The 118330-nt window shown below is 54.6% G+C and overlaps 3 protein-coding genes across 9 annotated transcripts; all 3 read right to left on the bottom strand.

Moving 5' to 3' along the window:
- Window positions 1-4594: 4594 nt before the first annotated feature.
- On the bottom strand, window positions 4595-7082 carry PPIA (peptidylprolyl isomerase A). Its single transcript, XM_042977371.1, has 5 exons — window positions 6950-7082; window positions 5888-5918; window positions 5720-5808; window positions 5332-5504; window positions 4595-4753 (listed from the first exon to the last, which is right to left on the bottom strand). Exons 1-5 carry the CDS (start codon window positions 7016-7018, stop codon window positions 4621-4623), a joined length of 495 nt encoding a protein of 164 aa, XP_042833305.1. The 5' UTR covers window positions 7019-7082; the 3' UTR covers window positions 4595-4620.
- A 16027-nt stretch (window positions 7083-23109) lies between these two features.
- On the bottom strand, window positions 23110-37898 carry ZMIZ2 (zinc finger MIZ-type containing 2). Of its 5 annotated transcripts, none has more exons than XM_042962899.1 (19): window positions 37813-37898; window positions 32047-32180; window positions 31773-31887; window positions 31271-31473; window positions 30855-31047; window positions 30400-30663; window positions 30062-30238; window positions 29455-29532; window positions 29101-29269; window positions 28372-28516; window positions 27708-27918; window positions 27253-27358; window positions 26889-27118; window positions 26343-26410; window positions 25963-26031; window positions 25480-25730; window positions 24945-25114; window positions 24626-24865; window positions 23110-23956 (listed from the first exon to the last, which is right to left on the bottom strand). In XM_042962899.1, the coding sequence occupies exons 2-19, from the start codon at window positions 32094-32096 to the stop codon at window positions 23849-23851; spliced, it is 2847 nt and encodes a 948-aa protein (XP_042818833.1). In that variant the 5' UTR covers window positions 32097-32180; window positions 37813-37898; the 3' UTR covers window positions 23110-23848. The 5 variants fall into 5 exon arrangements, with proteins under 5 accessions (XP_042818833.1, XP_042818832.1, XP_042818837.1 ...); XM_042962898.1 differs by lacking the exon at window positions 37813-37898 and adding an exon at window positions 37453-37523; XM_042962903.1 differs by lacking the exon at window positions 37813-37898 and adding an exon at window positions 37453-37523 and having other exon boundaries at window positions 26961-27118.
- A 13554-nt stretch (window positions 37899-51452) lies between these two features.
- Window positions 51453-117351, bottom strand: OGDH (oxoglutarate dehydrogenase). 3 transcript variants are annotated; one of them, XM_042962877.1, is made up of 23 exons: window positions 117279-117351; window positions 101456-101704; window positions 90643-90834; window positions 88995-89097; window positions 75916-76031; window positions 71244-71398; window positions 70985-71131; window positions 70708-70798; window positions 70158-70337; window positions 67273-67401; window positions 58333-58512; window positions 57876-58028; window positions 57276-57378; window positions 57032-57160; window positions 56760-56910; window positions 56392-56519; window positions 56109-56287; window positions 55645-55716; window positions 55205-55333; window positions 54786-54858; window positions 52784-52947; window positions 52542-52696; window positions 51453-52406 (listed from the first exon to the last, which is right to left on the bottom strand). In XM_042962877.1, the coding sequence occupies exons 2-23, from the start codon at window positions 101675-101677 to the stop codon at window positions 52286-52288; spliced, it is 3072 nt and encodes a 1023-aa protein (XP_042818811.1). In that variant the 5' UTR covers window positions 101678-101704; window positions 117279-117351; the 3' UTR covers window positions 51453-52285. The 3 variants fall into 3 exon arrangements, with proteins under 3 accessions (XP_042818811.1, XP_042818821.1, XP_042818829.1); XM_042962887.1 differs by lacking the exons at window positions 88995-89097; window positions 117279-117351 and adding exons at window positions 89215-89305; window positions 102626-102725; XM_042962895.1 differs by lacking the exons at window positions 88995-89097; window positions 90643-90834; window positions 101456-101704; window positions 117279-117351 and adding an exon at window positions 86940-87030.
- Window positions 117352-118330: the final 979 nt, after the last annotated feature.

The following is a 118330-nucleotide window of genomic DNA, read 5'->3' as shown; positions in this document are numbered from 1 at the left end:
GAGGGGTTGGCTTTTGTTGCGTTTTGCTTTTTCACAAAAATAATTCCCAGGTGACACTGTACTCCCTGCGGTACCTCGTCGGGGGGGCACCTGGCGCCTGCCATGTGAAAACTGCCGGTTGGGCTGTGCCAGCCGCTCTCCCGGAAGGGGCCTGTCCCAGCATTCCACCGGGGGGCGCCGGTGGGGGACACGCTTGCCATCCTTATGCATCCAGAATTCCTGCCAAACTTCTCTTTGATTTACAAGGCAGGAATAAGAAAGAACATTTCAATTTTGGATTCAGTTAGCACGTATTTTGAGGTTTCTGTGTTGAGTGGGCCCGCGATTATCCTGTGAAATTTTAGTAGTTTCCGGAAGCCAAAGTAACAATAGCAAAGAAGGCAAAATAGAGAAGAGTGACTTTTACTAGAGTTTTCTAGGTAATTGCTTCAGATACCGGCCTCCCTTTGGCAGTTGCTTGTGGTGTTCCTAGAATTGTTTTCAGTTTTTTAAAGAGGAATTTTTTTAAGATTATTTTGAGAGAGAGTGAGTAGGGAAGGGACAGAGAGAGGGAGAATTCTAAGCAGGCTCCACGCTGTCAGCACAGAGCCCAACGTGGGCTCAAACTCACAAGCCCGAAGATCATGACCTGAGCTGGCCACCCAGGTGCCCCTTGTTTTGTTTTCTAATGGAGAGGAAGTCAAACAGCTGGGCCCTGCCCTCCACCCCCACGGGTGGTCCTTGTTGCCCTGCATGTACCTGTCCCCCACCCCGCTCACGGGCCTGGGCCTGTGTTGAAGTCCGTCCCCTCCCAGACTTCGTGTTCCCTCTGTGGTGCCTTAACAGGTGCCTCCAACAGAAAACTTTTTTTTTTTTTTTTTGAGAGAGAGAGAGAGAGAGAGAGTGTGTGTGTGTGTGTGTGTGTGTGTGCGCACGCGCCCTTGGGAGCAGGGGAGGGGCAGAGGAGACAGAATCTGAAGCAGGCTCCAGGTGCTGAGCTGACATGACAGAGCCTGCTTAGGAGTCTCTCTCTCTTTCTCTTGCCTCTCTCCTGCTCACACTTTTTGTCTCTCCAAATAAATAAATTAAAAAAAATATTTTACCATATTTATCACATAATTATTTTATCACACCATATTTTATCACATAAGTATTCATCAATGGCCCTTATTTGCCTGATGTTTTATGCTCTTTATTTATTGAGAGAGAGAGAACGTGAGTGGGGGAGATGTGGGGGGGCATGAAGCAGGGTCTGAGCTGTCGATGTAGAGCCTGACACAGGGCTCGATCTCATAAACCCTGGGATCATGACCTGAGCCAAAATCAAGAGTTGGATGCTCAACCGACTGTACTACCCAGGCGCCCAGGAATCATTATTTTAGATGCAAATAGTGGTATTTTGGTTATGTTAAAAATGCAAATTCGTATCTTTTAGAGACAAACTATTTACTAGAATATTTGTGCCTATGATATGTCCGGAATTTGCTTCGAAACAATCCAGTCGGAGAACAGGGAGGAGGAGGGGAGGACACGAAACAAGGTTGAGTCTGAGGTAGCAAAAATATACATGCAGACACAGGTGTCCTCAAGTGCCTGCATGTGACATGCGCCAAGTCAAATAGTTAATAGTTAAACGAGTACAAGCTGGGAGCTCACAGGTGAACTGTACGGTTGTGAAAACGAAGACTGTTCCCCCCGAGTTAGGTGGCCAATTGCATGGACGCATCGACCTCTGCTGTCCCCAGACCCTCTTATAACTGCAGCTCACAAGGAAGGGCTCACAGACCCCTGGCACTAGGTCCAAGCAACACAGGGCAGCTCAGAGGGGCTCCTGCTGGTCAGATGGGGGGTGGTTTGAGTGTCAAAAATTGTATTGTTTGTAACAGGTTCAGTAAAAATTCGTGAGCCCTTAGTAACTGGAAGAGGGAGAGATTTGAAATTGTTTTTACAACTACAGAATAATCATTGATCGAGGCAAAGATCGTTCACGGGTGCGAAGGCAGAGCCATCAGGTGAAAGGTCTGGGAACGGGGTTCAGACCGAGGCAAAGTATGGCCCACAGATTGCCTCCTCGCTGGGAAGAGGACACAGTGCCTCCCAGGGGGCTGTCTGATGAGTCGGCCTGATGTCGCGTGCACCCCCCAGGTGGCAGGATCGCGTACACAGTCACCCACAAAGTCTTCCTGCTACAAATGTGGAGCTTGCGTCTAAATTGAGATTCTCGGCCTAGCTTCCAGTTTACAGAGAATCCAGGAGCTAAATAAGCAGGGGACAGGAACTGGTGGCAGTGGGCAGCTCCAGAATCAAGCACGTTCCTTGAGGTTAACGTCCTGGACCACTTGAGGAGCCAATGACATAGAAAAAAGTGGAGGCCAAAGATCTTACATATTTTTAGTATTTATTTTTGAGAGAGCACAAGCAGGGGAGGGGCAGAGAGAGGGGGACAGAGGATCCAAAGCAGGCTCTGTGCTGACAGCAGTGAGCCCAATGCCGGGCTTGAACCCATGAACCACAAGATCATGACCTGAGGCGAAGTCAAACGTTCAACCTACTGACCCGCCCAGGTGTCCCTAAAGAGTTTAAAAAAAAAAAAGGGGGGGGCCTGGGTGGCTCAGTCGGTTGGGCAGCCGACTTCGGCTCAGGTCATGATCTCGCGGTCCGTGAGTTCGAGCCCTGCATCGGGCTCTGTGCTGACAGCTCAGAGCCTGGAGCCTGTTTCAGATTTTGTGTCTCCCTCTCTCTGACCCTCCCCCGTTCATGCTCTGTCTCAAAAATAAATAAACGTTAAAAAAATTTAAAAAAGTACATTTATGGTGTATAATTATAATCTCCATACAATTATTTTTTTAATGTTTACTTATTGAAAAAGAGTGGGTGCATGCATGCTCCTGAGAGCAGGGGAGGGGCAGAGAGAGACAGAGACAGAGACAGAATGCCAAGCAGGCTCCATGCTGCCAGCACAGAGCTCCACATGGGGCTCGACCTCAGGAACAGTGAGATCACGACCTGAGCCAAGATCAAGAGTTGGATGCTTATCTGAGCCACCCAGGTGCCCCTCCGTAGTTATGTTAATAATAGAAGTGACAGTGCCAAGGTCGCCTGATGGCTCTCTCCGGCTCTCTCCCGCCTGGCAACAGCCTGAAACAGGCGGAAACCGATGCACAGAGCAGGGGAAGCGCGGCCTTTGCACTTGCAAGTTCTTGGCTTGGGCCTTTCTTTCCCTCACTTGGTAAATTCTCCAGGAAAGCCACTCGGGACCGATGAGGTCTCATTACACACGCTAACACCATGTTACCAACTTGGCAGCTGGCCTGCCTGCCCCTTGGAAAGCTAAGTCGGGCACCGCTCTACTTTGGTTACCTTTTTTTCCAGTACCCAGTGCGGCTCATCGGTGTCAGACACTCGGCGGCAGAATACACACAATCAGTGACTAGGCAGGTGTGATCACGTGCTCGAGGACAACTCTAAGTGAGGTTGGGTTGATGAAAGCCTATCACCACCTGGACACAAGCCATCCATGGACATTAAAGGTCACTGCAGTCACCCAGGGGGCAGGGGAAACGGGACAAACCCAGAGGCACAAGCATTTGGTGAAGGAAGCAGCCAGCAGCCCGACAAATTACATTCTCACACCATCAGGACAGAAATGGCTCTGGGTCAAGAGCCCCGGTGGGGAGGGGCCCTGCAGGGAGAGGAGGGTGTCCGGGCTCTAGACAAACAGGTGCCCCTCAGCCTGTGCAACTAGCTCTGGTCACCAGTTTGCAGCCCAGTTAAGGGGAAGGGCCTCTCCTTTGCCAAATCTTACAGCTTGTGACCATTAGATCTTCGTGACTGTGGGACCTTGAGGGGGCCAGGAGGGGATCACTGGTCCGGGAGAGCAAGGACCGTGGGTCACAGCACCAGGCACCCCATAGGCCAGGGTCTACCAGACTTTGTCAATTCCAGAATTGGACTTTACTGCACACCTTTTGCCCCGATTCTATACCCCCAGACTAAACCGGATCCGAAGACCCTTCCCCAGAGCCTGAGGCCCAACACTCAGTTTTCCCTGCTGATAAACAGCACAACTAGCATCTCCTAACACCCTTTTCAAACTTCATCAAAACCAAGAAATAATGGGGTCTTAGAAGAGCAAGAGGCACACTCATTCTCCAGTGTTAGAGGGATTCTCCACTTACTGTGGTGCCAGTCCACGTGCCAAGTGCAAATTTGTCCCTGCTCCCCTTAAAGGAGCACCTGCCCCACCTGCCCGTGGTCACCACCTCCCTCCCAAAATCCTGGCTCTTTCCTTCCTTGCCCCCACCCACATCTTCAACACCCCCCACCCCAGGACCTTTGGGCCAGGGAAGCAGAAATGGCAGCTGTGGAATCCAGCAAACTGCAGTGTTGCCAAAAATGCAAGCTGCAGGACCCCCGCGCCACACAAGGACAGACAAGTGTTGTTTAGCTTTTATTTCATGATCATAAACTTCACTCTGCAATCCAGCTAAACTTGGAGGGGAGTAAGGAGGACACAGGACCCGTGGAACTGCGGCAGGAACACAGGGACTCTAGATTTCGAGCAGATGGGGGCGGAAGGGCGCTCTCCCGAGCTACAGAAGGAATGGTCTGGTAGTTAAGATAAAACATGAGTCAAATTTATTAGATTTGTCCACAGTCAGCAATGGTGATTTTCTTGCTGGTCTTGCCATTCCGGGACCCAAAGCGCTCCATGGCTTGCACAATGTTCATGCCCTCCTTCACCTTGCCAAACACCACGTGCTTGCCATCCAACCTAGAAACGAGATGGAGCGTCAGCACTGGTGCCCAGGGGCCACTGAGCCTGCGCTGCACCCCGAGAACAGAGACCCACAGAGCAGTACTGCACCCCCAGAAGAACAGCTGGAGGCCGGGTTGCACCGTCGTCAGTACCAGTTAACGTGGATCAACACTGAACACCTCATCCTTCTAACAGAAATGGCAACACCATAGGTCACCAGGAGTCAGAAGATTCTCCAACTCCTGTCAAAACTCCCGAATTTAGAATGGACCCCTAAAAAAGGGCCAACACCCACAGGCCAAGGAGATCTAAGTACTACTCTTTTGTAGTTTGCTGACTTGCTCTTTAAGTCTATTGTTGTTAATTACCTCCACCCCCAACCTGGACACAAAGGGGTGCATGCTCTGCAGACAGAGCCGGTGGGCACCCCACAAGTACTGGTCTTAACTACTCAGCTCAGCGCCCCGTTGCGCTATGCTCGGTATCTTGCTTTCTCCACGGACCCCCATTTCGGCTTTCTCACATACTCCTACGCTAGAAACAAGGCCAGGCTGAAGCGGGCAGCGCTCCTTGCTGCAGGGATCTGCCCTTACCACTCGGTCTTGGCGGTGCAGATGAAAAACTGGGAACCGTTCGTGTTGGGTCCGGCGTTCGCCATGGACAGGATGCCAGGACCTGTGTGCTTCAGGATGAAATTCTCGTCATCAAACTTCTCCCCGTAGATGGACTTGCCTCCAGTGCCATTATGGCGTGTGAAGTCACCACCCTGTGGAGTGAGCAAAACCTGTCACTTCTGGCAACAGCGTCAGAAAACAAGCCAAGTCTGCAGAGACCTAGCTTCAAACTCAAGTTTAAATGGACTAGAAGGTGAAGCCGGACCAGACTGGCAGAAAACAGCTCCCATGCACTCATGCTGCGTTCTCCTAGCTGTAGCTCAAGCTCAAGGACCACCACCCAAACCAGAGTCCATGAATTTCATACCTGGCACATAAATCCTGGGATAATCCTGTGAAAGCAGGAACCTTTGTAACCAAATCCTTTCTCCCCAGTGCTGAGAGCACGAAAATTCTCTATTAAGAGACAAAAACATTGGTCACACACACAACTAAAATCCAAACAGGTAACAGTGAATTAGACAAGAGAACTAACCTGCTGTCTTGGGAACTTTGTCTGCAAACAGCTGTAAGACAAGAGGAGCGTTACTTCACCACGTCTGCCCCCCACTGCGGCTCACGGAGTCTGGGGGGGGGGGGGGGGAGGTCCCGGGCACGAGCCCACTTTCTCACCCTAAAAGAATGCTTCTGCAAGAACCACCGGCCCCAAACCAGAGCCGCTACCTGAAGCCTCGGGGCCCTGTGGGGTCGCGCAGAGTAACAGAGACCGCCCCCCCCAATCCAGCACCAGCCAGGACTCCACCCACGGCCGTGCAGCCCGTGGGGCGTCTCCCACGTGCCCCCGTCCCCCACCCGAGCACGACCGCGGGAAACCGGCGAGGCTCCCGCAGAACCCCTCACGCGCGTGAGGGGCGCGTCCCGGCCACACACGAGGGGACGAAGCCCGTCCGAGAGGACAGCTGCTTAGGCCTCCACGAACCGTTCCGAACACGTGCGACCGAACCCTCCCTCCGGCTGCGGAGCAGGCGCCGCCATCTCAGGGCCGGGTGATCGGGCCCCGCGCGGGCGTACAGCCCACTCAACACAGTAATCCGCGGGCGTCCGTCTCAGCCCGCACCCTTTCCGCGCGTGAACGCCACCCCCTCCCGGCCGCCCCGCCCCCGCCCTTCTCGCGGGGCCGCCCGAGCCCCCGGAGGCGAGCGGGGACGCGCACCCCGAGGGCCGCGGGCTCCCGGGAGGCGGCCGAAGGAAGGGGACCGTTAGGCGCGGGCGGGGCCGGCGTCGTCTGCGCGGGGCGGGGGCGCCGCTGGCTTCCGCCGGGCGGGGCCGGGCCCGCTTCCGCAGTGCGCCCGCCGCCGCCCCCCGCCGCCCGCACACCCCCGCGGCCGCGCCTGCGGGCATCGCCCTCACCCAGCCCCCACCGCGACCCCGCGCGGCCTAAACACGTGCGCGCCGCCCCGCCTTTGTCCGCCGCCGCCCCCGGCCTCCCAAAATGGCCCCTCGTCAGGAAATGGCGCCACCCGCCGCCCGCGCCCCCCGCCCGCCGCCGCCCCGGAGCCGCCCGCGCCCGCCCGGCACACCCCGCCCGCCCACCGACCTCGAAGGAGACGCGGCCCAAGGGCTCGCCGTCCACGGCGATGTCAAAGAACACGGTGGGGTTGACCATGGCTAAGAGGCGCGGGCGATTCCGGGGCGGCGGCGTCTGCAAGGCGGCACGAGCTCCGCCGCGGCCTCTTTTATAGCCGCCCGGGCCCCGCCCACGGCCGGTCGCGCGCCCGGACCCTGGCCAATCGCTACCGCTGGCCGGTCGGAGTGATGGTGTGGCTGGCCTATGAGCTGAGACGGCGCCGGCGGGGCGGGCCGGCGGCGCGCGTGCGCGTTGGCGGCGCAGGCAGGTTCCCGCCCGCGGGCTCCGTCGCGGTACTGCGGCGTGGGTACTGGGACGGGGGCCGGGCGCGGGGACGGAGGCCCGGGGTACCGGCGGAGCCCGAGGGCGCGCGGGGAGAGGGGTCTGCGGCGCGGGCGGACCCACGCAGCCCGGCGATCAGGGCGTGTCCCCATTGCGCAGAGGGGGCAACTGAGGCGAACGCAGGCCTCAAGGTCGCGCCGCCCCGCCAAGGTCGCCCGGTCCCGGGTGACCCCGCTACCCCGCGTATGTCTGGGGGCTCGCGGGGGGGGGCTGGGACATCGCCTCTTCCGCGCACGGGAGGTGCCGTCGTCCCCGTCTGAGAAGTTACGAAATGCTTCCAAAATGCCCTACTTTCCATAAATATCTTGCTCAGTCCGTCTGAATTTTCTCCAGCAGGAAAACGTTGACTCGAGAGCCTGGCAGACTCGTACCTGCAAAGGCGCTGTGTGCTCTTCCGCCCTCCTTCTCCGTCCTTCTGCGCCTCTGCGCTCCCGCACGTGGGGGCAGGACTGGGCCGCGACCCCGGGCGCCCGGGAGCGCGCCCTGGTCAGCCCCCACGCTCGCACGCCAGCGGTGACCCGGTTCTCTGTGCGTGCGGAGCCCGGAGGAGGGACTTGACAGGTTCTCGTCCGCCCCTGAGTTGCAGTATCCAGAGCATCATCTGGTTTCCAACTCGCTTTCTTCTCCGCACTACCGGGGAAGCCTTGGGATGCGCCGGGTGTCGGGCATCCTGCATCCCAAGGGTCGCTAGCTGCCACCAGAGCGCACCTGGGCTGGGACTTCGTGCCCCCACTGACACACGTGCCTGAGGAGGCTCCGCCGTGGGAGGAGCCCGCCCCGGGTGTCCCCAAAGCCAGAAACTGCTCCCCCCGTCTTCCCCCGCCCCCCCCCCCCCGCGCCCTTCTCACCTGGTGCTCCGTGACCTTGAAGCTGCTCGTTCGTTCCCCTGTGACTGAAAACCAAACGCCCAAGGCCCTGAGATACAAGCGCCCTGCACTCCAGTCCTTCCTCCACGCTGACCCTTGCAGCAGCTAGGGACCTCTCCTAAGAAAGGAACGAGTGTGTGGATGAGAAAAGAAATCAGCCCGTGTGACTTACCTGGAGCCATTGAGAGTCCTGTCCTCTTGTAACCGGCAGCATCATCAAGGCCACTGCCTAATTCAAGAAAACTAACCGCTGGTGATTTGTTTCTGGGGGAGCCGGTGTTGTAGGGAATCCTTCATTATTACCCTTACTTGTTGAACTGGACTTTCTAACCAGCAAAGGAGGGGCAGGCCCAGAACCTCAGGAATGTAGGGCTGTCCCTACGGTGCTGGGATGAACCAGACTGAACTCAGCAGGGCCCAAAGGGACGGGCAGCCTGGGTTCTGTACCCACAAGCGCAGTGCTGTGGCTTCGCTCCTACAGCGGGTTGTAAACAAAACTTCTGTCCAGAGCGTCTCTGAGCAAGAGAAGGTAATAGGGGGGAAATCAGGGCATTGAAACATCCAGAAAACAGACAGCTTTGGAAGAGGGTGACTCACCTCCCTTGTGCCTCTTGCCCAGGGGCGGGCGTGGTCACCTTGCATCTTCCGGGACCACTGGTGACTTCACATGCTGCCATCTCAGGGCTTCATCCAGGGTGAACTTTCCGTGAGGACACCCTCCATCAGGCAGGTGTCCGCACCCCTACTGCTCCCTCAAGGCATTCTCCAGCCCTGCCTTTCCCTGTGAACTCCTCCACAGATTACTCCCATGTCAAAGTTCCGTGTTTGATCCTGTGGGGTTCCTTGCACACGTGCCATGACCAACCTCCTCCGTTCCCAAGGCTCAGATCATCGGGAGGCTTCTAAACCTGCCCCTAGACCCACAGCTCACTCCACAGTTCCTACGGATCCTCCCTGCTCACCAGGTCCTCCCCATGGATGAGTCCCTCACAGAGCTCTTCCAGTTCCCTCTCCAGGCCACAGCCTAGGCTGCTATGCTACCCTCCTCCTCCTCTCCCTCCTCCTCCCTCCTCCTTTCCCTCCTCTCCCTCCTCCTCCCCCTCCCTCCTCCTTCCCCTCTTGCACCTCCTGCTCCTCCCCATCCCCCCCTTCTCTCCTTCCACCTTCCCTTCTTCCTCCCCCTCCCCTTTCTCCTCCCCCTCCCCCTCTCCCTCCCCCCCTCCTCCTCTACCTCTCCCTCCTCCTCCTCCTCCCTCTCCTCTTCCTCCTCCACAGGCTTGGTCTCTGTGCCCACAGCTACAGCTCCTGCTTGGCCTTGTTTGCAGCAGCCTCCTGACTGATTACTGGGCCCCAGTTTTTCCAGGGACTTCCAGGATGCTTATTCTCAAAACCTTCTGCAATTGTAACTCCTGTGCTGGACGGCCTTTCCCGGGTTCCTGGTTGCCCACACTACCGAGCGTGCCCCACAGCAGCCCTGTCTCAGCTGGCTCGCCTTCCACTCTTCTCTGGCCGCGCTGAATTTCCCCACACTGCTCCCTGTGTGTGCAAGGCTCACCCCTGGCCTGTGCAGGGCCTCCCTGCTCCCCGCCAGCAAAGCTCCCCACTGTGCTTGGTCCTTTCTGGGAAGCTTTCCTGAGCTCTCCCAGAACTGGTTGCTTGAGAACACCGTGCAGAATCAAAACTCAGCAAAGATGCACTGAGCTAACACATACACGAGGTCAGCCCTGGTGCGTGTGGTGAGAGCCTGGCACTGAGGTGTCCCCCCAGGGGGCTAGTCAGTGAGTTTGCATACCCCGTGGTCACTAGCACCCCAAGCTGTCCCTGCTCAGGCTCCAGGATCTCGGATTCACAAGCTGCAAGGACTCGTGCTCTGTGGTGGCTGGCATTGACCCCATGGAGGAGGCAGGGAGCCCAGCTCGGGGCTGCAGTGCCCAGCCCACCGCTCGGGTCAGGGCGCAGCAGCAGCAGCAGCAGGTGGGGAAACCCCACCACAGTGGGTCCTGTGGGAATTTATCTCTGTGCTGAAGGTCACAGGCAGAGCACAGCTCCCGGTGCCCTCAGTCAGGAGAGCTGTGCGGGGGACACCTCTCAGCAGGCACGCCTGCCCCCCAGAGCAGCTGGGCCCGGGGAAGGCCGCGAAGACACCATGGGGCAAGGTTGACCCAATACGGAGAAGATGTTTATGGATCTGACTGAGGCATCATGCATAAGGGTGCTTTGGGAAGGAGGAAACAAACACGTGGTCCGTGCGTCCCCTTCCAGTGAGGACAGGGGGCCCTGAGTGGGCTGCTGGCAGGAGCCGGGCCCGGGACAGTCATGCTGGGGTGGCCACAGGCCATTGTCGCTGGCACCGACCTTGGTTAGGTGTTAGAGTATGCACTTGTTTTTCTCTTTGATGTATGTACCTACATGGAATTCACTTGTGTTAACACAGTTCAGTGAATTGTAGAAACCAGAGCTGTGGGGCGCCTGGGGGTGCTCAGTCGGTTGAGTGTCCAACTCTTGGCGTAAGCTCAGGTCATGATCTCTCTGTTCCTGAGTTCCAGCCCCATGCTGTCAGGGCAGAGCCTGCTTGGGATTTTCTTCCTCCCTCTCTGTCCTTCCCCTGCTCCGCCTGCTTGCGTGCTCTCTCTCTTTCTCTCTCTCAAAATAAATAAATAAAATTTAAAAAAGAGAGAGAAATCAGAGCTGTGCAGATCCCGCCACAATCTAAGATTAGAACATTCTCTTGGCTCCAAAAAGGACCTTGTGCCCATTTTTAGTAACTCCCTGTTCCCATCCCAAAACTGCATCTTCAAATGTGAAGTTAAAAGTTGACTGAGGGGCACCTGGGTGTCTCAGTTGGTTAAGAGTCAGACTTTGGCTCGGGTCATGATCTCATGGTTCATGGGTTCAAGCCCCACATCAGGCTCTGTGCTGACAGTGTGGAGCCCACTTTGGATCCTCTGTCCCCTTTTCTCTTCCCCTCCCCTGCATGCTCTCTCTGTCTTTGTGTCCAAAAAAAAAAAAAAAAAAAAAAAAAAAAAAAAAAAAAATTAAAAAAAGGAAATATTTGAAAATTATTAAAAACAAGTTCAAATCTGCTATACTCACAAAGATACTAACATGGTTTCTAAGCTAAAGAGTTATGTTCTAAAATGACAACTTTAATAAATGAGATATCAGCTGTTAAGGTAAAACAAAATAACCCCGAGTCCTTTTCCTACATAAAGAAGCCCCAGGTCCCAAATCGCCAGACAGGGGCCCCGGGGACTCTGCTCTTCCTGTCCCTCAGGCTCAGGCCAGTCACCTCAGGCCGCAGCCCCCAAGTTCACGTTCTTCATCCGACTGCCTGCTGGAAGACTAGGAAGGGGAGAGAAGGAAGAGGCCAGAAGGCTGGGAGTGACGCCACCAGTCAGGCCTGTTCTCGGCTTCCCCGGGAGCCCGCCCAGCTGCTTGCACCCTGGTGCAGGAATCCGGGAAGATGAATGTGTGGGTCCGGGCACGCTGCCACCCCCCCCCGACCCCCACCCCCACCCCCCGCCTCCTGCTGGTGAGGAGGGAGCAGGAGCAACGCTTTGGGTAGCTGGCTGGCCGGCGGCAGAGGGGGGCACAGGCCGGGAAGTAGCAGGCGATCAGAGCCAGGAAAGCAGCACCCGCTGCCGCTGCCGGGGAGACGCCCCAGCCCATGACGGCCCGGCGGGAGGTGGGGCGGGGGGGGGGGGGGGGTTGGGGGGGGGTGGGAATGCAGCTGCTGCCTCCAGAATCGTCAACGCGATGGCGGGGCGGGGGCGGTCCATCTGCCAGTGGAGCCCGGATCACGCAGATCTCTGGAGGCTGCTGCTGTCTGGAGTGTGCACACAGCCTCCCCTGGGCCAGGTGGGAAATGTCCCCGGCACAGAAAGGGGCGCAGTACCCAAAGCAGGGCAACGAGGCCCAGTTCCTTCAGAATTCTGGGGACTGCCAGGGCCCCCCAGCCCCGTGACGCTGCTGTTTTCCCCAAGGGCAGAGAAAGCTCAGGGAGGATGAGAAATTTCCTGAAGGCAGCACAGCCAGCCAGAGGTAGAGACAGGGTGGACGCCCATTCTCCCTGACTCTCTGCTCGGTGCTCATCAGCAGGGCTTGGCTTGAAATTAAAACAAACAAAAAAACCGTGGTGGGGCGTCTGGGTGGCTCAGTAGGTTAAGAGACTTCAGCTCAGGTCATAATCTCCCAGTTCAGGAGTTCGAGCCCCGTGTCAGGTTCTGTGCTGACAGCTCGGAGCCTGGAGCTGCTTCAGATTCTGTGTCTCCCTCTCTGTCTCTGTCCTTCCATCGCTCACACTGTCTCTCTCAAAAGTAAATAAACATTACAAAAAAATTTTTTTTAATAAATACAATTAAAAAATTTTATCAAGGATTTCGAGACAGGGACAGCAGAGTGTTAAAGCAAATGCAAGTCCTCTCTGAGAACCCCCGGGCCACATGCACTGCCTTTGGCGACAACCTGTCAGTCCCTGGGGGGCTCCAGACACACATAGCTCAGCTCTCTTCCAAGAGCCATCACTAAGTGCTCATAAGGAAGACGGTGGAGGGTCCAGGGGACCAAGGAGCTCCCTGAGGCACAGGTGCTCAGGGCCTGCCAGAGTCTGAGGGAAGACCCGGGCCCTGAGAGACCCTCCAGGACAGGGGCTTCCCAGTAAGATCCCAGGAGTGACCGTGCATCTGCTGCGGGGAGCCGTGAGTGGGGCCCCGGCCTGAGGCCCAAGCATGTTGGCTACCAGAGCCTGAGACTGGAGCAGGAGGCCTGGCAGAAACCAGCCAGGTGAGCCTCACACCAGGTAGCACCTGGGATTCGACCGAGAGCCAAGTCCACGCAGAGGCTCAGGTCCCAGAGACTCATGGTGCTCTGGGGGCAGGGGGGCACCAAGGGAAACATGGGGTGTGTCGATTGCCAGCTGGTGGCCCTCTACCGTTCGGGGAGATGAAAGAGAACAGAGGGCCACTGGCCAGCACAGGGCCACCTGGCCTGCTGCAGCAGACCCCGACCCACTCAGATGCCACCCCCGCCCCACTCCACCAAGAGGAAGGTATGATCCTTCTGCCCGCAGGCCACACAGCCGAGCCCAGAACCAACAGCCAGCACCGGAAGGGGCAGGCCGTCCTGGGCACATGGCCGCTGACCTGTCACAAAATGCCTGGCATTCAGTCACGAATCTGTCCCACCTTCCTCCTGCCTCCTGCCTGGAACTTACCCCATCACTTGTCCCGGGGCCCTGGCTGCCAGTTCACCTTGCAGACCTTGGGATGTGTCAGCCTCTGTATTCATGCGAGTTAATTCCTTGTGATAAATATCTTTATATTAATTCTATTAATTCCTTTATGTGTGTGTGTCTTTTATTGGCTCTATTTCTTTGGAGAACTTTAATACAGACACCCCAAAAAAGCAAGCTGATGTGGCCCATCGTCCAGGGAGACGACAGTCGATAGAAGCAGACCCAGGCATGGCCTGCAGCAGTGTGGGAAGACAGTCTTTAATCCTGGGGAGTGTGTGATAGGGTGTAGTGCTAAGGGTGGACATCATGCGCGAAGACATGGGGGTTTCAGCGGAAAGAGAGAACAATAAAGAAGACCCGAGCAGAGCTGCCGCAAAGGGAAATTATGAAATTAGAAGGAAATAGGACATTGGAGATGAAGGCCTCTTGTAAGGATGGAGAGTGGACTGGACTCACAGAGGGAGGTCCCGGCGGGTTTGAGGGCAGCTGTGGACTGGACGTCTGTCCCTCTCAACAAGTCATGCGTTGAAGCCCTTAGCCCCAGCGTGACTCTGTTGGAGATGGGGTCTCCACGGAAGTAACTCAGGTTGAATGAGGTCACGAGGGCAGGCCCCGATCACATAGGACTATGCCCTCCTCACGTCTGGCTCTCCCTCGCTCAGTGCACACATGAAGGAAAGACTGCGGGACCGAGAAGGAAGCTTCCTGAGGGTCAAGAAGAGAGGCCTCACCAGAAAGCAGATCAGCCGGAAGCTCGACCTTGGACGTCCAGCCTCCAGAACCATGAGAAAATACACATTTGCTGTTGAACCACCCAAATTGTGATGTTTTGTTGTGGATGCCCAAGTCGACTAAGACAACAAGGCAAAAGAAATGATCCAATCAGATATATGAAGATAAAGAAAAATCAGGAGAAATAAAGCAGCAGCCAGCACTGCAGATGTGTGAGACGGTGTCTGACTGTCCGACCTGCCTGCAACTAGCATTTCCTGAAGGTAATGAAACATGTCAACTGATCCCAGAAATCCCAAAATGGATTTAAAAACAAACAAAGAGGGGCACCTGGGTGGCTCAGTCAGCTGGGCGTCTGACTTCTGCTCAGGTCATGATTTCACGGTTTGTGAGTTCAAGCCCCACGTCAGGCTCTGCGCTGACAGCTCAGAGCCCAGAGCCTGCTTTGCATTCTGTGGCTCCCTCTCTCTGCAGCTCCCCTGCACTCTCTCTGTCTCTCTCTTTCTCAGAAATAAATGTTAAAAGACATGCATTAAAAAATTTTTTTTGAAATGGTCAGTAAAACCCTTGAATGGCCTTAAAATTCTGAATACTATTAAAAAAAATAAGACATTTAAAAGAACCAGATATAAAGTATGAGGTGTTATTTTTTATAATCTCGGAGAAGAGAGGCAGCCAGGAGACGCGGACTAGATTCATAGATCAGTAATAATAAAATTAAAAACTACTCCAGCCAAAGGCTATAAACAAGGTTAAGATAAGCAAGATTCAGGCACAGACAGGTCAATATCTGTAATATTTGAAGTGTTCTTTTAACTAGAAAAAGACACTAGAGAAGAAAACCAAAAAAGGAACATTCGGTATGAAAAACAGGATGCGGCCCACCGATCATCAAAGAAACATAAAGCATGACATAAGACCATCCATGGTGTCTGCTCTGGCAGAGATGGAAAAGGAAATTATGCCAGGCTTCTCCCTAGGCTTGAGTTGGACACACGGAATACACAGCTGTTTGTATGTCATACCTCAGTAGAGTGCCTTAATAAAAGAGAGAGAGAAAGAACGAGAGGGAGGAAGAAGGACAGGAAGACAGCCTGGGTCTGGCAGGGAAGTGGTGGGGGAGAGCGTGGGGAGGCAGGAAGGTCATCCCATCACTAGACCTGATGCCCGGCCTGTGTCCAAGCCCCAGGCGAGGCGGGTGGGCCTGGACAGCTCTCCCGGGGTGGGGCCACAGCTGCTGGGACGTGGTGAGGGTGGGGGGAGGGGCACAGGCATGGGAGGCGTCCTCCGGCTGTGAGGTCGCCAGGGAGCCACGTTCCATCAGAGTCGAGCTGCTGGCTTGTGTGGAGAGTGGATGGCTGTGCCGGGTGAGCACCCGCTCCCGTCAGTGCCCCGACGCCCTCGGGGGCCCCCTCACCGCACTGCCCATGCCAGGAAATGTGATGGCATTTGGTTTAGACCAAATTTGGTTTAGGCCCGGCCAGCATGGGCCTCCCCAGAGCTTTCCCACGGACATGGGGTTGGAGGCTCCCTTTCTGGCGGCCATGCTGGGAGGTGGCCCTCACTCCTCCCTTCGCGGGGGCGTCCCTGGGCCGTGTCCCTGCCCCAGGACCACTTCTCAAGTCTTGGCTCAGCCCCCCCACCCCCAGAAGCTGTCCCCCTGGCCCCTCGTCTCGCTCTGGCTCTGCCGGGACTTCATACACAAACTCTGGAGCCCAGGACAAAATAAATACTTGGGGCCGCTTCTTGTGAAGTTATGAAGAGTTTCAAGACAGGGACGGTGCTTCTGAGCACAGGTCCTGTGTGACTCTGCAGTGGCCTAACCTGAAGCCACTGCTCGCCGTGCAAGTGCGGCTAGAGGTGCAGCTAAGACCCAGCGGGGCCATCTGAGTCCCCGAGCTGCCTCTCTGCAGGGTCCTCTCTGGACCTGACCCCAGGCCCTGCTGCTGGGGCAGGGTTTCCTCAGTCCCGGGGCCCTGCTCTCTGTGGGTCTGCTTTCCTGGCCTGGTCTGGCTGGTGCCACGGGGAATGTGGGACGTGCCCCAGGCCCCTTGCTTCTCCCAGAGACCACGGCTCGACTGTCTGGCAGCTGAGAGCTGTTGTCTCTTGTGTCCAGTGCTGATGGGATGGGGTGAGGGGAGTGAGTTCTTCTGCGGTGACTAAACCAGAAGTCCAAGGTTGTTTTTTAAAGATGTGTGTATCTGGGCGCCTGGGTGGCTCAGCGGGTTAAGCATCCAACTCTTGATGTCAGCTCAGGTCACGATCTCACGGTTCATGGGTTTGAGCCCTGTGTTGGGCTCCTTGCTGACAGTGTGGAGCCTGCTTGGGATTCTTTATCTATCTCTGCCCTCCCCCCCCTCCCCAATAAATGAATAGACTTAAAAAAAAATAAATGAATAAACTTAAAAAATGTGTATCAACCAGCCAAAAATCGTGTGCCTATCAGCAGAAACCAGTCCCGGCTGAGTTAGGCCGATCTGGCCACACTCATGCACAGTGGAGGGCTGGGGCTGCAGGCTCAGAAAATGCGCAGGAACTAGGAGCCTACATGGCCCCAGCATCCGGAAGGATGCCGCCCAGTGCCTTGGTGCTCCAACTGGCCCTGCGCCTGTGGCAGCCCAGGCCTCACCCGCTGGGGGACCTGTGTGGGCAGGGCATACATGTGCTTACAGGGGTCCTGCCTGCTTCCCACCTGTTTAGGTGAGAGGCCTGAGAAAATTAAAACTTAAAAGCTTAAGTTACGGGAAACTGAAACCTAACCAAGCTTAACCAGCTTGTTCCGCTTCTGTACAATTGCTTGGCGCGCCCATGTATTCCTGATCAATCATTGTTGCCTGGCACATCCGTATATTCCTGATCAACCATTGTTACTTGGCACATCCGTGTGCTCCTGATCAATCATTGTTGCCTGGCACATCCGTGTATTCCTGATCAATCATTGTGATACCCGTACCCCCGGTTGTGGGCTGACCTAAAGGCAGGAACCAATCGAATACTGTTAAGTGTCCAACTTTAAACACCAACCAATCGCAGCTCTGTAACTGTGGAAAATTCCTGATTTCCCCATGACTTGTTTGTACCTGTCTATAAAAGGGGTGTAAAAACCTCTCGCAGGACCTCTCGGCGTCACCGGCAACGAGGGCGCAGAGGTCCAGGTTCGAACCTGCAATAAATGACCCTTGCTGCTTAGCTTTGACTCTGGACTCTGGTGGTTCGTTTTTGGGGGTCTCTTAGACTCTGGGCATTTCATAGGCCATTTTGTTTGTTTTAAAGTCAATGACGGGGCGCCTGGGTGGCTCAGTCAGTTAAGCGTCTGACTTCAGCTCAGGTCATGGTCTCGCAGTTTGTGGGTTCAAGCCCCGTGTGGGGCTCTATGCTGACAGCTCAGAGCCTGGAGGCTGCTTCAGATTCTGTGTCTTCCTCTCTCTCTGCTCCTCCCTTGCTCATGCTCTGTCAAAAATGAATAAATGTTAAAAAAAATTAAAAATAAAGTCAATGACAACGATTAAGAATTTGTATCTGGTATTTAAAAATAATACGTAAAATGCCAAATTTTTAACAGACTTTGTGAATAGACATTTTTAGAACAGTTGTAGGTTTACAGCAAAACTGAGTGGAAGCTTCGTACAGAGATTTCCCCCCACACCCCCCACATCCCCCCACCATCACCACCCCCACGATTCGGTGTGCTGGTTACAACCGACAAGCCCACACTGATGCGTCATCACCCGAAGTCCACGTTTGACGTGAGGACTCCCTCCTGCTGTTGGGCATTCTCCAGGTTTGGACAAGTGTCCCGCATGTACCCACTGTTGTCGTGTCACACAGGGCTAAACCCTGCACTCTGCCTGTTCATTGCTCCCCGCAAAACCCTGGCAACCAGCAACCTCCGTACTGTCTCCGTACTTGTGTCTTTTCCGGAAGGTCAGAGAATTGGGACCAGTGTGTAGCCCTGGCTTCCTTCACTGGGCAATAAGGTTTACGTTTCCTCTGCGTCTCTCCATGGCTCAAAGGCTCATTTCTTTCTAGCGCTGAGTAATACTCCACTGTGTGACTGGACCGCCGTGTAGTATCCGTTCACCTGCTGAGGGACACTCCTCAGCAATCCTGGTTGCTCCCAGGCCGTGGCAGCTATGACTGAGACTGCTGTGACACCGGTGTGTGGGCTTCTGTTTGGACACAAGTTTTGAGCTCCTTTGGGGAAAATACCAAGGAGCTCGCCAGCCGGACTGTATGGTGAGAATATGTTCAGTTTTACAACAGCCCCCCCCAACTGTCCTGCAAAGCGGCTGCACCATTTTGTATTCCCACCACCACCGGGTGAGCCCTCCGGCTGCTCTATTATTTCTTTCACCACGCGTGTGTTTTTGCAGTACAGAAGCAGCCTTTCCTGCCCATGCAGGGAGCTCTGGGGACCGTGGCCCCCGTGGCTGACCGCTGGCTCTTCTTACTTTGGGCTCCCATGGGGAGGGTCAAAGGACACAGAGGCGGACAGCCAGTTGCTGGTGAGACGGCTGGAAACCAGGGGCCTCTGGCTCTGTGGTCTTGGGCAGCCTCGGTCAGGATAAGGTTTGGCTTTGAGACAGAAGCCACCACAAGCCAGGCTTAGACTGCACGGCTGCCAACCTGCGCACACGAGTGAAGGCCCCGGGGTCTGGGTGCCGCGTCCTGCCCGCTCAGGAGAGAGGAGCAGTGTCCTGCAGGCTGGGTGTGGGAAGCCGGTTCAGTCCAGCCGGAGAGCAGAGCAGCTGCTCCTGAGGCAGGGGGGAGGAGGGGAGGTACCCCCATCACGTTGTTGGAGGGGCTCCTAGCATAGGCCTATGCTGGGACCCCGACCATCAGGGCTCACCTTGCCCTCAATCCTCATCGGAGCACATGCTCGCCGGACACCTGCCGGCCATCCCACGGTGCACCTGCAGGGCACAGGGCCTCAGCCGGGACAGCGGTAGGCTGGTTGGAGAGACGCAAGCGGGCGACAGTAGGGGTGCTGGGTGCTTAGCCGGCCATGGGGTGGGGGGGCTCGTTCCGGGCACCGGGGCCTCGTCCCTACTTAATCTCTCGGACAAACATTGCTGGCTTGGGGATAAATCGCGACACAGAAGTTGGTCCTCGCCCCCATGGAGCTCACGGTCTGGAGGGTGGACACTTAAAAACCAAGGCTTGTCTGGGGCGCCTGGGTGGCTCAGTCGGTTAAGCGGCCGACTTCAGCTCAGGTCATGATCTTGCGGTCCGTGAGTTCGAGCCCCGCATCGGGCTCTGTGCTGACAGATCGGAGCCTGGAGCCTGTTTCAGATTCTGTGTCTCCCTCTCTCTGACCCTCCCCTGTTCATGCTCTGTCTCTCTCTGTCTCAAAAATAAATAAAAACATTAAAAAAAAATAAAGTATTCAAAAAAAACCAAGGCTTGTCTGACCAGGAGCATTCAGGCAAGCTCTAGACGTCCCTTCTAGGGGACAGGACACACAGGGCAAAGCACTGAGCGTTGCCAGGACCATATATACAGGTGAACATGGGCCTTTCTGTGAGGCAACTGGCCCAAATTGTTCAGAAAATCAGCGTGAGGGAAAAAAGCCAAGGGCTCTTCTCTCTTAGAGGGAGCAGAGACACAGCCACCAGTCGCAAAATGTGAGCCTTGACAGAGTCTCGGTTGGTAAAAGTTATAAAAGGCATTGGGACACTGAAATGTGATGGAGGACGCGGTGGGACTGGATGTGCTCACGTAAAGGAACATTTTTGTTTCTCCAAGACGCAAGCTGAGGTGTTTAGAGACCAAAGGTCCATCTGCAACTGACTTTCCAAAGTTGGCAACAACTGTGTGCACATAAAAAACACAGCTACACGAAAGGATGGTGGGAGGAAAGAGGTGGCATAATGCTCAGTCCACAAACCCGAGGGTTGTGCAGACGCTCCCTGTGCTGTTTAACTTTGCAAAGATGGAAGTGTTTTTGAATAAAACATCGGGGGGCGTCTAGGGTGCTCAGTCGGTTAAAGCGTCTGACTTCGGCTCAGGTCATGATCTTGTGGTTCATGGGTTCGAGCCCCACGTCGGGCTCTGTGCTGACAGCTCAGAGTCTGGGGTCTGCGTCTGGTTCTGCGTCTCCCTCTCTCTGCCCCTCCCCTGCTCACTCTCTCACTCTCAAAAAAAAAAAAAAAAATAAATAAATAAAATAAATTAAAAAAAATTGTGAATAAAACATGTGGGAATGATCACTACCAAGTTGTCTGTGATCAGCTGCACGGGGGCCACGGAGGCAGTCATGGAGAGAGCAGTGGCCACAGCAGGCGCCCCGACTTGTTCTGGAGGAGGGCCCCCTGGGGCAGGGGCAGGTCAGGCGAAGCCTGGATTTGGGAGGAGAAGCCTGTGTGTCTCTGGCGGGTGGCCTGTGACAGGTCAGCAGGGGCCGTGGTACTTCTGGTACCTGTTCCCTGTGGCAGGGAGCACTCCTGACCCTACCCTGGTCTCGACCCCCTAGCCAGCTGGCCAGAGCCCCCCCACTGCAAAGCAGGTGGCTGAGGCCTTGGTGGGGTGTCGGCGAGAGCAGGCAGGGCTTGGAAAGGCAGGTCTCTTGCTCTCTGGCAGCCGCTGCTCTGGAGAATGAGGCCCTCAACGGGGGCAGGCCGTTCCGGGGCTGTGCCTGCCAGAGTCTGGCTGTACCCAAGGCACTGGGTGGCCCTTTCAGGATGGCTAGCTTCCATCCTTCCCTTCCAAGCTGGTCCTGGTCACTCGCAGCCTGAGCCGTGGCGAACGCACACAGAAAGGGAACAAGTGGAGGGGGCCTGGCCGGAGGTGTGGAGGCGGGAGTGGTGTCAGCTCGTCCCCCACACCCGTCACAGACAAGGAGGTGCCAGCCTGGGTGGCCAGCAGCTAACGAGGAGGCACAGCCCCGTGACCCCACTGACAGGCTCAAGACCATGCTAAGTCATTGTCTGCTGACAGAAGCAAAGTAGTGGTGGGTGGCCGCACAACAGGGACAGTGACGGTGCGTCACTTCACATGAGCCCACTGCACTTAGCATCTGGGCAATTCATAGATGCCAACTTTAAAAACTGGATTGGGAAAAAAAAAAAAAAAAAACTGGATTGGGCAAGTGGCCAGTGATTCCTAACCTCAGATGTAAACTAAAACAAGTGATCCTGTCCAGGGACCCTCCCTCCAAAAGGGGCCTGGTGTCCCGACTTGTGTCATGATGCCCATCCTGGTCCCTGTGGCTGGCCCAGCTTGGGAGGGGGTGAGGCAGGGGCCGCGCTGCAGGGAAGGGGCTCCTGAGGCTAAAGATGGGGGATTCCTCGATGTCAGGTAAACGAACCCGAGCTGCATGGGGTCCCAGCTTGTGTGTGTGTGCTTGGGGGGCAGGTTGACCAGGGGCTCCGCGACCATGCTAGAGTGTGCACTCTGTGGTCCCCTCGCCTCCTGGGACCTGCACACTGGGTTGTCTGTCTTCTCCTCTCTGTGACGGTGGCCACAGTTTCCGGCCCTATTGCTGACCTTAGTCACTCGGTCAGACTCCAGGTCGGATCATTCTGTCGCTTCTTAGAGATGCGCGTTTACCTGGCCTCCTCTGCATGGGCCTTGATTTCCTCCTCTCTGCGGCTTTGGACTGTTTCCCTAGTTCCTTCAGGTGCAGAGTTGGGGTGTTGAGAGCTGTTGGCAGCTAGAAAATTCCCTCCTGTCGCTGCTTTCACTGTTGCCTCTTAATGCCTGCTTGGCTGCAAAGTATCTTGTAATTCGGCTCCGTACTCCTCTGCGCCTTGGACCGTAGCGGTTGTTTGACCTCCACGCTCGTTACTGTTCCATGGAAGGTTACGGTGTCCCACCGGAATGCTGTTGGTAACACGCAGCCTTGTCCCGCTGGGCTCAGAGAAGGTACCTTATAGGATTTATGTCTCTTTAATTTATGGAGACTTGTCCCATGGCCTCAGGCAAGGGGTGTCACCCTGGGCACTTGAGAAGAGCTGGTGGGTGGTGGTCAGTGCTCTGAGTCCCGCCGGCTTGTTTTCATATTACACACATGGCAGACATGAGGACACGATGAAGCATGAGGACAGCTGCCACTCACCTGGAGGAGGTCATCACCGGTACCCCCCATGGTGAAGCACTGGTCGGTGTGCCCTCGCTGTCCCCCGGAACTATAGCGCATACATAGGAGTCCCGTGAAAGGTAGATTTGGTGTTGTGCTTTACTAAAATGGCACGTCCTATGTGAACGATCGCACCTTGCTGTCACCCCACGTTGTTTGAGGGGAGTCCCCATGTGGCCCTGCCCATCCCTTGGGAGGACTGCCTCAGCTCAGGTCTAGAGTTCTCCGTTCCACCAGAAGCACCCAGGAGACGCTGACGGTGCACGGATGTCCAGTGAGACCACACCCCGCATGGCACCCTGGTCTGCCCCCCCCCCCCCCCCCAGTGGGACAGCACTCTGGACAGGCCCCTTCATCCCCTGCCGTGCTGGGTGGCACTTCCCATTCCCTCAGCAAGGAACAGGCTGCAGGCAGACACTAAGGCTCACACCTGGGGTCCCGAGATGTCAACGGCTAAAGCCACCTGGGGCTGGGACACCTGAGCTTTCAGTACCCCACCACAGGGTTCAGACCTGCTGTACAGGAAGACCCTCGGGGCCGGGAGGAAAGGGCCACCCAAGCAGCTGGCAAACGGAGGGGCCTGCAGGACCCGGGAGCCCAGGACCACCCTCCATGAGCCGCCTGGGGCTGGTGTCTAAGGCCCCTCCGGAGACCCCTGGCTCCCTACCCCAGGCACGACCACGCACAGTGACATGGTGGCAGATGTGTCTCCTGGCCCTGGTGACACCTCACAAAATAGTTCTCCAGCTGAGGCCAACTTGGAAAATTCCAGAGACCAGGAAATTTACCGTGAGGCAGGAACAGCCGGGTCTTGGCTTGGAATGGAGCCCTGCCCACGTGAGGAACATGGGCAGGGCACAAAGGAGGGACTGGCCAGGCCCACCTTGAGGGAGTCCTTTAATAGAGACTGGCAGACAGGGGACACGACTGGCCCCCCCTCCCCCACCCGGCCTGGCCCCGGGGTGGACACGGGAGAGGCAGTTTTAAAAAACACAGCGGGACCAATTCTTCACGTTCACGGAAAAGGGGTACTCGGGCAGCCCGCTGGAGTCTGTACACATAGCTGGGTCTGGGCACCCACCCCCGGGAGACCGAAGCTCACGGCCATCTGCCCCACTGTCTGCACCCAGGAGGGGCAGGAGCCCGAGGGGTCCCCGGCTGCTTGCCCAGAGCTCTTAGTGTTTCTACACTATGTACACTGTTGTGCTTTGGACCTCCTACCCCATGGCCCTGGCCTGAGGCTTGGGTGGGAAGACGGACCGCTCCCACTGCGAGCTCAGGCTCAGGACAGGGCCGCCCTGCTCCTTGCCAGGGAGCCACAGGGTCACTGCAACAGAAGGGTCAACGCTGGACAAGATGCAGGCTGGTGGGAGCAGGCGGAGCTGGGTCCGGGGGTGAGGTTGGGGACACAGGTGTGTATGGACGGGGCCCAGCTGGGGTCGGGGGCAGCAGGTGGTGGATGGGGTGGGGCTGAGCTGGGCGGGGGCGGGGTGTCTGAGGTCCCCTCCCACCCAGCGCAGCTGCCTCCACGGTCCGAGGGGGGTGGTGGGCAGGTGGCTGGGGCAGGGTGTGGTGGCATCTGCGGGTGTGTCCCCGCCAGCTGGGTGGGGGCGACAGGATCAGTTGTTCTCGAAGAGAGAGAGAAGGTCGTCATTGTTGTTTGTGGGGAGGTCAGGTGGGCCAAGGTAGGACAGCAGTTCCTCGGGGTTGGTCAGTTCTGGGAGCAGCTGGGGACAAAGCAAAGCCATCAGCAGCTTTGGCCTCAGGCCCACCACACCCCTGCAGGGGACCCTGTGCCTGAGCCCCTCAGCCTGCACGGGCCTCTCCCTGCCGAAGGCTGCTCTTTGACCAGGAATCACTCCATACAAGTTGTCCAAGGACAACCTGGGACACAGAGCGCCTGCCCCAGGGGGCACGCATGGGGCCATGTGGGGACCCCTATGTGAACAGAGCAAATGCAAGAAGTGGGGTTTCCAGTGTCTGGGATATTCTGTTTTGAGCTGCTCTAATTTTCTCCCGCTGAACTTCAGGGTGTTCGGTTTATTAGAGAGAAAGACCGTTACCTGCAGTGCACACACTGATTTTGGCTCACGTGACACCTGTGGGTCAGCTCAAACCACACCGAGGCCAGTGTGGTCCTCTGCAAGCCCAATCTTCTTGGGGACTCTACACAGGTTCCTGTAGCCAACTGCCTGGACAGAATCATCCCACGGCTACTCAGGTACCTGACACTCATCACCAAAAGAGCTGACGCTACCTGACCAGCTGTCCTGGCTTCGAGGTCACTAGGGCGTCAGTGTCCTCCCTTCTATGAAGCATGTGGACCCTGGGGACGACGGACACACCGTCCCCAGCCCCAGCTCCCATGCGCTCCCTGGCATGGGGCCTGTACTCACGTCCAGGGCTGGTTCCGGGGCCTCCCCCGCCCCAGACATGGGGGGCCCCATCACGCCTGTGGCAGTGCTGAAGGCCAGCTCGCCGATGGGGCCTGAGCTCACTGGGCCCAGGGGCTGCCGGGATGCTGGGGGAGGGTTTGGATGGTGCAGCTGGGGCCCTGGGGCCCCTCCAAGGCTGGGGGCGAGCAGCCCTGGAGCCCCTGGGTTGTGGGCAGGGTCCAGGTGACCCGCTGGCGGCATCTGGAGAAGGAGAGAAGAACCAGGTAGAACAGCTCCTGGCCCCCTGGAGTTGGCCCTCCGCCCCACAGCTTGCACTGACCTGGCCTGGGAGGCAGGGAACAGATTTCTCAGGTGTCAGGAGGCTGCTAGGAATGTCGGACTGGTAGGAGCTGGGGGGTGGCCCCGGGGTGAACTCAGGAAGGGCCGGGGTGCTGGGCGTGGCAGGCGGGAAGGACTCAGGGAAGGTCCCGGGTCCCAGGAAGCTGGAACCTGAGAGCAGAGCCCATGTTGGGTGAGGCCTGGGAGCTGGCACTGGGGAGCAGCCAGGGGGTGAGGGGGGCTGGCGGCCCAGGCTCCCAGCGCTCTCCGCAGGTAGCTCTGGGTTTTACAGAAAAGAGCATTTCCTCTCATCACAGGGGAGCGGGCCTCACCCAGGCACACCCACACATGGGGTCAGGTGGGGCCGGGCCCCCAGCGGGCCAACAGAGAGCCTCCATTCCCAAATGCCGGGCCCCCCTGCCCGTCCCCACGGCGTGGCCACACCTACCCCACCAGGTCCCCAGGAGGCCCCCCCAGGCACAGGGCCCGCAGCAGACTGGTCTGGAGAGAGCAAATCACTGGCCCGTGGCACTCACCCTGGCCGGGGTAGTCACCAGGGGCTGGGGCCGGGGCCGAGGGGGGCTGCAGGGGGGCGAAGGGGGCGGCGGCGGGGCCCAGGGCTGCTATCATCTCCATCACGCTGGGCATGAGCATGTGTGCAGGGCTCACGGTGCGACAGCGCTTCAGCACTGGCCCGTCCGGCTCTTCCTTGACGTGAACGTCGGGCTTTACGGGCACCGGCTTCCAGCTGCACGTGGGGTCGATGGTGATCTCCTCGTAGTCAGAACTGGGCAGGGACACATGGCTGGTCACCAGCTGTCCTTGCCGTCTCTCTCGGCCCCCGGCCCGCTTCTAAGCAGACCTCCACTCCAACGCCTGTAGCCGCACGGCCCATCACACAGGCCCCGTGGGTGGCCGGGCCCGGTTGGATGTGGGTTCCATCTGCGGCCGGAATCAGCCCGCCCCGTGGCCGAGCTGTCACAGGGCAGCCGGCGGCGGGACGGCACGAAGACACTTACTTCTGAATGTGAACGAGGACACCCAGCACATACTGGTCCACCTGTAGGCCCTCCAGCAGCGCCGTCTTGCTGTAGGAAACCAAAGGCATGTGGCTCAGGGGCCTAGCCCGACCTCGCCCCGGCACACTTCTCAGCTCTTTCACCCTGCTTGAGGCCACATGGCATGAAGTGACCCCGCATGCGATGACCCCGTGTACACGGACCCCACGTAAAGCTATTCTATGAGATGATCTCAGAGATGACCTCGCACAAAGCGACTGTGTGTGTGAGACTTTTGCCCTGAGCCGCACCGTCCTCGTCTGCTCTGTGACCCCCTAAACCTGGGGTTTTGTTGGTCCCCGTGCCTGGGATCCCGGGAGGACTGTCTGGGAGACACTCACTTGCACACAGGGCACCGCCAGGTCCCCCGCTCACAGTTGAGCTGCAGGTAGGACTCCAGGTCGAAACACTGCGGGGAGCAGGAGAGATGGCTTCTCACACGGGTGCCGGGGGCAACCGGGCCATACTTTGCGATTGAGCCTTGTGGTTTCGGGCTGAGTTACGTGAATGTTGAGAAGCCACGTGGGCCAGGCTTGCCCGGGGCACCATGCTAAGTGCTTGGCCCTGGGGGCAGCCGGGAGAGCACAGCCCTCCTGGGACTAGAGTGCCTTGTGGCCAAAGAATAGGGTATCTGTGCTGGCAAAGACCCGCCTCCGGGACACGGTGCTGAAGGGAAACTAGGGCCAGGGTCTGTGCGTGCTGCTCCTGGCCAGGGCAGGAAGACCCCACCCGCCACACTGACACCTCTTGAGATGTGACACGAGAACGCAGGAAACCATGGGGTGCGCTCCAAGAAACCAATGCCTGGTCTGGGGAGCACGTAGGGGACGGTCTGGTGAGTGCATGGGGGCTGGTCTGGGAAGCACGTGGGGGAGCCGGCTACCCACCCGCTGGCTGGTCACCTGCTGGTGGAGGGTCCGCGGGAAACCGCTGCACATCACAAGTTCTGGACCACCCACCTGTATGTGGCGACAGTCATGGCCTCGGGCGGGGAGCTGGATCCTGCGGAATGTGATGGGGCACCTGAGGGACACCTTGATGGCTGTCTGCTCCACCCCGTCCTCACCGTTGGGCCCAGGGGTGCCAGGGACGGTGCCGCTGCTGAAGTTGCGTTTTACTGGCGTGCACGGGGAGAGGACTCGAGTGAGGGGCCGCCAGCTGGGCCAGCCGCTGCCCCTACCCCCCGAGTCCCCAGCCCCGGCAGATGTGGGGGTGTGCCATGTGGTGGCTGGTCACCGGGTGGCCACTCACTCTTGGTGATACAGTGCTCCGCGGGCAGGAGGCGCTTCCTGAGGAGGCCCTGCAGCACCGAGCGGACGGACGGCCGGTGCACCAGCTGCAGCACGAACAGGTGGGACTGCGGGAGGTGAGGAGGGTCAGGGGCGCGGCCCACACCCCCACATCCCGCACTAGCTGTCTGTCTGCGGCCTGTCAGAGCACCGACCCCCAAGAGCCCCCCTGCACGCCCTGCAAACTGCACTTCGGTGTCTGTGCAGGGCCTGGGCCTGCCTGGAGTCCCCAGCCGGGGAGGGTTCAGGACAGCCTCCCCCTGGGGAAGGACAGGCTGCCGTCTTGTAGGGAGTAAGCGAGAGCGCCAGGCCCGGGTGAGCAGGCCTCACCAGGGAGGAGGGAGGTCCCCTCTCTCGGCAGGGGCTGGGGTCGGGGGCAAGCACAGCCAGGCCCCTGCAGGCCCAGGAGGCACTCACGCAGCAGCAGGCTGTGACCGTGATCTGGATGGTGTTGCGGCCCGGCTGGCACACGTGCTTCAGGTACAGCGGCTTGTGGGAAGTCTTGTTGTCGCCGCGCTCGATGGTGAGCGGGGTGGCGTTGACGCTGACCTGCACCGACGCCGGCCAGTTGGTGTTGGTCTGCCGGTCCTCATGGTGATAGCACTTGAACTGCAGCTCCAGGTCTGGCCTGCGAGGGGTGGGCCGCTGAGCAGGGGTTGCAGGGCGGGGCTCGGTACAGAGCCACAGTGGGGATGGGGCAAGAGGGCGGGGCCCTAGAAAGGGGCCGTTGGGTGGGACCACTGAGAAGCCTCAGGCAGCCGGAGGGGGCTGCGCGCAGCTAGGCAGGGCCACAGGGCGGGGCGGGACCTCTGGGAAGGGGGCTGCAGGGCGGGGTCACACTGTGTGGCGGAGCCAGGCACCAGGACGCTGAGATGTGGCTGAGGGGCAAGGCTTCATGGAGTGGGGCGTGGGTGGGAGGGAATATCTTGGGGTGGGACCTCACCGTGGGGCGGAGGCACTCAGCAGGGGTCTCTAGGCGGGGCCACACTGGGGGCGGGGCCTCCGGAGGGGCGGGGCCTCTGAGAAGGGTCAGGCGCTGGAGGGGGCTGCGCAGCTAGGCGGGGCCGCAGGGCCCGCTCACCTCAGCATCAAGGTCTTGTAGACAGAGTCCCGGAGCTGGAACGCGTGGTTGCTCACAGCCAGGTTGTGCTGCAGGCGGAAGGGCTCCAGCACTACCCCATCCCGCACCGGGAAGGTCAGCCGCAGCTCATCACCCTGGCCGCTGCCTGCGACACGCTGCTATGAGCAGGCCACCCCTGTGGCAGGTCCCCTCATCCTCCCGCTCGGGCTGGTGTGGGCGGCATCTCCCCTGGGGTCCTGGGCCCGGCCATCACCCCCAACGGGAATAGGATCTTGGTTCTGTCCTGGTTCTCCCGCTGTTCTGTCCTGCCTCAGTCACCTGGCCCCATGTCCCCTAAGTTATGACTGGAGAACGTGCCCCAAACCCAGAAAGGAGGGTGCTCCTGTGCTTTCAGAAGGGGTGCGAGGCTAAGGTGTGAACAGACCACCTGCCATCATCCTAGCGCTTGAGCTAGGGTTCTAGGACCCCAGCTTCTGTGTGGTGGTCTCCCCCAGAGCATGGGTCTCTTAACCAGGAGTGGACCTCAGGAGGCCCATAAATCCCCTGAAATTATACACAGAACTCTGCGTGTGTGGGTATTTTTCTAGGGAGAAGATCAACACCTTGAACGGATGTGCAGAGTTCTAGGAGCACAAAATGAAACTGAGGGCCCCCCACCCCCACATTCCCTGCAGAACTCCGGGGTCCTGGGACCCCCGCCCAACCGTCTTAAGAGCAGGTGACACTCACTGGGGGGTGATGGGTGCAAGGAGCTCACGCTGGGCTTGAGGTCCGGCAGGAAGGGCGATTTGACCTCCTGGCTGGTGGACATGTAGGGGACGCTGCTGCCGGGGGTCATGGGTGGCGTAGGGCTCCCAGGCAGTGGGGAGCTGGGGTAGCCAGGGATGGAACGGGTGGGCTGTGGGGTTGAGCAAACAGTCAAGGTGGGATGGTGGGGGGTGGAGTTTGTTCTCGAAGCACCCGCTGGGACTGGTCACAACAGAAACGGGCAGGGGTATCCGGCTGGCCACCCGCACTTCCTCCTGCTTGGGTGCCCTCTGTCCACGTGCCCACCCTGAGAGCCGCCCACCCGTGTGCCCGTACCCCACTCAGGCCGGGCTGGCTGTAGCTGACGCTTCCCCCGTTGAAGTTGGCACCCTGCCCGTTGAACTGCTCTGTGGGCTGTAGGGAAAACACGGTGTGCGCCCGGGGCCCCAGCCTGCCCACCACCGGGCCCCTGAACCTGACTCAAGGAGTGGGCTGGGGGCAGGGAGCCCACCACACACATGGCACTAGCCTGTTTTCTTTGTACACTTTTGAAGTTTACCATGTGATCTGCGGGGAGCACGTATCGTTGTGTAATTAAAAAAAATTGCTACTATAGAGAACAAGATGACCCCATGTGTCAGAGGGGTTTTGGGAGAGCCACAGAGAGGCTGAACCCCCCCCCCCCAACCCAGGCCTTGCTGGGCTTCTCCATGGTGAGTGGAGGGAGTGGAGACACTTTTCCACAATGAAATTCAAGTGACTTGGGGGCCTGCCTACTGCTCCCTACACCCAATTTCCAACAAGATATATGAATTTCAGAGGGTCCTTTCAGAGCTGGATCCCTGCCCTGGTCAGGAACCCTATGAAGCTCCTGGCTTCTTGGTCACCCTGAGTGCACAGGGCCCAGCAGGAGCTGTGTCGGGCCCGGAGGAGCCATGCCTACCTTGTAGTGCAGTCCTGCTGGGCCAGAGGCGGACAGGGACTGGCCCACACCCTGCTGCAGGGGCAGCCGGTGCCCAGGGTAGGAGGATGGGGCAGGGGGTGGCCCGGCACCGGATGTGTACTGGGTGGCACTGGGTCCATACTGGCTTCCTGGCAGGTACTGCTGTCCTGGATAAACCTGAAAGAGGCACCATGCCAGGGGAACAGGTGTCGGGGAGGCCAGGTCCCAGGGAGGATGTGGTGCCCGCTCCATGAGGCGTGGCCGCTTTTCTCACACAGATGCCCAACCTCACCATGGGTCTGGGTGGAGCTCAGGATGAGGGAGGAATGGACACTCACCTCGCTGGAGTAGGCTCTCTTGACCCCCTGTCGGGGCAGTGGCTGGGCCTGGGGAGGCCCAGGGTACCCGTGCTGGGGCAGGCGCTGCCCTGCATAGAGGGGTGCCATGCCTGCTGCCCGGGTGGGGTTCATGCCCATGGGGTTCATGCCAGAGGGGCCCAGCAGCCCTCCCACGCTGGTGGGGTTCATGCTGCCAGGGACGCTGGGCCCCCGGGGACCTCCGTGCTGCAGGAACTGGCTGTTAAAAGCCTGCCCGGCCCCCATCTGGGGAGAAAAGAGAGGAGCCATTCAGCACCCCCACCACTGTGGGTGCTGCCCAGTTGCCCCCTGCGCCCCCTCAACCCCCTCGTCTCTCTGTGTGCACATCCCCAGTCCCCAACCCAGCTGCCCGACTGGTCCCTGCCTTCCAGACCAGCACATGTGTGGGCTGCATAGGAGGAGCAGCTGGGCCTCACCGCTCCGTACTGGCTCAGCTCCTGGCTCTGCTTCTCCTGGAGGGCAGCCACGGTGGCCGTGGCGGTGGCCGTGGCGGTGGCCGCAGCAGCAGCCACTGCAGCTGCTGCTGCAGCCTGAGTAAAATCGGTGGAGGGTCGTGTGGCATGTGAGGGCAGACCCAGGCCCCCTGGCCCCCCCGGGCCGCCCGCATACCTGTGAGAGACACAGATGGCTTGGCTCAGAAGTGCTTCCCTGCCTGTCGCCCAGGGGCCCCCTTCTTGTCTAGATGCTCCAGCATCAGCCGTGGGAGCCCACAAGAGCATCACACTCACAACAGTCAACAGACTGGTTCACATGGTCCCAGGCACCTGCCAAACCAGAAGCTTTGCACCTAGAGGACTCCCAGCACACCTCACAGGTCAGGGGTCCTGCTTACCCAGCCGTGAAGCCAGGGCCCCCTGGGTAACCCCCGCGGCCATACACTCCTTGCTGCACGAAGCCCTTGCTGGCAGCGCCCTCGCCAAACGCCTGCTGTCCGAGGCACTGTGGGGAGTTCAGGGCAGGGCCACCACCTGCCACGCCAGGCATTACAGAGCTGCCGGGGGGGCTCCCTGCAGGGCCCATGGGGTTCCCCAAAACCTGCGAGGAAGCAAGAATTGCCAATGGGAATCATCCAAACAACTCACTTCCTGCAGTTGCTCTAAAGGGCTACAAAGGAGAGGCCTGGCAGTGAGGGGCTGGGGGCAGAGGTGAGGGAGGAAGGAGAGGAAGAGAGCAGGGGTGCAGAGGCCCAAAGACGGGGGAAGAAGTCCCACACAACATGTGGGGGGGGGACTCGTCTACAAGGATGGGGCAGACTCGGGGAGCCCAACCCCATTTCTGTCTAAGGTCTAGGGGGGCCCTAGCAGCTCTCGGGGGTGGCCCCACTGCAGGCTCACCTGACTCTGTGCCGCGTTGCCGACGCCCCACACGGTCGTGACGACAGACAGCGACCCTGCTGGCTGAGTGGCGCTCTGCTGCCAAGGCACCGGTTCATAAGCAAATGGACCATCACTGCAAGTAGACAGGTGGGTGGGGAGGCCCAGGTCAGGAGGCCACGGGTGTTGAGACCCCTGGCTGGGGAGGCTGGCAACTGGGGGAGGAGAGGTCCTGCCCTGCCACCCCGCCCGTACCCGAGGCCTGAGAAGGGAGGGCGGCAGGAGACCCACTCACCCGTGCGGTGTGGGGGGCAGGGCAGGTTTTACGGGGTGCATGGGGTTCATTAGCCTCGGGCAGCCTAAAGGCCGGGTCTGCGGGTGGCAGGAAGTAGTCCTCACAGCTGTTTACGTGGGACTCGGCTGCTCTGGCTGTGGGGACAGAGGAGGACGTCAGTGGAGATGCAGTGGCCGGGGGCTGTCGGTGGGGTGCCGGGAACCCCCAGCACCAGGCCCCCTTGCTCTGCTCTGATGGAGGGCCGGGCGACAGCGGGGTCTGAGGGCCACTGTGGGGGTGGGGGCAGCCTCAGCCTGAATTGCCCACCCTGACAAACCTCTGTCCTCTGCACCCCTAAAGCCAGCCTGGAAGCCAGCATTAACCCTTTCAGGCCAGGCCCTGCTACTCACAGCCCCTGAAATAGAGCAGGCTTTCTGACCCAGATCCTTTTCACACGCCCCTCCCTCAAGAAAGCCTGGATATCCATTAAAGTCAGGGAACTCCCAGGACCCAAGTGCCAGAATCCCCCAGGTAGGCCCCAGGGTGGAGGCCAAGGCCAGAGCCAGCAGAGAAGAACAGAGGAGGACCAGCTGGCAGCCACCTTCTGCTCAGGCTCTGAGACTTGCCCACTCTGGGGAGGGGGCTCTGCTAAACAGGGCTGAGCAAGGTCAGCCAGCTGCTGGCTTCACCCTGGGCTGGGGAAGGGAGTACAGGTCACCTGCGTGCTCCTGGCTGACAGCCCCTTGAGGGCTGACGTGGACACAGGGCCAGGCAGACCTGACCCCCACGGGCCACGGTGACACCCACTGAGAGGTCCCCAAAGGGGAGGGATGCACACACGGAGCAATGGGCAGGGGGTTGGTGCGAGCCCAAGGGCATGTCAAGGGGCCAAGGGGAACACGGCGGCTGTGGCTGGCAAACTTTCTTGGGACCCATGTGCCCGTGCAGGGGGCGTCCTCCTACTGTGTGAGGCTCACCGCCCCCTCCAACTGCTGTCTCAGAAAAATGAGGGAGGGAGGGCCAGGCACTCACATCCTTCAACACCCCCAAAAGCAAGCCCAAGCCCTTGTTGGCACCCCCAGGGGTATGCTGCACACCTACATCTGCCTGACCCAACCACAGAGGCGCACTGGCTGTGGTTCTCAGGGGTCCCCGGGAATCCCAGGTGGGGGGACTCTGCCCTCCTGGTGTCCAGGTTCTGTCCTGGAGCACCAGTGCCTTTTAGGGGCTGCAAGCCCCCCCCCCCAGCATGCACACGTGCCACCCTGGACAAGCTAATGTGTGGTGGCTCAACCCAGACACCCCAGCACTCACAGGACCTCCCTCTGGCCTAGGAGTGAGAAAGTCGCCCCAGAACCCACCCAAGCCCGTGACTCACATTCCTGAGTGCTGACCAGGGACCTCAACGTTACCATGTCGTCTGTAAATAGTCCTGGAGGTGTGTGTGGGGGGACCCTCATCAGGGACCCAGAGCAGGGAAGGGGTACAGTGGGAACTGTGACACGGGTGGTTCTGCCTTCGGCCCTTCGTGCCACTGAGCACTGAGGTAAGTGGGTCCCAGAGCCGCAGCAGAGCCGGGGCTGGGGCAGGAACAGTTGGCAGGTCTGCCTCCTACCTGGCTCTGCTCCCCCTCTGAACGCTGTTCTCCCCTGCCACCCAGACCAGGTCCCACTCTGGAAACAGAGGCCAGAAAATGCAGGAGTCAGTGGGTCCAGAAGGCTGTGGCCCCAGGAATCTGGGTAGACACAGGCCTGCGAGCCAGGATCACCCAGCCAGGCTGGCATCCTTGGTCCCTACCGTCCAACTCCAGGACGGTGATGCGGCCACCGTGGATATGGATGGGTGGACCTGCCAACCAATGGACCAGACCACAGAGGGCACAGACCAGGCACCGGAGGAAACCGGCATTGTAACGCGGGGCTCCCACAAGCGAAACCAAAAGTTCTAAACTTCACATCTTGTGCAAAAATTAACTTGAAATGGGCCACGGATGTAAATGAACAACAGAAAATGATAAAACCTTTGGAGAAACTCTTCGGGACCTGGAACCAAGGAAAGAGCCCTTAGATGTGACACCAGTGCAGTCCTCACAAGGGAGAGGGGGAGTCATCTCAGAAAGGCCCTGCTGATGCAGAGCGACAGGTATGCCCGCAAGTCGCATCTCTGACGAAGGACTAGTATCTAGGATATATAAAGAATTCTCAAAACTCAAAAGAAAAATAAACACCCTAGAAAATGGGCAGAGGACACAAAGAGACATTTTAGCGAGGAGGTCGTCCGGACGGCATGCCGGCCCAGGAAGAGACAGACATCCGACGTCATGGCCACTGGGGACGTGCAAACTAACACCACATGGAGGCATCGCTATGCACCTATCAGAGTGGCTACAACAGTGACACCACCAAGTGCCGGGGCTGGGGGGACTGGGGGGACTGGATCTCCTACCCACGGCGGGTAGGACTGGAAAATGGCGCGGCCACTCTGGAAAAGTCTGGCAGCGTCTTGTGAAAGTCGGCACACAGCTACTGGGCAACCGGGCGACCGCACTCCTCTTCGAGACATGCATGCTGAGGTTCACAGAAAACTATGCGCGTGTCTACACCAGCTTCCTCCTAGCAGCTCAAGAACGGCCACCCAGACGCCCTTCGGGTGAGGTTAGCCAGCCGTGGGGCGTCCACAGCCCGCGGGCATGAAAAGGAAGAGCGAGCAGGAATCCCCAGAGGATCGAGCCGTGGAAAAAGCCAGTCCCCGAAGGTTACACGCGGTATGATTCCCTTTATGTAACGTTCCTGAAATGATGAAATCACAGAAGCGAGGAGCAGAGCCCAGCTGCCAGGTGGGGAGGAGGGAAGCAGGTGCGAACAGAAGAAGGTGTGGAAGGAGAGATGTGCATCTGGCCCGTATTCCCGGAGCATCCCGGTGTGACATGCCCGTCGTCTGGTGAGACGTCACCGCCAGGGGAGCCGGGAAAAGGATACAAGGGTGATTTCTCACAGCTGCACGTGAATCCGGAATTCTCTCAGAATACAAGTTGACTTGAAAAACCACCACCACCACCCGTGGTCTCCACAGAGAAGCCCCCGGCAATGCTCCCTTAGCCCAGGCTGGTTGGGCTGGCTGGGCCCACTCAGCTGTCCCAGAAGCAGGGGGGAGACCAGCCCCCTGCCCGGTGCAGAGCCCCAAGACTGCAGGTGCTCCACTCTGCTCCGGGCCTCCTGTCTGGCACATCACACTCACCTGGAGGGCGGGGGCCGGAAGACTCCTGTTTCTAAAGAGCTTGTGGGTCAGGGTCAGGGTCAGGCTGCTGCTGACGCAGGGACCCCAGTCTGAGAGCCCCGGAGATCCGGGGAGGAGGGGGCAGGGCAGGGGCCCCAGGAGGCCTCCTACATCACCCCCGAGACTTCTCTGCCACGGACGAGACCACAGACGGTTCCAGTTCCCCCTGAGCCTCCTGCACGCCTGGGTGCTTGGGTGTATGTGTGACTTCCTGCCAAACTGAGTCTGCTCTCCTCCCTGAGAAGACCCAGACTCTCCGAGTGGGGCACCCCACAACCTGCTGCTCCCCACAAATGGACAGGTGCCCTCTGAGTGGAGACCCTCCTCCCACTTCCTGGCCTTGAAGACAGAGCCAGGAAAACCGGTGCGGGCCCACGGGGCTTGTGCCCCAGTGCCAGCCGGAAGCCGGGACCCCTCGGCAGAACTGCCCTGGTTCTGGTTCTGCGCCCCATCTTTCTCCAGAAAACTCACCACTCAGGCCCCCTGCCCCAGGGCCTCAGAGCAGCTGTGCCCAGGCTCCTGCGTGCCAACCAAAGGCAGACGTTAATGTGGGTCAGCCTCTTCCACTCCACCCTGTCCAGGCCGCTTGGTCACCCAGGGGCAGCACGCCCCATGACAAGCCACCTGACCCCAGGAGGGCAGGCCTACTCCACGGTCACAGAGCAGGGAGCCCATGGTTCCAGGGCGAGTCCCCAACCGGAGGGATACCAGGGTCAAATGGGCTCAGAGGAGGTAGAAATGACGGCTCCAGTGAGCGCGACGGCACAAGGTGGAGACTCAGGTGTTCTGGTGTCTGCAGGTCCTACCGCTCTACATGCGAGGTCCCAACACTGACCAGCTAACTAGAGTCGTCCGAACACCCAGGAAGGAGCATTTGTGAATGGCCCAGACACCAGACACATCAGAGACCAGCTACAGGGTTTCACTACTCTGAGCCTCGGTTTACAATGTGTAAAATGGGTACGTGGTAGCCACCCCAGGACTGAGGAAAGAGGAAGACACATGACTGCATTTATGCCAGCAGCCCTGACTGCTGTAGTGGAGGCAGCCACCAGTGGACACGCCATGGGGAAGCCTGGCTGCCCTTGGAGTCCTCCCCAGGCACACCCTGCCTGTCCTTCATCATCTCCTCCCCCCGCCCCCCCTCCCCGACTTCTCTTCCCAGCTAGTAACCAGCCCCTGGGCATGGCAGGTCCTCAAGGCCAGTATCCCACCAGGTGAGGCTAAGACCCTGCACGGATCCTGGCACCTCCCTTGAGCCTGGAGAGGCCCCCGCTGCTAGCAAGCCAGGGTCTGGTTGGTGAGTCTGTGCTCACTCTCTCTACATCCACCACCGGCTTACAGATCAAGTCACGTGTTCTGTGTAGGTCCCTGCGAAATCTTGAGATAAAACAAACGACTTACAGACGTGGCCATAGATGTTCTGCAACTATCAGGAAGAGAGCAGGGCAGGGAGGAAGCAAGTGGGGGGGGGGGGTAGGAGGGAGTAAAGGGGAGCAGGGCTGTGGGGAAAGGGGACCAGGACAGGGAGGAAGCAGGTCATGAGGGGGAGAAGGGAGGATGGCTGGGAGCAGCTCAGAGGGGGAAAGCGGAGGAGGAAGGGAGCAGGTCGGGGGAGCAATACACCCTCCCGCCTCAGCTTCGTGCGTCCCGTTTGGAAAGGGGTGTCCCCACGGAAGCCGCGGCCGGAGGCTGAAAGGTCGGCCAGTGTCGCCGGCCCGAAGCAGACCTGCGTGGGTCCCACGTCGCTGGACGGTGGGCGCGCACGGCCCAAGACAAGCCCGGAAGGCGAGCCCGCCGGCCAGAGCGCGGGGCGGAGGCGGCGGAGCCAGGTGGGGCGAGGGCCGGGGGTCACCCTCCGCGCGCAGGAGGTCGCCGGGGCCGCGCACACCCGTCGGGCGATCGGCCGGCTACCAGCCCCAACAAAGGCTCAGGTGAGGGTCTCCCGGCGCGCACGGGGTCGCTGGGCCCAAAACCGCGACGCGCACGCGGCAGGTGCGGCAGGTGGGCGCCGGGGCCACCCCCAGCGCGGCCAGAGCCCCGGGGCAGAGGCGCCGCAGCGCCGGGCCCGGGGCGCCGCACCTGCCCACCGCGCGCACCTGCCGCACCTGCCGCCCCCGCCGCCCGCACCTGCCCGCCCGGCCCGCTCACCTCCGCCCGGCCCGGCCCGGCCCCTCGCCGCCGCGGCCCCCGGCCCGCGCCGCTCCATGCGCTCAGCCCGCCCTCCGCGCCGCCCGCCGCCCCGGGGCCGCGGCCGCCACCACCCGCGCCATCGCGCCGCCGCCCGCTCCGAGGGCACAATGGAGCCGCCGCGCCGTTCATGCATATGCATGACGCCGCGCGCCGGCCCCGCCCCCAGGCCAGAGCAGTGGAGCCCCGAGCCGGCACTCGGGCGGGGCTGCCGCGGGCCTGCGCGGGCCGGGGTGGCTGACCGAGTGGGGCCGAGCCGGGAGCGGGCGGGCAGCGCGGGCGGCGGGGGACCGTGACCGGCGACCCGCGCCCCCTCCACACCTTTCCGAACGCCGCGCCTGCGGAGCCTCCAAAGCTTCCTGCTCGCTGTCCGCCGGGGCGTGGCCAGATGGAGGGGCGGGGCCTGATGGAGTGGATGGGTCCGGGTGGCGGCGGGGACGGCTGATGGGCGGGGCCTGTCAGGGGGGTGTCAGAGCCTGGCTGGGGGGCGGGGCCTGGTGGAGGTGGCCCGGCGGAGGGGCGGGGTCCAGCCGGAGGGGCGGGGCCTTGTAGAGTGGGGTGTGAGAACCAGACTGGAGGGCGGGGCCTGGCGGAGAGGGCACAACAGAATGGAGAGCGCTGCCGATAGGCGGGGCCTGTCAGAGGGGAGGGGTCCGGTAGGAGAGGCGGGGCCTGGTAGAGGGAGTTCAGAACCCGGCTGGGGTCGGGGCCTTGCTGAGAGCGGGGCCAGTCAGATGGGGAGGCAGGGCTGAGGGCGGGGCCTGGGCCTGTCAGACGCGGGGTATCATAGCCTGGCTAGGGGGCGGGGCCTGGCGGAGGGGGCCGGTGGAGGGGCGGGGCCTGGCTGGGGGCAGGGCCTGTCATGAAGGGCGGAGGCGGGAGGTGAACGGGGTCTCTTCAGGGGCGGGGCCTGGAGGAAAAGAGGGCCCGCCCACGCTGGACAGGTCGCTGTAGCGCCTTAGCGGATGAAGCGCCTTCTCTGATCTGCTGGTACCTTCCAAGTACTGTTCTCACTCTTTCAGTTGTCCGCTTTTTCCTATCCTTGCTTTAGTGACACCTCGTTCTCCTGAGTACTCATAATTAATCTTTTTTTATCGGGGGAGGGCCAGAGAGAGAGGGAGACACGGAATCCGAAGCAGGCTCCACGCTCCGAGCTGTCAGCACAGAGCCCGATGCAGGGCTCGAACTGCCGCACCGGGAGATCATGACCTGAGCCAAAGCCGAACACTCAACCGACTGAGCCACCCAGGTGCCCCTCATCTTAGCTACTTTAAAAAGTATTTTTGAACAATTACTATGCACTGGGCAGTTCTTTATTTTAAAGTTTTAATTTATTTTGAGAGAGAGAGGAGCACAAGCAGAGAGGGGCAGAGAAGGAGGGAGAGAGAGTCTCAAGCAGGCTCTGTACTCCCAGCCAGAGCCTGTCATGGGTGGGGCTCTAACTCACAAACCGTGAGATCATGACCTGAGCCAAAACCAACAGTCAGATGCTTAACTAACTTATCCAGTCGGGTGCCCCAGAATTTCCTTCCTCTTTAAGACTGATAATATTTCATTGTATGGATGTTTGGCAATTTGTTTATTCATCCTTTGGTGGATGTGCCATGGCTTTTAACATTCTTCCCTCTAAGACTGTCTGAACCCTGTGCTGTTTTTCTTCTTCTATTTATTTAAAAACAATTTTTTTTTGTTAACGTTTATTCATTTTTGAGAGAGACACAGAGTGCGAGTGGGAGAGGGGCAGAGAGAGAGGGAGACACAGAATCCAAAGCAGGCTCCCCCCTGGCGTGGGGTTCGAACCTATGAGCCATGAGATCATGATCTGAGCCGAAGCCAGACGCTCAACTGACTGAGCCATCCAGGAGCCCCTTTCTTCTTCTTTTAAATGTTTATTTGTTTTGAGAGAGAGAGAGAGTGTGTGGGCCAGCAGGTGAGGGGCAAAGAGAGAGGGACAGAGAAAGAACCCCACGTGGACTCCGTGCTGTCAGCACAGAGCTGGGTGTGGGGCTCGATCTCAAGAACATGAAGTCATGACCTGAGCCCAAATCAAGAGTAAGATGCCCGACCACCTGAGCTGCCCAGGCACCCTGGTGCTCTGTTCCTTCAGAGAACCATTTGTCAAATGGTGGACCTGTTTTGTGCCAGGCATTCATCTGGGCTCTGAACACTGGTCTGTCGACAGTGACCATGGCAGCAAGGACTCTCCAGCCCCAGTAGAGGGGACAAAAAGAAGCAGGTGACTCACCAAGTAACAATGTGTCCTTCAGGGAGAGGGTTAGGAAGAAAAATAAAGCCAGAGCAGGGGATGGGGAGTGCGATAGAATGGGGGAAGATTCTATGGAGAGTTGGCCCACATGAAGGGGGAGGCAGGTGCCAAGGGACCCTGACCCTCTTCTGCCTCCAGGAGGCCATGGGTTTGGGGGAGCTGCAGGCAGGTGTCTGGAGGAGGCTAGAAGGGCTGTACCAGGCCTCTGGGCCTGAGACTGGCATCTCTGTCATCTCCCCGGGGCAACAGCCGTCCCCCTCATCCTGGGAGATGCCATTTGGTGGCCACTCCCTTCTACATCATGTTTTCATCTCTGACCATATGAACTGTTAAAAGAGTCTTCCTTATTTGCTGGGAAAAATATGCCCTCCCCAAACTTTTCTTCTGTGACTGCATAAAATGACAGTCCTCACTTTGGTATGTGACAGCTATTCAGGGATTAGAAGAAACTTCTCATTGCCCCTGAATCTTGGGCTGGAGGACACAAGTGACTGATCCCTTAAGTGTTTCAGAGCCAATACAACAGGCCACTCCCTCCAGGCCACTCCCTCCCTCCACTCCCTCTGCTGGGCAATGCCCTTTTTAAATGTGACACCAAGTGGGGGACACAATACTCTAAGTGTGGCCTAAAGCTACATTTGCTTTTTAACTTGGGCCCTCGGTCTTTATGAATGGCTGCTAAACACACATAGCTTCACCTGTTCTTGACTTGCAAAACTGACTTTGAAAAGAAAAAACCTACCACTTCTTTGTATACGAGTATTTTATTCTGACTGTAGAAAATACAGAGGAACTTTTTTTTTTAATGTTTATTTATTTTTGAGAGAGAGACGGAGTGCAAACGGGGGAGGGGCAGAGAGAGAGGGAGACAGAATCCGAAGCAGGCTCCAGGCTCTGAGCTGTCAGCACAGAGCCTGACGCGGGGCTCGAACTCACAGAGCGTGAGATCATGACCTGAGCCCAAGTCAGACACTTAACCAATTGAGCCACTCAGGTGCTCCTAGAGGAACTTTCATAATAAATCGAAACCTTCATCATCCAAATGTTCAGCGTTAATCCCTGTTGATTTTTTGGTCTATTTTCTCTCAGATGGTTCTCCACATATCTGAGCACACGTGTGACTTTGCAGCCTTATTTTTCACTCCATCAACAGAAATGTTTCCCTTCTCGTAAATGTTTGAGCCTCCTAAAATCAATGCGAAGGTTTGTGCACCAGGATGTTGCACACAGGCAATTCCTGTAATATTGGACAACTGGATTCAAGCTGTGTTCGACCTTTTAAAACTTTTTACTGAGCTCCTCCTACTTGCCAGACATTGTTCTCAGCTGAAAATACGTCAGCAAGTGAGCCCAGGAAAACGTGCGGTGGCCAAGCGTCCATCTGTAAGCCCGGAGTCATGCTCATTAAGTACAGTACCCCCGCAGGCTGCAATTTAGGGAGCGCCCAAATAATGCTGTTGGAGCTGTTTAATTGTATGAGAAGACATTCACAATTCAATCTGCTAAGTAAAAAACCAGGATACAAAGTTGTGTATGATGACAGCATAGTTTCTTAAAACCGTTCATGGAGCAGAAGATCTTCCCCAGGTGTAGAAAAGTACTTTGCAGTAAAGATGTGGCTCAAACACCCCCTTAACCAAATGAGTGACCAAGTCCGCAAGGCTGGGCACGGGGCCGCTGACATCCGTGTGACTCGCGACCAGAAATGTTTAACCTGAACCTAATCATGACAAGGCCACGCGGGAGTCAGCCCCCAGCGCTGGTCTGACTCGGAAAACTCCAGAAAATCGGCCTGGGGAAATGGCCAGCAGAGGCCCCCGGGGCCGGGACCCTCGCCGCGACCTTGGGTGGGTGGGGAAGGCATGTGGCGACGCTGGGGCTCCCTGGGCGCGGGCTACAGGCGGGAAGGAAGGGGCTTGGCTGAGGACGGCCCTGGGGGACCCCTGCGGGGCCTGGGGACCGGAGGCCGGCCTAGAGGCCCCGGTGAGACCCGCCGAGAGGTGTGCAGCCGGAAGTGGAGGCACGTGGCAGAACCGTGGCGGGGCACGGGGGCAGGAGAGACACAGGCAGGAAGTGGATGGAGGGCGTGTTTGTAAGTGGTGCGCGAACTCCTCAAACCCCCCGATGCTGTAGCTGGCTGCCTCCGCCCAGGCCAGGGAACCCAGAGCCTCGGGGCACGATGGGCCGCGCACAGCGGCTTCCGGGAGTCCCCGCAGACCCGCGGGGTGACGGCAGGGGCTGTCGAGGTGGGCGGTGGCGCAGGACGGTGGTGTCTCCCAGGGACTTGGAGACGGGGACAGGGGACCGAGCTTTTTCTCAAGGGTGTCCTTGGCCGCTGGCGAGGAGCTGCAGGCCGCGCTGGGTGACCGGTCCTGGCGCAGGCATGGCAGGGTCACTGAGACGCGGCAGGTCGGCGCTCAGGGACTGCTCCCGGGGCACCGTCCTGTTTTCTTCTTGCAAGGGGTGCTTGGCGAGGAAACCCGCCCAGGCCCCACCCAGGCCTCCCGGCTCCCATCCCCAGACCCTGCCCACCCCACACCCCGTTCCACCCTATCCAGACCCCGCCTGACCTCGGACCCGGCCCAGGCCCCACCCCAGGCATCCCCAGACCCCACCCCACCCAGACCCCACCCAATCCCCAGGCCCTACCCCATCCCAGAGCTCACCTCACTCCAGACCCCATCCAAGCCTCACCCCAGGCCTCAGGGTCCCCGCCCCAGACCCCGCCCCACCCCGCCCCTGCTCCACCCCGCCCCACCCAGGCCTCACCCCAGGCCTCGGGGGTGGGCCCCCATCCCGACTCCACCCCACCCCAGACTCCACCCCAGCCTCAGGCCCCGCCCCACCCGAGGCACCCTGGCCTCACCCCAGACCCCACCCCCAGGCTTAGCAAATTGTATTAGTTTTTAAAATAAATTTTTTTGTCATAAAAGTAATACATATTCATGTAAAAAATTAAAAATAAGCAAATAGAATAAATTTTACTGCAACTTCGTCTCCCCGAACAAAAATTATTTTTGGTGTACCTCCTTCCTGTATTCCATGTGTAAACTCTCTCGGGCAGCAGCAGAGACCACACGCACTTGTTCCCTACCCAGAGCTGGGCCTGACTCCGCCTTCTCCTGGGTCCCTGGGGGTCACCCGCCTCCACCTCCACCTACCTGCCCCAGCGTTCCTGTGTCTCAGTGGGGGCTGCCCCGTTGGCACAAGCAGGGTCTCCTGGGGGCTCCTGTGACCCATGACCAGCAAGACTCTCACTGTTACTGTTTGCTTCCCAAGCCCCCGACCCTTGGGGTCCGGCAAGGGGTGGACATCTGAAAGGTGAGGACAAAAGTCAGCTGCGTCCCTGTCTCTGCCGGCCACGGAGGCTCCCACGCCCACAGGGCAACACTCCAGCCCTGAGCCTCAGTGGGGTGGGTGGGCAGCGGAGAGAAGGGCAGTGTCCACACTGTGTCCCCCAAGAGCCTGTGACACAGGACACACCCCCACCAAGATAGCACCTCTGGTGGCATCCACATCCTCCCGAAGCGTCTGCTCCTGGGCTCTTCAAACCTGTCTCCATTCGCACATGCAGCCTGGCACCCGCCCCCTCTGCCTCTGTTTTCTTTCCCTACCATTGTCTACAGTGTACCTGTTCTTGGTCAATTCACCCAGCTCTGCCAGACATAGACCACTGTCCCCAGCTTCCTGCACGCTCTCCAGAGGGCCTGCTCGGGATTTCAGGAGCTAATTGAACTAACAGGGGACACAACCCGCGTCCCTGTCCAGCTGCACCTGCTACTGACCCAGTCCTCTCTTCCCTGGAGGTTGCTGCTTGCAGTGGGCAGATTAGTGGTCCCCAAAGACATGTCCATGTCCTCGTCCCCAGAGTTTGTGGACATCACTTCCTAGGATAAGAGGTGTGACCAAGGACTGGGAAAGGATTAGCCAGGTGGTCCTGAGAGGGTCAGGGAGAGACAAGGCGACTTTAGAGATAGACCCACAAACGGCGATGCAGCCATGGGCAGAGACAGGAGGTATGCGGCCAGCAGCCGAGGAAGTTGGAGGTGCCCGGAAGTGTCCTACCCCAGAGCCCCAGAGGGAGTGTGGCCCCACACACTCTGATTTCAGACTTTGGCCTCCAGACTGGGGAGAATGAACTGCTGTGATTTGGGACCCCTGGTTTGTGGTCCCCTGTTAGGGTGTCTGTGGGGCCCGCTTCCTCTGTCTCCTCCCCTGCATCAGGTCCCTCAGCGCCTCCCACCAAAAACCGGGGACTCCCAGCCCTTGGGGACCTGTCTCCCTGCAGCCACCCCACTTTCTCCAGACTTGCTGTCCCCACCGTCCCTGGGCAGTGGCCAGCCTGGGCTCAGTCCTCAGGGCTGCCCTCTGCGGTGACACGTGTGGCCCTGGAGCTTTGTCTTTCACGAATCTCCTGCCACCCTCGTCTGTCTCTTTTTGATTCTGGCCTCGGCATGTGCACAGGTGGTACTCCGGATCCTGCCCCAGGCCTGCTGATCCCACTCCTTCGGCAGGTCCTCCCGCACAGCCACCACCGTCCAAACCCCAGTTCTCAACATCATTTTAGTGGAGATACTGTTCAGCCGCTTGAAGTATACAATTCGGTGGCACTATGTGTATTCGGAATAGTGCCGCCATCGGCACAAGATGAGGACATCTGCATCCTCCGGGGAGAAATCCCGTTCCCGGGCGCTCACTCCCCAAGCCTCCCCCAGCCCCTGGCAACCAGCCGTCTACTTTCTGTCCCCTTGAATTTGACTGCTCTGGACATTTCCTACCTACGGTATCACATGGCATGCGGTCTTTCCTATCTGGCCGCCTCACTTACTGTTCCCAGGTTCTGCCGTGCTGTTGCAAGACCGCACTCCTGTTTGAGGCCGAGGACTGCTTGTCACGTGGATGGACAGGCCTTTGTACCCATCGGTTAAGGGGCATTTGGATTGTTTCTGCCTTTTGGCTATTATGAGTAATGCACGTACACGTTTCTGTGTGGGCATGTTGTGGGTCATACGAGAACTCTAGGTTTAGCACGTGAGGCGCCACTGGATTGTCTTCCACAGTATCTTACGTTCCCACTAGTGCACGAGGGGTCCAGTTTTTCCACATCCTGTGTCTTACTCACTATAGTCATACTAGTAAATGTGAAGTGGCATCTCATTGTGTTTTTTTTCTTTGTAATTTTTTAAAATGTTTTATTTATTTTTGAGAGAGAGAGAGAGAGAGAGAGAGAGAGAGAGAGAGACAGAGCACGAGCAGGGGAGGAACAGAGAGAGAGGGAGACACAGAATCTGAAACAGGCTCCAGGCTCTGAGCTGTCAGCACAGAGCCCGACGCAGGGCTCAAACTCAGACCATGAGCTCATGAACTAAGCTGAAGCCGGACGCTCAACTGACTGAGCCACCCAGGCGCCCCTCATTGTGTGTGTGTGTGTGTGTGTGTGTGTGTGTGTTTTTAAAGTAACCTCTATGCCCAATATGGGGCTCAAACTCATGACCCCTGAGACCAAGAGTCACAAGCTCTTCCAACGGTGCCAGCCAGGCGCCCCCTATTGTGGTTTTGACTTGCGTTTCCCTGATGACTAATGATGTTGAACATCTTTAATGTGCCCATTACCTATTTCTATACTTTAATTAGTTGTTTTATCGAGTTGTAGGAATACTTTATATATTCTAGACACAAGTCCTTTATCAGATAGATGATGTGTAAATATTTTCTTTCACTCTGAGTTGCCTTTTTACTTTCTTGATGGTGTCTATTGACTTACAATTTTTAAAATGATGTCTAATATATATTTGTTATTTATGCTTTTTGTATCATATATAAAAAACTCATTGCCTAATTCAGGGTCACAAAGGTTTATACTAATGTTTTCTTCTAACAGTTGATAACTTTAGCTCTTACATTTATGTCTCTTTTTTAAAAAAATATTTACTTACTGGGGCGCCTGGGTGGCTCAGTCAGTTAAGCGTCCGACTTCGGCTCAGGTCATGATCTCACGGTCTGTGAGTTCAAGCCCCATGTCGGGCTCTGTGCTGACAGCTTGGAGCCTGGAGCCTGCTTCGGATTCTGTGTCTCCCTCTCTCTGCCCCTCCCCTGCTCATGCTCTCTCTCTGTCTCAAAAATAAATAAAAAAAAAATAAAAAAAATTAAAAATATTTACTTATTTAGAGAATGAGCAGGGCGGGGGCGGGGGGCAGAGAGAGAGGGAGACAGAGAGAATCTCAAGCAGGATCCACACTGTCAGCTCGATGCAGAGCTGGAACTCACAAACCATGAGATCATGACATGACCTGAGCTGAAGTCGGATGCTTAACCAACTGAGCCACCCAGGCACCCCAGTGTTTATTTACTTTTGAGAGAGAGAGAGGGAGACCGTGAGCAGGGGAGGGGCAGAGAGAGAGGGAAGCAGAGGATCTAAAGTGGGCTCTGCACTGATAGCCTGATGTGGGGCTCGGTCTCATGAACTTCATATTTAAGAAGACAATAGATGCTAACGCCAAAGTGAAAGAAATGTTAGAATTATCTGACAGAGATTTTAAAGCCACCATCGTGAACATGCTTCAACACACAATTATGAACACTCTTGGAACAAATTTAAGAAACAGCCTCAATAAATAGAAGGTATGAAGAAGAGCCAAGTGGAAAATTTACAAGTACAAACACCATAACTGAAATTTAAAAACTCAATGGGTGGGCTTGCCGGCAGAATGGAGAGGGCAGAGGATGGCACAGCTGGAAGGAAGAACAACAGAAATGAACCCAGTCTGAACAACAGAGAGAAACTGACTGGAAAAACGAAACAAAACCGAGTTCAGGGACTTGTGGGACAAGAACAAAGGATCTAACGTTTGTTTTTATCAGCGTCCTGGAAGGAGAGGAGAAAGAGGGCAGCTGGAAGAGCACCTAAAGAAATAGTGTCTGAAAACACTCCAAATATGACGAAAGGCAAACACATACAGCTTCAAGAAGGTGAGCAAGTCCTAGAGTGGATAAACCCAAAGAGACCTATGCCGAGACATATCATAAGCAAACTTCTAAAAACTAAAGACTGAGAAACACTGTTCCATGCAGCAGGACAATTAATGTGACAGGATTTCTCATTAGAAACCAGGGAAGCCAGAAGGAAGTGACACATTTCCAAACACTAAAAGAAAAGAACTGCAAAAGCAGCAAAAATATTCTCAAGGAATGAAGAGGCAGCCAATACATTCTCAGATGTAGGGAAAGTAAGAGATTTGTCAGCGGCAGACCTACCCTAAAAGAATAGCTGAAACACGTTCTCTAAACAGAAGGGAAATGATAAAAGAAAGCACGTCTGACCATCAGAAAGGAAAAAACAACACAGACAGCAAACCATGTTTTTAAGTAAAATAGAACTGGGTCTTCTAAATTGTGTTTGGTGGTTGAAGCAGAACTTATAACACTGTCTGATGTGGTTCTAAATGTACACAAAGGAAATATTTAGGGCGATTGTATTTTAAGTGGAAAGGGTAAAGGGATGTACAGGGAACTACATTTTCTAAAAAAATTTTTTTTACCATTTTAGTTTATTTTTGAGAGAGAGAGAGCACAAGTGGGGGAGGGACAGAGAGAGAGAGAGGAAGACACAGAATCCAAAGCAGGCTCCAGGCTCTGAGCTGTCAGCACAGAGCTCGACGTGGGGCTCGAACCCACAAACTGTGAGATCATGACCTGAGCTGAAGTCGGATGCTCAACCGACTAGCCACCCAGGCACCCCGGGAAATACATTTTCTGCACTTTACTTGAACTGTTAAAATGATGACTCCAATAGACTGTGACAAGTAACGTACACATTATGTCATACCTACAGCAACCACTAAGAAGCTATACCATAGACAAATACCAGTGGTCAAAAACACCACAGATAAATAAAAATGGAATTATAAAAAACATGGTAGTTCACAGAAAGGCAAGAAAAAAAGGATAGAAATTAAAAACAGGAAGAACAAACAGAAATTAAAAATAACATGTCATACTTAAGCTCTGACATAGTAACAATTACACTAAATGTAAATGGTCTGAATATACCAATTAAAAGATAAAGATTGGAAGAATGGATAAATATTACATGCTGTCTACCAGACTCTACTTAAAAAATAACTTATAGGCAGGTTGAAAGTAAAAGAATGGAAAAAGATAAAGATATGCATATACCTGGAGATATTAAGCAAAGAAAAGCAGAGGTGGCTCTATTATCATCAGATAAAGTAGACTTCAGAGTAGAGAGAATTAATGGAGTCATAAATGAAAAAAGGGCCAATCTACCGAGAAGACACAGCAATCCTAAATGTCCATGTACCAAACAACAAAGCTACAAAATAAGTGAACAAAAAACTAAGAACGAAAGAAGAAAATGAGAAACCACAGCTGTACTTGGAGATTTCACCATCTCTCTCTCAACAACTATGGAAAACTAGAGAGAAAATCCATCATGATGTAGAAGGAGTCAACAACCATCAACCAACAGGATCTAATAGATATTGACGAGACACTTCGCCCAATGCACATTCCTTCCAAGTGCCAATGGAACACACACCAAGATGGACCATATCATGGGCCATAAAACAAATCTCAGTGAATTTGACACAACTGAAGTCATATAGAGTGCCTTTCTCTAGGGACAATGGAATCAACGCAATCAATAACAGAAAGAGAACAGGAAGCAACACATGTTTTAGCGAGGGAGTCTCAAGGGAAAACTTTTTCAATGTACCAAATTCAATGAAAATGAAAAAATACAACATATCAAAATTTGTGAGCCACAGCTAACAGCAGTGCTGACAGGGAAATCTATGGAAGTAAATGCATTAATTAGAGATGAAGAAAAGTCTCAATTTAATAACCTACACTCTCACCCAAGAACCTAGAAAAAGAAGAGCAAGATAAACCCAAAGCAAGTAGAGGAATAAATAATAAAGACTATAAATCAGTGAACCAGAAACAGAAAAGCTAAGTAGAGAAAATTAATGAAACAAAAATCTGGTTTCTTGAAAAGATCAATAATGTTGGCCAATCCCTAGCAAGACTGGTAAAGAACGCAGAACGGACTCAAAGAAGCTATAGATTGATAGCTGCATAGAGAATAGAATCTTCATGGAAGAGCGTCCGTAACAAAATATTATCAATGTATAAAAGACATCACACATCGTGACCAAGCAGAGGTTCATCCAGGGATCCAAGGACAGTTCAATGTTCAAAAACCAACCAACATGACAGACTAATGAAGGAAAATCACATGATTGTGTCCATCACTGTCGGTAAAGCATTTGACAGAATTCAACACCATTTAGGATAAAAACTCCCAGAAAAATAAAAACAGAGGGGAACTTCCTAACCAGATAAAGAAGTCTACAAAGCACCTGCGGCTAACATCATACTTAATGCTGAAAGACTGAGCTCTTTCTCCCTGACTGAAAGCAAAGCAAGCCATCTGCTGTCACGGCCCTTGTCCAGTGTGGTGACGTGACTCCGGCCTGTGTGACAAGGCAAGAAAAGGGAATAAAAACCATGTCTATTGGAAAGGAAGAAATAAATGTCCCTATTTGGGGCTGCCAAACACCGTTCTTAAGGCTAATCATGATCTGGAGCCAAGGAGGCAGCAGGAAATCTGAACCCCCTCGTTCCCAAGGTGAAGAAGGTCCCAGCGCGGAGGGGAGAGCACAGCCCGAGACTCCCTCGGGTGGCCACAGCCGACCAGGGAGACGGCAGGAACACCCTGGGGCCGTGTGTCCAAGCCAAGGGCCACCAAAGGCAGGGGGACCCTGGGCTGGGGAGACGGGGCCTCTGCGTGCCCATCTGACCCCAGCAGACGGGGGGACGGGGAGAGGGAGGGGTTGAGGCCGGTGGTTATCCCAGGCACACAGGGGCTAACAGGCTGGGGCAGTGAAAGGGGGGCCCTGGGTGCAGGGGGTCACAAGGGACACATTTCCTTACACCGTGAGCGAGCTCTGGGGTACAGCGCACAGCACAGTGGTTGTAGTTAATGCGTATTTGAAAGTTTCTAAGGGAGTAAGTTTGAAAAGTTCTCGTCGTAAGAAAAACTAATTGTAAGTATGTATGGTACAGATGCTAGTAACATGGAACCACGTCATACACCTGGACTATAACGGCATGTATCAATTACCTCTCAATTAAGAAAAGGGCCCTGATGGGGCGCCTGGGGGGCTCAGTCAGTTGAGCGTCCAACTTCAGCTCAGGTCATGATCTCGTGATTTGTGGGTTTGAGCCCCGCATGAGGCTCTGTGCTGACAGCTCGTAGCCTAGAGCCTGCTTCCGTTTCTGTGTCTCCCTCTCGCTCTCCTTTCCCGCTCACACTGTCTCTTGCTTTCTCAAAAGTAAATAAACATTAAAAGAAAGAAAAGAAAAAGAAAAGGACTCTGAGGTGATGAGGTCATCAGGGCTGGGAGATGGGGGGTTATGTGACATGGGCTCTGAAGGGACAGTGGGAACTTGAGGTGGGGGTGTGGGCAGTGTGGCCCCAGACCGTTTTCTATTGTTCTGCTGGGTCTGGGCCCAACTGAATACTAGCTGACGGTGGGGGGTGGGGGGGCGGAGCTCACTGTCCCACCTAATTTAGGGCAGAAATAGGTTCCACATTGATTCCAATTCCCTCTATTTCCACTGGAGAAGTTGGGTGGGCACCTCACCCCATACCTGCCTAAGATGGGTCAGGCGTCAGCCGCACCTGGGCCACCCCCCCCCCCACAAACCTCCTCCTTGCCCAGGTCACCTGTCCTGGGGCTGCAGCCCCCTCGGGTCCAGGCCCCCCAGCACAGCAAGGTTTCAAGCTGGTGCAGGTGTCCGAAGCGCCTCTCTGTCCAGAAACACCCCTCAGCAGGTTACTCACACTCGCCCTCCCCAAAGCCCTGTCGGAGCAGGCAGGATGCTCTTCTTTCGCGCAGAGGTAGGGGCGACCAAAGGGTGAGCAGACAGCTGCCCAGCGAGGTCTAAGCAGTGCCTCGTCAAAGCGCCCCCCAGCAGCTCTCACTCTACGTGCCAACCACAAGGTGGTGGCATCCAGAGGCGACATTCCTTCACTGCAGGCCTCCCAGGCTGCAGCAAGTGGAGAGGGGACCCCAGGGAAGGGAAGGGGCTCCTGCCTCTCATTTTTTGCCTCCTTTAACCCTGATCCACCCTGCCGACTCCATCAGATGCAGTGCCCTGCTGGTCCTGTTGTCCTGACCCCACACCCAGCTCCGCCTGTGTGGCCAGTCACAACAGGGCTGGAGGACCCACGGCCAAGCCACAGGGAGCACACAGGACAACACGAAGAGATTCCAAGAGGCTTCAAGAACAAGGGACCCAAGTGTGTCCTAGAAGATGGGGTGGCCATCAGCCCGTGTCCACACTCAGGCCTTTCCCTGAGCTCGCTCAGTGCTGGAACCTGCTGACCCCCCAGGAGGCAGAGGATGGTGTGCTGTGAGCCCAAGATGGTGGGGCTCTTGTCAAGAGGGGACACCGGGCCCCGGGGGTTCTGCACACATGGCTGGTTCCCCTGCAGAGGTTGTCCAGGGGCACAAACTCGTCGGGGAGCAGGCCGACCAGCCTGGGGTCTAAGGAGGGGCCACTGGGCACAATCTGTACCTGTGACACAGGGCCATGCAGTGAGAGGCTGCTTCCACGGCAGGATGGGGGTGGGGGGGTGGGGGGGTAACAGAACCACACACAGACGGCCTGAGGGTAACTTCGTTTATGGGTCAAGCCAAATGCAATGCCAAGTTGTTTTTGTTTTTGTTTTTTTAACCAAAATAAATAAATCAGATTTGTCCCTGTGACGGGTGAGGGGAGCCGCCCCTGGCCCCGGACCTCCTGTACCCCCTGACCGGTTACGGCACGGCCCAGACAAGACCGCTTCCGTCTCCACAGCGTTGGCATTGGGAGAAGCGGGACACGAGGGTGGGCTGAGGGGGTGGGTGTGTGTGCGGGGGGCAGGCAGTGGCCACGTCCTGGCCTGGCCCAGAGCCCCGCATCCTGTGGCCTGGGTGTGGCCTGGCCCCAGGTGGGTGCAGTGTGCACGGGCCCCACAAGCGGCCCAGGCCCCTCTCGAGGGCCAGAAGTGGATGCTGCAGAGAGCGGACCCGCCTTTTCTGTGCCAGGCCAGATGCAGGCCACCTCCCGCCCGCAGCCCCACCCAGCGCCTCGGTTCACCACGCAGTGGGGGCCCCAGTGGAGCCCTGCCCTCTCCCGCCGCTCTGGGGGTTGGGGTGGGTGGCGTGAGGCTGGGCCTGCAGTGCGAGAGGGCCGGGGCACGGCAGACCCTCCTGGGACACCCGCAAGGGCCCCTCTCCACGCGGGATGCTCAGCCGGACAGAAGTCGCGGCACCTGGGGGGATCTGGCCTGGGGGGTGGCCAAGCACTGGGGGTATAGCAGCCTAACGTTAAGCGGGACAGGGTGTGCGGTGCGGTGGACAGCAGAGATGCGGACAGCGCTGAGGCACTATTCTTTAGTGGAGAAGCGAGGGGCGGCTGTGGCGTGGAGGGTGGCGGCTCAGGCGGCCTGGGCAGCGTCTACGAGAAGTTCTTGAAGGCGTCCAGGTCGAAGGCCGTGTCCAGGAGGCGCTGCAGCTCTGTCAGATGGGTCTTCTTGTTGCCAGTGGCCGGAGCCGCGGCTGGATCCCGGCCAGCGTACCTGTGGGGGGGAGGGGGGGTACCATGGGGGCACAGTGAGCCCAGAGCCCCAGCCCCCGCTGAGCCAGCTCCCAGGCCCCGCCCCCATTGCCCCCAAGGCAGCCAGTTCCCAGGGCCGCCCCCAACCCCTGCTCACCACACTGGCTTGGCACGGCTGATGGTGGTGCGCAGCCGCGGCTTCACATAGTCGTAGTAGCCCTGGTTCTTGTGCTCCTCCTGGCACCAGGCCAGCTCAGCGTTGGGGTACTTGCGCACCTCCTGCAGCAGCAGGTCGAAGGGGAACGGGGACAACTGCGGAATGAAGGGTTCCCGTCAGAGGGGATGGGGCCTCGGGCAAGGAGGGATGCTGGCCCCCACTGCAGTGCCATCTTCCCCCACCTGTTCGATCCTGGTGATGGCCACCTGCTCGGCCATGCCCCGGGCCTTCCGCTCGCGGGTGAGGTCATAGTACACCTTGCCGGTGCAGAAGAGAAGTCTCTGGACGTTTGCTGGGTTCTGAGCCGCCAGGCCGTCTTCTGGGATCACCCGCTGGAAGTTGGTTCCTACAAGAGAATCCCCACGGCCGGGGGTCCTCTCAGGACCTGGCCGAGGGCACCCAGGGCCCGCTGCTGCTGCTCGTGCAGGAGCCGGGCCCCCGGGGCAGCCAAGCGAGAACACCAGCTCCGAATGAGCACCAGCCTGGGGGAGGGGGCCCTGGAATCGCTCCGGACCCAGAGCGCCTTGAGAAGCACATCGTGTGCAGTGCATAGTAGGCAAGGCCAGCCCCAGACAGCAAGCAACACCGGTTCCTTCCTCCCAACAGGAGGGCAATGAACTCTGCTCACTCGGCTCAGATTCCCCACGAGGTACAAACACCGAACCTTCCGCGTAGCTGGAACACATACTCAGCTTTCCAGCGCTGGCCCGGCCAGGAGAACCAGACTGCCCTCTGGAAGGGGCATCCAGAAAAGGGTCTCACTTAGTGATACACACATGACACATGCACAATCGTGCTACAGGAACTTTGCCTGTGGAATATAGGCCAGATACAAAAAGCCCACCACGAGCACCAGACTTGGGGGTGACAGAGCTCTTCCTCTAAGACCAGGAAGAAGACAAGGACGCCCACGGCCACCACTCCTGCCCAACCTCATGCTGGAAGTCTCAGCCAGACCAGTGAGGGGAGAAAGGAACATGAGAGGCCTCTGAACTGGAAAAGGAAAAGGTAAAACAATCGGTGTGTAGATGGCCAAAACCCTAGAGATTAGAATAAACCAACCCGGCAAAGTTGCAGGATAAAAACGTCCATACTCAGTGCTCAGTTGCATTTCTGCAGACTAACAACGACTAATCCAAACACAAACAAGAAAGCCCATGTGCACCAGCATCAACGGGATAACTGGAGACGGTGAGGACTTGGGATAAAAACTGTAAGGTGCTGCTGAAAAGCACTGAAGACACAAGTGAACGAAGACGCGTGTTCTGGGGTCAGGCTTATTGCTATTCCGTAGTAACCTCCACACACCAAGAACCACAATTCAACAAGGCAAACAGCCTAACTCAAACTCAGGCGAAACCACGCACAGATGCTTATCCAAAGTGGACGCCCAGATAGCCAGCAGATGTGCGTGAGGGGGCTCAGCATCACTGTCACACAAGTGTAGAGACGAGCTCTGGCGGGCTGAATGTGAGATGGCGCGGCTGCTGTGGACAACAGTTCCTCAAAATCCCACGAACAGAATTACGTGGGTCCCTGCCTCGGGGATGCGCCCGAGTGAGTGGAAAGCAGACTCCAGAAGAGGCGTCTGTACACCCACGTCCACAGAAGCGTCACTCTCAACTGCTCGAACGTGGGAGCAACACCACGTGCACCAAAGGATGAACAGTCCACTCGAGCGGACCGCCCAGACAGGGTAGGTCAACAGCCACAGGGCAGAAACGGTCCCGGCACCTGCTCTGTGACGCCTGCGGGGCAAGGACGGGAGCACAAATGGCCAGACACAGGAGGACATGAGCTGCGCGGCTGCACCCGCGTGCAGGGCCCCTACAGGGTGACCCAGGCACAGCAGCAGGGTGGTAGCCACCGGGTCTGGGGGGGTTCAAACAGACTGGGGAGGCTTCACCTCGACTCAAGATGAAGGCAGCTGCCTGGCCCAGGGGCCTGGGGTCTCTGGGGGTCTCTGTGGGTCTCATGGCAGGTCCCCCTCCTCAGAGTGGGGGAGGTCTTAGCTGACTTGCTCTGCCACCTCTGAAGGAGGCCTGGGGCGCCCAGGCGAAGGCTGCAGACGGGGGCGGGGGCACAACACCCAAGCGCAAACTCTGGCTTCTGGGCCGTCGCGTTCGCTGGTGTGTGTGCAACGACCGCAGGAGACCGTCGCCACCCCACCCCCGGCACACCCACCTGAGAGCATCTCGTCGAAGCTGGTTCTGGCCTCGGGATGCCGCAGCAGGGACTTGGGGGTGAAGATGATGAGCTGGAATGGAGGAGCACAGGCCCGTGATGGGTCAGGCCCCATGGGGTCCAGAGGGAGGCCCACTGTGTGGCCAGGAGCCCCGCATCCACTCTCCCAGCTGCGCTGAGTGCCGGCACCCTGGCCCTGGGCGCCCAGCCTCTCCTCGGGGTCCCCACCCACAGCCAGGCTCTGTGGACTGTGGGTCCTTCACACCCACTTCCCCTTTAACACCCCGCCCAGGAGCCCGCTCGCTGGGACCCTGCCTGGTGTAGCACCCACTATCCCCTACCCACAGGTCCATCCCCCTGCTGGGCAGGGGCCCTGGACTCCTGAGGCCCGGCCTCTGGGCAGGGAGGCCCTGACTGACCGGCTTCCGGAAGGGCAGGAGGATCTGCCGCCGCAGCACATGGAAGAAGTTGCCGGGCGTGGAGCAGTTGACGACGATCCAATTGCAGTCGTATAGCTGGTTTATGTCGAAGTTGGCTTCCTCCAGGTTCTGCAGCATGAGGGAGAGGCCCCAGCCCTGCCTCAGGCACCATGGCTGCCCTGGCAGGGTGCGCGCACGAGGGGACCCCGCCAGGAGCTCTGGCAGCAGCCACACGCTCTCGTTGGGGTTCTGTGTCCTGTTCCCTCCCTCCCTCCCTCCCTCCCTCCGTCAGTCCTGAAATCACCAGAACTTTCCTCTACAGCATCTGCCTGAACCCATCTGCGCACAGCTGCTCCTTGCAGCCCCCGAGGCAGCACCCACAGCAGCAGGACAGAGCCTCTCACTCCGGGGTGGGGGTGGGGGGAGGGTGCTCTACTCACCGGTAGGACGTCCGGGTCGTCATTGCACATCTGCAGGAACCGCTCTGGCCGGGCAGAGGAATGTTCTGGACCCTGGAACCAGACACACAAGTTACAGGCAGAAGGTGTATTTGCAATGTCTCTTCCTTAACGGACTTGGGTCATTTCTGGTCTGAAAAACACCAACTTCCATCAACCTGCTGGCATTTCGACCCCTTTCCTGCCCCCAGAGCATGGAGGGGTGCTTCTGTGTCAGGACAGGGCCCACAGCCTGGCTCCACACGGCTCCTCCTGTGGGGCCTCGGCAGTGAGGACAGTCCTTCTAGGCCCAGGGCGGGGACAGGGAGGTGGCAGGGCGTTTGAGCTGGTGTGACCCGCACCGGCACCCCTGCTTCCCTCCAGAGGTGGAATGGGACCTACCACCTGCCCTGGGGGGTAGGGGGAAGCAGACTGCACCCTGGGCAGGAGGGAGGGCGGGAACTCACCATGCCCTCCATGCCGTGGGGCAGCAGCAGCACGATGCCGTTCTGCCGCACCCACTTAGCCTGTCCTGGGCAGATGAACTGGTCGATGATGCACTGGGCCGTGTTGTGGAAGTCACCAAACTGTGCCTCCCAGAGGACCAGGGCGTTGGGACTGGCCATGGCAAAACCCAGCTCGAAGCCTGCAGAGCGCGGAGGAGGAGGGAGGAGGGAGGAGAGCGGACCTGAGCCTACAGGCGGGCGGGCAGGGGCAGCAAGGGCTGGGCCTGAGGGCCGTGGCACTCACCCAGGACCCCGTACTCAGACAGCGAGCTGTTGCACACGGTGTAGGGAGCCTGGTTGGGCCAGAGGTGGTTCATGGGGATGCAGGTCTTCTTGTCCACGTTCTGGTCATGGAGCACGTGGTGGCGGTGGCTGGGGTGGAACAGCACAGGGTAGACGCGGGAGTTGCAGGGCGTTGGACCGATGAGGAGACCCAGGCAGTAACCCGTTCTCAGCCGAAGTGCCCCCATCGGAGCAGGGAAGGGGTGTGTCTGGGCCAACAACGGGACTGCATGGCTGCTTCCCAGTAGTGATTTTCTTCTCAGGATAAATGCCAGGGCCCTCCCCTTCCGTCCCCTGCACTTCACTGGGGCCACGAGATCACGCAGTTACCTAAAAGTGCCTCGCTCCACGTCCTGGCCGCTCAGCCGGATGTGGATACCCTCCTTCAGGAGGGAGCCGAAAGCCATGTACTCCGCCAGGGCCCAGTCCACGGTCCTGTTCTTCACCAGCTCCCCACGTGTCTTCAGGATGCGGCTCAGCCCTGTAGAGACGACGCTCACCAGCTGCCCGTTATACCCCCTCGTGATGAGAGCTTGTGGTGTCTCCTCTGGCCCAGCCCCTGGGGTCCTGACTTGCCTCCCAGGGGGCAGAGGCTTCCTCACCTCCATGAATGGTGAAGTTCTCCACGGGCACGGAGCTGGCCACGTTCCCGATGTGCGTCAGAATGTCCTCTGTCAGGCCCGTGGGCGGGCAGGTCATGCTCCTCGGCTGCCCGTCCAGGGTGAAGAAGCCTATGATGGGAGGCCCAGCTGACGCACAGCCACCACCGTCCCGGAACCAAACTGTGGGCCCTGGGGGCGCTGTGGGGGTGGGTGAGGGGCGCATGGTGACGTCCCCGCTGCTTACCGGGCCAGGGGGAGTCTAGCCAGTGCTTGATGTGCAGGATCTTCTCGTCCTTGGACCTGGTGAAGGCCTCCTCGCAGATCTTGTCGTACTTGGAGATCTCCTCCTGGAGGGCGGGGCACAGCACAGCTGTTGGGGGAGCTGCACAACAGGCCCCAGGGTCCCCGTGTGCACAACCACTCAGAGGCCAGCGAGGAGCTGCCGTCCTTTTCTACGCCCAGCACCTTCTTCTCCAAGTCTGGGGAGCCCCCACCCCCACCCCGCTGGCTTCCTTGCAAACTGGCCCAGTTCATATGACTTCTAGCACCACTGGGAGAGGGGAGGCCCGCCGCGCCACCCCATCGCCAGCCCTGACCTCCACACGGCCACCAAAGCCAGCCCTTCCTGCCTCTGTGCCCTGAGCATGGGCACGGGCCTCTCTTAACCTGTCAGGAGTGACCAGATCCACAACAGGCCCTTTACCTGCCCCTGCCCGCCCCCGGGCTCTCAGGACCCACCTCTTTTGTGAGCTCCCTGCAGCCGCAGGACAGTCAAGAAGTGACAGTTGTAAATATTGCGCATGCTCTTACTTGGGGCCTCTGGCCGGCCGCACCTCATACTCACCTCGTACTCAGGCTGGTTGACCACGCCCTGGGACACCAGCAACTCCGCGTACTTCTGCAGCACTGGCTTCTGCTTGCGGATCTGCTTGTACATGAGCGGCTGCGTGAACATGGGCTCGTCCATCTCGTTGTGGCCATTGCGCCGGTAGCACACCTGGACACAGCCCAAGATGCCAGTGTCAGAAACACACAAGCGCCTGCCCCCAACTCCTGTGTGATGCCTCAGTGCACCTCCTCTAGAATTAGGGTCTATGTCTCCTTCACACCAGAGTTGCTCTGTCACAGAAGATGGAACAAGAGTGACCTGGGGACACCCTGGGATGAGACCCCAGCTACTTTCTTTCCCGGGCATGGCTCACCCAGGCTGGAGCCTCGGGAGCTCTGGGGAGGAGCGGCAAGGCGAACCTGCACCAGGGAGCCTGGCCCTTCTCTCCCTGGCGCAGACAGGGGTGGCTCACCAGGTCCACCACCACGTCCTTGTGGAATGTGCTCCTCCACTCGGCTGCCACCTTGCACACGTACATGACGGCCTCTGGGTCGTCCGCGTTCACGTGGAAAATGGGGGCATTCACGACGCGGGCCACGTCAGTGGGGTAGGGTGAGGAGCGGGCCATGCGCGGGTCTGTGGTGAAGCCGATCTGCAAGGGACACCCAGGCAGGGTGGGCAGAGCGCCACCAGCTGGCGGCCACCCGGCTGCACCAGCCCCACCAGGTCCCCAAGTACCTGTTTAGGGTTACTTATTTATTTATTTGTAAATTTACATCCTTATTTTTTTAATGTTTACTCATTTCTGAGAGAGAGAGAGAGCATGCGCGCGAGAGCGAGCGGGGGAGGGGCAGAGAAAGAGGGAGATACAGAATCCGAAGCAGGATCCAGGCTCCGAGTTGCCAGCACAGAGCCCGACCTGGAGCTTGAACTCACAAGCTGTGAGATCATGACCTAAGCCGAAGTCAGACACTCAACTGACTGAGCCCCACAGGAACCCCTAGGTCTTTAAAAAATTTTTTTGTTGTTTCTTATTCTATGAACAAAATTCATACATGTTCAATATACAGAGTTTGGAAAACAGTATAAAAAAATGAAAAGTTAAACAAAGTTGTGTATCTTTCCACCAGCCAGTGGAAATATCTTGATGTTTTTCTTTGCACATGTACACATGTAACCTATGTTTAAAATTCTGAATGCTATTCTCTAACAGCCTATAATAACTAACCCTAACTTTACCGTAATCCCCACTTTTCCTCCTGAAGCATTCAGGGTTGAGTTGTAGAATTCCCATTTCCTAAAACAGGGACATGCCCTCACTAGCCTGAGCAGTTCCATGTCCTAAATACGTAACCTGACCCACGGTGTCCACACACACTGTGCCTGATGACCCACCTTTCTGCCCCCGGTCCAGCGTCCAATCCAGCACATCACCCCGTGCCAGTCTTGTCTCATCTGGAAGGCTCCCCACCTCCTCGGTTTTCCGAGGCACTGGCATTTGTCTATGTTGGTGGCCTGTGGTCAATCCGCTGTTGCTGGACACATTCTTACACAGGGTTGGTCCAGCAACATGGACTTCATGTGCGAACTCTCCCAGCAAAGAGAACTGAGGCACAGGGCGAGCACTGTGGACATTTCCGAACAGCAGTAAACTGCTCTTCAAAAGTGTGAGCATGCGTGTCTGTGCCCCACGCTCTTGCCAGCACAAATGAGTGCCCTGTGCTTCCTCTCACTGCACGGGGACTCTTTCTCTAAGACATCAGATATTCTAATGCTTATACGGCACTGCCTCCTATGGCTCTGCCAAAAGTTATGCAAAGGCTTCTATCGTCAGGCATATAGCTTATTTCCCACTCTTGTACCAACATGGTTTTGACACACACAGAAAAATATTTAGCTCCCGAAGCCTTCCTCAGGAGAGAATTTTAGAAGGTTGAACCTGAGGCACGTTCTTAGCAAGACAAGGGCCAGGACGGCAGCCACTTCTCCTGCTACAGATCTTACCGACCCCACGCACGCCATCAACTGTGGCATCAGAATCAGTGAAGAGATTAAAGAAAACCCTTGCTAAACTGAAGCTCTTACAGAACACTGGGCATCATTTATCACATGTTGCTTTCACATACTCTCCTTTATCACACTAGCTAAAGAGATGAGAAATAGAAACCGATGAGGATGTTAACTGATGACAGTTCTCATGGACACGTCTTCAACAGTCTCCTCGCCTGGGAAATGAGCACAGGGACTGGTGAGTTAGTGATCACAGCATACGTGCCGTCTCTAGTGCCTCACAGGAAGGAAACTGCTCTGGAAGGTTAAGACCTCAGGCCCTCGGCTGCCCCCCACCCCAATGTCCGCCAGTTACTAGCTTCTGTGTCTTTAAGCACATACGGATGTGGGCACACACACGTGTGTGTGGAGACGGTGTGCTCTGTGGGTGTGCACGCACACAGACGTAGGGAGATAGGTGTTTACACACAATACCTTTCTGCACGTAACAGATCTTGTAGGTCATTTCAACAGTGTATGAAACAGTTGAAACAGTTTCACTGCGTGGTATTAATCACTTCGATAACTTAGGTCAGTGCTTATTCGTGGGCCAGGCACTATTCTGAGCATTTTATGTATATTAATTTTCATGCGTTAATTCATGTAAGCCGTATGACACACATGTGGGTACACCATAAATTATGTAACCAGCTCCCCATTGATCTAGGGATGGAAATTTTCATGTCTGGTCTTGTTGCATTAGCGATGTCTTTAAAGACATCGTGAGGGCACCAGTGGGAAGATCCCACTGACTGGAACTGCTGGTGTGAGAGCCAGAGACCCTGAGGTCAGCCCTGGCTGGAGCCCTGTCTCCCTCAGCCCTGCGGCTGGTCCCCAGCTGGAACAGAGCTGGTTGCTGAAGTTCTTCCTGTCACTCCACTGAGACCGGATTTCTGGTTGTTAGCACCCATGGTGCCGACTCTGCTGTCACATTCTTGCTGTGTGAATCATTCGCTCACAGGAAGGGAGCCCTCATGCTTCCTGGGCCTTCTATCTTCTGGGCTACACGGGCCCAGCTTCCTGGGAGGGTAGTTTCCAGACACTGCCATCCTAGGACACTCTCCCCTGGATCCGGCCTCAGGCAGGTGCAACCAGGATGCTTAGCTTTCTGTCACAAGAAGTCTGACACACCCAAGGCCTACCTGTACCGTTTTTGTGTAACGTGATTCTTAAATCGGAATGTTATTAAATGTTTCTATTGCAGAGAAGGAGGGTTTCACCCCAGTGATTTAAGAAACCAGGAAGAGAGGCTACATTAAATCCAAAGCAAATAGAAGGAAAGGAACAACAAAGAGCAGAAATCAATGAACTAGAAAAACAGGAAAATACAGAAAATGCAATGAAGCCAAAGCTGTCCCTTTGGAAACAACAACCAATCTACAACCACAGCAATTGAAAACAAAAAGAGAAAAGACACGAATTATCAATATCAGGAATGAGATAAGGGATTCCAGGACAGATGCTAATAACAGAACATCACAAACTCTAAGGACACAAATTGTAATTGTACGACTTACATGAAAGAAATTACCATAGCTCACTCAAGAACAAACAGACCTGGAGAGTCTTATGTATACTAAAGAAATGGAATTTATACTTAAAAGAAATGTTCTCATAGGGACTTGCACTTCTGGAAGATGAAGGAGGTGAACCTTTCCCTATTCTTCCTACCAAGGACAATGGAAGCCCCAGGACATTATCTGTAGAGTAAACATAAAACTCTGAAGGTAGACAGAAGTCAGACTAGCCAGGGACCATAGGGCCCGAGGAGTGACTCAATGACAGGTCCCAGGACGTCTCCTCCTATACCCTGGGCTGGGTGCTGGAGCAGGTTGCTTGGCAACACCAGCAGGGGGAGCCTGGGTGGCTCAGTTGGGTAAGTGTCAGCCTTCTTGGTTTTGGCTCAGGTATGATCTGACGGTTCATGGGTTCGAGCCCCTCGCTGGGCTCTGTGTTGGCAGTGCAGAGCGTGCTTGGGATCCTCTCTCTCTTTCACTCTCTGCTCCTCTCTTGCTTGCACGGTCTCTTGTCTATCAAAATAAATAAACTAAAAAAACTCCCAAAAACAAAAAACAAAACACCAGCAGGCACAGGCAGGAAAGCCAGAGGACCAAGACACTATTAGACAATTGCCACCCTGCTGCAGCCAGCCCACAGAAAACACCGTGGCCCTTCCCCACCCCCACCCAAGATGCCTAGGAGGTGGGCCTCACAGAAGATTTAAGTAAGATCGGAGTCTCACAACAAAATGCTCAAAACATCCCAATGTCATTTGAAAACCAGTGGAATGTTACACCAACACCTGGGAAAACCTCATGGAGTAAGAGAAAGCAATCGGCAGTCAGCACCACGATGACACATGTTAGAATCACCTCACAAAGACATCACAAAAGATGTCAGGAAAATACTTCGATGAAATTACGAACATGCCTGGCATGCGTGAAAAAAATAAAAGCTCTCAGCAAAGACACAGGAGACATAAACAGAACTAAGTGGAAGTTTAGAACTTAAAAGTAAAGGAAATTGGGGGAAAACCCTGAATATTGGTCTGTATAGTGGAACAGGGCAGAGAGGAAAGAATCAGTGACCTTGGGATCACCCCAAATCTCAAGAAATAGAGACTGAAGGGCACCATGAACAAAGCCTCAGGAAATGTGGGCTCTAACAACGTGTCTGACGTTGGTGCCGCTGGAGACCCAGAAAGAGGGGGTGGGGCTTAATAAATGTCTGAAGTAAGAGACACTGTCTGCAGAAATAAACATAAAAGAGGGGGTGAGAGACCTGTCCTCTGGAAACTGAGGACATTCTGATGAAAGACACTGATTATGACACAAATAGAAAGATATACCATGCTCATGGATTGGCAAAATAAATATTAAAATGTCCAAACTGCCCAAAGCCACCTACAAATTTAATTCAATCCCTATATAAATACCAGTGGCATTTTTCACAGAAATAGAGCAACAAATCCTAAAATTTAGATGGAACTACAAGACCACGAAGAGCCAAAACAGTATTGAGAAGGAAGAACCAAGCTAGAGGCACCACATTCCCTGATTTCAAATGATACTACAAAGTGTAATGATCAAAACAGTGGTCCTGTCATAAAAACAGACACATAGACCAATGACAGAATGGAGAGCCCAGAAATAAACCCATGCCTCTATGGTCAATTAAGTTATGACAAAGGAGCCAAAAATATACAATGAGGAAAGGACAGTCTTTTCAACAAACGGCATTGGGAAAACTGCACGGCTACATGCAAAAGAATGAAACCAGACCACATTCTTCCATCACACACAAAATAAACTCAAAACAAAGACTTGAATGTAAGGCCTGAAAACCATAAAACTCCTGGAAGAAAACACAGGCTGCAAGCTCTTGGATGTTAGTCTTAGTGACTTTTTGGAAATGACACCAAAAGCAAAGAAAACAAAAGCAAAAATCAACAAGTGGGGCTCTATCAAACTAAAAGTTTCTGCACAGCGAAGGAAACCATTACCACAATGAGAAGGCAGCCATGGAATGGGAGAAAATATTTGCAAACTGTATATCAAATTGTATATATGGGATTCATACTCCAAATACATTAAGAACTGATACTACTCAGCAAAAAACAATCCAATTAAAAAACAGGCAGAGGATCTGCACAGATATTTCCCCAAAGAAGACATCCAGATGCCAACAGACACATGAAAACATGCTCCATATCACTCATCATCAGGAAAATACAAATCAAAACCACAATGAGATACCACCTCACACCTGTCTGAATGGCGAAAATCAACAACTCAGGAAGCAACAGGTGTTGGCGAGGATGCAGAGAAAGGGGAGCCCTTGTTCACTGCTGGTGGGAACGCAGACTGGTGCAGTCACTCCGGAAAACAGTACTGAGGTTCCTCAGAAAGTTAACAATGGAACTACCCTATGACCCAGTAATTCCACTTCTGCGTATTATCTGAAGAAAACAAAATCACTAATTCAAAAAGATACATGCACCCCTATGTTTACTGCAGATTTATTTACAATAGCCAAGACACGTAAACAATCCAGGTAGCCATCAACGGATGAATGGATAAAGAAGATGTAATATATATACAATGGAAAATTATTAGGAAATCAAAGAAGGAGGGGCGCCTGGGTGGCTCTGTCGGTTAAGTGTCCCACTTTGGCTCAGGTCATGATCTCGAGGTTCATGAATTTGAGCTCTGCATCAGGCTCTGTGCTGACAGCACAGAGCCTGCTTCCTATCCTCTGATCCTCTGCCCATCCTCGTCTCTCTGCCCCTCCCCTCCTGCTCTCAAAAATAAATAAACATAAAAAAAAAAAAACCCAAAAACAAATCAAAGAAAGAAATCTTGTCATCTGTGACAACACGCATGGACCTTGAGGGCATTTCGCTAAGTGAAATAAGTTGAAGACAAATACTGTATGAACTCCTTTGTATGCGGAATTTAAAACAAAACCAAACCCAAACTCATAGAGAACGTTTTGGTGGTTGCCAGAGGTGGGAGTGGGGAGGAGCATGGGTAAAAGGAGTGAAGTTGGTTTGGAAAAAAAGATACAATGTTTGAAAATTCCCCAAATTTGTCAAAAGATACAAATCTACAGATTCAAGCAGCTGAATGATGCCACGTCACGTGTCACGTGGGTGGGGGAAAGACGGTCTTCTTCACAGGTGGTGAGGTGTAAGGCAAGCCCCCCCTCCTTGCCTCACACGCAAAAGTTAACTCCAGGGGGTCACAGACATAAGAGCTTAGAGGGAAACAAAGGAGGAAAAGTACAAAACTTTCGGGCTTCAAAAAACAACTCAAGAAAGTGAAAAAGCCATAAAGTAAGAGGAAACATTTGCAAATCATTTATCTGATAAAGGGCTTGTATCCACAATATATGAAGAATTCTCACAACTCATAACAAAGAATCCCATTTACAAATGGGCAGAAAATCTTTGTGGATATTTCTCCAAAGATCTACAAATGGCCAATAAACACATGTGAAAATGCTCAACATCGTCAGTCATTAGGGAAATGCAAAAACCAGTTCACACCCTCTTTGATGGCTGAGACAGAAGGGAGACAGTAAGAAGTGTGAGAGAAGACCTGGGAAAGTGGGAGCCCTCAGACACTGTGGACGTGGGGGGAATGGCGGCCTCCTGGGAAAACAGTCTGTGGGGTCCTCCAGAGGGTACTCAGAGCTACCATGTGACCCCACAACCCCGCTCCTGGTACGTGCCACACAGAAGCCTGCGCCTGGAGCAGCGTTATGTGTATCAGCCAGGAGGTACAAACGGTCCAAATGTCCGTCAACAGACACGTGGGTGGACAGCACTTGACAAAGCCACAGGACAGCTATCCACGGCTATCACAAGGATGAAGTCCTGACTATGATGTGGCTAATGGCTGTGTAGGCCTGGGGAGCACGGGGGGCAAGCATGTGACACCTAAGAGACACAGAGTTTCTTCAGACAACGTGATGCTCTACAAGAGTGAGGACACCAGAAGCCGCTGTCTGCTGTGGGGATCCCAGCTCAGTAAAGCTGCTGAGACAGAGAAAACGTGGAGCAAAGCCCCAACAGGGTGGACGGGAAGAAATCAGGTGCCATGCAATCGAGACCTGAACGCAAAGACAAGGGAAAGGCCTTCCCATGGCCAACACTCTGGGCCACCAAGCCTCCTGCCGGCAAATTCCACTCAGTGTTTACAGAGGAAGTTAACACCCACTCTACACAGGCTTTTCCAGAAAACAGAAGATGAGGGAGAAGTTCCCAGCTTACTTTATGAGGCCAGCGTTACCCTGCACAGCCAGACCAGGCTGACACGGCCAGAACACCACAGAGCCACGTGGTGTGTGAGCGGACACAAGAGTCCCACACTCAGAGTGGATTCACTGTCCGCAAACCAGTTGACCATCTTCAGAGACGCAGAAAAGCATCTGCTAAGAAACACCAGCCCCTTGTGATAAATACTGCCTACAAACTGGGAACCGCCTGCAAAGGCACGGACAGAAAACCTACTGCAAGCACCACACTTAGCGGCCAAGACTGAGCACTTTTGTCCTAAATGGGGAACAAGGAAGGGACGTCTTCCCTCCCCCCTCCACGCTCTGCTTACATCCTGGCCGCACAACAGGAAAGAGAAACACGAGGTGTTTACGTATGTAGGTTGGACACAAAGAAACAAAACGGTCGCCAAGACAGGGCTGTTAATACAGAAATTCCAAACTATCACAAAAAAATTAGTAAAAGCGAGTTTAATAAAGTTGTGGGATAAAAAACGCAAAACTGAACTCTATTTCTATATCCTAGTAACACCTGGATATTAAAGTGTTTAAAAAGTACCCTTTATGATAGCCCCCAAACAGTGAAATATTTAGGTGTCTCACAAAACACGTGCAGGATCTACACTTGGAGGATTACAAAATACCTAGACAGAAATTAAAAAGAATCAAAATAATGGAGAGATTTACATATTCTCAGATCAGAAGGCTCAGTGTTGTTGCAGCTGTGGCCCCTCCCTAGCGGACATACCTGCCAGCGCACTTCTAATCACAATACCAGAGCTTTGTGGAAACTGACAAGCTGCTTCTACAGTTTGGATGAAAAGGCTACCAACTTAGAAAAGCCAGAACAATGTGAAGAAGGAAGGAAGCCGGAGGACTCCCACGGCGGCCTCCAGACACACAGCAGAGCTACGTCATCAACGTGGTGTCAGCAGAAGGGACACACGCACATCAGTAGAAAAGAACAGAGGCAGAACAGACCTGCAGTCACGTGGTCAATTCATTTGACAGTCCTTTCCACAGACTGTACCGGAACAAGTGGATATCTACACCCACCTCGAAACTCCAAATACATCACAGACTACACCCTATAGAAAAGATGAAACTGTAAAACTTCCAGATGGGGGAAAATCTTCGTGACCTCGGCAAGGCAAAGTTTCTTTAGATCTGACATCAAAAACATGATCCAGGAGTGCCTGGGTGGCTCAGTCGGTTGAGCGTCTGACTTTGGCTCAGGTCATGCTTTCACAGTTCATGGATTTGAGCCCAGCGTCAGGCTCTGTGCTTTTGCAGGGTCCTTGGTCCCCCCTCCCCTTCCCCTGCTTGTGCCCTCTCTCTCAAAAATAAACAAACATTAAAAAAAAAAAAAAAAGAAAAAAGACAATGCATTGTCCACATTCTTGTAAAAAGACATGTATCTTTATAATCAGAAAAGAGCAACTATGCTAAAAAACTGACACACGCCACCGTAGGTAAGACTAATATGAGCACAAGGGCCCTTGGGAGGGTCTGACCACAAACCCGATGCTGTGGCCTCAGTGGTCTCTGCCACCAAGATGCAGAGGCTGCCTGGAGCCCGGGTTACCTGGTTGTTGACGACCACGTGGACGGTGCCGTGAGTTGTGTAGGACGGCAGGTCGCTCAGATGGAAGGTCTCGTACACGATGCCCTGGCCGGCGAAGGCAGCATCTCCATGCAGAAGGATAGACATGACCTATACACGTGCAGAGAACACCCCAAATCTGACAGAGCCCCGACCACCACATCCACAAGGCACCCCAGAGACAGTCACTTGTCTGCTTTCCCAAAAATAATGTTTTAAAAAAATTTTTTTCTTAAACGTTTATTTATTTTCGAGAGACAGACAGAGCGTGAGCAGGGGAGGGGCAGAAAGAGAGAAGGAGACACAGAATCCAAAGGAGGCACCAGGCTCTGAGCTGTCAGCACAGAGCCCGACGTGGGGCTGGAACTCATGAACCGAACCGTGAGATCATGACTGTAGCCAGTCAGTGGCTCAAATGACTGAGCCACCCAGGCACTCCCCAAAATAACGTGTTTTGAGACCATTTCAGACTTAGAAGAAGTGGCAGAACACAAGACCCCCTAGACTCCTTCCAGTGTGTCTGCCCTGCATCTGCATACCTGTCACAGAGCCCACGGACCCCATGCTGAGCACAGCAGGTGGGACCCTCCACCAGGGCAGCAATGCAGGCCGGGCCTTGACCGGGAGCAGCCCATTGCCCCTCCTGTGTCCACAGCCCAGACAGGCCCGGGGTTCTGGGGTGCTTCATGAACAGGCTCAGGAATGGCGCCCTCTGTGCCAGGACACCTCAGCTGTGTCCCCCATTCACCCAGCCGTGTCCCCCGTTCACCCAACTGTGTCCCCCATTCACTCAGCATTTCCCCTGTGTCGTGAGAAAGGTCTCTGTGAGGACCTCAGTACCCCGCTCCTCATCAAACTCTGCCCGGCTGTGGTCGCTCCAGCGTGTGTTTGCTGGGGTTCCAGAAGAGCCTTCCCTTCTCACCCTTTACGTGTGCTACTGCAGGTTCAGGAAGCCCTAGTCCGTCTGGGAGGCACCACGGGCTCACAGAGCCCTAGTCTGTCCAGGAGACTATAAACGATTAGTGTGATAGTGACTCCGTGGCGCCCACCGTCCCAGATTTGGCATGGGAGCCCCGTGCCATCTGGATGGGCTCCGTGGCTCCCGCGCCTCCTGCTCTCTGGCCAGGCGAGGTTCAGCCTCACGCTGCGTGGCCCCCGCACAGCCTGGAACCACATTTCTCTGGGAGCCTGCGTCCTTGAGCAGAGCACGGGATCCAAGATTAGTATTTGCACACAAGGGTGTCTCCTGGTGTCCGTGTCTCTGGCAGGATGGCAACACTGCCCCACGCCCTCCTCCCTGCATGTCTGTGAGCACCTCTTGCACCATGAGACACTGTTCCTGCCGCCTCGACATATCCCCAGCGCCCCTGCTCCTGACAGCCTCCCGTGTGTCTGTCCTCAGTGCCAGGAAGGGAAGGTCTGTGACGTCCTTCTTGGGGACAAAATCTAGATCTATTAAACAGAACCCTGCGTGTCCTGCCTCCAGATGCTCACGAGGACAGGGGGATGGCGGACATGGTGCTAGGTTTGTGCAGGGGCCTGCTTGGTGCAGCTGGGGGGAAGGTCACGGGAGCCCTCCTCCCGTCGTGCTGTCTCTCCTGAACTGGTAAAGCCACATGGCTGTCCCAGAGGCTCCTTCGGCGTGGTGCTGCTTGCTGACGCCACAGGTGCCCAGCGTTCCTGGTGTCTGACAGCCCCCGGTGTCCCACACGGACCCTGGCAGGAGCGGGTCTCAGGGCAGCCACCCCTCTACACCAGGGGCCGCTTTCCCACAAACACCCAAAGGGCCAATAGGGCCAGACTCTGCCTTGGTCACGCCTACAGAGGTTACATGACTGTTCTTAAATGCCGAGTGACATGGTGTAACAGACCCCAGCCCGGCATCCTCAGCGGAACAGAAACTGCAGACGGTGGGGTCTAGGTTCATGGCCGAGGCGGGTGCAGGCTCATGCCTGGGCAGCAGCGCTCCCCAAGACCGGAGCCTCTCCTGGCCGCACATCGCACGGCAGGACCTATCAGTGCCGTCGCCTGGAGCACGTTACCTGTGCCTGACAGCTTTTGCCTGTTTCCTCCCTCTCTAGGATGCTCCCAGCACTCCCACTGAGTGCTGCTTTGGGGACAAACAAGGACACCACACGGAGCTTCCTGCCATCTCACTCCCTGCTCGGCTCCCAACGCCCCAGCGAGTGTCCTAGCCCAGGACAACGGAAATGCTGGAGGCAATGGTCATGCTGGCCTCCTCCCCATCCCTCCCCGGCCACCCTATCCTTGCTGGTCCCAGGGGCTGCATGGGGTCCCTTTCCACCTGGAGTGTGTACGGCACCGCCCAGGCCCCTAAGCCCCTGGGTGTGGCCTTCACATCCTGCCCCTTGTGTGCAGGGCATCCGTCAGCGCAGGAACCACTTCCTGTTGCCAATGCCTGGCCCAGACCCATCGCCGCTAACAATGTCCCTTGTCACCCTCTGCGTGTGGTACTAGTGAACCTATGGGATTTTGAATCACAGAACCTGGTAAACGAATGCTCGGCTCCACCTGTAATGAGCTTAACTCGTGTAAAGGTTGCCCTGGGCCAGCGGCCCCCTCTGCCCTCAGTGCCCTCGACAGGCCTCTACCCTAGCCCGTCTTCATCTCCAGAGAAGGTCCTTTTTTGGAAGACCAGCTTCACCACAGACGTGATGGTGGCAGCGGCCCCTCCAGCCCAGCCCTGTGCTCACCACCTGGGAGGGAGCACTCTGAAGGCAGGCCTGGGTCACCATATACAGGTCCCTTGAGGTCCGCTCAGAATACTTTGTTAAATGCCAGAAACTCGAGGTCTGAGATACGACTGGGCCTGTGAGCCCATCCTGGCCGGCCCCCCACGGCCTTACCTTCTTGCCCTCTGTGTCCCCGCAGTAAAACTGCTCGGCCTTGGTCTTGCCCATCACCACGGGGTCTGCAGCCTCGAGGTGGGAGGGGTTGGCCACCAGTGACAGGGTGATGTTCCTGTCGGTCACGCGGTTGATGCGCCGGTGGTACATGCCCAGATGGTACTTCACGTCCCCGGAACCCTGACACACAAACAGCAGTCTTGGCTCTTGGAGGGAGGGGTTCAGGCTGCTGTGCTACATCCAGTCCTAGGACTCCCAACCTGCAAAGGTTCTTCCCAGGACGGCTCCCGCCCATGGCACCGGGAGGAGGTCCTCTGCCAAGGAGCACATCCTGGACCCCCAGCAGGAGGCCTGGGGGTTGTTGCTGGGCCTCTGACCTGTGGCCGTCCCTCTTTTCTCAGAGAGGACGGCTCCGGGCACGTCCTCTATGAGTGGGGTGGAGTGGGGTGGAGCCCCCACCCCTGGAGGCTGTCCTGAGAAACACACGGAGAGGGGATCCCATGTGGGCTGAGCTGCGCCAGACGTTTCTGGGAGAAAGTGGGGGCCTCACCTCATCGGCAGCCTCCAGCTTTGAATCGAACTGGCAGAAGATCTGCTCCAGCTCCTTCCTGATGACATTGGCAAGCACGTTCAGCCGCCCCCTGGGACACAGAGACCGGTGAGCGGGGATCAGCTGCTCTGGGCACCTCAGGCCACGGTGTGGCAGGAGGCAGGAAGGCGGAAAACAGGCCGCTGCCCATGGGGAACACTCCACTAGTCCCTTCGGCTGCGGCCCCACATGGTCAGGGATGGGGGAGGCTCATGGGGACGGTCACCGGGGCGGGCACCTGTGGGGCATCCCCATGATCACGTAGTCCACTCCATTCTCACTGGACTTGTCGATGATGGTCTTGAGCGCAGGAATCAGCACCTCACACCCCTCCAGACCAAAGCGCTTCTCGGATGACCACTTTCGCTGCAGGAAATCCTCAAACCTGGACAGGGACCGAGTCATCCCGAAGAGCCAGGTCACCTGGGCCAGTGCGGCTCGCAGGGCCTGCAGCCCCGCCTCCTGCAGCGACCCCCTGCCCTGAGCGCAGCCCCCACCTGGTAGACCGCACGAGCCTGGCCAGCAAGGTCCGCTTCTCCTCGTTGGTGAACTGCATGATCCCCGGTGTCTCAAACTTCTGCCGGATCCACTGGCACTGCTCCAGGTCATTGATGAACATGAACTCCACCCCGATGTGCTGACAGTACGCCATCTGCTTCACACACACAGACCCCATCAAGGCTGCTTGCCCAGGGCCGCTGGCCGCCCACCCAGCTATGAGGCCAGAACAGATGCAGCAGAGCCGGCTGTGACCCAGGGCAGAGACCAGGGTGGCGCCAGGCCTGGGTCCACGGCCCCCTCTCGCTGCCAGTGTGGCCGCAAGGTGCTTCCTTGGGGTCACGCTGTGCCCACTAAGCAGGGAGGGGCAGCGATAACCATGGGGCCACAGTGCTTCCCTTTGTGGCAGGAGGACGGAGGCACCTGCCAGGGGACCGGACGACTCTGGGAAGATAGCCTCCCTGAGCCCAAGGTCAGACTGTGCCTGGTGCCAAAAGAAAGAAGGGACCACACTGTTGGTAGGTGATGGAGCTCAATGGCCACCTAAGATTTGCAGGTGCTTAGGTTTTAAATTCAACTTTTAATGACTGCCTCCTCTTGGGAAGGCCGGGTCCTACAGCAGCGTGCTTGCACACATTGCAAAGCAAAGGGCCCTGAACAGAGCGAACGCATCCCATCCACAGTGCAGACGTTGCCACTGGGAGGGAGGCCGTGTGTCCTGTGGGAAGCATGGGCTCCCTGGACAGGAAATGGTGGGGGGGGACACAGGAAGGCCAGGAGGGCCCAGCCTCAGGGTGGGGGGCCTGGGCCCAGGCCCGTCTGTATCCTCCACCAGTTCAGGGTGAGAGTAAACCCCAAATCAACATATGAGCTAAAGAAGAAAGCACCTGGTGTGGCAATAGGGCTATTTTATGAACCCCAAAACGTCTCCAACAGCCACACCGTCCAAGCACTCAGTACCAGGTTCTGTCTGTGCCCCATCGGTTTTTACAACAGATACGGAGCCTACTGGCACAGGGCAGGGCAGGGACATGCCCCAGGCCCTTTGATCCTGTCATCTGGAAGAGTGAGCATCTCTGCACACTGCTCCATGATTGTGAAACAAAGGAAGGTTTGCCCTGAACTCAAAATAACAGCCAAGCACTACACACGCCATCATGCTAGCCAGGAGGAGGACGACCTTGTCTGGGGATGAAGAGGAAGCGAGCTGGGGAGGGCCTTGGTGCTTTGGATCAGTTCATCAGCCAGGTCAATGAGGGTGTCTCAGTGATAACAGAGGGTGCAAGAAGTCCGGGGCTGGGGCTGCTGGGCCGCCCTCCCTGACTGCACGGTTAGCACTAGCTTCACGGTGCCAGGCTGACCCACAGAACATGTAACACAGCCCAAACAGAGTGCCTCTGAACATGAACCCTCCTCTCTCAGCTTCAAAAAGGTCTTCCTGGGGTCTCAATACGATCTTCAAGGCCCAGAGAGAGGGGGAGTGAGATGGAGGGGAGGGTAGGAGTTAAGAAGGCGGGGAGGGGAGAACAGGAAGGAAAAGGGGAAGGAAGGAGGGAAAGGGGAAGAGGGAGAGATGGAGAGGAAAGCAGAAGAAGGGGGGAAAGGGGACAGGGAGAGGGAAGAGGGAGGGAAAGGAGGAGGGGAGGGAGAGAGGGGGGAGAGGAGGGGGAAGGGGGAAAGATGGAGGGGAAAACAGAAGAAGGGGGGGAAGGGGAGAGGGAAGAGGGAGGGGAAGAGGGAGAGGAAGGAGAGGCAGGGAGAAGGGGAAAGGAGGGGGAGGGAGGGGGAAGAGGGAGAGATGGAGGGGAAAGCAGAGGAGGGAAGGGGAAGGGAGAAGGGGAGGGGCAGGGAGAGGAAGAGGGAGGGAGAGGAAGGAAGAAGGGGCTAGAGGGAACAGGAGGGGGACAAAGAGAAAAGAGGAAGGGGGACAGAGGGTGAGGGCAGGGGAGAGAAGGACGAGGGGGAGGAAGGGGGCAGGGAGAGAGGAGAAGGGATGGAGAAGGAAGAAGGGGGCAGGGGAGGGGAGGGGGAAGGAGGAGGCAGGGGAGCTCTGGGCACAGGTGGGAAGAGGGCAATGACAGGTGCCCCTGACACCTGCTCACACCTGTGGGGCATAATTTCCCTGAGGGAACACTTAGAAGATCAAAGGAAAGATCAGGCAGAAACTAGAAACGAGTGAGGTCAGTGTGGGTTGAGCTACTAACTGGGACATGTGGTTACTGGGACCTGGACGCAGTTTTGTTTTTCCCATTCCTGGCTCCATCCCCAGGAGAAACAGCAGCGAGTTTGAGGGGTGGTTCTCAGCCTCTCTCCCTAGAAACAGGTGCCGAGTGGCCCTGGCTGCAAGCAGATCGTATAGCCCTGGGGCCCCGGGCCTGGCCTGTGGTTCTGGCAGCGCACGTGCGCCAGCAACCTAGTGTGGACAGGCGTGCGTGAACGTCCGCACCACCGGCAGGCAGGCAGGTCTGCCCAAATGCCTGGCCACCATGAGCACAGCACTGGGGTGGGGATGTGGGCACCCTGGGGTTGGGACACGCTATGGTCAAGGTCCCACACCTTAAGAGTGGGCTCCTGGGCTGAAAGAGAGCCGTGGGGCTCTGCTCCCTCCCAACGCCGGGGTCAGGGCCACCGGAGACTCCAGCCTGAGGAGGTCAAGCACAGGGCTCTGAACATCTCCACTGTGCTCTGGCAGGGGAGGAGGGCTGAGCTCCCCACTGGAGACCATCTCTGTGAAGGGAAGGAGGGGCAGATGCACAGCATGAGCTCCTGTGCCGACTGGTTCAGTCCCCGCCTTCCGGAGAAACCGTCAACTCTGAGATGGCTGAGGTGCCTGCGGGCAGGGGTGCAGCGTGCACAGGCTCATCTGGATGAGGACAGGTCTACAAGGGGTGCTGTTTCTGGGGTCTAGACCAGGAGAGTGCCTGGTCAGGAATGTCCCAGAGAAACACAACATGAGCACACATGGAATTAAAATTTTTCTAATAGTGCTGAATGAGTCCTCAGACCATGTAGTGAAGTATCAACACGTCAGGTCTTTAATACTAAAAGGTTACTCAGATCCTCTGTACACTTCCAGTGCTCAACCGCCACAGGTGGCTGCTGGCCGCGTGTGCACAGAGCGGGTCTATACACTGCAGTCAAGGTGCACATGGAGGAAGAGGAGGGACCAAAAGTCCATTGCCTTGGCCAATCCTGCCCACCCCTCCCTGATGTCCACCTTCCCTCATGCTTCCCCGTGCTCACCTGTCCCCCATGCCCACCCCTCCCTGGTGCCTGTCTCGCCCCAATGTCCACCCCTCCCTGCCATGCTCACCCCTCCCCCATGCCCACCCTCCCTGAGGTCTACCCTTCCCCCCTCCCCACCCTTCCCTGTGCTCACCTGTCCCCCATGCCCACCCCTCCCTGATGCCCACCCCGCCCCAATGTCCACCCCTCCCTGCCATGCCCATCCCTCCCCCATGCCCACCCTCCCTGAGGTCTACCTTTCCCCCCCTCCCCTCCCTTCCCTGTGCTCACCTGTCCCCCATGCCCACCCCTCCCTGATGTCTACCCTTCCCCTCCCACCCTTCCCTCCCACACTCAACTGTCCCCCATGCCCACCCCTCCCTGATGCCCACCCCTCCCCATGTCCACACCCTCATGCTGGCACCAGGTCACCAAGTTTCTACATTTTACCCCACAGCCTAGAAGTGACGAAGACCAAACTGAGGTGCTGATGCCATAGGCCACTTGTCACAAGTTAGACAATGTCACCAATAGACACTCAGACCTTTCTAAGCCACCGTAGCCACATGTGGTACCACTGAAAGGTGCATTTTGATCAGACCCCACCGGCTGGAGTTGGGTCCCCATTGTCACACCTGAGTCACAGGGCTGGGGCTCTGGCTCAGTGGATGCAGGTGTCAATGGTGGTTCTAGGGCCCAGCCTGCAGACCCGCTGCCCGGTGTCCTTCAGCTGGGGATTCCAGGAACGCCAGGTGCCACCCGTGATTCAGAGCGTGCGTGCCAGGCAGCACCCCAGAAGGCTGCACAAACCCGCGGGGAGCCCACTGCGGAGTAGTTTTTTTCTCAGTCTGTCTGAATGGGCAGTGTCTGCATATGGAGCCTCCCCCCACCCTGTGTAGACCGCGGGGCTGGACACCAGCAGCCAACAGCAGAGCCCTGTGTAGTCCCAGTGTGTGTGTGTGTGTGTGTGTGTGTGTGTGTGTGTGTGTGTGTGCGTGTGCGCGCGCAGTGCCCAGCAGGCTGTGAGGCCCAGCCCCAGAAAGGAGAAGGAAAAGAAGAAAACCACAGAAGGACCCTGTCTGGGGTGGGGACCTGCCGGGTGGCCTGGGGCTCGTTCCCAACGGGGCCCAGAAGGTGGAACTTGTGCTCTGGGGGACCTCACACTCCTGAAGCAAGCCACTGAGCTTGGGACGCACAGAAATGCTTTTTCTCTTCTATGGTTGATTGTAAAAATAAAAAGCATGAATCTTTATCTACAAAATAGCAAAAATGCTCCCCGTTACCTTACATTAAAAAAAAAACAAACAGAAAACAAGACAAACAACTGCCTCATCTGGAGGCCCTCCCCCACCCCCTGCCTGCCCCCACCCCATCTGGAAGCCCCTGTATGTTCAGGTTTGCAGCAGGTGCACTGGGTTTCTGTGCACGCACCCTGTGCCCCCTCACCTCCAGCCGCCGGATGATCTCCCGCAGAGGAAGCGCTGACTCCTGTCCCCCGATGAACGTGGTCGTGGGCAGGTGGAAGACCTTGTCCAAGTCAGACTCATCCAGCCCGTAGAATCCTGCATGGTGAGGAGAGAGGGGCACAGCCACACGGGGGCCATAGTTTATGGAAAGGGGAAGGGACTCCCCAGGGGAGAGAAAAGAGAAGAGCAAAGGCATAAAAACCTCTGATATATATGAAAATAAGTAATGTCTTATAGCTAGGAACACAAACTTTAGCAACAAACAGCTGTAAACATTACTGGTGTGGTAAACAGGAAAAATGTCCATATTATGTGTGTACTAGTCCAGTGAACCAGTTTCTCATAATTTAGGAAGCACTGTACTTCAAGGTCCCAAAGACATAAATTTTGACTTAGAAAGGCACTGGGTAAATTAATCAGAAAGCAAAAGAGAAGCAGTTAAGGGAGGAATTCAGGTAGACACTGAAGAACTGGTGTAGAATAGGGCCAGGACCTTTTGTGCAGAGGTGGCGGGCGGGGCTGGGGGGGCTGGGGGACCGGGGGACTGGGGCATGAGGGCACAGGCCGCGGCCGCCCTGGACGAAGGTGTCCCTCCCTTCTAGGAACCGCACATCTGCACCCATCCTGCAAGTGGAAGTGCACAGGTACCCCAGCACCACACCAGCAAGGACCTGCTGACTAACTGCTAGTATTTTCTACGTTGCCAACCACACAAGGCGCCTCTGTATCTGAAAGTGTATTTCAAACTGACAAAAACGTGAAGGGAGGGCTCTTTCTCAGGCATGACAGGCTTGTTTCGTGTCAAGGTAAGTGTCACGGGGAGGAGACCTGGCAGACTGTCGGGTAACACAGCAGGCAGGGTCACTTCACACCAGCATCCCAGATGCCAGGACGGACAGGGAAGCTCTACGCCAGCGCACCGCGGTCTCTGTCACCTGGCTGTGCAAGGTCAGACTGTGTCCTGGTTTCTGCCTACCCAAGTGGCAACAAGACGCGACAGCCCAGTGTAGGACTCAGGCAGTTGCCGGCAAATACGGTTGTGTGTCTGAACTGCTGGGAGGTTTGTAAAATTGTATATTTCCAGGCCCCATCCCCAGAGCTGACTCACTGGCGGCACATGGGCCAGGAGTCCCCCGGTGTTCCCATTCAAGCTGCCATGGGAACCACAGCCTTTATGTCTTTAACAATTCTGTACACGTTTTGTAAGACTTCAAAGCAAATTCTGTTTTTCAAACACTTTTTGCTTTTTTGCTGGCTTTTTCACGTGGGGGTAGCAATGGCAGCACTGGTGTGGGTGACCCCATGCGTCCGTGTCCTGCCGCTATTCTACCAACAATGAGGACAGGTCATCGTATAGGTCCAGGGAGGCTCTGGGCATTCACAGCCCAGCGCGCGGCAGTCACGGGGGGCAGCCAAAGTCATTTGGGCGCGGGGAGAGGGGCATTCTCCCTAGCTGATGAAAACACCAGGCGTGGCTACTCTCGGGAACATTCTGACCCGGAGACCCTCAGCCTGCCATGACCTTTTAGCATAAGGTGCCCCTGGCCTCAGCACGGCTCTTTGCCTCCATCACCTAATCTGAACACTCTGGGGCTGTCCCAGTGAGCCTCTGCATGGCCAGCCCTGTTTCACGTGAGAAACGGAACCTCAGACACCTATTTCCAGGAAGGTGGAGCAGACATCTTCGTATCTCTTTCCCACTAACCGCAACTAGAAACCCAGACATCCTACATAAAATGTAAGACAATGTCAAAGGGTGGAGAAGAAGGCTGACCAGCCAGTGAGGTCCCCGGATTTGCTTCTGGGCTCCCATACCCCAGACATGGGGCAAAGAACCAGAGATCTGTGAACTCCTGCAAATGCAGACAAAAAAAAGCCCCAATCAGAGACACTCTAAAGGGTCAGGAGAGGGGCAGCCGAGCAGGACAGAGAGCTTTGACAATGACGGCTCTATTCTACCCAAGCACACAGACCACACCCTTGCCAGGCTGCCATGCATGCCAATCTCTGGCCCCGTCCCAAGGCTTCAGGCCCAGGATGGAGCTCAGGCTTCACTCCCTCCAGGAGGTTGTGCACAAGCCCACTTCCCCATCTTAGTGTCAGCAGGGTCTGTGGGGACCGGGATGCGCACCCCAAGCTGGCAGTGAGGAGGCAGCCCCTCCCTGCTGCAGCAGTGTGCAGACGGGCCCTGCTGTCACAGAGCTCCGAGTGAGACTCCAAGTCTGGTAACACCCGCATGTCCTGGTCTCAATAAAAGAATCCGTCACAACAAGAACACTGCAGACTGAATGAAGAAAGACAAGCAACAGACACCAGCAGCCGGTGGCATGGACGCTGGGGATTACCTGGCGGATGCTCCCCAGGAGCCGTCCTCAGACGACTTTGGTTAGCAATGAGAATGTGACAGAGACAGTGGGGAACCAAGTCTCTGCAAAGACTGGGGACGCCAAGAAGGACCCGATGGGAAATTCTGAAACTGCAAAATGCAATAGCCCTGAGTTAAAGCTGGCAGATAGGCTCAGGGGCAGAATTAGGGTCACAGGATTGGGGACCCTGAAAACAGAACAGTAGAAATGAAGTAATGTGAAAGAGAGAGAGAAAGCAGACTGGGGAATGAACGAAGAAAGCCCCGGAGACACGTGACATAAAACAAGAGACTGTGTTGTGCCCACGAATCCCAGAAGGGGAGGAGGGAGAGGGAAGCTGAAAAAAGGGACTTGGAAAATAATGGCTGAAATGCCCCAAACATGGCCACAGACTTCAACCCAAAGATTCAAGACGTAGTACGAACTCACACAAGAAACCCAAGTACGACCACGCCAAAACACGGCATAAACTTCTCAAAATTAAAGATGAAGAAAGAGTCTCAAAAGTAGCAGGAGTCCAGGACACCTCACCTGGAGGGAAAAACCACTTGCATGACTGAGGGTTTTGCATCAGGAACAAGGGGGCAGAGTGGGGTCCGCACACTTTTCCAGAGCATGAGGAAAGAGCTGTCTCCCTAGAACCCCATGTGCCGGGTTTAACACGCTTTAGGAACGAAGGGGAAATGGAGATATCCTCAGTTACAGGGAATGAAGAGAGTCTGTCACCTAAGGAATAGCTATTGGAGGTGCTCTACAAAGAAAGGAGGTGATGTCAAAAGGGCTCTTAAACACTAGGAGGAAGCTAGGACACGGAAGGCAAAACACAGGCAAACAAACCAGATTTCCTTCTCCTCCTGGGTCTTCTAAGTTTGGTTTGATGTGATGCCAAACCTCTGACCTGCCTGATGTGGTTCTAAATGTAGGCAGAGTAAGTATTCAAGACAATTTTACTTTAAATGGGGAAGCTAAAGGGACGTACAGGGAGGTGCACTTTCTACACTTCACTTGAACTTGTAACATGGCGACACCAGTAGGTTATGGTAAGTTCTATATACATAATATCATACCTAGACAACCACAGAAAAGCAGGAAAAAACTACTAAAAACATGAAAATATGACCAAAAATACTATATATAAATAAAAGTGAAATTTTAAAATGTAGGCTTGGGGTACCTGGCTGGCTCAGTTAGAAGAACATGTGACTCTTGATCTCGGAGTTGTGAGTTCGAGCTCTATATTGGGTGTAGAGATTACTAAAAAACGTAAGTAAACGTTAATAAATAAATAAATAAAATATAGGCTTAAAAATCCATATGAAGTCAGGAAAAAGAGCCAAGAAATGAAAAAGAAGACAAACAGAAAAGAAAGAATAGGAAGTTAGACTTAAGCTCTAGCATAACAATAATTACATTAAATATAAATGACCTAAATACACCAATTAGAAGACAGAGATTGGCAGAGTGGATTAAAAATCAAACAAACAAAAAAACAGGACCCAACTATATGCTTGTCTAAGAAATCCACTTCGACTATAATCTTACGGGCAGATTAAAAGTAAAAGGATGAAAAAAGATATATCATATAAACCCAAGCAACAGCAGAAGTGGCTCTATTATTACCAGCTAAATTAGACATCACAACAAAGAAAGTTAATAGACACAGAGGGAGCATGACATAACGATAGGTCAATCCACCTAGAAGATACAGCAATCCTAATTGCACATGCACTCAACAGTGGAGCTACAAAATATATGCACCAAAAACTGAGGACCAAAAGGAGAAACAGAAACTCACAACTATAGTTGGAGACTTCAACTCTTCTCTCTCAGTAATTCATTGAAAAAGTAAATAGACAAGGATGTAGAAGGACTCAAGAACTATCGACCAACAGGATCTAATGGGCACTGACAGGACATTTCACCTATCAGTAGCAGGACACACGTTCTTTCTAAGTGCCCATGGAACTCAAGGCAGACAACACCCTGGGCCATAAAAAATCCTCAACAAGTTTAGCGGAATTGAACAGAGTGCACCCTCTAACCACAAATGAGTCAAATTAGAAATCAGTAACAAAAAGACAAAAGGAATGTCTCCAAATTATTGGAAATGAAACAACATGACCCTAAATAATCCACAGAGCACAGAAGAAGTATTAAAGGGTATCAATACAATGACCTGAATGAAAAAGAAATACAACATATTGTGGGACAGCTAAATTTATAGTAGTAAACACACACATTAAAGAGAAAAAAAGTCTTAAGTCAGTAATATAAGCTCCAACCACAAGAACCTAGAAAAGGAGGGGGGAAACCCCACACAGAAAGCAGAAGGAAATAAAGATAAAAGCAGAAATCAATTGAAATCAACTGAAATTGAAAATAGCAAACAACAGAGAAGAATCAGTGCAACAAGAAGCTGGTTCTTTGAAAAGATCAATAGCACTGACAAACCTTTAATAAGACTAACAAAGAAAAAGACAGAAATTACCAATATCAGGAATAAAAGCGGCTATCAATACAGACCCTGCAGAAATAAAAAAGATACTTAGGGAATACTACGAACAACTCTATACATGTACAATGTATACTTGACAACTCATATGAAATGAACCAGTTCTAGAACAATACAAACTGCATTACTCACCTGATATGAAACAGATAATTTGCAATATCTCTACCACTATTAAGGATATTGAATTCATAAATAAAAAGTTTTTGAAAAAGAAATCTCCAAACCCGATGGTTTTTTTTGAGAATTCTAGAAAATGTTTAAGCACTTTTAAAAAATGTTTATTTATTTTTGAGAGAGAGGGGAGTGAGAATCCCAATCAGGTTCCGAGCTGTCAGTGCAGAGCCTGATATGGGGCTCGATTCCACGAACTGGGAGATCATGACCTGAGCTGAAATCAAGAGTCAGATGCTTAACCCACTGGGCCACCCAGGTGCCCCTCTACCGAATGTTTAAAAAAGAATGAACGCCAATATATGCAATCTCTTCCAAAACAGAAAACAGAAAAGAAAAAAAAAAAAAAAAAAAAACCTCATTTTATGAGGCTAGAATTACCCTGACACAAAGAGCAGACAAAGACAGCTGAAAAAGAAAATTACAGACGAATCTCCCTCATTAACACGAATACAAGAAATGCACAGTTGCAGGAATATGTATAAAAAATTATAACCAAGAGAAGTTTGTTCTAGCAATGCATGCTGGGTTCAATATTTGAAAATCAATCAATGTAATCTACCATACTCTCAGGTTAAAGAAGAAAAATCATACGATTGTATCAACAGATACAGAAAATTTTCACTCTTCCTCATAAATAACAATAAGCAAAAATAGGAATAGAAAGGAACTTCCTCAACTTGATAAAGAGCATCTACAAAAAAATCCGTGGCTAATATTATACTTGGTGATGAAAGACTGAAGGCTTTCCCCCTAAGACCAGAAACAAGGCAAATATGTACATTCTCAGCACTCTTACTCAACACAGTGCTCTAAGTTCTAGCTAGGGCAATTAGGCACGAAAAGGAAATAAAAGACACACGGATTGGAAAGGAAGAAATAATTGTTCCTATTGTCAGGTGACATGATTATCTACACAGAAAATCCTAAATACTCTACAAAAAAAAAAAAAAAAAAAAAAAAAAAAAAAAAAGTCCCAGAATAAGCGAGCTCAGAAAGGCCACAGGATACAACATAAATGCAAAAATCAATTCTATTTCTAGATATTGGTAATGATACGTAGACACTAACATTAACAAGAAAAAAAGTCTTGGGTATAAATCTAACACAACACATACAGAACTGGTAAGCTGAAAACTACAAAAAGCTGATGAAAGAAATAAAAAAAGATCTACATAAACGGAGAGGCATACAACATTCATGGACTGGGAGGCAATGGAGTAAAGACAGAAAATCTCTTTAACCAAGCTGTAGGTTTAGCACCATCGTTACCAAAATGTCAGCAAGTCGCTCTGTAAACGCAGACAAGCCTTTTTTCAGATTTAAATGTAAAATGCAAACCTAGAAAAACCACTAGAAAAATACACAGGAGACAATCTTCAGGTTCGTAGGCTTGGCAACGAAAGCACAATCCATCAAAGGGAAAACTGACAAACCAGACCTCATCAGAATTTAAAAATTTGCCTCTCAAAAGACTCTATGAGCCAAAGAATGGGAACCACGTGAAGGTCCCTTAATGAGTAAGGAGTGGACACAACGGTGAGAGCCCACGGCAAGGGGTGCCGCTCAGCAAGGAGGGACAAGCTGGAGTGACAGAGTGGCCTGGATCAAACCTAGAAAATTCACGTTGACTGAAAAATGCCAAATCCAAAATGCGACGTATTATGACTGCATTTGCATAACACCCTGAAATGATGAATCACAGAAATGGAGATCAGGGTGGTGGCTGCCAGGGGTTCCACGGGGTGGGATGGAGGGGAAGCAGTTGGGGCTGAGAAGGGCAGCAGGAAGGACCCGAGGTGACGTGTGGCCACACTGGCACGGGGGACCCCTGTGAACTCTTAGAGCTGTGAATCTACAGCGATCTCACAAGTGCAATCAGGATGAGAGTCACAGCTATGGGACAATGGAGGAAAAAGAGACCCTCTGAGCGCCAGCTGGCATGGGTAAGACTGGCCACTGGTGGGGGGTGGGGGGGATGACGACAGGCAGATGGCCCCCAGCACCTCACTCTGGATTCCTCAAAGGTACTTTGCCCAGAAGCACAGGTCACTGAGGATTCCTTACTCGATGAAGTACGTGTTTACAGTACTTCAGGTGTCCTTCACACACGGGAAGATCAAAGAGAGACCTTGTCCAAAATGCCCGGGAAGCAGAATCTGAAAGAATCCAGAGCCCCGTGGAAGGCACAGCACGGAAGGTGGTGAGGAGGAGCCGACATGCACAACATCGTGTGGCGTCAGGCCCCGCCGGCCCCGGCAGGAGCCACAGGCCACCTGCACCGGACAAGCCCAGCGAAGCAGCGGCCACAAACTCCAGGAGGTGAAAATGGACAGGGACAGAGACGACACAGAAGTGGCTCCCCCTGCTGGGTGACAGCCGAATGACGGGACAATCAACAGTCAACTTTCCCCAAATGGCATGCTGGGAAAAGTTGCACATCCTGCTGAAATGAAGTCCTCGGCTCAAGAAAGGGGAGAGGCTCGTTGTTTTCCTACCTCCTACGGTTAGCATTCGGAGTCGTTCCTTGAAAACTGCAAGGTCTGAGAGGCAGAGTGAGGTGGCGTGGGTGAGCGCAGGAGGAAAAAGACAGCAAGAGTTAGTTGAGGACCCAGACACCCCAACCCTGCACCGTCACCATGGTCACGGGGAGCACAGACACCGTCACACAGACAGACACCAAAAGGGAACAGGGTGGGGCTTGGGGGCTGAGAGCTGCTGGGGTAAGTGTGGAAACCTCTCAGGAAGAGCAGGAGTGAGGGGATCCTGAGGGAGGGATGTGGGCCAGCCACCGCAGTAGCGGCAAGACATTCTCCCGACCCGTCCCGTCCTGTCTGGAAGAAGCGGCTGACACAGGCCTCTCCTGGGACGTCAGACCCACCCAACCCAGCTGGCTTTGGGAACAGAAAAGGAGAAGGCCTAATGTCTAGCATACCGTCCTCAGAATCCGGAACACCAGGCAACAGACCAGACCTACACCTCCAGACTCTGATGGGTCCTAGAGGACACATGCAGGTCCTCGGTCCCCCCCCTTGGCTAGACGGCAGAGCTGGGGGGGAGCCCAGCTGCAGAGAACCACCCAGGGGGCCTACACATGGCTCCCGCTGCAAGCTTTTCAGTGCTTGTACCGTTCCTGGCGCTTTCCAGGCCACTGGCGAAAACCCACACGTTCGTCTGGATGCACAGAGCACCTTTCTGACCCTGGTCACCCAGCAGGGGGCATGAGCCCGGGGAGGTTCGTGGCAGCGGGGCACCCAGGCCTGACGGTCACTGCAGCTGGTCCCTGCCCTGGGAGTGCAGAGGAAGGCCAGTGGATGCCGTCTTGGGGGCTGAGAGTGAAAACTCTGAGGCAGGGCAGGCAGGACCCCTGCTCTGGGTGGTAAGCCCCCCTCCCCACCCACAGGGACAGCAGCACCCAGCAAAGACCACAGAGCCGGTGGCTCTTAATACAACAACAGATCGTCGAGTTCTGCACAGAAGTGCGGATACTCGGCTTGGGCAAGAATAAAGAATCTTCATTTTTCTCCTTCTATCCTCAGAATTAAGACACAGGACCACACCAGACGGCCACCCCCACCCAACAGGGAAATGTAGGGGGCCACATCTGTTAACAATCTACAGGCAACACACGAAATGTCCTGAAATGTTTACATTTGTTCACTCTGTACTGGTTATGTGGACGTGTTCAGTTTCATCTGTACTTCTTTGTCTTTTTAAAATAAAACGTGAACAAAGACACCAGCTGAAGGTGAGTGGAGGGGCAGCGGCATTCTGGTTGTCATTTACAGAAAGTGCATGGGGGCCCTAGCTATCCACACGTGACACCACGCTGGACGTAGAGAGGCTGGGATTCAGCCATGGTGCCCCGGGGCGTCCAGCAGGACACCTCTGCAGGGCACGGCCCCTGTGGCCCTGGCTTGACTCCAGCCTGATTCCCAGCTCTTCACTCGGGTGTCTGGTGGCTCTGCACGCCACACATGGCAGTCCCTAAACGTTAAGTGAATTGTTCTCTGTTGCTCTGAAATTAGGAAAGTTGACTAAAAAATCAACTCTATTTTAGTTATTCTCCCCGGCCATCAAGGGAGCACAACTGGCCCTGGGGGATGTGGAGTGGTGGAGCAGGTGGGGAGGACCAAGAGGACCAGGAGGATGGGCAGAGAGGCCCCATTGCTGGAGCAGGTGGGGAGGACCAGGAGGAACAGGAGTATGGGCAGGGAGGCCCCATCGCTGGAGCAGGTGGGGAGGACCAGGAGGATGGGCAGGGAAGCCCCATTACTGGAGCAGGTGGGGAGGACCAGGAGGACCAGGAGGATGGGCAGAGAGGCCCCATTGCTGGAGCAGGTGGGGAGGACCAGGAGGACGGGCAGGGAGGCCCCATCGCTGGAGCAGGTGGGGAGGACCAGGAGGACGGGCAGGGAGGTCCTGTCCCTCACTAATGCACTCAAGCATCAATGCTGCCGTGATCTTGCACTTCTGACTTGGCTCTGTAACTGCAGACATACCTCGCGTTGTTGGACTTCACAGACAGGATCCGTCTAACAAATTTTAGAAGTTGACACATTTGTGGCAACCTTGCACCAGCAAGTCTATGGGCCCTGTTTGTCCAACCGTATTTGTGCACTCCCTGTCTCTGTGTCACATGGTGATTCTCAACGTTTCAAACTTTCCACTGTGACTGTGGTCTGGATGTGAGGAAGGCCGGACGGCACTTTTCAGCATAAAGTATTCCGAACTAAGGTGCGCACGTGGCCTTTACTCACAGTGCTCCACTGCACACTCACAGTGTGAACGCTTCTGTGCAAACGCGCAGGGAGCCAAAGCGCTCACGGGGCAGGCTTCAGTGTCACACCAATTTTCCTGTGCAGGTCTGGAGCTGAGCTCGAGGGGGCTCCAGCCACGTCCCCCCCGCCCCACCCCTGCACTGAACTCAAAGGTGAACAATGGTGGCAAACAGGAGCAGCGCCATGAGGTTCTTCCCTGCTCTTTACAGATTTTGTCTCGGGCCCCCTTTAATTGTGTTTAAATCTCACACCAAGGCAGAACCGCACACAGGCGAGGCAACGTGGCTGCGTCCACAGTCCGTAGCGAAGATGGCAATGCCCCGACGCCACAGGACTCTCTATCTAGACCTTTCCATCCGTCACACCCTGATCCATCTTTCCCACCAAGCAGAAGAGGTCTCACTAGGAAACCCAATCCTGTCTGCACCCCCCACGGTCTCCCCTGGGGTTCAAGGTGGAGCGTGTGCCGGGGCATCTCAGGTCAGCGCTCCGGACTCTCCTCCACAGACGTGGGGTTGACGGTACAACTTGACACAGATGAAGATGCGTTACTGGGGCCCACCTGGGACACCTGGCTCCCCGCAAAAGGTGGGAAAAGGTGCCCCGTTCCCAGTAATCACCTACCCAACTGTGGCCTCATTCAGAAACTGTACCAACATTAGTGTAAATTTAAAATCGTAGTTAAAATAATCATGTCCTCAACAACGTTCCTGCCACACTGGCGGTGTTGTGTGCGCCACATCCGACATAACCCTGGAGCCCTGGCTGTCCAGGAGCACTGCTGGCCACAGAGCCTGCTGGGACGGGTATGAGCCTGGCTACTGGTATCTGTTTATTCAGGTGCTGGAAGGCACGAGACGGTAGGGTACAGACCCTAGGCCAGCATTTCCCCTTCTCAATACTGGCCAAGGGGCAAGAGCTTCGTGGAAACTATTTCACATAATCCACTTTCTTTAAAATAAAAAAACAACTCTGAGTGGACACGAGCCATGCCGGCACCGCACACGAGTTCAGCACGGGACACCGCGTGCTGTCTGTCTCCGGGGCCCACGCCTGCCCAGCGCTGTGCCCCCTCCCACGTGATTCTTCAGCAGAACGTACTCTCAAACATGTGTGGAGCGAGCTTCTCCCCAGCCTCGGTTTCCCCATAAGAGAATGGACAAATTGTGCTCACCTCCACAAGGAGAGGTCAGCCTGGAGGAGGTGCGAGAGGGTCCCAGGCCCAGGGAAGCTGCCGCGTGACTGGGTGGTGCGTCCCCAAGACCTCCACGTGGGACGTGCAGGCCACCCTACTCCGGCTGTGGCTCTGGGCTCCCTCACCACTCCTGACTCCGGTGTGACCCCAGGCTGCCTGCCCGCTCAGTTGCTCTCATTGTGACCACGAGGTCTGACAGCTACTTACGTCAGAAGACTGCTAAGCACCGCACTAGCTCACACTCCCACGGAGCTCAGGAAGCTCCAGGAAGCATTCTAACGAGTTTATCTAATTCTGCAACAGCCTCACGGATGAGGAGATGGAGGTGCACAGCCGCTCCCACCAAGGGGGCTGGTGCTGAGGCCAGGCCTGTAGCCCAGAGGAGACCATGGGCACGTTAGCGCCTGTGTCTGGGTCCATGAGCAGCGGTCAGGCTGGACGGGCTGTTTTCCTGAAGACCTGCACGTGCCAAACTGACATTCCTGCAGATTTATTTCCACTGTTTGCACGTAAAGCAAGAACTCAGCACAACTATTCCGTGCTGAGGCTCAACTTCACACAAGCACAAATGCCCAGGGACACTATTCTAAGATGGAATATTAAGAGGAGGCCACAGCAGCCCAGAAAGAACTGGAAAGCATGATGCAAGCCCTGCCCCGACCCCCACCTCTGCCCCGGGCCAGGGCTGTGAACAGACACCGAAGAGTCCACAGGCTTCCCACCCTGCACAGACCAGCCAGGGGACCTGTAAGCATCCTGTGCCGGAGCCCGCAGGATGCAGCTGGGTACTGGCCTGACCAGCCTCACATGGGGCAGAGCAGAGCTGCGCGCCCCCCTCCCTGCAGTGCTAATGAGAGCCCAGAACCAGCAGGAAAGGTCCACTTTAATACCAAGCACCCTGCCAGCACGGATGCCCCCAGACGGGATGCGGTGTCAGGTGGGAGATGGCAGCCCCCACCTCCCGCGTCTGGGAACACTAGCCTCCGAGGCCCTCACTGGTCTCTGGGAGAGAGGCCCCAGGCCCCCAGCTGGCCCCGGGCGGCTCGCCTGCCTTCCACACCTGGAGGGGACTCCCTGGGGAGGAGTGGAGGCGCCAGCCAGGGCTTCAGGACAGGCAAGCATTGGTAGAGTAGGGCCTGAGTGCTGCAGGGTGGAGAGGAAAGGGAGAAAGCCCTGCACCCCCAGCAGCGTTTCTCCAGTGGAGACAGCAGCGATTCGGTCTGAAACCTAGCCTACGGGGTGCCGGGACACTACGGTGCGGGAGACCGTTACTCGAGGAGGTGGGTTCCGTCCCCCCGATAGGGCAGCGTTAGGCAGGTAGGCAATTGTCAGTTTTAGTAGCATGCACGGTGTGTCTGTGGACGCCTGGCCATTTCGAGATCAGTCATGTCTCAGCACAGGTTAGTGGCACAGTGACCAAGAGCAGATTAACTGGAGGAAGCAGCTGCAGGGTGAACCCAGCGCCCTGTGCTGCGCGGTGGCAAAGGAAGGGTGGGGACGCGTGACAGCAAGTGCCCGAGCGCCACACACACGCCTCCCTGCACGCCGGGACACCTTCCAAAGTTTCCTCGGTGTGATCACCAGCATTTACGGATTGACAGCCAGCGCACAGAACGGACCCGCCCGCTACAGGCAGCCATGTCTCGTGCCCAGGAGCACAGCGCGTGCCCACGGCCCCAAGAAGAGTCCCTGGAGGGGTGGAGGCCGCACTGCACCGGGATCTGGACACCCAGCCGGCAGAGCTGGCCTCCGGCATGTCTTCTGACCTGCCTGCCCAGCGAGGCCATCTTTTCCTCTGTGCCACAAACCTTTTCTGCCCCAAATTTTACTCTCCAATTTTGAGACCCAGACAATTGAGCTCACACTGTCTGGCTGAAAAGCTGGGATAAACGTAACTCGTCCCAAACGCACTAAATATTGAGTGATCAGAACGAAGGAAACTTCAGAGTCTCTCCCTGGTGCCTGAAGACACCCTGGCTGCCACAGATGTGACACCGGGCGGCGGCGCGGCGCTGGCCGCCCCCAGACCCTCACCAAGTTTGTCTGTGGATGAGATAATGTCAGCGGGCACGGAGGAGTCCAGGTCGGCATCCAAAATTCCCAGGGGGTCCAGCTGCGCTACATGGTGCCCTCGTATCTACGAGCGGGCCAGCGAGGGAGGGGTCACACACAAGAGGACAGGAGAAAAAAAAGAGGGAAGGGGTAAAAAAAAGTAAAATTACATTAAAATTAGCGTTTACAGACGCATTCTCACCCACGTTTGAAGACACAGTTACCGGAGCACCATCAAAATTTACACAACTAATGCCGAGAGGATCAAGCTTTGCAATGTGGTGACCCCTGACCTGGAAGCAATAACACAGGCAGGCGTTAGCAGGACCCGGGCTGTGGGGGATGTTACACCTGGTCCAACCTGAACCCAAAACAACAAGATTAGTCGTCATCGTGAAGCACGCTTGTGCTCACGGATGAACCTGGCGGTTCAGAGATCAGTTTTGGGGAGCCCTGCTGCCCCCTGGGTAAGTGGAGCGGGACATGCTGGGTGCTCACTCCCACGTGAAGCCACACAGTTCAGCACCTCTGCACCCTGAGAGGGGATGAGCAGGTGCTGGCCCAGAGTTGGGGGGGGCAGTGGCCACTGGGGGTCTGCCCTACACCCAGCCGGGCCCGCTGAGAGGCACAGGGCCTTCCCATCTGATCCCAACTGCCCGAGGAGCAAGAGAAGGAAGAAAATCCCTCCCAGTTTTAAGTCTTGACTGTTTCGCCCACGATTGTGTGCTAGCTCTTTGTGAAGGGGTGGCTGCTGGGGGGCACATGGGACCAGGTGACATTACTAAGGCTGCAGGAGGCAGGCGACAGTCAGAAGCCACCCAATATGCCTCTTTCAACTGAACAATGCTGGAGAGCATTGCTGGCCACTGGCTCGGAGTTTCTCCGTCTGCTCGCCAGGACCCACTACCCTCCCCTGCCCCACCTGCCCCAGCCGTGTCGTCTCTTGGGAGACAGAACACAGATGAGGAGACTGCAGCAAGCCCAGGTGCCAAGGACCCCAGAGGGACACCCTGGGTGCTTAGGGACCTCGGGAGGGACACCCCGGGTGTCTAGGGGCCCCCAGAGGGACACCCCAGGCCTGACTTCTCCTATCCTTCTCGGGGCTACCCTCAGAACAGGTGCTCAGGTTTGAATTCTGGGCTCTTCCCCGTCAGGTGGAGAAATGTCAGGGGAGCCCCACTTGCCCTGACACTCCCTTCAGTGGTGCTGATCACCAACTGGAACATTCCTGGACACTGCTCCACCCTCACATGTCTGCGGGCTCAGTTTCTGTCTCTGCGGGTTCGTTTTCTCTTGTCGTATCCGGGCACTGGCGACTGAGAAGGGGCACACCCTGCCTGGTCACTGCTCCCTCCCGGTGGCTAGGACCCCGCCCCACCCCCCAGCCATGACCTTCTTTCCCTGCCCACAAGCTCTTGTTGCCAACTTATGGGAAGAAATGAGGAGCTGTTCACATCTGCAAACAGGGTCAGACTGTCCTGGCTCCTTCCATCTTGGCACATCTCAGGTGTGCTCCCCAGGCCCCCGGGCAGGGAGGGTGTGTCTCAGGGTTGGGGGGGTGCTAGTCATAGGACAGTTCACGCGGAGCGCCCGGTGTCACAGATGTGCCACCGCCCGGCCGGCGCCCTACCTGGTAGGCTCTGATGAGCGACTGCACTGCCAGGTGGTCCTCCACCAACTTGTCCACGTTGGGCTGGGCTTCCACCAGGGGCTGCACTCTGGCCACGGTGGACAGCGAGCCTGGGCTCAGGGGGAGCGGGCTCTGGTAGGCGGTGCCTGGGGGCGCTCCAGCATTGGTGTTTCGGAAAAAAATGTCCCATGACTAAAGACAAACAAAGAACTCACGTTATCCCGATCACTTAGACACAGGACTCATCTTTAGCCCAAAGGAGCTCTGTTTTTGGCAGGCAAGTCCCATCCTGGGGGGGCTGATGTGCTCCTCCGCTGGACGGCCTGATCCCAGGCCTGAAGTATGGGGCCTTGCTCCCAGCATCCCCGCAGGACACCCCTCCTCACCCCCACCCCAAGATGCGGAGGACTTGAGGCTGCCCTGCCATCAAAACCCCAAAGGCCCAACGTCGCCCAGCAATGCCACACCCCAGTGACATGCCGAGTGTCTCTGTGGCAGGCTGCCCGGGGCGGGCAGGTGAACACGGGCCTTCCCACCCCATCTGCCCCTGGTCCGGTTATCGCGAAGACCAGAGCTCCTGGCCCTGGCCTGCAGCTCTACAGCTGCCCCCACGAGACCACTTGAGGGGGAAGGGGCATCCTAAGTGCGTCTCCAAACCCCAGAGACTGGGCACGGCCTTGGGGGCCCAGGCTGGCTTTGCTCATGCTCGTGTCCCCAGGTGCAAAATGGAACCAGGGCCTGTAAGGAGCCGGGAGCTTGTACTGGGCAGCCTGCCGGGCTCCCTCACCGGACCCTAGACAAACAGTCTCGTTGGTAATTCAGAAGGGCGACTCTGGAGCTAAGGGCCCAGGGAGCGAGCTCAGAGAGGGGACCTGGTGTGTTGGCCCTGACATCCTGGTGAGCCTCCTGACTTGCTGGGCTCGGTTTATCTGTGAGAGGAAGACACAAGTACTTCTCACAGGTCTGCTATAAAGATCAACTCACGTGGGGAAAGACGCTCACACATGACCTGCAGGCAGTTTCCTCCAGGCACATGTGAGCCACCTCATCTACTTCTTCCTCCTACATTTGCTTATCCCGTGTTTGGACGGTCCAATTTCTGATCTGCATAGATACCACGAACTAGAATAATTTATCATCTCATGCAAAGGTATGAGGCTTAAAGTAAATATTTTAGAGGTCAGGGAGATGAAAACTCAGTAAAATTCCTGTAGAGAAAAGAACACTATTGAAAAGTGGCAAATTCAGAAACACGAGAACACTGTCTTTCCTGTCGGCCACACATACTCCAGTTTCCAAGATTCTTCTGTCAGTAAGCTCTGATTTAGACTTGTGGAAAGTCTGGACAGGAGGAATGTCGCTGGACTTTTGTGCTTGTCCGCCCAGGAAGAGCTACCAGGACCATTTCTGGAGTGGCTTGGCCGGGGCTCGGTGGGCAGCGAGTGGGTCTGTTGGGGCACGGGCTGACACTGGTCCTCGCCGTCTTCTGGCTTTCTCAGAAGGGCTCTTCAGTGCTGTTCAGGGCACAGACCTACTGAGTCCATGGCCCCTCAGTGGCCGCTCACAAGCTCATCACCGGTGTTACCGGCTCACTGTGCTGGCCCAGAGCACCGCCTCCTGCAGGACAGTCTGGCTTCTCCCTACAGCCACTTTTGAGGGAGCTTTGCAGAATGTTTAAACCATTCTACAATAAGAACATATTCCTTTTGTACTCAGAAAAATTGGTTTTTAGGGGCACCTGGGTGGCTCAGTAGGTTAAGTGTCTGACTCTTGACTTCGGCTCAGGTAATGATCTCAGGGTTCGTGGGTTCAAGCCCCGCATCGGGCTCTGTGCTGACAGTGTGGAGCCTGCTTGGGGTTTTCTCACTCTCTCTCTCAAAAGAAACACACTTAAAATAAAAAAATTAATTAAAAAAAAATCAAACCAGAAACGAGATGACTGTCCAACACGGAGTTGTATACTTTATGTGATTTAGAACTCAGTAACAATTCTAAAATGCTTTAACTGTTTTTACCTTTCTGGTTAAGCTGGAGTGTGCCAGCTGACGGTGGGAGGGAAGTGTGGCTCTCTGGGGGCACCTGCCTTAATACCGACACAAAAGCACCTTGTGGCATGAAATCTGAGGCCGGATGCCCTGTGCAATCCAGGACTCAGAGGCCCAGGGCCACCCCCCTCCCCTTTCCAACATCGTCCCGCTACTATGCTGGCCCTTCTGACACGTGTCCACCAGAGAAGGCAGCTGCCTTAGTCTCTGGAGGGAAAGAGAGGCCACCTCAGTGTGGACTCCTCGGGGAGGATGAGGCTGCCCTCCCCACCCTCTCATCCCCACTGCTTGGCACCCACTTGATTCCTTACAAGGACACCCCCCCCCACTTCTGACCTCGTGGAGCTTTGCCACCAGGTCTCAGGAAGCCCCTGCATTTGGGGAGTGGCTGTGGCCCAGGGCTCTCCCTGACCTGAAAGAAGCCCCCTGCCTGAGACGGCAGCAGCAGCCAGGCAAGAACCACCAGCACGCGGCCCTGAGCAGCGGGGACCCAGGTTGGCAGGCAACCCCAAGTACACGGCCCTGCTCACCCGTCCCCCTCCCCCCCCCCCCCCCCCCGCCAAGCAGATGACGAAATGAAAGGCCTCTCCAGCAGACACCGAGGGCGCAGCTGGGAGACAAAGGCTGTGGGGGCCCGTCCAGCCTGGGCCCTGAGAAAGGGGGCGATCACCATCATTGGGCCTCCTCTCTCTGACCTTCTTTTGTGCTCAGAATACAACTCTAGGTGACTTTCAACTGGCCGAGGACAAACGTATGGCCACGAACCCTGCTCGCACTGGAGGCGGTCAGAAGAAACTGGTTGGTGGCAGTCCTACAGAAAGCAGGGAGCCAGCACCCGCTCCCCTGGTGCTCACCCCCAACACCCGGCCAGGCTGGGCACCTGCCCTCACGTGACCCGCCCAAGGACAGCAGCCCAGGAGGCTGTGCACACCTGCAAACCCGCTGCCGCGCTGCCACTCATGTTGGTCAGACCTCAGAAAAGTCTGCCTGAAAGTGGAGGGCGCGCCTTGTCCCTCTAGTGCTTTCTGTTCCCTGAGGAGCCTCTTTCTCTCTCTCTCTCTCTCACCTCTGCCCGCCTGTTCCAGACTGGGGCCCTTTGCCACCACCTGGAGAGAGAGCTTCCTATCTGACAACCACAGCCCTCACACGCACACACCTGGATGGCAGGTTTTACAGACCTGTGCGCGGACAGGTGACCACGAGGCTGCAGCACTGGTCAGGGGCGCCCCTCCCCTCCTTGAGGAGGAAGCTTCCAGAAAAGGATGCCTGTGTCTGCCCACAGGCTCCTTGAGCCTGAAGGTATGAGGCTGATGTGCCATCAAGGCAGGTGGCCCCAAGCTCTTGTCAAGAAAAACCCTGTCCATGTTGGCCACCTCAGTGAAGTTCTCTTTTTCTCTGAGCCAGACTCATCCCTAACGATCGCGTGCTCTTGTGTGGATGCCCCAGTCCACGGCGCAGGGACTTGTGCTTCTAGCAGTCACTCGGGTGACCCAGCAAGGAGTGAGGAGAAAGCACAGGTCTCTGAACACCTCGAGAAACAAGCTGAGCCGAACTGGCTTCTGTCTGGGGTCTGGAGAGTGGCCTCCGGTGGCCAGTAATGGATACCCAGTCCTCTGCCCACCGCTGGAGGAAGTGGTGGCCTGAGGGGGGATACGAAAAGGCGCCAGCTTCTCCTCCTGCCAGGACCAGAGGGTTCCCATGACCTTCTCCCTGCACGTGAACACTCTTCCCAAAGGCACACGGGACACACACACAAGGTGAGCACTTTACTCCAAAGTCTGGTCCCGTGGTCACACCAAGGCAGCCTCATGCAGTGTCCCGGAAGCCTGGGGCCAGGGGGATGACTGTGGGAAGCCCTCCCTTCTCTCGGGAGCAGCAGGCACAGGTGCGGAGGTGAGAAGAGACGGTGCTTGGGGGACGGCTGGTATGAGGAGCCCAAGGAGAGGACCCGAGGGACCTGCCAGAGACAAGACCAGAGAAAGGGCTGGAGCCAGCAGGGGCTGTGTGGGAAGGGGGCATAGCCATCAGTGGAGCTGTGGGGCTGAGACCACCACCAAAACACGGTACATTCTGAATGTAAACGAGTGGAATATTCTGGTCAAAATGAACCCACGATTCTTAAATTTTAGGTAATTGAAGCTCTGTCCCAAAAGCCATGGCACCCGCATTCCCCCAATTTCCCATAGACCTGCCAGGCACTCCCTGCAGTCCCAACGTTCTGAGAGCCAAGCAGAGGAACGTGCAAGGCTGCAAACAGGTCCCTGTTCCTCTGCAATGTCCCCGGGCTTTGCACACAGTAGGTGCTCAACTGAGATAAATCAGGTTCAGACTCCTTCACAGGCTGAGTCCGGCAAGTGTGCTGTTAGCTGTGGTGCCAGGTGGGGGGTCAGGTGAGGTGCCAAGTGGGGGGGTTGGATGGGGGGTCAGGCGTGGTGCCAGGTGAGTGCCAGGTGGGGGTCAGGTGGGGTGTCAGGTGGGAGGTTAGATGGGGGTCAGGTGAGGTGCCAGGTGGGGGGTCAGCTGTAGACACCTGCAGCCTCCAGAGTCCAGAGGCCCCACCTCAGCTCAGAGAAGGTGCTGGCACTGGTCAGCATAGGACTGCTCACCAGCAACATGGGTGTGAGCAGGTCAGTGAGGCAAGTGGACTCTGCCCTAAATTATTCAGTCAGCAGATCACAAGCGCCTCTGGGCCTAGTTCCCGGCTGTGGAGTTCATGCCAGAGGCCATTCAAGGAGCTTTGGTCTCGGAAGGGTGGCACACGTGCTACCTGGCACCCTTCTGCTGTTGGGAAGGAAGGCCCCCATAGCGTGTGACCGAAGGGCCCTGTGGCGACAAGCCTGTCTCAGGGAAGCGGCTTGAGCAGTGTGGGTGCCCGACTCCTCACCTGCAAGTGTGAGGAGCATGTCTGGCACTTGCACACCTGCTCATGCTTTGAAAAGCATCAGGATACTTGGATTTGTTGCAGAAGCTGTTGATCAACACTGACCACGGGCGCGACTGATGCTGATTCTGGCCACCAAATCGTACGCCTCTGGGTTCTAGGGTGACCAGACCGTTTCCCCTTTTCCAAAGTCCCCTTCAGACGCTGCTCCACTGGGGGGCGCCATGCACCTGCATGCCACACCCTGGTCTGGCACATGTTGTCACCTGACGCCACCACCACCCTCTGCTGGCATCCTGCCAAGGACCCTGCTGTAAAGCCAGCTTGGGGAGTGTGGGTGAGGCAGCCTCTGGCCACCTCGGAACGGACCGAACCCTAGGCTCAAAGGCCACCACGAGGCTGATGATCTAGTGACCCACAGTCATTGGGGTTGGACCCAGCATGTTCACAGACAACCGCGTTACTAAGTTCCAATGTTAACAATGTTTAGCTGCTACAAACATGAAACTTGGGGCATTAAGTGACCAGTGGCCATCCTGAAACAAGGGTTTGGCTGCTTCAGGCTAATCCCTACAGACATGCAGCAGCAGCTCCCCAAGCTAAGGGTGGCACTGGGGCCAGCAGGTGCTGCTCCCAGGCTCCTGTCCTCCCCAGCCCCCTGCACACGGGCTCTGTGGGCTCAGGAAGTGTGCTGGTGGCCCTGTGTTATTTCCTAAGCATCCAGGGGACTGTGCACGGCAGCCCAGCCATGGCGTGGGTGTACATGCAAAGGCTGCCCTGGACGGTTCCCACACCCACCTTGAAGTGCTCTATCTGTGCCAGACACTGGGTCCCGGCCTTCCTCGAATACACTGTGTATGCCTGCCCTCCGGTGGGGCTCTGACCCCTCCATCCAGGGACACTGTGTCTGGAAGGCAAGGACTGACCACGCACTGGGGTCGGGAACTGCCTTGCCACCGTGGAACACTTCATACTAGAAGCCGCTAAAACTGGGGGTTCTGCTTGGGACTTCCTCGGTTACAGAGACTGAAAGAATTTATGTGCAGTCAGAGCACAGCACAGGGGAGGGAACATCTCTGGGCAGGCTCTGCCACCATCTCTCCAGAGGGCGCATGAGCAAAATGCCAGCAACCACCCAAGACCAGCCAAGGACAGTGCCCTCTGCTCTGCCCGTGGACTCCGCGGACGGTGATGGGCCTTTGCCTGAGGGACTGAAGGCGGCAGTCCCTCCAGACAGTGACGGTGGGTCCTCCCAGGCATGCAGCACGTCCCCTTGTGGGCTCTGAGTCCCGGGCTCACTTCCAACCCGAGAGCCCGAGGATCTTCAGACTCCTCGGGGCTTCGCTCATCACAGCCCACCCAGGAGAGGCGGCACCTGGCCTGGGCGTACAGGGCCCTGCAGGGTCCCAACAGCCGTCCCCCCCCCCCCCCCCCCACCGCTGTCCTCAGGCTGATGTACGCATAACCGCATAACGGAAGGCGCTACTCCTGCTTCTCACTCTTTGCACGTGCTCACTTTGTCCTTGGACTGAACCATGCAGGTGGAAAGCCCCTTGAATACCAAGGTCAGGAAAAGCACTCCACCTGTTTGGTTAACTTAATACACAAAGCCACTACGGCTGAGGCTCGCAGCCTCCCTCACCAAAATCCCACAAAGCGCTCCAAGAACCTTCAACATAGGTGTCCCCCCGCCCCCGGTTCTCCAAGCACAGCCCGGGATGGTTCAAAACCACAGAGCGAGCAGGCACATGTCACCATGAATTGGGGGCTGTGTTTTTCCCTGCTGGTCTGGTTCACTCACAGAAAACGACAGGACTATGTTTTATGAGCGTGGAAGAGGCAGAGCTATCCAGGCCAGAAGGGGGGCACGACCGAGCCCCGAGAGGTGGGACCGAGTCTGGAGACTCCGCCTCGGGTGCGGTGACCACGCTGGAACAGAGCTGTCATTACACTTGGAGCCGACCCAGGAATGGCATAAGAAACGGATGTGGTTATGAAAAGAGGAAGACGGCATTTAGGAAGTGGGCCGAGGCCACCAGAAGGCCTGGTGGGGGAAGCAATCTCTGAGGCTGTGGGGGGCCCAGCGAGCACAGGCCTGGTGGGTCTCCCGCCAGCACCAGGGCTGACGTCGTTCTGTGTGTGGGTGGGCACGTGCCTCCGTGCACAAATGGGGCCTGGCAAGGGCTCAGGGGCTCCCAATGCCTGCCTGTCTGACACATGAATGGGGCAATCTGCCTTTGGTTCTATGCGTTTCTGAGACATGAACGAAAGATGCTGCCATCTGACTTGTCCCCAGAATGGCTGAGACCCCATGAGGGAGGCTTCGCAGGCTGACATCACAAGCCCCAGCTGGGGGTTCCTAGGGCTTCAGGTGGTGAGCTGTGCCTGGAAAGGTGTGGAGGACTGGAGGGGACAGTGGGGGAGGCCGCAGCAGGGGGCACAGGGGGGCTGGGGGCCCCTGCAGCCCGTACGGGCGCCGTCGGGGCCAGCCACTGACCTGGGCACCAGCAGCATGAGGGGCTTGCGACTCCAAATTGCTCAATTACTTTACCAATTTCCACAATTAGACATTTCAAAATAGAAGTGGTCTTTAAAAACGGGTATGACAACTAACCGTAAGTTACGAAGGCAGCTGGCTGAGGCTGAGGATTAGGTGTTAGAGAATTATCTTGTTAACTTTGTTAGGTGTGGTTAGGAAGACATCCCTGTGTTGGTTAGAGCCATGTGGAAATGACTCAGGTCTGGATCTGCCTTCAGACTCTCCCAGCCACCCCCGCCCCCGCCCCTGCCCCCAAGAAACCAACCAGCACAAATGAGTGGGGAAGGAAGAGGTTTAAGGCCTAGCAAACTGTAGAGTGCCGTTGAAGGTGGATGTGGGTCTCCTCACAGAGGCTCACTTCGTACTCTTCTCTCTACAGGAAATGTTACAGAAGTAATCAGAAAGCTAAGTACAGTAGGGCAGGGAGGGGAGATGCTAAGCTTGTGCTGTTCCTGCCGAATACGAACAAGTTCTGTGCCAACGGAGGAGGGGACAGAAGCAGCCCTCAGGACAAGGAGGCCGCACCCCACAACAACGCACAAGTGGGGGATCAGAGGCACTCAGTTTAAACCTGAAAATCTAATTGTCATTTCTTCCTGAACCATGGGTTCTAAAACACGAGAACAAATGAGGCATTCTTAACGTAGTCAATTATTTCTGAGGACTTCTGTAGTCGCTGATGCCTCTAAAATCTGGTGAAAGTTCCAGATTGTGTCTCTGAAACAGCACGCACACAGGTATGGGGCCTCCAAGGAAACCTGGAGAAGTGATCAATTCCACAGGGTAGGGATGGTGGACGAGGACACACCCACTGACGTGCGCCCCCTGAAGAACCCTGGCAACAGAAACTAGCATGTAAAATCGGACCCGGGGATGATAGCCTGTGCGTACTCTCTCATTAAACTGAAAAGTCCCTTTCTGGCATCCTCCATGTCTCTGTGGCATCTCCATGTGGTGATCGCTCTGGCCTGCAGAGTCCAAGGGCCATGCCCCTCCTGAATTCCCCCCAAAACCCCGGCCCCACGGCACCTGTGCCTGTCAGTGGACCTGTCGGTGTGCTGTCCTCCCCAGGATGGACGGGCACCATGGCCACCCCTTCCCGGCCTGAGAACCTCTGAGGGGCTTCCTTGAAACCATGTGGTAAAAACACTTTCCAAGAACAGGTGGGGTGCAGAGGACTTTGAGGGCAGTGGAAACACTGGGATACCATGGGAAACCATGACAGAGATACATGTCACTTGGCACCTGTCCCAACCCTCAGAACACATACCACCACGAGGGGCCTTTGGGCAAAGAAGATGTGTCAGCGTGGGTTCCCCAGCCTGATAAATGTCGTAACCCCAGCATGTGTGCCGATGGTAGGGGAGACCGGGCATGGGGGCCGGGGGTACATGGGGAATCCCTATACCTGACCCTCAATTTTTCTGCTGAACCAAAAGCTGGTCTAAAGAGTAAGTCCCAGGGGTCCACAGGGCCTCAGCTGGCCTAAGACCAGTCCTGTTACTGGTGATGATGAGTGGGAATGAAATCAGGGGGCTCCCCTACAGCCCAGACTGCACGCACTACTTCTTGGATTCTCAAAAAAGTCCTTAAAAAAAAACCCCCAAACCAGTAATAATCAAAGACGCCTGGGTGGCTCAGTTGGTTGAGCGTCCGACTTCGGCTCAGGTCATGATCTTGTGGTTCGTGAGTTCAAGCCCCGTGTCAGGCTCTGTGCTGACAGCTCAGAGCCTGGAGCCTGCTTCGGATTCTGTTTCTCTTTCTCTGTGCCCCTCCCCTGCTCATGCTATCAAAAATAAAGATTAAAAAGGATTTTGGAAAAAAACCCAGTAATAATCATAATGATATTAACTCAAACTACTGACAACAATAGCAAACCTAATAGAAAAAAAATTTTTTTCAAGGAAAACTGGCCCCATTTAGGCGTCATGGTTTACAATCAGATCCCCATAAAAACCTTCTCAAGAAGCTTCCGGCAGGAGCCGTGGTGCCATGTCAGCCCCACTTGTCTGTGCTCTGTGCCGGAGCCACGGTGCGCTTCCCAACTGCAATGCAGTCCGAGGCCAGGCACTGGTGTGGATGCTCCTGAGCCTGGGCCCGTCAGCACACATACAAGACGTGGCTAGTTCCATGAAGAGGTTGTGTTTGGGGAAAGGAAGGCAGAGGGACAGGCTGGGGCACCAGACGACTGTCCGACCTGACCCCTCCAGAGCGCACCGCGTACACCTGTCTGCAGAGTGCCTGCCAGCCGGCCAGGCACGGCCATTCCTACAGCGCACTTGTGGGCAGTCTTTGTCTGCAGGCCAGGGAACACCTACTCTTAAGGAAACCAGGCTTCACCTTGTTCAGGGAGCCAGTGGCCTCCAGGTTGGTAGGGAATGACTGGCTGGGTGCCCTGAGCAGTGAGGTCAGACCAGGAGGGCATTCGCAACGAAACAGGGCCGGCGGCTGTGGCAGTCACATGAACGTATCCAACCTTACACACCACTAACATTTCAGGGTAAAGCGGATTCTCGGGGGCCTGATGGAAGCAGGCTGCCTTCTGATAATGAGACCCTAAGATTCACAAGTGAGGAAGGCGCGAGGCCGGCAGCGCATGGCAGCCAGGCTCCGTCGGGCGCTTCCTCTGCACAGGCCCTGAGCACCTCACACGCACTGTCTCCGCCAAACCTCCCCCGGCCTGCGTCGGGGCACGACGGCAACCTGGGGACCCACCACCCTCTGGTTCCTACCGTGGGACCGCCGCCCAATGTGAACACAAGAAATGGGTGTCAGAACCAGTCAAGTTTAGAGGCCAGGCCTGCCCTGTGGGCGGACTCATGCACACGGGTGACCGGGAGGACGTGCCTCACAGGCAACAGAAGTACATCAGAAAGAAGCCTGCAGGGAATTCACTTCCAGATATAGGAGGAAAAACACGGCACGCTAACTGGAAATGCCATTTGCGCAGAAACCAATGTGATGATTCTGAGGTGCTCCTGGCATGACGGGACTGGGGAGCATCCAACGGGGTCGCCGCTCTGGCCGCGGCCTGTCTCCGCTGTCTGTGTCCTGCAGCGTCGTCGGGGAGATGCTGGAGGTGGAGCACGTCCTTCTCACACCCTCGCAGGGCAGATGGGCCTTCTGTTCCCAGGAGCAAGTCTCAAGTGCGTGGCTTGTCAAGGGGAGGGAAGCGCTCCTCCGGTGGTGTGGCGGTCGTGGTCAGGCCGATGTGGAGGACTCCGGTCGGTGGGGCTCCCAGCCGCCTGCCTTCCCAAGGGCTCCTCAGCACACTGGCACTTACCTGGATGCCCAGCCAATGGCAGGCCGAGACACCAAACACAGGAAGATGTCTGCTCGGAGCCTTACCTTGTGTACGCTTTTGGGGTTTTCCAGCCACGCATAGTACATTTCCTCCACATAGTTGGAGCTAGTCCCGCTGAGGAAGGGCTCAGCAGCAACGGGGGCGGTATAGCCCCGAACCTGCCCGAACGTCCTAGCTGCGGCCGGTCTGTTTTGTGAAAACGTCCTCACAGTCTGGGAGGCCGTCAAAGGCCTCAACTTAGCAGCACAAGTCCTTAAGTGAAACATTCTCGTCCCGAAGCCTCTCGCGAGCGTCTGCACAAGAAAGGGAAGAGAAGTCAGAAAGTGTTTTAGCGAACAAGGCCACCAGGAAAGACTGGCGGACACACCAGGGACCCTGCGCCCCGCCCCAGTGCCCAGGCCCGCGCTTGACATGACACCGAGGGGGAGACGCAGCTTCGGTCTCATAGGAGGGAAGCGAAGCAACGATCGACATGTGATACTTGTCAAGTCTGTGCATCGTGTGACACAATCACAGAAAAGGCAACAAGGATTATTCAGTGGGATTAGATCAGGATTAATTACAAAGCGAGAAAGACATTTTCTTTTTTTGTTAAAAAAATTTTTTAGTGTTTATTTTTGAGAGAGAGAGACAGACAGACAGAGTGTGAGTGGGGTAGGGTAGAGAGAGAGGGAGACACAGAATCTGGAGCAGGCTCTGGGCTCTGAGCTGTCAGCACAGAGCCTGACATGGGGCTCGAACTCATAGACTGTGAGATCATGACCTGAGCCAAAGTCGGACGCTCAACTGACTGAGCCACCCAGGTGCCCTGAGAAAAACATTTTCTAATCTATCCTGGAACTACTGAGCACCTGCTGGACCCAGAGTGCTCTGGAAAGTACAGAGAAACTAGAAAAACACTGTGTTCACCCTCAAATAATTTATCTTGAGGCAGAAGAGAAAACAATCATAAAAGAATCAGTAGAAGGAAAGACAGAGGTGGAAAAGTGTGGAAGGGGCCCAGAGGAAGAGCAAGAATTGTCTGATGAAAGACAGGGAGGGTGGGGTGAGCCGGGCAGGACCGCACGGAGGATCCTGACACCCCACACACAGCAAGGCCATGTTTCACAAGCACTGGGTGGGGGGGAGGCAAGGCGGTTCTGCCAGGGGAGTGAGTGGCTCTAACAAAGGTTCAAAAGGAAAGTACGCACAGCCATGGTTAAAGAGATGTCTACCTGCCCTGTGCTGCTAGACGGTCAGCAATGAGACACGACAGGACTCCACGAACCCCACAAACCCCCTAGAAGCCAGGTGCCAGCTCCTCTACTTATGGACTGCCTTTCTGAGTTTCAGTTTCTTTCTTGAAAGAAAGTCCCCAAGGTCACAGGGCCATCAACAGCAGAGCCAGGATGCAAACCCTGTCTTCCTGTTCTGCCTGGCCCTTCAGTGGCTGGAGAGGAAGGGAGAGGCCGGGGCGGGAGGGCAGGGAATCCGGGAGGGAGGGGGGAGAAGGGGCCACTTACTTGCTTCTGATCTGAGTGGACCTTGTGCTTGGCGGTCATAGTGCTTGACGGTCATAATTTTACTAAGCTTAACGTGTATACCTGTCCAACACAGCCACACTACAAAAGAAGCGGCTGTATCCACCAGACCATGCGAGAGCCAGACTGTTCCCAGGGTACCCTGAACCACTTGCAGCCATGTCTAAGAACCCTGCGTGTCTGAGGGCAGGGGCCCTATGCTGTCCTCCTCCCAAGAATCCTAGCTGCCCAGGGGCACCTCTATTCAGACCCCGGAGACCCCAGGAGGGCGGGAGGCAAGGCTCACCGCAGCCCCCTGTCCAGGGCTGCCCTGTGTGCTGCTGGCCTAACACATCACTCACGCCAGAGCCTCAAAGTAGGTGCCCTGGCTGGAGTCATGCACCACCCCCCACCTACCGGAGGGAGATCCAAGCTCTGAAATGTGCTGAGAATTCCCCAGAAATACATGTTGAGTAAACTACCCTCTGTACTGTTTACAAGAACTCTTCCTCTTGGCCCCAACACGATCAGAGTACACATAAGGCCTGTGATGGAGAGGGCACCCAGCCGGCTTTGTGGCTTGGAAGAGACAGGTCAGCAAAAGGAAAAAGCAGGGGGGGTGCCTGGCTGGCTAAACCAGTGGAGCATGTGACTCTTGATCTCGGGGTTGAGAGTTTAAGCCCCACGTTGAGTGTAGGTATTAATTAATTCAAAAAAAAAAAAAAAAAAAAAGGAAAAAGCAGAACATGTGCTCTGAAAACCAACAACAAATGAAAACTTGCCCATTGAAAATTAAAGATGGACGGGGGTGCGTGGGTGGCTCAGTCGGTTAAGCATCCGACTCTTGATCTCAGCTCAGGTCATGATCTCACAGTTTGTGGGATCGAGCCCTCTGTTGGGCTCTGTGCTGATAGACAGCGTGGAGCCTGCTTGGGATTCTCTCTCTCTCTGCCCCTCCCCCGCTCATGTGCGCTCTCTCTCTCTCTCTGTAAAATAATTTAAAAAAAAATTTTTAAAGATAGACAGGCCATGTATTTTGAACATGGCCCCAGAATGCAATCGTAGCCTGTGTTTTGTTTTCACTCAAGTCGCACGTTCCACATTCAGCCGGCAGGTCTCCCGGCCCCTTGCCCCTCGCTCATTCACAAACATGTCAAGGCAGACCAGCACCTTCACACACAGTGATGGCAGAAAGCATGCCTGCTGCTCTGGACATCAGTCTTCTTTCTCTTATTTACGTCCAGAGGAAAGTGCTCATGTCTCCCCTCTGGTGTTGCTGCCCTCTGGACCTCCAGAACCACGCAACCGTCTCTGAGTCGGGCTCTCCTCCAGGAACACAGCAGTCTCACTTCCATTCACTGTCATCATTCAGCTGCCGTGGTGCCCAATTATACAAGGACCACACTGACAATCACAAAACCACTCGTTTCTTCTGTTCCACCTAAAGTTGTCCTTCCAATCCCACGTGCAAATGAACCGTGTTCTCTAGCTGTCTGCAGTCACAGAGTCTGCTGCCCAGTGCAGTGACTGGGGCAGATTGCAAGCATCAAACTTCCCTCGAGATGACTCATCACAAAGACTGTCTGTCAGCATATTGCTCGGGACCCCTTACCTCCACCCCAGGGTAACCAGGAGCAGCTGTTCTCTGTCCACGATCTGATGGATCCAGAGCAGACCCTGGGGTTACATTCAGACTTTGGAAGAATCAGTTTCCGTCCTTCCAATTCCAAAGTCAACTGTAAGAATAGCGTGTTCTTTGCTAGAGACATTCAATTGTTCAAACACTTTCATGAAACCTTTGGGCTGTCCCAGAAGTCCAAGTGTTCTGACTTTCATTTGGATGAGTATTTCTATTTCACAAAGGTGCCAAAAAATTCTATGGGGAAAAAGTAGTCTTTTCAACCGATGGTGCTGGGACAAGTGGGGTTCCACAAATAAAAGAACAAAATTGGACCCTATCTCACACCATATCCAAAATTAACTCAAAATGGACAAAGACCCAAACGGAAGAACTAAAAAACTGTAAGACCCTTGGAAGTTTCATAATTTCCAAGTTAAAATGGAGTAAATCTTTGTGGCCTTGAGTCAAGTAATGGATTATTAGTTAGGATACCAAAAGTACAAACAAATGAAAAAACAGATAAATTGGACTTCATCAAAATAAAAGCCACGGTTTGTTGTCACAGGACACCAACAAGAGAGAGGAAACACAAACAGAATAGGAAAACATATGTACAAATCATATGATTACGTACAGAATACGTGAAAAAAAACCCTCTTTTTAAAAATGTTTATTTTTGAGAGAGAGAGAGGGACAGAATGTGAGTGCAGGAGGGGCAGAGAGAGAGAGGGAGACACAGAATCTGAAGCGGGCTCCAGGCTCTGAGCTGTCAGCACAGAGTCTGATACAAGGCTCAAACCCACAGACCATGAGATCATGACTTGAGCAAGTCAGATGCTTAACCTCCTGAGCTGCCCAGGCGCCCCCCAAAAAACACCTCTTGTAATTCAATAGTAAAGGGAAATATAACTAAATCAAAAATCTAACAAAGGATATGAACAATTTTCCAAAGAAGATATACAAATAGCCAATAAGCACATTAAAAGTTGTTCGAAATCATCATTCATTAGGAAACTTCACATCAAAACTGTAAGAGACCGCTTCGTGCAAGGAGACTAGGTATAATCAGAGAGAAAATCAGTGTTGAAGACGTGGAGGAACTGGAGCCCCCTGCACCGCTGGTGGGAACAGAAGCTGGTGTAGCCGTCGTGGAAAACAGTTTGGCAGGTCCTCAAAGAGTTAAACAGAAAGTCACCATATGACTCAGCAATTCCACTCCTAGATACATAATGGAGAGAAACGAAAACATATGTGTACACAAACATTTGTATGTGAGTGTTCACAGTGGCATTATTCATACTAGCCCCAAAATGTAATAGAATGGGCAATAAAAAGGAAGGAAATACTGTTATGTGCTGCAACACAGACAAACTTCGAGAATGTGAAGAAAATCATCCACAGAAAACATACTGTGATTTCACTCCTGTAAAACGTTCAGAAAGCCTGCGGGTGGCTGCCCAGGGCTGGGGGACGGCAGGTGGGGCCGAGTGCACACACGGCTGCTGATGGGTGTGCGGTGCGGTGAAGATGCTCCATGACTAGATTGTACTGATGGTTACACAACCTTCTAACATACTGGAGAATTCCCCATCGTAAAACTTCAACGGGTGAATTGTATGGTATATGAATTGTGCCAAAAGTTATTTCAAAAAGAACTATGGGGCGCCTGGGTGGCTCAGTCAGTAAGCGTCCAACTTCAGCTCAGGTCATGATCTCGTGGTTCATGAGTTCGAGCCCCGCGGCGGGCTCTGTGCTGACAGCTCAGAGCCTGGAGCCTGCTTCAGATTCTGGGTCTCCCTCTCTCTTTGCTCCTCCCCCACTCACACTCTGTCTCTCTCTCAAAAATAAACATTAAAAAAAAATTTAAAAAAAAAGAACTATGTCTAAGAAAAAATAAAAGTGAGTCTACCAGTATCAAAGTGACACTACTTGTGACCCATAATTTCAAGACGCAGGTCTAAACCTGTCCACTTGAAAAAACATTTAAGATAAACACAAACCAAAGCAAACTTTGTTTTTAAGGGTTCAATCTACTGCCCCTCAGAACCTACATGCTGATGTTAGACAGGACTTTATCTGTGCCTGGACCTTCCCCAGCTGGGCACACACTTTACCCAAGGCCACCTCCCAATACACAGAGTGGAGAGATAAACTGACTCCTGATGCCTATCAGGGTCACGTCAGCTGGGCAGGGGTGCAATTAGAGAGGCAAGGTCTAGCAAGCACAGGCTGGGCAGTTCCTCAGGAAAGGAGTCCCAGGAAAGGAGCACGCGATCACGATGTGATCGTTCCCTGTGCATGTTACTGACAGCAGTTTTAAAAGCATAACAACTTATCTTGAAAACGTTCCCCATTCTCTTCTGTTAATGGTTTTGGATGCAGGAAGATTCAGGTAACGAATCAAGAAGACAACGCATGCTACGTGCCTGCACGGCCACCTTTATCGTACTTCCTGCAGCTGGACACAGACAGAAACGTGCACAGAGAGCACAGACATCAACTGTCCCCTCGCTGGCAGACAATCTCAAAGAACTCAAGTCTTTTACTTGGGAAGCCTCATCCAGCAACAAAATGAGGGACAGGGAGGTAGTGAGGAGCACTTTTCAGTGCAAAGGACTCTTGTCGGTACCAGGTAGAAACGATGGTCAGCCCACAGGACACACGGGCAAAGTGACCACGTTGCTGTGCAAGCCTCAGGCACATCGCAGGCTCTGCATTTAGGCTCTTCTGCCATCAGGTGTGTTCCCTGGCATCGCTTTTTGTGATTATGATGCAGAAGTGAAAATACTTTTGCACACTTTAAAAGTATTCTATGACTAAAGAATTACAACTTACCGGCAGGAAAAAGACCGACTCATCTCTCTTAAAAACCAAGTTCCCAAGGTGCAAGGTTCCCAGATTACCATGGAGTGGGCAACTGACCAGGTTGCTGGGAGAGACTTCCACCTCCGAGGTCAGAACCCCCACCAGGTTTCGGGGCGCCTTCACCCAGACTGCCACTGTGCGGTGCTCTGGGGTGCGGCCAAGCAGGCATCCTTCAATGACCAGAGTATAAATGATTAAGTATTTATTAAAGCAAGGCTATTTGTCAATATTTATTAAACATTTTAAAGGTACATAAAGGACTTGTTTCTCACTAAATGCAGCCAAAGAAATAAGACATTACACTTAAACCCAACAAAACAGGAGTGGAAAGGGATCTGGGGGCTCGAAAAGATACAGCATCAAGTCCTCAACTTTCTTTCTGCCTCACGTATCCCAGACTAGGTGCTGAAGAAGCTGGCAATCCAGAAATGCCGACTGATGGAAACAGAAGCCCCTGCTCTCTCTGATCAAAGGACAGACATTTCTAGACAATAACTGCTCTCCTGCAGCCTGCAGCTAACCCCACAGAAAACACTGTGGCCCACCACTACCCCAACTGATGGTGTCAGAGAAGATCCGGGGCTTCCATCCCCACCGGATGACCCCCACCAGGTCCATGGAGGCCAGGAAGGGGCCTGCAGTCCACCTGTGCCCTCAGCAACAGGGCAGCACCCCTCCTTTCCCACGCAGGGTTGAATCACAAAGGCCTACTGGGGAACGTTTACCCACACAGCAATAACAAGGAGTCCCTCCCTGCAGACACCAAGGAGGCTGGGTGGGGAGCCTGGATTCCACCCTTGCCCAGCAGTAATGAGGCGGCACCCACTGACACCCAGCAGTGTCAGCAGAAGCCTGTGTTCAGACATTTAAGATCCAGAGTCTCACATACAGAACACCCAAAATGTCCAAAATTTAACCAAAGACCACTCATCACAACAAAAAGCAGGGTGATCTCCACCAAAACAAAAAAGGACAATCTATAGACACCAAGAAGACAGACCTGTTAGAAATATCTGGCAAAGACTTTAAAGGAGCCCAGCCTCAAAACACTTCCTTGAGCAACTATGAACAAGTTTGAAAACAAGTAAAAAAAAAAAAAGAAATTAAAAGCCTCAACAAAGAAAGAGAAGACATAAAGAAGAACCAAATGGAAATTCAGAACTCAAAAATAACCAAAAGAAAAAAATCTGATGGGTTAAATTGCAGAATGAAAGGACAGAAGAAACTCAGAGAACGTGAAGATAGAACAAAAAAAAGTCCTCAGGTTGAACAGTAAATACAGACTGAAAGAAAAATGAACAGCATCTCAGTGACATGTAGGAGTATCATACAAGATTTAATGATGAATGTGAATGCCATCATATTAATGATGACATGTAAATGTCATCAGAATCTCAAGAGAAAAAGAAAAAGGGAGGGGTGGAAGGAGTATTCAAAGAAATAATGGCAAAAATTTCTCAAATTTGGCAAAAGACAACCACCTAGAGATTTGAGAAGCTGGGTGAACCCCAAAAAGAATAAACCCAAAGAAATCCACTGTAAGACACACTATAATCAAACTTGATTAGAAAAAAATTTTTTTTAGTGTTTATTTTTGACAGAGAGAGAGAGAGACAGACAGACAGAGCATGAATGGGGGAGGGGCAGAGAGAGAGACACAGAATCTGAAGCGGGCTCCAGGCTCTGAGCTGTCAGCACAGAGCTCAACATGGGGCTTGAACTCACGGACTGCGAGATCATGACCTGAGCCGAAGTCAGACGCTCAACCGACTGAGCCACCCAGTCACCCCCCCAAAATTTTTTAATGTTTATTCTTGAAAGAGGGAGAGAGAGAGAGAGAGAGAGAGAGAGGCAGAGAGAGAGAGACACAGAATCAGAAGCAGGCTCCAGGCTGAGCTGTCAGTACAGAGCCTGACATGAGGCTCGAACTCACTAACTGTGAGATTATGACCTGAGCTGAAGTCGGACGCTTAACCCAGGCGCCCCCCTAATCAAACTTGAAAACTACAAACAATTTGAACAGCGTATTTCTCACCAGAAACTATGGAGGCCAAGAGAAAGTGGCACAATTCGTTTCAAGTGCTGAAGGAAAATCATTGTCAACCCAGAATTCTATGTCCAGTGAGAATATTCTTCAGGAATGAAAAGGGAATCAAGACATTCTCAGATGATGAAAAACTAAGAGACGATAGGCAGACCTACCTAAGTGAATGGCTAAATGAAATTCTCTAAAGAGAAATGAAATGATAAAATGAGGAACCCTCCTTTAACAAGACTATCTAACATCTAAGTGGTTAGGTCAGCTGACCAAAGCTTCATGCCTGCTTTTTTATCCAATCTGAAAATCTCCACCTTTTAATTACCTAATGAATCATGTTTTAGAACATTTACATTTGATGTGATTTTTGATATGGTTTAGGTTAAATCTATCATCTTGTTTTTTGTTTTTTATTTGTTCTATTTGTTCTCGTTTTCTTTTTCTGTTTTCTTTTGTGTTAAGTATGTTTTATCATTCCATTTTATCTCTCTTGTTGGCTTATTGTATCTCTTTGCCTGTCAGTGATTGCTAGTGCAGTATCCTAAACTACACATACACATATGTACAGATGTACAAAAAGATCTACACCATACTATAATAAAAAAAAAAAAGAATCCTCCAACATCATGAAATAACAAAGAATAACATATGGGTAAATATAATTTCTTTCTCCTCTTGAATCTTCTAATTCTGTATAATGGATGAAGCAAAAATTGCAATATGTCTGATGTGATTCTAAACATACGTATAGGTAATACTTGAGACAATTTTAAATGAGGGAAGGGTAAAGAAATGTAAATGGAGGCACGCTTTCTACACTTCACTCAAACTGATAAAATGGTAACACCAACAGACTGTGATAAATTGTGTACATATAATACCCTGCCAATCACTAAGAAGGCCATATAAAGAGACATTCTCAAAATCAGCGTTTATAAGTAAAAGTAGAATTTTGACATGTGTTCAAATAATCTGCAAGAAGTCAGGAAAAAGAAAGCAGAGAAACAAAAAATAAAGATTAAAAAAATGACAGGCTCAGGGCACCTGGGTGGCTCAGTTGGTTGAGCGTCCTACTTGGCCTCAGGTCATGACCTCACGGTCTGTGAGTTCAAGCCCCGTCTCGGGCTCTGTGCTGACAACTCAGAGCCTAGAGCCTGCTTCGGATTCTGTGTCTCCCTCTCTCTCTGCCCCTTCCCCACTCATGCTCTCTCTCTCTCTCTGTCAAAAATAAATAAACATTAAAAAAAAATGACAAGCTCAACTCCTAATATACCAACAATTACATAAAACGATCTAAATACAGCAATTAGAAGACACTGATTGGCAAAGTGAGTAAAACAGGATCCACCTATATGCATGTCTACAAGAAACTCAAGTCAAACAAAATTATATAGAATAATTGAAAGCAAAGAGATGAAAAATTACATATCATGCAAATGTTAATCAAAGGAAAGCCGAAGTGCTATGTTGTCAAAGTAGACATCAGAGCCAAGAAAATCTGGAGACAGAGACATTATACGATGATAACAGGTCAATCTACTAAGAAGATACTGCATGCATCAAACAACGTAAGGGTAAAATATGTGAATCAAACTACTAAAAAGATGACAAACCCACAATTATAATTGGAGACTTCCAACTTCCAATGCCCTCTTTCATCAAGAGGTAGAACAGCTAGACATTAGATCACAAGTATATAGAGGAATTTGGCAGAAGTACAAACTACCACAATTAACCCAATATAAAATGATTTTACAACCCCACAACTATTGAAGAAATGTAATGTATAATTAAAAATCTTAAAAAGTAATTTTCTGGCCTAGATGGTTTCACTGGGGAATCCTACCAAATGTTCAGAGATTAATTAATTCCAATCCTACACAATCTCCTCCAGAAAATATGAGAAACCAATTCATTTTATGAAACTGATATTTCCCTGAAACCAAACCCAAAGACAGTACAAAAAAAAAAATGCTTCAAAGTAATATTCCTCATGAGTACAGATGAAAAAAAAATCCTTAACAAAATTCAGCAAATAGAATCAAGGAATGTATAAACACAATTATACTCCATGACCTAGTGGGGCTCATTCCAGGAATGTAAGGTTGGTTCCATATTCAGAAAAACAACATAATCTATCATACTGACAAGCTAGAAAAGAAAAATCACAGGAGGGGCACCTGGGGGGCTCAGTCGGTTAAGCGTCCAACTCCGGTTCAGGGTCATGATCTCACAGTTTGTGGGTTTGAGCCCCACGTCAGGCTCTGTGCTGACAGCTTGGAGCCTGGAGCCTGCTTCGGATTCTGTGTCTCCCTCTCTCCCTGCCCTTTCCCCATTCACACTCTGTCTCTCTCTCTCAAAAATAAAATAAACATTAAAAATTTTTTAAATCACGTGATCATATCAATAGACGCAGATAAAACATTTCACAAAATTCAACAGCTACTTATGATAAAAACCCTCAGAACAGTAGCAGAAGGGAATGTCAATTTGATACAGCACATCCACAAAAGCCTACAACTGACATTATACATAACAGTGAAAGACTGAATACTTCTTTCTAAAGTTTTTTTTTAACCTTTATTTATTTTTTTGAGAAGAGACAGAGCATGAGCAGGGGAGGAGAAAGAGGGAGACAAAGAATCTGAAACAGGCTCCAGGCTCCGATCTGTCAGCACAGAGCCCGACGCGGGGCTCAAACTCACAGACCGCGAGATCATGACCTGAGTCAAAGTCAGACGCTTAACCGACTGAGCCACCCAGGCGCCCCTCTGAATACTTCTTTCTAAATTTTTTTTTTTTTAACGTTTATTTATTTTTGAATTTTTTTTTTCAACGTTTTTTATTTATTTTTGGGACAGAGAGAGACAGAGCATGAACGGGGGAGGGGCAGAGAGAGAGGGAGACACAGAATCGGAAACAGGCTCCAGGCTCCGAGCCATCAGCCCAGAGCCTGACGCGGGGCTCGAACTCACAGACCGCGAGATCGTGACCTGGCTGAAGTCGGACGCTTAACCAACTGCGCCACCCAGGCGCCCCTGTTTATTTATTTTTGAGACAGAGAGACAGAGCATGAACAGGGGCGGGGCAGAGAGAGAGGGAGACACAGAATCTGAAACAGGCTCCAGGCTCTGAGCGGTCAGCACAGAGCCTGACGTGGGGCTCGAACTCACGGACCGTGAGATCATGACCTGAGCCGAAGTCGGACGCTTAACCGACCAAGCCACCCAGGCGCCCTTGAATACTTCTTTCTAAAACCGGGAGCAACACCGCGGAGGACGTCTATGCTCATGCCTGCTACTCAGCACAGTACTGAGAACGGCAGCCAGAACAAAAACGCAAAACAAGAAACTAAAAAGCATACAGATTAGAGATTAGGGAAGAATACTATATCTGTTTGCATATGGACATGGTTGTCTTGATATAAAATCTCCAGGAATCTACAAAATCACAGAACCAACAAGTGAATTTGGCAGGATCATAAAATACTAGACGAACATACAAAAATCATTAACATTTCTATATGCTCTTAACACAAGAAAACCAAACCTTTTAAAAAAAGAAATATTAGGGGTGCCTGGGTGGCTCTATCAGTTTAGCATCCAAGTCTTGATTTTGGCTCAGGTTGTGGGATCGAGTCCCTCATCAGGCTCCAGGCTGAGCATGGAGCCTGAGATTCTTTCTCTCTCCTCCTCTGTCCCTCTCTCCCAATTCATATGCACATGTTCTCTCTCTAAAGAAAAAAAAATAAATAAAATGTTAGAAAGGATTATTTAGTGTAAGTCTAACAAAACAAGTGCAGGACCTGTATGCTAAACACTACAAAACACTGATGAAAGAAATAAAAAAATCTAAATAAATGGAAAGACACACTGTTCATAGATGGGAACACTGAACACGGGAAAGATTTTGATCATCTCCAAACTGATATATAGACACAACACAATTCCTATCAAAATCCCAATCTACCTAATTTCAAGATTTATTATATAGCTACAGTAATCATAAACCATGAGGTATCGATGGACCAAAAGTCCAATGGGACAGAACAGAGAACTCTGAAACAGACCCACATAAACACAACAAATTTCTGACAAAAATGCCAAAGCAATTCAACAGAAGAAGTCTTTTCAACAAATGGTATTGGTTGGCAACCAATGAATGGTATTCACAGGCAACCCCACCTGAAAAATAAAACAAAAAAAAACACCTCAAACTAGACCTCACACCTTATTTGGAAATTAATTCAAAATGAATCAGAGATTTAAATGCACAACACAAAACTATGGAACTTACAGAAAAGTACCTAAGAGAAACCCTTCAGGAACTAGAGCTAAGCAGAGTCCTTAATTTTGACACCAAAAGCATGATCCATAAAATGCAAAATTGATAAACTGGACTGCATCAAAATGAAAAACTTTTCCTCTGCAAAAGATCCTGTTAAGAAAATAAAAAGATAAGCTACAGATTAGGAGAAAAATATCTGCAAATCACGTGTCTAACAAAGGACTGGAGTATATAAGGAATTCTCCAAACTCAACATTACAAAAAAAAAAATCTATCATAAAATGGGTAAAAGACTCCAAAAAAGGCATAACTCAAGAAGATATACGGACGGCAAGGAAGCACATGGGAAAATGTATGACGTCACTAACCATCAGGGAAATGTAAATTAGAACCTCAATGACACATTACTACACGTCTATTAAAATGGCTAAAATAAAAAAACAGTATCATCCTGATGTGCTGGCAAGGATGTGGAAAAAGTGGATCTCAAATACACTACTAGTGGGAAGGTAAAATGGTATAGCCACTTGGAAAAACTTGGCTATTTCTTAAAACAGTAAAAACGCAACCACTCTATGTCCTAGTAATTGCACTCCTAGGCATTTGTCCCAGAGAAACAAAAACTTATGTTCACATGAAAACTTGCATATGAATGTTTATGGCAGCCGTATTCATAACTGCCAGAGAATGGAAACAACTCAGACGTCCTTTATTGCATGAGTCAACTGTGGTACATCCACAGCCTGAAAGGAACTACTGATCCAGGCGACAAGCTGCATGCACCTGCAGAGAATCATGAGTAGGAAAAAATCAATCCCAAAAGGCTACATACTGTGATTCTCTTTACATAACATGCTTTGTTTGCCAAAATCATAGAAATGGAGAGATTAGTAGTTGCCAGTAGCTAAGGACACAGAGGCAGGAGGGAACAGGTGTGGCTGTAAGAAGGCAACAGGAGGGATCCTTGTGACTACGGAAATAGTCCATATCTTCACTGTTATCCGTGCCATTATCTGGCTGTGATATCATACTATAGTTGTTGCAAAATGTTATCACTCGAAGAACGGGGTAAAGGAACACTGGGTTCTCTCTGTACTATCTGTTGTAACTGCATGTAATATGTTTATGTGTACAATTCTCCAAACATATCTCAATAATTATACGGTTATCCCCAAATAAAAAACTATCTACAAATTTAAAAGGTAGATGGTACATTTTTTTTTAATGGGGCAGTGAGACCAGTTAAAAGTAGATCTGATATGCACATAAGCACAGATATATGAACATATGATATACATGTGATATGCATTTAATAAATATGGCAAATATTTGCCATTTAATAAACTGTGCAAATTTAAATGAAACCAACAGAAATTCATGTTTCTGAAACTATTTTTTTTTTTTTAATTTACTAATTTTGAGAGAGAAAGCGTGCACACATGGGGGAAGAGCAGAGAGAGGGAGAGAGAGAACCCTAAGCAGCCTCCATGCCGTCAGCACAGAATCTGACCCGGGGCTGGATCCCATGACTGTGAGATCACAATGTGGGCTGAAATCAAGAGTCAGATGCTTAACTAATTGAGCCACCCAGGTACCCCTGAAATTAGGTTTTAAAAGTAACTGAACTGTGATGGTTGCATAACTGTGAATACACTACAAATTGTTTAGTCATATACTTTAAATGAGTGAACTGCACGGTGCGTGTGAACTGTGTCTCCATAGAGGTGTGTGTAAAAGAAAAAACTGAAATGTGGAAAGCACTCTTAATCATCAGGAAACTCTGATCTTTCTCCAACGTTCCACGATCCTCAGCTAATTGGCAAAGCTAGAATAGTACTGCATGTTCTCATATGAAGTGTGTCCTCACAAAAACACCGGTTTGACTATTGTAGCTCCCACCACTGTGCAAACAAGGTTTCATTCCAGGCCACTTGTCCTGAAGCTGCTCAGAGCTGTCAGCCTGGCAGCAAGCGTCCAGTCCCTGCTTCACAGGACAGGACTGCAGAACGAGGCACGGAGGAGCACCAAGACAGACATCACACCTCTCCCCCCCCATGCTGCAAGTTTTCTACTACATTCTAGTACAGGTTACACTTCTGTCAGGCAGCTTCGCAAAGGGGAGGTGGCACAGGACTAGCGTGCTGCTCCAAGAAATGTGCATCACCTCAACACGGGCTATCAAACCTCCTGAAGAAGGATGAATACCAAGGGGTGCGGCAAGGAGATTCGCAGGGAACAGAATGGATGTGGTGGGGTGGTGATGTTGGGAGGTGTCACCCTGAGAGCACAGGGAGAAGGAGGGGTATTATGGAGTAATGAGTACAGGGTGTGCTGTAGGGTGATCTCCCCAGGGTGTTACCTTAGTTAGGAGTGCAGGGAGAAGGATGGGTGTGGTGGGTGGGGTGCTAAGGACAGAGGGGTACTGAGTACACGGGTGTTGAGGGCAGAGGAGTACTGAGTACACGGGGTGCTGTAGGGTGATCTCTCCAGGGTGTTACCTTAGGAGTGCAGGGAGGATGGGTGTGGCAGTGTGCTGAGGATGGAGGAGTACTGACTACACAGGGAGCTGAAGAAATTAAGGACTCTCAAGGGTGTCAACCCAGGAGCACAGGGAGAAAAATGGGTGTGGTGAGGTACTGCATAGGGCAAGTACTGAGTACAGGGTGCTGCAGGGTGATCTGCTCGACTGTCACCCCAGGGGCTCAGGGAAGATAGGTGAGACAGGGTACTGAGTACACAGGGTGCTGCAAACATTAAATATGCTCAGAGACCTCCTCAGGAGTGCAAAGAGAATGGGTTTGGCGGGGTACTGAGCACATAGGGTGCTGGTCCACTCGAGGACATCATCCTAGCCATGCAAGGAAGATGGGTGTGGTGGGGTACTAAGATGGGTCCTGAATATACAGGGTGCCGGGGAAGTCTGCTCAAGGGCGTCTCCCCAGGAACAGGGGAGGATGGGTGTGGCGGGGTACTGAGTCCGGAGACGTACTGAGCACGAGGGGTGCTGAGCAGGGTAAACACATTCTAGGGCGTCTCCCCAGCGGCGCCCGCAGCTAGAACAGGGGCGGACCCCGCACAGGCTCTGGCGTGGAGCACGGGCCCGGCGCCCTCAAGCCGTCCCATCAAGGGCGCGCCACCCTTCCGTCCGCGCAGAGGACAGAGACGGGAGGCTCCCTCGTGACGCCTCCTCGACCTTGGGGGTCACCCCAGTCTGGCGCCCGTTCCCTCACATCCGCCGCGCGTCCCGCCCCCCCCGCCCGCCTCAGCCAATCGCGCGTCGCTCCGCGCCCCCCGCGACGCCCGCGCGCGCCCGCACCCGCCAATCTCTGCCTGTCAGGCGGCGCTCGCCGCGCCAATGGCTGTCACGCCCGTCCGTCAGGTCCCGTCCCGCCCACCTCCCTCCGTCAGCCCTGCTCCATCCGGCTTCACTCCCTGTCACCGCAGCGCCAGTGACAACGAGGACGCGGCGCCCTCGCCCTCTGCTGCATCCCCCGCCTCCTACCCAAGGGCGCGGGTCTTCTCACACCGGGCCAGGCCCGGGGGCAGCGCGCGCTTACCTGTCCTCTGCTCAGCTCCACCCGAATGAGGCGCCGACACCCCACTCCGGGGCACCAAACTCTTGACCCCGCCCCGGCGTGTGGCGTCAGCACGCAGCCCCGCCCCTGGAGGAGAAGTCCCACCCCTGCCGCCTGGGCGTCATAGAGCCGCGCCGGCGTTGCTGCAGCGCATGCCAGTGGCTTGTGGTGGGCGGGGCGGGTTCGGGTGCTGCTGAGCCTGGGTTTTGCGCGTGCCCAGTAGTGTCGCCGGCGGTGGGCTCCCTGCGGGGGTTGGCATGGTCCGAGCGGAAGGAGACGGTTGGACGGCCGGCGTCGGCGCGTCGCGAGTGGATGTTGAGGCCGTCGTGGACGTGAAGGCTTCTCACAGGGGCGGCGGAGCGCTGGACTCTGCTCTGCGCCCCCCTCCCCCCCCCCAGAAGGCTTCCGCGGGGTCGTCGTCCTGGCAAGACAGGAAAAGTGCGTGCCCATTCTCCGGAGCGGGAAGTCGTGCAGGGCTCCTCCTCGGAGGCCGCGGGCGGGGGACGTTGCCCGGTCTCGGAGCGGGATCCCGCGGACCTGCAGTACTGCTGAAGTGTGGCAGGGCGTGCAGACCCCCGGCTGGGAAGGTCAGCCCCTCGCAGCTCTGCGCGCTGACCGCTGCCAACGGGAAGCCTCCTCTCCCGGGCACCGGTCTGCACGTCCCTCCCCCACCCCCCTGTCCCCGTGTCCACAGGTCGCGGACCTTAGGCCCAACACTTTTGGAGGGCAGAAATAGAGAGCTAGAGTATAAACGGCTTTGACCATAGCCCTGTGCAGTACGTTACGTCCCCATCGCTCCGTTAGCTTATAACCGAAAGTCTAGGTCTCCTAATCCCCTTCACGTACTGTGCCTGCTCCCCACCCCCTCTACACGGCTGGTAGCCAACAGCACCTTTCCTGTGCCTCGGTGATGTTGAACATCTTTTCAAGTGCCTGTTGGCTGGTTTTAGCTTTTATGTTTAGGTGGTTTATCCATTTTGAGTTAATTTTTGTGTTTGGTGTGTCGTAGGGGTCCAGCTTCTTATGAACTCAGG

This window comes from Panthera tigris, chromosome A2 (assembly GCF_018350195.1).
Source record: "Panthera tigris isolate Pti1 chromosome A2, P.tigris_Pti1_mat1.1, whole genome shotgun sequence".
Classification (NCBI taxonomy): domain Eukaryota; kingdom Metazoa; phylum Chordata; class Mammalia; order Carnivora; family Felidae; genus Panthera; species Panthera tigris.
The sequence above is the reverse complement of the archived record's forward strand: the minus strand, read 5'-3'. Positions and strand labels throughout refer to the sequence as shown.

Coding starts and splice junctions, on each gene's coding strand:
- OGDH (XM_042962877.1), bottom strand. CDS start 101,677: ATGTTTCACTTAAGGACTTGTGCTGCTAAGTTGAGGCCTTTGACGGCC. Junction 89,098..90,642: donor CGCTCATCAGAGCCTACCAG/GTAGGGCGCCGG, acceptor GCCCGCTCGTAG/ATACGAGGGCACCATGTAGC. Junction 70,799..70,984: donor ATCATGGGGATGCCCCACAG/GTGCCCGCCCCG, acceptor TCTGTGTCCCAG/GGGGCGGCTGAACGTGCTTG.
- ZMIZ2 (XM_042962899.1), bottom strand. CDS start 32,096: ATGAACCCCATGCACCCCGTAAAACCTGCCCTGCCCCCCACACCGCAC. Junction 31,048..31,270: donor GGCCCTGGCTTCACGGCTGG/GTAAGCAGGACC, acceptor TGTCTCTCACAG/GTATGCGGGCGGCCCGGGGG. Junction 27,119..27,252: donor GGAGCACTGTATCACCAAGA/GTGAGTGGCCAC, acceptor CGTGCACGCCAG/TAAAACGCAACTTCAGCAGC.
- PPIA (XM_042977371.1), bottom strand. CDS start 7,018: ATGGTCAACCCCACCGTGTTCTTTGACATCGCCGTGGACGGCGAGCCC. Junction 5,919..6,949: donor TGGGCCGCGTCTCCTTCGAG/GTCGGTGGGCGG, acceptor CTTGTCTTACAG/CTGTTTGCAGACAAAGTTCC. Junction 5,505..5,719: donor TCCCAGGATTTATGTGCCAG/GTATGAAATTCA, acceptor CTCACTCCACAG/GGTGGTGACTTCACACGCCA.